Source organism: Eumetopias jubatus, unplaced genomic scaffold (genome assembly GCF_037043125.1).
Source record: "Eumetopias jubatus isolate StellerSeaLion01/CBP00866 unplaced genomic scaffold, mEumJub1_p1.0 scaffold_8, whole genome shotgun sequence".
NCBI classification, from domain to species: Eukaryota; Metazoa; Chordata; class Mammalia; order Carnivora; family Otariidae; genus Eumetopias; species Eumetopias jubatus.
Window position 1 is genome coordinate 22,581,801 of NW_028274814.1, and position 144,179 is coordinate 22,725,979.

Below are 144,179 nucleotides of genomic sequence, written 5' to 3' on the forward strand. Positions count from 1 at the left end.
CCCCAATGGTTAACATTCACAGGACCATAGAAGGTTACCTTTTTTCAAACCTTCTACCCATACGGATCAATTTTAGAAGGTATTGGTGTCACTTGATACAGTTTCTTCTTTATGTGGAGTATTAACTAACAGCAAATGGAAAGACAACATGAAAACAACGGACTGCTATGCTGTGGTCTGATTGTGAATAAAGAAAAGTAATTTGGGGAGTATTCATTCAACAGTATTTATCAACAAGTCTGACACAAAACTACATTCTAGGCTAGCATCCTATTTTACGAAAGTCTCTCTCTCATTTGCCCTAGAGTAAGCTCTCCTAAGTCCTAACTAATTTAATCATAAGAAATGGTTTCCAAAGTGGGGAGTGGGGTAGGGCGTAAGCCTGATTCAATTCAGGACGGCGGGCTCCAGCCACCTTGTGCAGAAACCCCACAGAAATGATCCGACAGGCATGGCCATACACAGGTGACCACAAGAGGCTCCCGAGCCTTCCCAAAGGAGCCAGAACAGGTGACCGTGAAACCATGAGAAGCTACCCTCACCTACGACTCAGAGGACTCTAGCTCCCACCACATCCTCTCGCCCTTTCAACTCCAAACTGGCTGAAATCGGGAGCAGTCACTGAGCCCAGACACAGTCCCTGCTTGGTAACCACTCCTACCCCTATGGCTGTTGCTGCCACCGCCCCCTCCATCGTTGGTGTTACCCTGACTTGAGCACACACCGCCCCTCGGCACAGGGCTCAGGAACGCTACTGCGGTAACACTCTAGGAACGAGGACACAAGAACCAGTATCCACTGAGCTCTCATTTACCAGGCAGCACGCTAAGCATTTTATTTGACTTGACCACCACGGCGGCACGCTGAGGTGTACAGCCCCGGGCCTCGCGACCGTTTGCAGACGGGGCAAAAAGGAGGCAGAGACGGCTGAGTGACGCCCAGGGTCTCGCACTTGAGGGGGGAGAGCTGGGTCCTCCAGCTTGGCAGTGCTGACTCGGGAGCACCCCCTTACTGCTACCCGACACTGTCACTCCACCTGGGCAGGTCGGTTCCATTCACCCACCTTCCTCTATTAACTGAGGCTTCTCAACTTGCAGAGCGCAGCGATTCGTCACCATTATACTATTAGCTGCACAGGACACTGTGTGAGATTCACAAGTCCTCATCTGGGCCAACTCAGACCCATGGCCTACTGTGTCAGGCAGTGACCAGAGTCCCGGCGCCTTGCTCCTACGCGCTGTGGCACAGGGCCGGGAGCGGCGGTCCACCGCGGGCCCTGCGACAGGGAGACTCACAGGCAGTCCTAGTCTGGGAAGAACCAGTGGTGTCACAACGTCCCCATCCTTGGCTGGCTTGACAATCCACTGCCCCACCTCGAACCTTGAGGCACTCGGCTTCCTTAATTTAAACTTCTGTTGGTATAATACACCATCTTTTTTGAACTGCGATTTCCTGTTAATTCTTCTGTCCCAAAGAGATGACAAATACTAAAATTTACACTCCTTAGAAGGTAAAAGCAAGCCTTGAAATGCAAGAAAAACAACACTTGAGTTAACAGTAATTAACATTTACATTCCAATTCTACTGCAAGATGGCAAAAGTTCAGCAACATTTAAGGACTATAAAGTTTCATTAAATGGTTCCATATTTTTGTTGAAATATATAAAAATATTTTTTATAAATGCTACATAAAAGACAATGTGAAAATTACCATATTTTACAGAAAGAAATTAAGTCCATCCTCAAATGTTCCTTTTCAATCCTCTAACTGCCAGCTTGTAGGTCCAGAGAGAAGATGTCATTTTAGACCCCCTTCTGGGACAGTGGTCTCCACATTTAAATTCAAGGAAAAGTCTTCAGAACTTAATTTTTTGACTATTTAAAGTAAATGACACAAAAATCAGTTTGCAGCCAGATGTGATAGGAGAGCCAACACCATTTCTTAAAACCGAGAGAGTAGCGTTAGGTAGAACTCAAACAGAGGAAACCGCATTATTCTTCCCTCATTCCTGTTGGGAATTCCAGAAGTCCATATAGCACGTCCACTTGTTTCTCGTTACTTAGACACCATACACAGATTTCACAGTGCATTGTACTCCACACATTTTGATGGATCTGTAGGAAAATGCTTCTGGCAAATGGTCATTAACCTCTTCAATCCCTAAGAAAATAAGAATAAAGCCTGGTTATGATATAGCTACTGAATCGCCCTTCGCTTTACTCCCGGGTTCACCAATGTCCCCATGAGGATGTAGCAGTCCCCAGCAACACCACTCAGATGTACATGGAGAGAAATGTTTATTCACATGCACCCAAGGTACATACAACATAGAGCGAAACTGTCCACAGTAACAACAAAAGTCCTGGCAACAACCCAAATGTCCACGAGAGGGGAATATATGAATAAGCTTTAATACGCTCACCAGTGGAACATTTTACAGCAGTAAACATGAATTAACTAGAACTCCAGCAGGTTCCAACAGAGAGTGAAGCCCCAAGTGCCCAGCTTGAGCACCCACGTTAGGTACCCAGACAGCTGCTCTCCTGCGTATCTAGCAAGTGCTGCATATGTACCATCCTTGCGAGAACTGAGAAAAGAGCCACTCAAATCATCTTCTGTGTTCATGGGGGAATTCTGCTGATGAGCGATTCTGGTTGAGAACAACTGATATACATGCATCTTAGAAACAATGTTGAATGTAAAAAGCAAGTGGCAAAGGCCACATTAAGTATAATGTCATTTTAATAAAAGGGAAAATCAACTTTAAAGAGAATATATGTCTTATAAATACACACATAATGTGGTAGAATTACTTTTGAAAAAGCAAGGCAATGACAAATTCAGACTAACAGTTACTTCTGGGGTAGAGGAGGAAACAGTCAAGGATCTTCAGAATGTTCTAGTTCTTAAGCTGGGAACAGGTCTCTAGATAGGTTTTTTGTTTCTTTCCTAACTTACATATTACATATATTCTTTTCTATTACCAAATATTACATGATAAAATCATTCTAATGTAATCATAAGAACACAAAACAACATCCCAAACCTGACCTGGCTAATCCTTCAGAATTTAGTCGAAGGATCCCTGTACTGCTTCTCTTCTGTACCTTTGGCATCTGTCACCAGGCTCTGATTCTTTTCAGGCAACTACGACACACACAAATTCGGACCTTACAAATTTCAAGTGCTTTTATCTCTTCTGCAGCTTGCCCAGTTCTTGGCCAATCTGTAACTTTGTAGCAACTTTTTAAATTGATGACAAGAACTGTCACTATTAGAACTCATCCGGTCTCTTTCAGCTCACCCTTCACAGATCCTTCTGTGATCTTTCAACATCCTTAGTTGGCATTTGGCTTTTAGTTATCCCTCTTGGCTTTCTCATCCACCACTGGGCAAACATACCTCTTAAGTCATTATCCAAATTCACCAACAAGAGAGGGACAAGAGTAGAAACCTGCAGCATGCCACTACAGATCTCTCCAGAACAATTCTGGAAAAAGCTCTCCAGCAGCAGTGAATCCTATTAACTCTTTCGTCTACCAGTCTACAAACTTCTTTGTTTACAAGGAGACACTCTGCCCAGTGTTTTATTGCAATCTATATATAAACCACCACCACCAAGCATAGTGGCACTTAATTTTAATGACCCGCAAGGCATTATTTGGCACAAATTAGTTTAAGGTTTCTCACCTTGGGTTTGCAAAACCTGAAGCCACCCAGTCCCTATCATAGTAACAAATGAAATCCTAACACAGGCCAAAGGCTGACTATGGTCAGAGCTCTACTGGATACGGAATATGAAATAGTATACAGCACACTGCCTGCTACTTAACTAGGATTCTCTCAGGATTCATTATCTTTCCTCAAAATGATACAATGAAATAGCATCGGCTCTTTAAACAAGAGCTTCAGGACCTAGCAGGAAAAGCAGTGTGTGGCTATCATTACACAAGGCAGTAACAGAAGGGCGTATCTGGAAGTTTGAGGAAGGGCAGAACGCAGCCTGAAAAGGCACACTGATATAACGGGGACCTAAATCATCGTCAAGCATTTAGAACTCTTACTGCGTAATCACCTAAGTATGCAAACAATGCTTACTTACACTCAGGGAAATCACCAAAAGCAAAACCACCACCAAAGAAGTCCCTGCAAAACCTCTTTGGTGTCACAGTTAACTAAACACAAATACACATCCCTTCCAATATAAACTGAACTATAATCTAACACATTCGACATCCGAGGGTCATGATTTTCAAACATCTTAAAGTCCTTCATAGATGTGAAGAGTGTCCATTCTGCTACTTAAGAAGTAGGAGTGTGGAGGAAGGTTAGGTTTCAGCTGATTTCCAAGAAGACCTCTGCAGGCAGTGCAGAGACCGTTCCCTTCGCCCCGCTCCTCATTCACGTGTTCTCGGCGCCGGCCTGAGGATGAAGACCCTTCCCTCTCACAGTGCCACTTCTCCCGCTGGGGGTTCTAACCATGTGTATGCAGACATGTGATCTGTAGCCATGGGGATATATGTGATGGCACTGGCCTGGCACCTGACATTTTCTGAACAAAGAGGTGAGAAGGAAGAGGGCTTGAGAAAGCCCGCCCCGACGAAATGCAAGCAGCCTTAGTTGGCTGCAACACAGCAAGAATGATTATGAGCGAATACAAGGCCAACTGGTGTTCAGACTGCTGGAGGTGGTTTTCCCTGTAAGAAATGGAATCTTGGCTGTTGGATCCTCATAGGAGATATTTGTGATGCTTACTTAACCTCACTAAGCAGATTCTAGGATTTAAAAATAAATACCAGTATCCTGTCTGAAATCTCAGTTGCCAAAAGGTTGTGAAATTCAACAGTCTGAGTCATAAATAGTTACCATGAAACACTACAATTCATTTTTGCAGTAAGGACTCCTAGTACGCAGCACAAGTTTTTCAAGGGGCGTAATGTCAGGGCAGCATATGGTTATTTTCCAAATGGAAACAAATCTTTTCAATTAGATCTCCCGGGATTGCTGTTTCAGATTGCTTGAGGATGCTTAAGCCAGTAAGACAATGAACTGCTTGGCTTAGCTTACTGCAAACAGCTTCTTAAAAACTGGTGCTTTTAAATGTAATTTTTATTGCCATGAAAGCAGTACATTTATTTAAGAAATCTTTATTCAGGGGCTACAGTGTGCCAAGCACTGCTCTAGGCTGAGAATACAGGGAACAGAGCAGACAAAAATCCCCACACTCATTGAGATTATCTTCTAATGAGAGAACACAGTCAAGAAACAAAAGGAGTATGTAAAACACCTAATGTTAGATGATAAATGCTATGGCGAAAAATACAGCAGGGAAGGGGTGTGTGTGGACACAGGGGGTGGCCAGCAGAGCTCTGAGCAAGAGAGCATCATAATCGGATTCATATTTTAACTGCATCGCTCTGGGTGCTGTGCAGATACCGAAGAGGGGCAAGGACAGGGGGCGCCTGGCTGGCTCAGTCAGTAGAGCATGCGACTCTTGATCTCAGGGTTCTAAGTTCAAGCCCCACGTTGGGTGTAGAGATTACTTAAAAATAAAATCTTAAGGGGCGCCTGGGTGGCTCAGTCGTTAAGTGTCTGCCTTCGGCTCAGGTCATGATCCCAGGGTCCTGGGATCGAGCCCCGCATCGGGCTCCCTGCTCGGCGGGAAGCCTGCTTCTCCCTCTCCCACTCCCCCTGCTTGTGTTCCCTCTCTGTGTCTCTGTCAAATAAATAAATAAAATCTTAAAATAAATAAAATCTTTAAAAAAAAAAAAAAAAAAAGAGCAAGGATAAAAGCTCAGAGTCCAGACAGGAGACGCTGCAGTAACTCAGGTGAAAGAGGCTGGTGGTTGAGCCCAGGTGGCAGCAATGACAGTGTTGAGAAGGGGCCAGACCGCAGATATACTCTGCATATAGAACCTTCAAGGTTTGCCGACACACAGGTTATGGGCTAAGACAGGGAAACTATGCCATGTTTTGTGTATAATTATTTTTTGAAGTCATATATTAAATAATGGCAGTCCTCTGCCTCAGCCTTTCCAATCCCTAATTCTAGCACCCCAGAGGCAACCACTTTAAATCTCGCGTTTCTTCTGGTATTTACTGCCATCTTTCTAAATATTGAGACAGTGCTTGATTTTCCTTCTGTCTCAAAAGAATAGTCTGTACTGACTTCCTACTGTGAAAGCGGACATTTAATCCTCTTACACCACACCCACTGGCCCTTCACAGGCTCACACACGTAAAGGCGGTTCTCTTCCCCACCCTCCCCAATCACAATTCCTGGTGAAGGCAACATTCAGGATTTACTGCAGACTGTCTACACAAATATTATCCAAAGCAGAGCCACATGGTATATTATGATATCCCCTTTCATATTTATCTGTTTATGGAGATACCACCAATTCATTCTCCACCAGCAGACTACGCTCCATATGACCGAATGTAACAGGTAATTTATCTGTTCCATTTTTCTCCTGGAGCCCTCCATGTGTTCCAGAACAAACGAACTCCAGATCTCTTTGTGCTGCTACTACCCTAGAGCATCCCTTCACCTCCAACCTGGCAGTTCCTTTTGATCCACTCCTGTGCTGGATCTCGTTTCCTGGATCTTTTTCATTTCCGTCCTCTGGTAGAGGCGACCTAACACAGTGGACTTCGGAGTACCCAGGTTCAAGTCCTCATTCCACCACTTCCTAGCTGTGGAACCTTGGGAACTAACTTCTCCATGGCTCAGTTTCTCTACTTGGAAAACAGAGAAATTGTACCATCAACCTCATATTGTTGCTCTAAAGTGCTAAATAAAGTGAAGCACAGGGTGAGCACTATGTAAATGTTAGCTATAGTAATGATTCCAGAGGATATGTGAGAGGTCACAGTCTGAAGACATTCTGAGACTCGTCTGAAAATATCTTTAGCCTATATTCACACTTAACTGATAGTTCAGAGAAGAGTGTTGAGTTGAAAATTATTTTCCTTGCTATGACACAGGTACTCTTCCAGTCTCCCAGCTTCCAGAACTGTTAATGAGAAGTACGATGGCATCTGAATTCCTGAGTCCCTGTAAATGACCTATTTCTTTTCTCCCAAAGCATTTAAGGTCTTTTTTTTTTTTTTTTTGATCTTTGGCCTTCCAACATTTCATTATATCAGATCTTGACGTGAGAGCTTTCCTGTTCATTTGCTATGTATTCAGTGCTAGAATGCTTTTCATTCTAGACACTCATATCCTTCAGCTCTGGAAAGTTTTTCTGCATTCATCTTTACTTCCTACCCTCCAATTTCTCTGTTCGCTTTTTCCTGGAATCTGAATAGTGCAGATCTTTCTAGATGGACTCCTTCATTCTCTTATCCTTCTAACTCTTTTCACTTTTGAATTTCCGCTATAATGTTTAATTTGTAGGAGCTAATTTTGATTCTCTGTTCTTTGTGGCATACTGCTATTTCAAGGGTACAGCCTTAGCTAAGGATATTAAGCAAGCTTTTAATTGAAGGTTTGTTTTTTTTTTCCCCCCGTTCCTTCTTTCTCTGAATTCCTTTTTTTCTATGGTTTATTGTGTCGCTTTCACATTGTAAACTTTCTCTAAAGGTCTGATGATCCTAGGTGAACATTCATATTTATGCATAAGGCACTGAAGAGTTAAGGGAAACTCCCTGAATGGAAAGGGTTTGTCAATGGAGCTTCATCTGGGGACAATATGGCAGAAAGCTAGGTTTTTTTTGTTTTTTTTTCTCATTGGAGGACTACTGAGTGTCAATAACTGCCTATCTTTTGAGTCAGTTCAAAGAGAAGAATCCTCTCAATTCCTGAGTGGGAAGGTAAAAACCCGGGTTCCAGCATCACAGGAACCAGGGCAGAACAGGACCTACAGGGCTCATTTGTCAATACATAGGCTCTCAGCTAAGTATACTGTTTTCACTACAGCATGCCACCCTTCCTGAACAGTACAAATCCCTCAGGAAGTTAACTAGCTTTTTGCTAGAGAAAGGCCCACTTGGGTAAGGGAGAAGGAACCTCTAGGGTACTTACCCTAAATTCTCAACCACTCCCTTGTTTTCAGCCCCATCCTATAGTCTGGCCTTTTAGAAGAGGTGCCTAACAGCCCCACATCTTGATCCTTCCAGATTCTACCCAGTTTACATTAATGGCTCCTTAAGGACTCCTCCCCACACAAATTTAACCAAACTGATTATTTTTTTCATCAGTATGTTTCTAGAAAAATATATGCATTTAAATAAAAGTCTAATTGATGAGCTGTACACTTAAAAGTGATGAACACAGTAAATTCTGTGTATTTCACAACTTTCCAAAAATCTAATTGAAAGCGTTACAGAATATTTTAGATAAAGTATAAAAATAGCAAATACAGACACAGTTTGGTGTATTATAGCATGTGATACAGAATACAAATTCTACATAATGAACGTTGCTTATACCCAGATAAATCAATGAACCATAACGTCAACTTGCATCCACTAAAAAACTACCAATTATTATTGCAGAAAACAGTAACTTTTTAAAACCGAACTAAACTACAATCACAATTCTTTCACTAGACTTGCCTTTTATAAACTCTCATCAGTTACTAGGACTTGAAGATGATTTTGTTGTTCTTAAGTAATCTTTGTATTGAAATATAAAGAAGACATTTCATCACATCAATTACTTCTGTCCCTGTCACTAGTCTACACTCTAAGAACAAAGTCTTGAAAATGAAAGTACAGATCTGTCTAGTGATACAGCCCAAGAATGTGAAGAGTAAGAGATTAGCTGAGTGACATCTTTTTTTTAATTTTATTATGTTATGTTAGTCACCATACGTACATCATTAGTTTTTGATGTAGTGTTCTATGAGTGACATTTTCTACCTAGCTATTTAAAATTCTGTCAGTGAGCTGCCAAAGTTCTAATAAAGAAATGAATTAACATGACACAAGAATTAATCCTGACTTTGGACTGAAGGAATACTCAGCTGACCTGAAACAGAATATTCAAAAACCGTGTGCTTAATAATGCAAAGTTAATTTCCACAATTTCAACTAACACCCACAGTTAGGCATAAAATAAAAGGCCCATTCCTTCAAAAACTGTCTACAGGAATTCTTTTCACCCAAGACCATTAAAATTGCATTCATCTAAATAACTCATTCTAGCCTTTTAAATAACTTATCTGGATCTTGCTACTTGGGATGATGAAAAGTCCCACTGCAAGTATCTCAAAAGTATAAGAATTTTCAGTATCTGTAGAACTTAATGGACACTTAAGCAAAACCGGTAACTCGGGACTAACTCAGTCTGCCTTGTTTATGGTAAGAAACAGAGCTGCATTCATTTTTCCACTTGTCTGAATGCTTCAAGAGAATGTATTTCTAAGGGCGCCTGGGTGGCTCAGTCGTTAAGTGTCTGCCTTCTGCTCAGGTCATGATCCCTGGGTCCTGGGATCGAGTCCCGCATCTGGCTCCCTGCTCAGTGGGAAGCCTGCTTCTCCCTTTCCCTCTGCCCCACCCCCCCGCCCCCGCTTATGTTCTCTGTGTCTCTGTCAAATAAATACAATCTTTAAAAAAAGAAAGAAAAGAAACAACGTATTTCTAGCTCATAGGCTCGTTGTTTCACAGAAAGTAACAAAGCACAATCACAAGCGAGGATTACATTTTGAAAACAGCACTTGCCTGCTTAGGGCTAATTAGCTAAGTTAGGATTTATACTAAATGACCCATCTGGGAGATTTCCTTTATTTGATTACCAGGCTTTCCCAGTGCAGGGTGACCTTTTTTTCAAGCATGTAGTTGAGGAATAGATTTAGTACCCCAACTTAAATGTCTGTTTACTATCAGTTCAGCTGTCAGCTGAAAAAGAAACATGCACTGCTTAAATCAGCATTCCCCAAAATGTGTTTCTACTGAACACTGGTATTCTGTGATATTAAAAGGTGATGTATATGATCGATAAATGCTAGCAGTATTTTTCTCTAAAAATTTAATATGGCAGAAAGTATTAAATGGGTAAACAGTATGTTATCAAGCAATAACCTGCCTTTAAGAAAGGGTGGATCATAGCCAAGAATGCCAGGAGGTAGCATGAAGCCACATGACCCACAAATGTGACATATACTTCGATGCTTAGGGAATGTTTACCAGCTAACCATGAGACCGTATATTCAACATATGGATCAAGTTGTGATCACTCAGTGCAGTGACTAAAGTGTCTGTTTTACCATTTGGGGCAATACATGAATATATTATAAATTTACAAATGTTCCATGAACAAATAAATTTGGCAAATGCTAGTATATATGCCAAAACCTGAAATACAGATTGAAATAACTAAGAGAAAATGTTGGGATTTACTAGAGAATTTAGTAACTTAGATTACTGAAAACAACAACTTGTCAGAGCAGACTGTTATGGGACATTTGCCTTTTATAATAGTGCAACTCTAAGAAAAATTATTCAGAATGAGTATTACTCCTTAATCATCTAATCCCCCCCAAAATCTGTTGTAACACAGTACACAGATTAACCTAGATATATGAGGGACGTTTCAGCAGGAAACAAAGAGCATACTCAAACTCAAAAACTTGATGGTAGTAATTCCAAGAACTTCACGAAGACATGGGATGGGCGGGACCTGGGACCAACAGGAGACAGTCTAGTGCCCCAGAGCTAGCAATACTGGGAAGCAGTACCCAGCCTGTGCTCTGAGGGGCAAGGAAGGGGGGAGGGGTAGCTAACCGAAGCCCAGAGATGGTAACTGTATGCAGACAGCCATCTGGGAGAAGCTATGGCCTCCGACAGGAGGTGCCATCAACCCTTAGTGACCTCACAGGGAGGAAGGTAAGGAAATAAATACCCCAAACCTACACAACGCCTTCCCGTCCCTCTCACTGCCTACCCCAATCGGAACCAAAAGGCAAGGGAGCCTGTCAATAGTGTTCATAAAAGCCAGGTTTTGGGGGCACAGGACAAGGTGAGGAAGAGTGGAGAGTGGACCTGCCAAGCAAACAGCCACCTGAGGTGCATTTCAGCTTTTCCTCCTTCTCATCTTTACAGACAAGAATGCCCAAGACGTGAACCTTTTCAAGAGAGGTCTTAAATGACTCAATTATAAAGTCTCATCAATAACCAAGAGCTTACTATAATCTGTATAAAAGAAACTTTACCCAAATCTGGGCCAAAGGTTACAATCTGTATTTGGCAAACAAAGTTCTTGAAGTTACTAACACCATTTTAAATCTAACCCCAGATTTGAGGCTAGCTAATAAACTATACAACTTTTCTTTGATCTGCATGGTGAAAAAACCCTCCCTGTGGTGTGTTTAATTTTTGTGAGCGAGAGAACACTTCAAATAACTTTCACAGTTTAAATTCTATAGAGGTTTGCATAAAACCCGAAGATGAAATCATGGTACAATAAAATAGCCTCTTGGATTGTTTTCAACCATATTTCCTAACACAGACATTTCTCACCAGGATCTTTAAATAATTATTCCATACATCCAAGATTCCAGTAAATGATGTCCAAAAAGAGGCAAAATTAACCTATAGGTTATTTCTGATGGCAAGAGGACTTGGGCTGGGAAGAGGCATGAACAAACTTCTGCAGTGCTGTTAGGAGCATTCTGTATCTAGATGTTGTTTTCTGTCTTGGTAAATTATGACGCATACCAAGAATCACTGGGCTGTACAATGAAGAGGAGCACACCTCACACACCCACTGCCTTTTAGAGGTCTACTGTTATCTCAATTTAGTAAGACAGTTACCCTATTGAAGGACTTCCATGATTACCTACTCAGCCAATATCTTAAGGAAGAAAATGTGTGGGTCAGGCAGTTACCAGAGGTCAGCAAACTAGGGTCCACAGGCCACACACTTCTTTCCTAAGTGGAGCTTTCCTGGAACGCAGCCACCAGCTGCTTTCACACCCCAGCTGTGGGGTCCAAGAGGTGCAAAAGACACCTGGGAAACGCAAAGCCTCAAGTATTTTCTATCTTACCCTTTAAGACAAGTTTGTCAACCCCTGACTTAATCTTCAAATAATATATTTAACAGGCGAAGAACTCAAAAGACAAATTACTCCGTTCATCGCCATCAAGAATTTCATAAAACTCTCACGTGGGGATGGCAGTGTTCTTTGGCCTTGAGCTGATCAGCACCACAGGTTTATGTTAAGACATAAAAAAAACCCAGCATTTTATTTGTCCTTATACAATGCTAATTTAATTTGGTGTCACTGTTTTAAAAATAAAATCATACTTTTTTTTTTTAGAAAAAATTAAGATAGTTGGCATATTAAAAAAAAAAAAAGGTGGAAGATGGAGCAACACTGACCCCTATCCCTCCAAGGGAACAACGAGTTGAAGTGACTCCAGCAGCACCAGTGAGGGTTAAACATCAGCTGACCCCTCCCACTAGCCTTCATCATCCCCTGTTACGACAGAGTTGAGACAAAATGAGATACTGCTTCGATTCTGCCTATATGAAAAGTAGGAAAACAAAAGACAGAGGGTCAAGTGTTTCTTACCGCTCAGCTCACTTACTACTGTCATGGGCATGTGAGTTTGCAACCTTAGGTTTAAGCAATGGCCCCAAGGGAAAATGGCAGAGCAGAATGAAAGATACCGAGGAGCAAAAAGGGCAATAGTTAACGTGATGCTTGCAAACATCAAGTGGCAGGGATCTCCCCTCACATCTTCCCAGTGGCCCTACTCCTGTCTCAGGGCACTTCTGTTAAAAAGCTTTGTCCTATTTTTGCAACCTCTTGTGAGGCTATCTGTAATTATTCTAAAAATAAACGTTTAATAAAAAGAAAACTATTGTTTCCTTACACTGATTAAAAACATGCCTTCCTTCCCATACCTTAACTGATCCTTAACTATAGGACAAATTGACTCCCTTTTCTGCCAGAAAGTTCCACCATTATCTACAGCTCTCTTGCCCAGATCCCCAACAGTCTCCTTTCTCAAAGAACTACAAAAGTAACAAGACTTTCACATTTCTTGTCCTATACAATATTCATTCAATCAGCAAATATTTATGGAGCACCCACTTTTGAGTAAGGTACTGACTGTTCTAGACTCTGGGTATGTAACAGTGAACTATGTTCTTGCCTTGTGGAACCTACAATTAAATTATTATGTCTAATAATGTAGCATAAGCTACCATTAGACTCTGTAGCAGCCATATCATAATATCAATTTTATTGCATGTATAGCTTACTAAATTCCCTAATCCTTTCTCATATATACACTGCTCAGACTGTATAGTCAAGCAAGCAGGTCACTGGATCCAAATGTTTTTTATGGTCATCCTTGCTAAATATTATTTTTTTTAGAATCTGTTCTTTCCGTCAGTCTGTCAAGAACTTTTGGAATGCCAATGTCTTTTCTACCTTAACACACACCCTACCCTTGTCCGTAAATCTGATAAATAAACCTCTCTGTAGAGTCAACCAAATCAGTCATTAAAATGTTTAACAGGACAATACTGAGGTAACTAAGAACCCCATGACATCTCACTAGCATCCACCTAGACATGGATCCATTATTCAGTCCCCTGCGGCATCCCGCACTCAACCTGCTATGAGTCCACCTGACTGCAGTATCATATTAACATCTGTCCACAAGAAAATTACTGGGTTCAAGTCAAACACCCTCCTAAAGGTTAGTTACTTACCAATTTTCCCTCATCATCTTGGGGGAAAAAGGAGGATTTTTTTTTTAAATGGGAAGGGAACAGTTAAAAAGGAAGACCAATGGAAGAATAGGTCATTATACAGCTTCTAAAAATAAATCAGAAATCTTTAAAAATGTTAGATATATTTTTAAGAAGAAAATCAGTTTGAGCGGAAGTGGAAATCGTGCCATTCCTGAAAAGCAAAAACCTGTTTTTGAGACAATTTATGTTGTTATATGGACTTTACAGACACACTGGCTTTGGCGATGGTACAGTTGAACACAATTAGCGAATTTAATCTTTGGAAACTGTTTTCTATTGTTAAAGCCAAACGACTTTCCCCACCACCCCAACCCCCTGCTGAAATAAACTTTTTGCCTTCAATACAGTCACTGCTGGTTATTAAAAAAACGGAAAGGTCTTTGAATTTCAACAAGTATATCTGAACTCTATAAATTCTACAATTCATATTAGGGAGTCAAGCTGAACTATTTGAAAATGCTAATATATATGAATAAGGCATAAAGCATGAAGCACAAGTTAATCTTCAGCACTTGGGATTGAAATCACATAACAAGATAATTCATGAATATGGTAATAATCGCTCTCTGGCACAAAACCTGGAAAGCACGTTATGCATTCTAAGCAAATTTTACATTTTAAGTAAACTTCCTGAGTATCATCTTCAAACTTTAGAATTAACATCTGGCACAAGTCATTGGACACAATCTGGGATTTTTGACAATTTGGCAAAAGTGGCATTAACAGTTGACGTTTTTCCCCCCAACTAAGGAGAAAAGTTTTACCCAACAGAAACAAGTTTATGTGAGGCACAGAGAACCATAAGAAAATAAACTTAAACCTTTAGCCCTGTTTGTGTCAAGAAGGGTCATTAAATGTTACTGAAAAATAATTTTATTCATTAAAGCCAGATTTTTACTACTCATACCTTCTTTTTAACCCAGATGTTAAATCTATCTGGAAAATAACAAAATGAGATTTACTGCTAAATAGTCTAAATTTGTCCTTCTTCACCAAACTTCCAAAGCCAACTGAAATAGCATTATTTCAATGCTGACGTAATTAAAGCACAACACCTCACCCTGTCTGGTGTCATATATGAAACTTACAAGGTTTCTATTTTATTCCGTGGAGAGGTCTTAAACATAAGTACTTAAAAGTGGACCTGTGTTCTATCATATATCCAATTTGCTATAATTCTTCTCCTGCTCTCAAAATTGACAGTTTGGGAATTGTAGAATGTTAACCTCCAGAGCAATTTCTTTCCCTCCCAATTGCTTACCTGAATATATTTCCGCTGTGTCTCATCATTTAAAACATGTGCAACATGCTTAGAAAAAATCTTTTCTCTGCCAGTTCTGGCATGGATACCAACCATGGTGACACCTATGGGCCAAGGGGCATTTCCAATGGCCATCTGAAGATAAGCATCATTAGCCTAAAAAGAAAAGTTTAAGAGATTAGAAAAGGAAATACTGGGTTGGTCCCAATTTGTGAAGTATTTCACAGCCCTTTATGACATAATTTTCATCCATCTCTTGAGCATGTTGAAAGTATTACCGTTCCCATTATTCAAACAAAAGAAATTAAAATATGAGGTGATGGACTGCCCTGCCCAAGTCCATGGAAAACCAGAAACCAAAGCTAATCCTGTGAGTAAAAAGACAAACATTCCTTTGTAGCCTTTGTGCACTGGCAACTAACACATTTCAGATCTGGAATTACCAGGCAGGTAATTTGATGCACTGACAGAAACTCTAGTTTGGGTCTCCTCTAGACCCAGTCTTCTCCGCAGGTGGTCACACGCTGAAGATGGAGGCTAACTGGTTCTTCAGAATCCAACCTGCAACTATGTCTACTGTGTGCACAGCCCTGCAGGCCTCTGAAAGCAGTGGGGGCTCTGTGAGCTGGGACTATCATACAGGGTCCACAGCAGAGGTGTAAACAGAGATTAAATACTAACCCCCGAGCCGAATAGTTACAGGATGAGATCGTTTCACTTTGGCCCTTCTACACCTCCCACCTGCCAAGAACGTTAAAAGAAAAGCTACAGAATGTAAGGAGAGAACCCGATGAAGAAATGGCTTTTTTTCTAAACCAAGTCTGGCTACCTAGAAGGAAAAAAAGGAGAATAAAATAGAAATCAAGTAAATTCTGAAAGACCCCTAGGGTTTCAGGGAGGTTCATATAGTCAGGTCTCGAGGAGATTTTAGTTTTCAAAACCAAAGACCTATGTGATTGATATGCAGAGTTGATTTTAAAAATCAGGTACTACAAATAGGCTAACTGGAAGATCATTTCTACCCTGAACACAAATTTGAATTTGCCCTACTCAGTTTTATAAAGTTTAATTTTAAAGAACATGTTACACACTTTTATCACAGATTCTGACTTGTATCACTCTTCACACTGGATATTAACTGATAAAATGTCCAATATTTACTTCCCCCAAGTTTATAAGGAAAGCTGTCCAAACAGGTTATTAAAGTTTCTTGGTTCTTCAGCAGTTTACATAAAATAAACTTTCACATGCCTCTCAAATATGAAAATGCAAAAGTAACAAAAGGGAAGGCATGCTCACTAGTTGGCAAGTGATTTGCTTTCTTTCTGCAGTAACAGTGATCTTATCCATCCATTCCAAGGCAACTGTCCTTACTAAGTACCATGCATCTACTAGAAACTATAAAGGCATGAAATTTATAGGCACAAAACAAAAACATTCCCTTTGATAAAACAAACTGGCTCTCCAACAGAGGGAGTAAAATCACTACATTCGCCTCATGAGCACGAGGCTCCAGCCCCCACATGTGCTAGCCCACCCTCTGCTTGAGTACAGAAACTCCAACCGCAGGAGTAAGCACTGGCACCCCCACTTTTCTGCCAGAGGCCCACCTACTACTCTGGAATGGTCAGTAGAACTGTTGGCTGAAACTCCCTCCTCCTTACTCCTGAGAGGCACTGCCACTAGAAGCTTCCCTCTTGAGACTCTGATGATGGGCCAGACGCAGGGGCACATTTCCAATCCCCACTACTGGTACAGCAGGCATTCTTTTTACGTTCCCTGCACCAACTGACAGCCTCCCACTCCCCTTTCTGAACTCCACTCCAGGAGCGCTGGGCCACGGGAAGCTCTCTCCTCCTGCCGCAGCCTCGAGCCCATTCAGGATCAAAGACACTGGGGCAAGGGGAAAAGTCTTCCCTAACAAGGGGTCTGCTATTGCTGTTCTGAAATCGGAGGGATGAATTCTGGCGGCCTTACTTGGAACATTTTCTTATACAAGTATAAAGGGTGGTTAAATTCCATTGTATCGTTAGTACAATAATTTAACTATATTACAGATTAGGTAGGCTTTTATAGCTGGAGTGGGAAACTAATCTACATAACATCGTTTCTATGGGAAAATTTGTTCCAAGCCATAATCTTGAACAATCTTTGAAATCCAATCCCATTCATGAAATGAACATTGCCTATAGCCAGTTCATACTCTGAAGAATCTTCACACCTACCTTAAAAATGACTAAAAAACCAATGTGGTCAGAAAAGTTTATTATCAATGCCTAATAAGAAAGCTGACAATGAATTAGATAAAAGGTTTTGGGTTTTTGTTTTTTTTTTTTTTTTTTTACTACTAATTCATTTCACATTTATGCTTCAAGCTCCTATGTAAAATACTCCCACACCAAATGAAGGTATTATGCACATACAACCTAGATAAGCTCATAACCATGATACTGATGCCCAACATGGTAATGTACCTTTACATATTCTCTCTGCAACATGAATTTAATAATATCTGTTATGGATTCTTTAATATCAGCAGGAAGATTCTGGAAAAGAAAAAAAAAGCATTAACTATTTTTGGAAGCTACTGTGTATAATTACAGACTGCCATTTATTCAAACTTTATATATTCTTTTTTTTAATCAGTTATGTAACAGCATTTTTCGAGGAACCTTACCCTTTTCCGTAGCTTTCTGAAAAGGGGTCTGAGATAGGACTCAGTCTGTTTTTGAGTAGCACTGTTCAGTTTGCCCTGCACACTGCGCTTCACATAATCTTCTCTGGCATTCAGTTCTTTAGCCCAAACACCAAGAAGAAACTGTTGAAAGAATGGGTAAATTTAGACTACGATGCCACCCAGTGGTTCAAAAGGTTTAAAAGTTCTCTAACTCACAAACAATATATTATATTTAAATTTTTTTCTAATTAAAATAGCATCAATATCTAATGAACTATTTCTGCTTATTTTGTCATACACAACATGTATATTTTGTAGTGCTTTTGGCAAGTCACAAACTTCCCTATTCTATATATGTATGTATTCCTAGTTCAAAGATAATCAATTTCCCCCTAACAAGAACTATCAAATTTCATATTTCATAGGTAACTTTGACAGAAATAAACTTTTACTCGTATTTCTACTAAAATTCAACCCACCTAGACTTATTTGCCATAATACCATATGTGCTGTGATAATTAATCCTCCAAGTATGATGCTGTAATACAGGCATACCCCATGGACACTGCGGGATTGGTTCCACACCACCGCATTAATAAAGTGAGTTCACAATAAAGTCAAGTGAATTTTTTAGTTTCCTAATGCACATAAAGTTATGTTTACACTATAATGTAGTCTATTAAGTATAGGATAACATTACATCTAAAAAAAAACCATATATATATACCTTAATTAAAAAATACTTTATTGCTGGGGTGCCTGGGTGGCTCAGTCGGTTAAGCATCCGACTCTTGATTTCAGCTCAGGTCTGTTCTCAGGGTCATGAGAGTGAGCCCCCGCGTCGGGCTCTGCGCTGGGCATGGAGCCTACTTGAGATTCTCTCTCTTCCTCTCCCCCTCCCCCCTTAAAATTTAAATACATTATTGCTAAAACAGGCTCATCATCATCTGAGCTCTCATGTCCTAATCACTGATCACAATTAACCATGACAAATACAGTAACAAAGAAAAAGTTTGAAATATTGCAAGAATCACCAAAATGTGACAGAGACACAAAGTGAACAAATTCTATTGGAAAAACAGTGCTGATACACTTGCTCCACACGTGGCCGCCACAAACCATCCATTTGTAAAAACTACAACAAAAAACCCCAAAACAACAACAAAAAACCACCGAAGAAAACAGCATTATCTGCAAAGCACAATAAAACCAAGCACTATAAAACAGGGTACGCCTCTATTTGGACTTTCTGCTTTTGTAGTAGAGATGATGATTTAATTAAATATTCCCAATAAAACACCTGACCAAAGGAGAAAGAAGGAAAACAAAGAACAGAAATAAACTATAACCCCTCCATCCAGCCCTGGAAAGCCACCCTAGTGCCCCTTGGGTTTAAATGCATCAAGAGCATGGTTTCTAGAGGCAGGTACACAGGGAAGGTGGCGGAGGACATACCCCCCCTAGTGGCATTACCTATGGGTAGCCTCTATAAAGATAGGCTGTCACTCAGAAAGGAAAATTCTAGTTCACACTAGTTCCCACGCCTATCTAATTCCATGCCATATCCTCAATAGACTGAGAATCTTGACGACTAATATGTTGTATTGTTAATACAAGTAAAAGCACTTCTTGCATTTTAATCTCTTGGCCTGAACACAAATAGTTTGTGAATAAGTGCTAAAATGAATCTGGCATTTGCACACACTCTACCTAAACCAGTAAAGTAAGAAATGCTGAGGAGCAAGATGGATTGAGCTCATCAGAGCAGGAATATGCAGCTATCTGTAGGACTGAAAAAATGAACAGTCTCTGAAAGGTTGCTGATGGGTTTGCTTTTTTTCACTGCCAAGGTCTTCCCACCTCCTTCCTCTCTTTACTGTCATCACCACTCATAAAAGCTTCTGGAACACTCGCCTCACTGCACTCCCTCCTGGAGTGTTTTTAAAAAAAATTTTTAACTCCCCCAACTTCTTGTTCATTCCACTGCTTTGATTCTGCGTGTTTACATTAACAAGTCAGTTTTAAAGTGCAGCAGTGAAGTAAATATACGTCTCCTCTGATTAACTTCTATATCCCAGTGCACAGCAATATCATAAACTGTATATGTGCAAAACGTGTTTATTGAGGGATTCCCTTTCCAGTCCTTAACCCTTAAATCATCCAAAAATTCAACAACAGTTTTTAACCAACCCAAATGTCCTTTCCTAGACTAAAAGCACGTACCTTAAGGAACTTGGTAATGATATCCATGTCCTTATGATCATCGCCTTTTCCTAAAGATTCTCCCAATGCCTGCAGAAAAACAATGCTTCTGTTCATTAGTAAAGACCAACAGCTGAATAGACGTTCTCAACACCAGTCTGAACAGGGACCTTTATTACATATACTAATTTCTATTTTTAAAAAACCTAAAGGAATTTCTAGGTAAGTTAAAAAACAAGAAAACAATGATTTGTCAGTGAAATTTAGAGAGCAAGGTATCGTTTATAAATTAAAAGACAAAAAAAGGGGGCTTAGGGAACTAACGGGTAGACTTCTTTGTAAGGGAACAGAAATGTTCTAGAATTAGGTCGTGATGATGGCTGCATCAACCTGCGAATATACTAAAAACCAGTGAATTGTATATTTTAAATGGGTAAGCTGTAAAGTTTGTAAATATCTCAATAAAGCTATTTAAGAAAAAAGAAAGCCCAGAAATGGTTGCTCACACTATTTCTGTCAAATTTAGGGTTCAAAGAAAGGTGCTGGGGGTGGTAGGAGAAGAGGCACAATTAAAACAACTATGATCTCACGAAGAGTGCAGCCAGGAATGAAAAGAAAAATAACAGTTTGTTTATTAAGCAGAAGCTTTCAACTAAGCCATAATTTCTGCTTGAGCTAGCTTTTTAATTAGGATTACATGTATCACTCCATATTCAACACGTTGGCAAAAATTAAAAAGCAAGATACGGCCAAGTGTTGGCAGGGCTGTGGGAGTAAAAGTCTCGCCCACCCTCCTGATGGGGGTGTAGACTGGTACAGCCATTCCAGACAGCAACGTGACAGAACCTGGACAAGTTACACATATATAAATCCAGCCATCCTGCTGAGTCCACAGGGGTTACATACAAGACTATTCATCACAAAGCTGTCTGTAGTAATAGGGAGCTGGGAGAGATCCAGCTCTCATTACAAGGCAACAAAAGTAAAAGGCAGTGAATGCCACAAAATATGAAATGCTATGCAGCAGTTAAAAATCAATGGTTCAGATATACATAAAGCATCAAGGACGGATATTAAATACAGTTCCAAGTGGAAAAAAGAAATGTAAAAAAAATTCACAGTATAGTATCATTTATGTACATTAAAAACACAAGCATACAAAATACTACTGGTTTTACAAGACCACCAACAAATAAGAGGATGCACATCAAATATATCAGAATGTGAGTGGAGAATGAGTAAAGAGGGAGTGAATAGGGGCGCCTGGGTGGCTCAGTCATTAAGCGTCTGCCTTCGGCTCAGGTCATGATCCCGGGGTCCTGGGATCGAGCCCCGCATCGGGCTTCCTGCTCCATGGGAAGCCTGCTTCTCCCTCTCCCACTCCCCCTGCTTGTGTTCCTTCTCTGTGTCTCTGTCAAATAAATAAATAAATAAAATCATTAAAAAAAAAAAGGGAGTGAATAAATAAAAGCACGAAATGAAAAAAAAAGGGGGGCCTTTGTAATGACCACAGACCATGTAGTGTGCTCTGAGCTGAACAATCTGATGAACTCAAGATCTGCCCCAGAGAATGAAGGGATATGATGGGGTAATGAGATCAGGTGGGTGTAGAGATTACCTCTAACTCTTCAATTGTGGTGTTTTCCTCATGAACTTTCAAATCATTCTGTGTGTCTTCCTCTCCAGGTTCCTGACCACCCACAAGCTCATTGAGGTACTGCTGGTCGATCTTATCCAAAGCTGCTTTCAGATCATTCCTCAATCCCTGAGAAAGGTGAAAAAATACACACATTGTGGAATTTCACTGATGTTTCCCTTTTGATTTTTCACTACTAGTAAGTATAATTCATTTTTTTTCCTCCACAAGAGTTAAGAGCTTAGTAAAACTAGAGACTCCAAGATTTCAATTTATTATGCAGCTATCATCATTGTCCAAAGTTAATTATAATGAACATATTTAAATTTTAAAGAATGTATGCACAATAGCTACTCTGGTCAGAAAATTCAAACTTATATGTTGACAAATCCAAATGAGAATATTCATAATGCTGAAATTTTCTAATGAGGTCTAGTGCAAGTGACCAGGTCTCCACTAGAGCCTTCAACCCATTTTCCCAGTTTATTTAAAACGTCTAACCTCACTGTAACTACTCTGAATCCCCTACCATTCAGCAATGTCAACAATATGAAACTAGTTTCTCATCTATATCCTAGGCCTTCACTAGGTTTCTGATAAACCAGCAAATTCCACCATCTATTCACATCCAGTTTGTGACCATTTGATAAAAGAAGAAGCCTTAAAGCTGGACCCATACCTTACACCACATACAAAAACTAACTCAAAATGAATCAAAGATGTACATTTAATAGCTAAAACTAGAAAACTCCCAGAAGACAACCCATGGGAAAAGCTTCATGATATTGGATTTGGCAATCATTTCTTGGATACAACACCAAAGGCACAGGCAAAAAAAACCCAAAATACAAAAGAACAAAATTGGGCTTCGTCAAAATTAAAAACTTTTCTGCAAAGATACTATCAACAGAATGAAAAGATAACCTGTGCAATGGGAGAAATATTTGCAAGTCACTAATCTGATAATGACTGATATCCAGAATATATAAAGAACTGCTACATGTAACAACAACAAAAAACCACTCAACTAAAAATGGGCAAAGGTCTTGAAGAGAAGACCACACATAAAAGGCCAATAAGCAAACAAAAAGATGCTTAACATCACTAGTCATCAGGGAAATGTAAATCAAAACTACAGTAAGGGGGCGCCTGGGTGGCTAAGTTAAGCATCTGCCTTTGACTCAGGTCATGACTGAGCTCCGCGTCGGGCTCCCTGCTTAGCGGGAAGTCTGCTTTTCCCTCTCCCTCTGCCCCTTCCCGCTGCTTGTGCACGCTCTATCTCTCGTGCTCTCTCAAATAAATAAAACCTTAAAAAAAATACACACAATAAGATACCACTTCAAATCCATCAGGATGGCTATGATCAAAGATAGTAGTAGTAAGTGTTGGCTAGGATGTGGAAAAATGGAACCCTTCATTGCTGGAAATGTAAAATGGTGCAGCTGCTGTGGAAAATGTATGGCGATCACCTCAAAAACTTACACGTACTCACACTAAGACACATTCTAATTAAAATATCAAAAGGTAAAGGAGAGACTATTAAAAGCAGCAAAATAAAAACCATTTGTTGTGTACATAAGACTATTAGCAGATTTTTCAGCAGAAATTCTGCAGGACAAAGGGGGTAGAGCATAATATATTCAAACTGCTGCAAAAAAAAAAAACTTCAAACCAAGAATACTCTACCTCACAAAGTCATCATTCAGAATTGGAAGAGAAATAGTCTCCCAGACAAGCAAAACTAAGTGAGTTCATCGCCACTAAACCAGCCTCAAAAGGAATGTTAAGGGGCCTTCTTCAAGCTCAGAGGATTAATTAGTAATACTACAACATATGAAAGTATAAATCTCACTGGAATAGGTACATATAAAGGTAGCAGATTAATCACTTATAAAGACAAAGGTAGTAAAAATAACTACAACCATTTAGTTAAAGGATGCACAAGAAAAACATGTAAAATGTGACATCAAAAACCTAAGATGTGGCTGGGAGGAGTAAACATGGAGAGCTTTAGAATGCATTCACACTTATGTTATCATCTTCAAACAGCTCCAATTATAAAATAAGTCACAGGGATGTAATGCACAGCATGGTGACCACAGTGAATGCCTACTTAAAAGGTGGTAAGAATAGATCTTAAAAGTCCTCACCACAAGAAAAAAAAAATGTGTAACTATGTATGGGGACAGGTATTAACTACACTTATTGTGGGGATCATTTCACAACATACATAAATATTAAATCACTAAGTTGTGTACATCTGAAACTAGTATGTCAATTATACCTCATTTTTGAAAAAACTTACAAATGAGAGGGGCGCCTGGGTGGCTCAGTCATTGAGCGTCTGTCTTCAGCTCAGATCCTGATCCCAGGGTCGTGGGATCGAGCCCCACATGGGGCTCCCTGCTCGGCGGGAAGCCTGCTTCTCCTCCCTCTCCCACTCCCCCTGCTTGTGTTCCCTCTCTCGCTGTGTCTCTGTCAAATAAATAAAATCTTAAAAAAAAAAAAATTTTTACAAATGAGAAACTCTTTTTAGTATCTGGGACAAGCTTGAGCAAGATTAATATACAGCAGGTTGTAATAAATTAATATTAATAACTAGAAAATTCAAGGAATGAAACATGATTAGTAGAAAAATTAAATCACATACTAATAGTTCACATTAGTATTTTAATACTATCTTTGGTTAAGAAAGGAACTCAGGATACAGAAAAGAAATTAATGTTGGTAAAAATGAAGCATTACAAAAACCACTAACTCTAAGAATTTAAGGTTTTAAACAGGACTGAAAATTTTTTGTAAAACTGCTGTGAACATTACTATGGAAGAATATTCTTATTCATTTATGCTTAAAAGAAGTTGACTTCATGATCCACCAAGTCTACATCTGGGGTGTACACAAAAGAAGTGAAAGCAGGGACTCAAACAGGTATTTGTAAACCTATGTTCAAAGCAGCATTATTCACAATAGCTGTAAGGTAGCAACAACTCAAATGCCCATCGAAGCTGAATGGATAAACAAATTCTCTCCATACATATAAGAGAGAACTATTCAGCCTTAGGAAGGAAGGAAATTCTGACCTACACTATCACATAGATGAACCTCTAAGATATTATGCAGTTGGAAGGCCAGTCCAAGGGAGCCTTTGATGACCTTGGCCACAGTCCACATCTAACTGCAATCACATGCGAGACTCCAAGCAAAAAAACTGTCCAGTTTACCCCCAATCAAACCACAGAACCGTAAAAGATAATAATAAATTAAGTTACTAAGCTTCAGGGTGGTTTGTTATAGACATAGAGGACTGAAAAAGATTTTTTAAGATTTTATTTATTTATTAGAGAGAGAGACAGCAAGAGAGGGAACACAAGCAGGGAGAGTGGGAGAGGGAGAAGCAGGCTTCCCGCGGAGCAGGGAGCCCGATGTGGGGCTCAATCCCAGGACCCCGGGATCATGACCTGAGCTGAAGGCAGACGCTTAGCCACTGAGCCACCCAGGCGCCCCTGAAAAAGATTTTATAAATTGTTTGAACTCTTCAGTTTTGGGGTGGTTTGTTACACAGCCACAGATCACCAGACCTCTCAGTAACTGAGAGAGCAAATGGGTAAGTTATTAAGGCCACAGAAGATCTGAACAACACTACTGTAAATGACATTTACCCAGTGTATAAAAGACATTTTTTTCAGGAGCCTATGGAATATTCACCAAGACAGACCATCTGCTGAGCTATAAAACAAGAAAAAAGCCCTAAAAGCTGTAACTGTTAAGCTTTTAGAGAAAATAAAGAGCATCTCTTCAAAACCTTGGGATAGGCAAGTATTTCTTAAGTAAAACACCAAAAGCAATAACCATAAAAAAGCGGACTTCATCAAAATGCAAAACTGCTGCCCATCAAAAGACACCATGAAAAGAGCAGGTAAGCCAAAGACTAGCAGCAAATAGTCACAAACCATGTATCAGTACATCTGACAAAGGACCTGTATTCAGAACATACAAAGAACTACAATTCAAAAATAAAAGGGCAAATAACCCAATTAAAACATGAACAAAAGATTTTAACACGCACTAACCAGAGAAATATATGGGCTATAAGATTCTTAAGATGTGATAAGATACTCATTACCTTTAGTTCAACAGGAGGCTGTAAATAGAATTGCAATGAAATACTACTACACATACAAGAGAATGGTTACAATTTAAAAGACTTAAAATAACAAATACTGATAACATTTAGAAATACTTGGCATTTCTTAAAAACTAAAGCACACATTTACTCTTATTATTCAGCAATTCTACTTCAGAGACTTACTAAGAGATAGAACATATTTACCAAAGAGAAGTAACACAGGTCAAAAACAGACCTGTTTAAGAATGTTCATAGCAGTATTATTCCTAACAGCCTGAAGCTGAAAACAAATGGTGGGATATTCAGATAACTATCATCAGCAATGAAAAGGGACAAACTACTGATTTCTGCAGAAACAGTAATTTTAAAAATATGCTCAGCATAAGAACCCAGACATACTCTCATGACTCCATCTATATGAAATGCAGAACAAGCAAAATTAATCTACAGGGATAGAACTTTACAAGGTGTTTGTGCAAGCACTGAGCAGAAGAACAGGACTGGCTAAGAAGGGGCACTGGGCATGTTTTTGTGTGATGAAAACTTTCTGTATCTTCCTAAGGGTGGTGGTTACATGCTCGGAGTGGATTTGTCAAAATGCACTGAACTGTAGGCTTAAGATAGGTGCTTTTTAAAAAAATTAAAGAAAGCTTACATTCAGTAGCAGTAACCTGGCAACTTTATTTTTCCATCTTTGCCTGTAATAATGCAATTATTCAAACTCGATACTATTCTTGTTTATGTGGTACAGTAATCTTTCTCAAGTTTTGTTCTGACTTCTTACCTTGTTAACTTCTGGTGTGAGGATCTCTATTTTTCTTAAACGCTGAAAAGCATCATAATCAGTTTCTCCAAACAGTCTGATTGGTTCTCCTCTTTCTCTCAATCTTCTGATAACCTGTAAGAATAACAATAAAAGTAATTCCAATGTTTTGAGTAACAGTAATTCCTCCTTTAGGTGACCAAATACTTATTTTGAAATGTAGATAGAAAAAGTCAGTTGTGTTTGTTTTTTCTTTCATTTTCCATGAATGGATATAATGAGTTACTGTCACACCTTAAAAAACCCTACCATGTTTAAGGTCCTTTCCTGACCGTTTCAGCAAAGGCTCCATCTGTATCACAGAATACCTAAGAAAAACATTAAGATGGAAGGGAGTGGTAACTTTTATATACTTTTTTTTTTAATATAGAAGGAAAATAAGTCCGGAGTCAGTTGATAACTCACGGACCATAGCCTGGTGTCAGCATTCCAAGACTACATTAAAACCAAACACTTATCTCCCAGAAGAGAAGTGAGTAATGCTCAGGGCAGGGCACAGGTCAGGCTTTGAGGGGCTGATAATACTGTGTCTTGACTTGGGTGATGGTTAATTGGTGTTTGTTTTATAATCCTTCATTATATTGCACATGCACGTTTAGTATGTTATTCGTATACATGTTCCATTTCATAACAAGAAAAAAATAACAGAAAAATAAAGGTTGATCCAAAATATTTTTTAAGTATCAAGAACTTACCTGAAAATGTAAAGAGTAGCACAGAAACTACTGGTCGAGCTCCACTGAGTTAACCAAAGTTTGATATTCAAAAGGAGTTTAAGAGGCCATCCGGTGCTATCGTCCATCAATGCAGAAATGACCTCAAACACACCTCTACCAGGTCCGTGACTGACAAATGACAGGGACCACATCGCTTCATCCCAGTTTTGGACAGACAGGTTTTATTTCTCACAATAAACTAAAACCTCCCTCCCTCAAACTTCTACCCACTTATCTTAGTTCTACTTTATGAAACCACAGAGAATATGAAATTCTTTCTCAAAATTACAGCTGCTATCAATGGTTTTTTTTTTTTTTTTTTTTTTTTTTTTTAGGTCTCCAATATTCTTCTCTTTGGGCTAGGTATTCCAAATTCCTTCATCTAATTTTCCCATGACAGCATTTAGAGTCAGCTGTCCTTTCCTCCCTTTCCTTCTGTTCCTTTTTTGTTTGGTACCCCTCTGTATAGTTTGCATTCTTCACGTCACAGGAGTTATCTTAAAATTTTTGTTGTTTTTGGCTTTTTCAGAAAAGTAGTAGTTGATACTGACCAGAGTATAGACGAGCACTGTAGTTAAAGAGTACAAACTGGGACAACAGTTCTATAGAGCCCTGCGGTGATATGTAACCCAAGTCACAGAAATGCACAGGCTTTAGTCAACAGACTCCAGAAACCATGCTTCTAGCAAATTTTCCAAAGGGAAGAATCATACATTAGCATCATGCAATGACATCTGTATAAAGATGTTCATCTTAGTTTGATTTATAATCAGGAAATGCTGAAGCAATCTCAATGACCATTACTGTTTGATTTTTAAAATAGGTTTCTAAATTATGGGAAATTACATAATCATAAAAAATTATATAGATGTGTTTTGACATAGAAAGATGTATTAAGTTACAAAATGTATGTTTAAAATAATTTATGTATCATTACTTAATATATATATATTTAGAACAATGTGTTTAATTTTTAAAGTTTGGAAAAATATATTCTTTTAAAAGTTTGAGAGTATCAAGAAAAGCAGAGACTGGGGCATCTGGGTGGCTCAGTTAAGCATCTGCCTTTGGCTCAGGTCATGATCTCAGGGTCCTGAGATTGAGCCCCCAGGCCTCTCAGGCCCCATGTTGAGCCCCCATGTCTGGCTCCCTGCTCAGCGGGGCATCTGCTTCTCCCCTCTCCCTTTACCTCTGTCCCTACCCCTGTGCTCACGCATGTGTGATCTCTAAAATAAATAAATCTTAAAAAAAAAAACAAGAACGGAGATTAATGTAGAACCTCAAAAAGAAAAACTGGCTAGCTGCACATTATTTTAGTTCAGTCAGACATGTTATATAGGCACTAATGACACAGAGCTTACTGGAAAGAACTGGAGATAAATGCAAATGCTCTGAAGATCCACCCCTCCCCCAATCAAACACCCTACATAAACTTACCTCTTGCCTAGAAAGAGTCATGGGTAACTTTTCCTCTGCCAGTTCAAGTTCTAGCACTGGGTTGGAAGAAGTTAATGGTTTCTGGTCCTCCTCTTTCGGCTGTATCTGTATTAATAGCCAAAAGAAATAAAATTCAGTTTTGTAAAATATAATACAGCTAATATTTACCATTCTTTGCATTAACTGGTCATGGAAATTAAACGTTTTAAATATTGAAGGTTTTCTAAATGTTCTACCAAGGAAAAAGCTCCTCATAAAGGTACATGCTTTTGAAAACTCCTCAAACTCCTCCACCTTAGAGACACAAGTAGCAAACATGCACACAGGAGACAGCATTCTTGCTACTGAAAAGGGACAGAAATATAATGGTTTCCAAAATCAAAACCTTTTAAAAGGGCAGAAATTTAGACTCCTTTCTCCCTAAAGAATTTTACTTTTTTCTTAAAAACAATCAACTTGCTTGAGAAATCATCCTACAGAGTTATGTGACCCTTGCTCTGGGTTTTAAGTGAAGACTCAAAAAAAAAAAAAAAAAAAACTGCTTTCTAAGAAACCTGTGAAGCCTCAAGCTCCTGCTTTTTCCTACCCTCCTTTTTGAAAGATAGGATTCCAAGTGTACCAAAATCACTGCTGGACATGTACGAACACTCCCAAAGCTACAGAGTCTGCCCCCAAACGAAGTGACGAATGCCAGGGAAAGAGGAGCAGCGCGGCATGAACGACAGCTACAGCCCCTCGGCCCCCACCCTACCCAGAGCGGGCATTCTTGTGCATAGCGACCCTCAGGGGAAAATCTCTTCACGTGCTTTGAGTCTGCTGCCCAGCTCACAGTTTAGGACAATTAAGCTCAGCCAATTTATAAGCCCCATGGTGTGTGTGGTCTGTAAAAACATACTGGAACATGGTTTCCCATCTGATCATGAGACTAATCTAAAATGCCAAAAGAAGATCAAAAAAACCATAAAAGGTCAACATTAAGGAAAAAGCATTCAATTAAGAAAGGCTATATGGTTAAAATTCTATCATTTCTGATTCTGTAGTTAATGGCTAAAGGTTATGTTAATCGGTGCTGACAGGAAATTGAAGTAAAAAACTAAACTTCCGTATTTTCACAAACCAAATGGGCACCACGCCTCATAAATGGTAACTAGTTTTCATAAAGGAATACAAGTAATAAATGCTGTATTTTCATCACTACCAAGAAGGAAATATTAAACATGTTTTAGAGAGAAAACCTCGTGCTTTCTTTTTAAGCATAAAAACAGGTAGTTCTCCCAAAATCTCAGGATGAAAAGCATTTTTTAATTATAGGATGCCAGTTCATTGCTTGTAGGAAAAAAAAAAATCGAAGACATATTGTCAGCAGGACTCAATGTTACAAAAGGTACCTTCAGTGCTTCTCTCTAAACAAGAAAGTACGAATGTATCACTGAAGCAACCTAAACAACGCAAAACTGCCCCTGTTTTAAATTATTTTCCTACCTTACCAAAAAGTTGAAAAGGTTCAAACTTAGGGATCTGGGAAAGCAACAAGTCAGCACACTAAACCCATGGTCAATGATTCTCTCTCCAGATCAAGTGTCCATTAGACAACGATGGGCAAGCAAAAGATGAGAATTCTTCTGAGTATCTATTTGATAGCTATTTACATAAATTGTTTTAACTTCCTAAACTGGAAGCAAATGAAACCAATATATTTATGGAAAATATCAAAATACAAATGCAAACTTTCGTATTTTAGAAATCTATCAGAAACGTAAAACTACATTTTTAACACTTGCCCTCTGCCAACACTACAAAACCAAATTTGCGTTCCTCATGCTTCCTTCTAGAAATGCTATGCCAGATAAATTAATTTCTAGAACTTTCCCCATCACATGCACAAGAATATATTACACACATTTCACAAGCAAAAAGTTGATGTCAAATTTAGGATCTGGCAAAAATATTTCAACAGAACCTCTAAATTTTGTTTAAAAAATTATCAAACTACTGTCTTCTTTTAAAGTAATTTAAACAGAATTTCACCTCATAATATTTAACCCCTCCCAATAAAAACCCCAAAATATTATTCAACTAGGATAACAGCTGAACAGAATAATAGGGTAACCTTGATACTTTTAGTCATGCTTCAAAAATATACAGTCTTCCAGACACTCATTTGTTTCTAATATTTCTACATATTTTCTATACAATAGACAAGCAGTGTTTGAAATGTGGTACCTTATTACACAAAAGCATATAAATGTTGTATGGCATTCTATCTCAGGCAGAGGTACTCAGGGCCAAAAGGAATTATTAACAATGCAAACAAAAAACAATGGCTTAAAATATTCAAGTGAAAGTGGGGAAAATACCACTGGTAATACCACTGTGATTGAATGAAATGTTTTGAAACCCTTTAAAATAGACTTTAATTGGGAGAGGTGGGGAAAAGGAGTGGTGGTGGAGATGAAGATGAGGCAGTATCAGATCCAGGAACTAAAAGAAAAAAAAAAATTCAAGCTCTGGTCTCAAGCCACTTCATGCTGTCCACAAAAAGCCAAACCATTCCAAGCCAAAAGTCATGCATGTAATTTCCATTTTCCTGAATTCAAGATTAAAAAAGAAGAAAAGAAAAGAAAAAAGCTCATACCTCTCCAGATGGCTTCTCATTTATTGGCTAATGTATAACATTGATAAAGTGAACAGAGATCAATAATTTTGTCACTTTAACAACAGCTATAAAAATTTAAACTCAGAAATATACAATAACATAAAAGCAGGCAGTCATACCTTGTAGCCACATCTTTCAAAATATGCTTCCTCTTCTTTTTTTGCAAGTTCACTACGCTTGAAATACTTTTTATTTTCCTATTGAAGAAAGAAGTACATTAATAGGTCCCTGGGTAAAATTTCATGTTCCATAGTCAACCTAAAAACATTCTTCAGTTTTTCAAGAGCATGGTCAAGTTTGATTCTATAGAGATTATAGTGATTTCTTGAACATGGCACCTGTTCTCTACCCCGCTCTAAATAAGAAGTATTTTTCTTACAGCATCAGTTTAACAGGCATATCCAGCAGCAAAGAGAAGAAACCAATATTTTCCAAATGTTCACATTGTTTTGATTTGATTTCCCAGTGTTTGGTTTCAATGATAATTTCTACAAATGAATTCATTACGAACCACATAAAATAGGATGCTTTATTTTCTCCCAACAGAAACAACTGAACAAAATTTAGGGTTAACTATATCTGACATCTTAACTCCCATTACCCAGAGAGCTCCAAGGGTGTGTCCAAATTCTTCTTGTCACTTGGAATCTTTTTTATCAGTTAATTGTATTTGTATTAATCAAGTCTTAAAATTGTATTAATTCTGAATCTCGACATGAAATCGTTTGAAAGTATTAAAATCGTTTAAAGCTATTTGTTTTATAAGATTCAATGTTATCAGACAAGCTCTAAATCTGTAGGAGAAAAAAACAGTAATTCTCTACTACATACATTATTCTCACTGTTAAACCTATAGTCCCTAATTTGGACATTGTTACCATCTACTGCTATTCCTCTTGGATATTATTCCACTAATGATTTAGCTCAAATAAAGCTACTGCCCTACTTTATTAGTAGTAACTGTAACAGTACCTAAGAAATACCTCCACACATGTATTTAGCAACTCACAGTACCCAAGCTCATTCACTCTGGCAATAATCATGGATGCTAAGTTCATGACAAGAAGGGTTGATGGTGAACACTGGACAGCTCAGGCTGCCACACTTGAAGGCACCGGTCAAGCCTGGTATCAGGAAAACATTATGTGTCCCCTATGTGATACACATAGCATCTACAAAGTATTCTTGCCCAAAAACCGCATGTCCATCTAATCACACATTTAAGTCTCATTTTAAATTCAATTTAGTTAACATATAGTGTATTATTAGTTTCAGGGGTAGAATTCAGTGATTTCTGAGTTCCATATAACACCTAGTGCTCATTAGATCAAGTGCCCCCACTCACCTCCCCTCCAGCAACCCTCAGTTTGCTCTCTATAAGCTAAGAGTCTCTTATGGTTTGCCTCCCTCTTTTTAATTTTTTATTGTTATGTTAATCACCATACATTACATCATTAGTTTTTGATGTAGTGTTCCATGATTGTTTGTGCATAACACCCAGTGCTCCACGCAGAATGTGCCCTCTTTAATACCCATCATCAGGCTAACCCATCCCCCCTCTCTTGTTTTTATTTTTCTTTCCCTTCCCCCATGTTCATCTGTTTTGTTTCTTAAATTCCACATGAGTGAAATCGTATGGCATTTGTCTTTCTCTGACTTATTTCACTTAGCATAATACCCTCTAGTTCCATCCATGTCACCGCAAATGGCAAGATTTTTCTTTTTGATGGCTGAGTAATATTCCATTGTCTGTGTGTGTGTGTGTGTATGTGTGTGTGTGTGTGTGTGTGTGTGTGTGTGTACATATATACACACATTTTATCCATTCATCTGTTGATGGTAGGTCTCATCTCTAGTTTATTAGAAATCTAGGGAATAGGGAAATAAGCTAAACACCATTGCTGGGAAGCAAACACTGGGACATTTACCAAACTAGCAAGTTTCTCCAACAAGTTAATGGCATAAAAGGGGGGGGTGCACCTGCTCAGTCAGTTAAGCGGCAGCCTTCGGCTCAGGCCAGGATCCCAGGGTCCTGGGATCGAGTCCCGCATTGGGCTCCCTGCTCAGTGGAGAGCCTGCTTCTCCCTCTGCCTGCCTCTCTGCCTACTAGTGCTTCTCTCTGTCAAATAAATAAATAAAAAATCTTAAAAAGAGGGGGGGTGAATGAAAATGTTCTTGATCAAAAGAAACCAAGAGTCATAGTAAACAAATGCAATGATTGGACTGAGTGGATCGGATTTGAACAAACCAACTGTAAAAACATGTATGTATATATTTTAATTCAATTGAGGACATTGGAACATGAGAGGAGTATTTAATGATATTAAGGACCTAACTGTAATTTTGTTGGGTAGGATCACATCTTGTTTATTAAAGAACATGTTCTTATTTTCTAGAGTTACAAGAGTTTAGACAGAGGTTCATTATGTAATTCTTTTTGTATATGTTTAAATTTCTCATGATAAACAGTTTTGTTTTAGTCTATTCAATGAACATTCACTAATTCATCTACCACACACTAAGCACAGCTTTACAGATGTAAAGTTGAAGGTATTGTCTGGAATAAGGAACTGATGGCATCATCCCAATGGCAATACTACCTGAGAAAGCATGCTATTAACCCCAGTTTAGACATGAGAGACCTGAGAGAAAGGGCAGGGGACATTTTCACAACTTACTGAGCCTCATGAGTAATACGCATAACTAGAACTCTGGTCCTTAAATCCTTTGAACTGATCCAGTATTGCAAGCTGCAGTTCTTCACTCCCAATATCTTATCCCAGCATCAACTGTTTCTTTTGACTACACAGGATGTAGCTGTTGTATTTTTTTTTAAAGCTTATTTTTTTATTTTAGAGACAGAGAGAGTGAGACAGAGAGAAGCACAAGTGGGAGGAGGGGCAGAGAAGGAGGGAGAAGCAGACTCCCGCTGAGCAGGACCCCAGATCCTGACCTGAGCCGAAGGCAGACGCTTAACTGAGTCACCCAGGAGCCCCTAGCTGTCCCATTTCATATAAATAAGCTGATAAGCACACACTGGTATCCTCTCAGAAAGAGCGGAGAGGTAGGAAAAAAGTAAAGGACTCTCCAGGCCAGAGTCTGTGGTGCAGTCTGTGGTAGCATCTTTTACTAGCATGCCCCAATTCCATGGAATACACCTAAGAAAATCTTAGCCCAGAACACTGATTCTCAAAATGGGTCCCTAAGACCTTTTCAGAGTTTCTGCAAGGTCAGACGTATTATCATAATAATACTGAGAGGTTATGCACCCCCCTTTTCCCTGCAATCACACTTGCACTGATGGTACAAAAGCGGTGGTGAGGAAAACCATTGGAACCTCAGCACAAATAAAGGTAAGTACTGATCTTTATGTCTCAGAGTTCATTGTATTCTTTGTCTTTTAATATTTGGTATGATGAAATCAAACATATAAAGCAGTTTTGCTCCATAATAGAGTAGGACAGTTCTCTCCTGTTTGGCAGACGTTTTCTCAAAACTGAACAAAGCAAGCCTGTCACTGAAAGGACAATGATACTATTTGTTGCCTATGATAAAATTCCATCTTTCAAGCAAAAATCAGATGGTGGCAAACTTGCAACCATCACTATGAACTTGATGGCTTCCCAATACTTAAAAACTTTACTGATGAATCAGTGGTGATATTAATGAATGCCATTTTTTATATCATCTAATGAAACATATCACCATGTAAAAGATCTATGTAACTCAGCAAACTATAACAGTACAAAGGAAACAATTCCAAAATTATGCATCAGCAAAAGACTTATGAGCAGAATAGATCAGAACAGATCTGGAGCATAATAGATCAATAGATTGTAATATACAAAAAGTTCACTGATGGGACACCTGGCTGGTTCAGCCAGCGGAGAATGTGACTCTTGATCAAGGGGTTTTAAGTTCGAGCCCCACACTGGGTATAGAGATTACTTAAAAATAAAATCTTAAAAAAAAAAAAAGTTAATTGATAATGGTCAGAATCCATACTCTCATCTTTAAAAAATTTACCATTGTGTAGTTTTAATATAGTATCAAAGAAGGATATCCACAATTATCTGAAAAGGCTATTAAAATACTACCCTTTCCAACTACCTAGGTGTATGAAGATGAGGTTTCCTCATATACTTGAACAAAAACAATGTATCGCAACAGGTTAAATGGATCAATAGGAGAATCCAACTGTCTTCTAACATGAAAGGAATTAAAAAGATTTGCAAACTTGTAAACCGTCATTCTTCTTGCTAATTTCGTCTTGGAAAATAGTTTTCATAAAAGCATTATGTTAACACACACAGGTTTATTATAGTATGAAATAGAAGTCAACATGGAATATAAGTATTTTTAAATTTCCCAGTTTTAATTTTTTAATTATTATTTTTTTGAGAGACAGAGTGCACGCATGTGCCAGTAAGGCGGGTGGGGGAGGGCAGAGAGAGAAAAAGAATCTCAAGCAGGCTCCACGTCCAGCACAGAGCCTGACACAGGCCTCGATCTCAATACCCTGAGATCCTGACCTGAGCCAAAATCAAGAGTCAGATGCTTAACTGACTGAGCCACCCAGGCGCCCCTAAATTTCCCAGTTTTATTTTCTGATTGAGTAATTATCAATAAATACATCCTATATAAACAAAAGCTCTCTGGAGCCATCAGTTATACATGTAAAGGGGTTCTGAAATCACGAAGTGAGAACCAAGGTCCTAGTAGAATCCCCTCGTTGGCCCTCCCCATGCCTTCACCCAGTGTGCCAAGCAATACTGAAACCACTTGGCCTCAATGCTGCCCGCCGATCCTGGTGTGTGTATCCATTTAGCTTGCCCTCCTATTCTCTACAATGACCAGTACGCGGTCTCCACGCTCTTAGACCACTTATCCCTTCATTTCCCCCCGTTCTCAGCAAATGACTAAGTCACTCTGTTACAGAGAAAAGGAAAGCCACTGAAAGAGAAGTCCTCCCGGTACCAATCCTTACTGGCTCTGCACCAATTCTTTCTTCATTTCGGAATGGAAAAGGAAACCCTCCTCCTGCCTAAGGCCAATCCCTTCCAGGGGCATTCCAGATCTCAAGATCTCCCTGCTGAGCAGGGAGCCCAATGCAGGGCTGGATCCTAGGACCCTGAGATCATGACCTGAGCTGAGGCAGATGTTTAACCAAATGAGCCACCCAGCTGCCCCTGAATGAATTATTAACAATAAAATTCGCTTTTCATTTTGGAATTAGAAAGATAAAAATATTTTGCTTTACACTAAGTGACCATTTTATGACAACAAAGGATGTCTAAAACAAAAGGTTACCCATGTTTCATATGTCACTCTTTATATACCTTCTATTTAGAAAAAAAGAACAGTTTGAAAGAGCAACTAAAGGTTCTCTAACTGTAAAACGTTATTTTACAAAGTACGCTGAAAATACACTTTGAAATATAAAGTGCTGAGGACACATTTATGATAGAATTAAAATTGTAGAGTATTAAAACTTAAATATCAGCAAAACAGCACCTTTAAAAGTAACTCAAGCAGGTTAGATAACTTGCCCAAAGTTACTGAGCTATCTAGGGATGCAGCCACAATTAGATTTTATGACTTGTTTATTCATTTTACAAATTTCCTTTCTAACTATATTCAAAATATTCAAAGTTTGTTGCATTAACTACAGAATGCATAATAAAGACCTACAAACAAAGAAATCTAAAAGTGGCTGGTATACATTTTAAGATAGCATATGAACGGATGGTTTAAATTTCTTTGGATTCTCTCCTAAAGCACCTAACATTTTTATTGGCCCTGTCACCCTGACAGATTGTATTTTTTTTTAAAGATTTTATTTATTTATTTGACAGAGAGAGACAGCGAGAGAGGGAACACAAGCAGGGGGAGTGGGAGAGGGAGAAGCAGGCTTCCCACGGAGCAGGGAGCCTGATGTGGGGCTCGATCCCAGGACCCTGAGATCATGACCTGAGCCGAAGGCAGTCGCTCAACCAACTGAGCCACCCAGGCGCCTCACCCTGACAGATTTTAAAAACAATGTGAAAAGGGTATATATAAAAGTGCTTCTCCTTTTTAAGACAGAACCTAATTCCTACATGCTGCTTCACAAATGTTATTCTCAGACTCTATCCAAGTTGTGCTTTCTAGATTATAAAACTGAGATTCATAGGTCCGAAGTACAGAAACCTATCTACCATATCACCTGAAATGTCTGCCTACACCAATAAAGGAAAATCAAAATTTAAAACATTTAATCATGACTGTCAACATTTCATTAATTTAAAATCAGCCTTCCTCAATCATGTTAAGGTTTTTAGTGTTTATATATATCAGATACAAACATCAAGAGCTCTACAAAAACACACCGGAAAACCAACAAATATACAGCCTGAATATGCAAACCAAGCCACTATAGGAACGCCTGGGTGGCTCAGTCAGTTAAGCAGCCAACTTTTTTTTTTTTTTTTAAGATTTTATTTATTTTTTTTGACAGAGACACACAGCGAGGGAGGGAACACAAGCAGGGGGAGTGGGAGAGGGAGAAGGGGCTTCCCGCGGAGCAGGGAGCCCAATGCAGGGCTTGATCCCAGGACCCTGGGATCATGACCTGAGCTGAAGGCAGAGGCTTAACGACTGGGCCACCCAGGCACCCCAAGCATCCGACTCTTGATTGTGGTTCAGGCCAAGATCTCAGGGTCCTGTGATCAAGCCCCACGTGGGGCTTCGAGCTGAGCCTGCTTAAGATCCTCTCCATCTGCCCCTCCCCTGCTCAGACCCTCTCTCGCATGCATTCTCTTTAAAAAAAAAAAAAAAAAAAAAAGACACTATACATGAGTTCACCAATGATGTAGCAGGGTCAACATCTTGCTGAAATATGAAAATAAGCCTTAAAATCCCTAAAGTAATATACCAAATGGGAGGACACACAAACACAATCTGAAGAGACACAATGCTACATCAATGGACAGGTCATCCAGATAGAAAAAAAATAAAGAAACGATGCCTTAAAACCAGCTGGATGTAACACATACATATGAACATCCCATCCAAAAGCAGAATAGACGTTCTTCTCAAGTGCACATGGAACATTCTCCAGGACAGATCATTAGGCCACAAAGAAAATCTTAATAAATTTAAGAAGAATGAAATCACATCAACCACCATCTTTTCAAACCACAATGGTATGAAAGCAGACGTCAATTACAGGAAGCAAACTGGAAATTTCACACATATGTGGAGAGTAAACAACACGTTACTGAAAAACCAAAGAGCCAATGAAATCAAAGAAGAAATCGAAAAATACCTTCAAACAAGTGAAAATGGAAGTACTACTTACTAAAATTTATGGGATGCAGTAAAAGCAGTTCTAAGGGGGAAGCTTACCTCAGGAAACAAGAAAAATCTCAAACAACCTAACTTCACACCTCTAGGAACTAGGAAAAGAACAAATGATAAATGAATACGAAAGTTTGTAGAGGGAAGGAACTAACAAATATCAGAGGAAAAAATAAACAAAATTGAGACTAAAAAGATAAGAGATCAATGAAATTAAGAGTTGGTTTTTTTGAGAAGATGAACATCAACAAACCTTCAGCTACATTTATCAAGTAAAAAGAGACAGTCCACAAATAAAATCATAAATGAAAGATGTTACAACTGATACCACAGAAATACAAAAGATCTTAAGAAACTACTATGAACAATCATATGCCAACAAATTGGACAACCTAGAAGAAATGGATAAATTACTAGAAACCTACAACCTTCCAAGACTGAATCATCAAGAAATACAAAATCTGAACGGACTGATTACTAGTAAGGAGATTGAATCAGCAATCAAAGACCTCCCAAAAAACAAAAAAGTTCAGGACCAGATGGATTTACTGTTTAATTCTACTAAACATTCAAAGAACTGATACTAAATCCTTCACAATTGCTTCCAAAAGAGAGGAGGGAACACTTACAAACTCATCTTATTAGACCAACATTACCCCAATTCCAAAACCACACAAGGATTCCACAAGGAAAGAAAATTACTGGCCAATATTCCTGATGAATATAGATGCAAAAATCCTCAACAAAATATTAAACCAAATTCAACAATATATTTGGAGAACCATACATCATAACCAAGTGGGATTTATTCTAGGGATGCAAGGATCATTCAATGCCGGCAAATCAATGTGATATACCACATTAACAAAACGGAGGGGAAAAAAATCTTATGATTTCAATAGATGCAGAGAAAGCATTTGACAAAATTCAACATCCATTTGTGATAAAAACTCTCAAAAAAAGCGGTAGAGAGGAAACATACTAACATAATAAAGGCCAAGTAGGACAAGTCCACAGATAACATCATACTCAATAATAATGAAAAGTTGAAAGCTTTTCCTCTAAGATCAGGAACAAGACAAGGGTATTAATTCTCACCAATTTTATTCAACACAGTATTGGAAGTCCTAGCCACAAATACGCAAGAAAAACCCAAAATGAAAAGGTAAAACTGTCACTATTTGCAGAAGACTTATTATATACAGAAAGCCCTAAAGACTCCACCAAAAAACTGTAAGAATAAATGAATTCAGTAAAACTGCAGGATACAAAAATCAACCTACAAATCTGTTGTTTTTATGCACTAATAAAGTATCAAAGAAATTAAGAAAACAATTCCATTTACAATTGCATAAAAATGAATAAACTACCTAAGACTAAATTTAGCCAAGGAGGTAAAAGACCTATACACTGAAAACTCTAAGACAGTGATGAAAGAAACTGAAGACACAAATAAATGGAAAGATTTTCTGTGCTTGTGGAATGGAAGAATTAGTACAGGCTTATATTGTTTTATTGCACTTCACAGATATTAAGTCTTTTATAAATTGAAGATTTGTAGCAACCCTGACCTGAGCAAGTCTATCAGCGCCATTTTTCCAACAGCATTTGTGTACTTTGTGCCCTATTTTGTTAATTCTAGCAATATTTCAAACTTTTTCACTTTTATTATTCTTTATTTTTGCTATGGTATCTGATCAGTGATTACAACTCACTGGAAGCATAGATGATGGTTAGCATATTTTAGCAATATTTTAGCCATATGTGTAAATTAAGTTATATTTTTATAGACATGAGGTTACTACACACTTAATATAGTGTAAACTTAACTTTGATATGCACTGGGAAACCAAAACACTCACGTGACTTGCTTTACTGCAATATCTGTTTCACTGCAGTGCTCTGGAACCAAAACCGCAGTATCTCCAACGTATGCCTATACTGTGAAAATGTCCACACTACTCAAAGCAATCTATAAATTCAACCCCATCCCTATCAAAATTACAATAGCATTTATTACAAAAATAGAACGAACAATCTAAAGTTTTATATGGAACCACAAAAGATCTCAATAGACAAAGTAATTTTGAGAAAGAAGAACAAAGCTGGAGGCATCACACTTCCTCATCTCGAACTATAATACAAAGCTAAAGTAATCCAAACAGTAAGGTAATGGCATAAGAACAGACAGGTGAATGCAACAGAACAGAAAGCCCAGAGGAGTGACTGGGGTGGCTCAAACGTCCAACTCTTGATTTCGGCTCAGGTCATGATCTCAGGGTCTTTACAGCAAGCCCGGAGTCAGGCTCTGCGCTCAGCAGTGAATCTGCTTTCGTTTCTCTCCCTCTCCCTGTACTATAAATAAATAAATCTTTAAAAAAAAATAGCCCAGAAATAAACCTATGTACATATAATCCATTACTTTACAACAAGGGGGCCAAGAATATACAAGGAAAAGGTAGTCTGTTCAAAAAATGGGGCTGGACTGCCACATGCAAAAGAATTGAACTACCCTACTATCTTAAACAATACATAAAAATTAACTCAAAATTGACTAAAGATTTGAATGTAAGACCTGAAACCATGAAACTCCTAGAAGAAAACATAGGCAGTAAGCTCCGTGACATCTGTCTTAAGGAGTTTTTAGGTCTGACTCCAAAAGCAAAGCCAACAAAAGAGAAGTGAAACTACATCAAACTAGAAAGTTTCTGCTAAGCAAATAAAACCATCAACAAAATGAAAAGGCAACCTACTCAATAAAAGATATTTGTAAATCACACACCTGATAAAGGGTTAATATCCAAAATATATAAAGAACTCATACAACTAAATAGCATAAAAACAATCCAATTTAAAAATAAGTAGAGGGTCTGAATAGACATTTTTCCAAAGAAGATGCAGAGATGGCCAACAGACACATGAAAAAATGCTAATCAACATCACTAATCAGGGAAACACAAACCAAAACCAGGAGCTATCACCTCACACCTGTCAGAATGCTATTATCAAGAATTCTTAATCTCAGGAAACAAACTGAGGGTTGCTGGAGTGGTGGGGGGTGGGAGGGATGGGGTGGCTGGGTGATGGACATTGGGGAGGGTATGTGCTATGGTGAGCACTGTGAATTGTGCTAAGACTGATGAATCACAGACCTGTACCTCTGAAACAAATAATACATATGTAAAAAAAAAAAAATAGAAGATAGTAGGAAGGGAGAAATGAAGCGGGGGGGGAAATTGGAGGGGAGAGGGAGACAAACCATGAGAGACTATGGACTCTGAGAAACAAACTGAGGGTTCTAGAGGGGAGGGGGCTGGGAGGACGGGTTAGCCTGGCGATTGGTATTGAAGAGGGCACGAATTGAATGGAGCACTGGGTGTTATACACAAACAATGAATCATGGAACACTACATTAAAAAAAATAAACAGAAAAAAAAGACCAAGAAATAACAAGCATTAGCAAAGATGTGGAGAAAAGGGAAGACTTGTGCACTCTTGGTGGGAATGTAAATTGGTGGAGGCTCTGTGGAAAATGATGTGGAGGTTCCTCAAAGACTTAAAAACAGAAGCACCATATTGTTCAGCAACTGCACTTCTGGGTATTTATCCAAAGAAAATGAAAACACTAATCTGAAAAGATGTCTGCACCCTCATGTTCACTGCAGCATTATTTTCAATAGCCAAGATACGGAAACAACTTGTCCATCAATGAATGAATCGATTAAAAAAGGTCTCTCTCTCTCACACACAAACACACACACACACACAGAATGGAGTATTATTCAGCCATAAAAAAATGAAATCTTGCCATTTACAACAACATGGACGGACCTTGAGGGCATTACTCTAAGTGAAGTAAATTAGAAGAGAGAAAGACAATGTATGATCCCACTTACACGAGGAATTTTAACAACAACAAACCAAGCTCACAGATACACAGAACAGGTTAGTGGTTGCCAGAGGCAGGAGTTGGGAGTGGGGGAATGGGTGATGATCAAAAGGTACAAACTTTCAGGTATAAAATAATTACTGATGGAGATATAGTGTATAGCATGGTGACTATTGTTATACATTTGAAAACTGAAAAATGAAAATCCTGAGAGTAAAACTTAAACGACCTCAGTAGAGGAAAAAAAAAAGACAGTGCTTTTCAAAATGAAAGAACTATTAAGTGCCAATGAATCCTGCTGGCTGTATTTTATCACTGATATCACCAAAGGAGAACTACGTGAAAATTTACTTTGCACAAATGAAATCTATTTTGTAATTACATATGCTATAAAACATAAAATTATATAAAATTGTATGCAAGAAATAACACCCCACCTTACACAAACTCTTTTAGAAAATGAAGTTAAACATAACCACTATATGACCCAACCATCTCACTCCTTGGCATTTAGTCAAGGGAAATGAAAGCCTAAGTCCATATAAAAACCTGTACATGAATGTTCATAGCAGCTCTATCGTAACAGCCAAAAACTGCAAACAACCCAAATGCCTTTCAACAGTTTAACAAATTGGGATTTCCCCGTACAATGGTGGAATATTGTTCAGTAACAAAAATAATGCAGTACTGATATATACAAGCCCATGAATCAATCTCAAGATTATCAGGCTGAATGAAAGGAGGCAGACAAGACAGAAAACATACTGAACAATTTCTCAAATAACTCTAGAAAATGCAAACTAATTCAAAGTAAGAGAAAGCAGATCAGTGGTTGCCTGTGGACAGGGTGGGGGGGGCAGGGAGGGGCAGGAAGGTGGGATTACAAAAGGGCAAAAGGAAACTGTGGGGTGAGGTGGACATGTTCACGCTCTTACTGTGGTGAGTTTCACAGGTATATACATATGTCAAAATGCACCCGACTGCACATTTTAAAAATGTGTAGTTTATTGTATGTCAATCATACCTCAATAATGTTGCTTAAAAATAAAATCACAGCAAGAGAATAAAAAGGAGAAAGGGGAAGAGGAGGACAAAAAAAAGAAAAGAAAAAAAACTAGTAGTGGTGGTGGTGGTAGTATTGACCTTCCCTGACCTGGAGACTCACCATAATGCTACAGGAATCAAGAGACAGTGTGGTATCGGCAGAAAGATCAACAACAGCTTACAAGAACAGAAGTGAGCACCCAAAACGCAGCCACACTTACACAATTATTTGATTTTTCAAGACACCAAAACCATCCAAAGGGATAATTATTTTCAGTAAATGGTGCTGGAACCACTGGATATCCACATGGAATGCAATAAACCACACCACTACCACACATCATACAAAAAAACTGATGCAAAATTGTTTAGAATTCTGTTTATTAAATAAAAACAAATAGCTTTTAGAGTATAAGAGAATACCTTAGTCTCTTGAATTATCGCCTAGGAATGGAGGGACTGGATCGTATATAGTACGGGTATGTTTAATTTTTAAGAACTGCCAACTTTTTTCCAGCTAGCTGTACCTCATATTCCCAGACAGGACACACACAGAATAACCATTACCAACTGATAAATTAGCTTGATCAAAAATCAAAGTTTTTGCTCTTCAAAAAACATGACTGAGAAAATGAATAGAGGGGCACCTGGATGGCTCAGTTAAGCGTCAGACTCTTGATTTTGGCTCAGGTCATGCTCTCAGGGTGGTGAGATCAAGACCCGTGTCAGGCTCCCCATTTAGCGGAGTCTGCTTCTCTCCCTCTCCCTGTGAAGAGGGAAGAAAGGAAGGGAAGAAAGGAAGGAAAGAATGAGAGAAAGGAGAGAGGAAGGAAGGAAGGAAGGAGAAAATTAAAAGAAGACCCATAGTCTGGGAGAAAATATTCACAAAACATATCTGACATATCTGACAGAGCCTGGAATCCATGATATATGAAGAATTCCTTCAACACAATAAGGAAAAAACCAACCCAATTAAAAAATAATGCAAGCAATTTTAACACTTTACAAAAGAGCTACAAATGGTCAAAAAAAAAAAACCACATGGAAAGCACTATCATCATCATCATCATCATCATCAGGCAGATGCAAATTAAAACCACAATGCAGTATCACTAGAATCCTCCAAATGGCTGAAATTAAGAAGACTGACAACACAAACTGCTCGCACGACTGGAGGACCTCTGAACCCTCCTTGCTGGTAGATGTGTAACGTGGTCCATGCACACTGGAAAAACGTCTGGTGGCTTTTTATAAAAACATATATGTACTCTATGACCTAGCAATTCCACTCCCCGGCATTTTCCTCAGAGAAATGCAAACATCAGACTTATAAAGCAAGTTCCACAGCAGCTTTCATCTTCAGAGCCAAATCCTGGCAAGAGCCCATCAGAAGAATGGATTCACAAACCGGCTCTATTTATACAATGGACTACTACTCTGCAAAAAAAAAAAAGGAACAACTCATCTATCCAACATGAATAAAACTCAAACCATTATGATGAAACATAGTGGAACACAGGAGAGCACAGTCTGATGATTCCACTCCTGTGAAGTTTTAGAGCAGGCAAAACCAACCACTGGTGCAAAGAAATCTGAACAGTGGTGGCTTCTGAGGGTGGTAGGCAAAGGGAATGACTGGAAGATGGAATGAGGTAATATTCTGTATTTTGATACAGATGGGATTACACAGGCATATAGGCATATGCATTTGTCAAAATTCACTGATGTATTTCTTAATATATAAATTTGTGTATACACATAAAAATACGTATAAATAAACACTGAACGATCATTAATGATATGCACACCAAATTGTTTAGGGGTAAAGTGTACCAATGTCTGTAACTTAACTTGAAATATATTAAGATCATTAAATTGTTTTCATTACCCCATCTGCAGCTGAGTAACACCTGTCTGTATGGTTCCCAAAGAGCTCCCTCATCTTTGGTCATTTCAAGTGGTGTCCCAGCTTTTTATTGTTAAGCTGTGAGAGTTGAAATACTTAACCTTGTGAGTCCCCCCTTCCTCAAACTGTGGAGAAGCTACTAAAATAGCCTATCACCGATCCTAAAAAGTTCTGACTGCTATAACTACTCTGAAGTAGTTTCTGGACAGGTACATGATAAAGCAAATAGAGCAAAATGTTAATGCAGGTTTAACTACAGAATCTAGGTTGTGGCATATGAATTTCAAACTGTACAATTTTTTAAAGTTTTTAAGATTTGAGAGAGAAAGAGAAGTCACAAGTGGTGGGGAGGGGCAAAGGGAGAGGGAGAAGCAGATTCTCTGCTGAGCAGGGAACCTTACCCACAGCTCGATCCCAAGACCCCGAGGTCATGACCTGAGCCTAAGGCAGATGTTTAACTGAGCCATCCAGGCACCCCTCTAACTGTACAATTTTAAGTCTTCTGCACAAATGAAAATTTTTACAGTAAAATGAAGAAAAAATCTACTCTGCAGATGTCAAAATACGCTATCAACAGGACAGTAAATGTTTTTTGCCTACACGGGGGGGGGGAGGGGGGAAGGACCTTTCAAAGGCTACTCACTGACCATGAAGTAAGGAGCTGAAGAAAATTATAGAAGACTACTGGAGCGCCTGGGTGGCTCAGTTGTTAAGCGTCTGCCTTCGGCTCAGGTCATGATCTCAGGGTCCTGGGATCGAGCCCCATTAGGATTCCTGCTCCACGGGAAGCCTGCTTCTCCCTCTCCCACTCCCCCTGCTTGTGTTCTCTCTCTCACTGTGTCTCTGTCAAATACATAAATAAAATCTAAAAAAAAAAAAAAAAAATTATAGAAGACTATTATAAAGAAAAGGATGAGTAAGAAAGGCAAGTTCAAATAACTGAAAAAATGAAAAAAGGTTCAAAAGAGCCAGAACTCTGGTGCTGGGGTGTAATGGGCACAGATTTTCACCGGCACAGAAATTACTAACTCTTGACCTTTTTAAGTCCAAAATTCTTTTAGTACTATCATAAAGGAGGATAGGTGAAGGAGTACATGTAGAAATAAGACTGGTCAAGAGTGTCAAATGCTGCTGAGGTCAGCTAGAAAACATGGAGGTCACTGCTGTCCCTGATTAGAACCAATTCAGTACCGCTGTGGGGCAGGAACCTTTGTGCATCATGTTAAGGTGTAGGGATTAAAACTTATTTTAAGAAGCCTAGTTATAAAAAACAAAAACACCTTGTTAAAGATGGAAGAGACATCAGTATGTTTCAGGGTTGATGGGGGTAGACCAGTAAACTGAAGGCACAGGAAGAAATGAGATCCGTGACATTCAGGTTCCTGGTGGTACTAGGATGAGCTGGGATCCAGCGTGCAGGTGGAAGGCTTGACCCAAGCTTTAACTGATACCTCATCCTGTTTTAACGGGAGAAAAAGCAAGGAATATCTTGCATGTTGGCTTCTCTATTTTCTGTGAAACAGAATGCATATTCCTTAAAGGATCAAACATGACTTTTTTTTAATCCTCTGCGGCACAGAGTAACATATATAGAAAACATTCAATAAATACCGGGGAGAAAAAGCTAGAATTCTACGCAAAGCCCATCCTCATAATGACAACAAAAACTGCTAATTATGCTCTGCTGTTTCTTAAGCCCCCTGGGTTTTCCACATAATGATGCTCTGTGTTAACTCAAGATTCACCAACACCAAGGCCCCAAAGCACTGGAATGAGAGCACCGCAGAGAATACACTTACCTCTGAGTAGTTACACCAGGCAGATCATTTAGGACAGGTGACAGGAGGCTATTTTAAGAGCTTCTCCAATTTAACAAAGAGGCACTCACAGTAAGTACTTACTATTTCAACTCTCGAACTAACAATAAAAAGCTGCGACATCATTTGAAATGACCAAGTTGAGGCAGCTCTTCCAGAACAACGTAACATAGACAGGTGTTTTCCAGCTACAGATAAGGTAATGAAAACAATTCAGTGATTCCCAACCAGCATTTTTAAATCAAACAACTGATTAAAACATGATAGAATCACATGTAGTTAAGAACTGTTTCATGAAACTTTTTCCATATACATATCAGAGCAAAATATAAAAATTTCTTAAAGTGACTGGGGCAGTAAAAAATTTGAAAACTACTGTTGGATGCTTCGAAGCAGAAAGATAAAGACTATAAATCGTCGAGTCTATATAAAATTATATAGTTGCATATAAAAAATGAAATCTTGCCATTTGGGACAATGCAGATGGAGCTAGAGGGTATTACTCTAAGTGACGTCAGAGAAAGAAATACCATATGATCTCACTTACATATGGAATCAAAAAGAAAAAAACTGAAACTAACAAATACAGACAAATGGTGATGGGGGTGGGGCTCGAGCAAAACAGGTAAAGGGGCCTAAAAGATACAAACTTACGGTTATAAAATTAAGTCACGGGATTAAAAGTGCAGCATTGAGAATACACTCAATAACATTTTAATACCTTTGTGGGTGGCAGATGTTAAACTACACTGTGGTCAGCATTTCCTAATGTTTGTAATTGTCGATCACTATGTTATACACCTGCAACTAACACAATTTTCTATGTCAACTAAACTTCAATAAGAAAAACTTCTCAGCTTTAACTTCTAATGCGGTAAATATCGATAAATACATAAACAAAAGCCCTTTGTGATCCTCAGTTTGGAAAAGTGTAAAGGGCTCCGGAGGCCCAAGGCTTTGAGAACCCCTGGTCTCAGTTATTGTTAGCAACAAAGTCATGAACATCTAGTTAAGGAAGTTTCTAAATCATGCAATTCTCCTTTTTCTCCACTGTTTGTCTACAACAGTTTTAGCCGTCCTATCAAGCGAAGGGCTGGCCAAGAGACTTCTGTTATGTGTTGGGGGGGATGTAATAAAAACTCAGGTTTCAACAGTAGGACGGAGTTACAAATTTTAAATAATTCTGGGCCTGCCCTTACTCTCCTTTCAGCCGGGCACAAACCCTTAGTAAAACGACAGACGTGAACCACCAGAACCGGGGCACGTTCGCAGAATACGGACAGATGGAAGTGGGTGTAAGGGGCAGAAGGGGAAACTTCGAGGGAAAAGGGGCAGCTGGGGAGAAATTTGCCAAAATCTTGGGGTTTGCTGAAATTCCCCACCTCCCTAAGACTCCCGAGGGAGGTGTCAAAGGGTGGGTCTAGAGGGGCCGCTCCGGGTAGCTGCGGAGCTCCCACCAAGCCTCATCTCTGCCCAAACCCCTTCACCCCTCCTCTCACTCCCAGTGCCACCCACCCACCCACCCACCCACGTCTTCGACCGCCAAAGCCCCACCACCCCCAAGGATCCTCACCACCAACAGGTTCCTGTCCTCCACCAGCTGCCGCTTCCGGAGGATCTCCGATTTCAGAACGTCCATCCCGCTGCCCGGGTTTACGCTCGAGCTTCCCTCTCGGGGTCCCGGAACCAAGCCTCACCCAGTCAGGCACGCGAGCCCACCACAAACAAGCTCAAATACCTGACAACAACTGACAATAACCGCTTCCGGCGGAAGCTGAAGCAAGCGAGAGGAGGGGAGGGAGTGCTCCAGGGCCCCTATTGTTGACGAAGCCGCTGTAGACTTGCGCCCCCTGGCGGCGCCCTCCGGCAGCGCGCCTGTCGTTTATGCTAGGGGAGATAACAATGGAAAAGTAGGCTGAAACAGGAGTCTTCTTGAAGACTGTGGAGGTCGACATGCCATATTTTTAAAGAGAAGTTATTACACCTCCTTGTATTTGCTAGTTCAGAAGCAAAAGCCTCCTCATAGAACACTTCAATTATATTAATTAGGGCCAGATCCTCACTCATTAAACCAGTTCACACCAGAGTTCCTTAAGTTACCTGCCTGCCAAAATGAATGCACTAAAGTGGGAAAACCCTTGGGGCACCCGGGTAGCTCAGTCGAGAAGCATCTGCCTTCAGCTCAGGTCATGATCCCAGGATCATGAGATAGAGGCCCACATCGGGCTCCCTGCTCCATGGGAAGCCTGCTTCTCCCTCTCCCACTCCCCCTGCTTGTGTTCCCTCTCTCACTGTCTCTCTCTTTGTCAAATAAATAAAATCTTAAAAAACAAAAAAAAAAACAGTTCTTGAAAAAAATAAAGTGGGAAAACCCTGAGCAATACTATTAGTTCCTTAGTACAGAATAAAGGGGCAGTGTTCATTGCCACCCCGTTAAATTTCCTGTAATGTTAAGCAACTACATCCATTTAAGTGGCTTCAAAAGTAAATGTCTCTCATTTCCCAGTTCTAAACTGCTTACAAATCTTGGTGATAACTGAACACTTACCCCAAGCTAACTGAGATAATTGTTATGGTCATTTGTTCAGCAATCAAGATTTTCAGTGACATGATTGGAGATGTAATCAGAAAGAGTGTGTGTGTGTGTGTGTGTGTGTGTGTGTGTGTGTGTCTAAGTCCAACCCAAGATGAAAAATTAAATCGTGGAGAAAAATTATGTCTAAGATTTTAATTTTAAAAAGACCCTAAGAACTGTTTACAAAGCATTTATCTTTGGTTCTATGCCATTGAAGATGTTTTTGAAATTCCAGATAAATCGTAACTGAAGAATATTTGACAGGTTAGTTTTTCCCACTCAAAAAGGAAAGAAATATCATTCAGTTCAGTCGACTGATACTGAGTAAGATGATTTATCAAAATAAAAGACAGTAGAGAACTGTTCGATCAATTTACAAAGTTTTGTACGTGTGTGTGTGTGTGTGTGTGTGTGTGTGTGTTGGTTACATTTCATCCAAAAGATAGCTGACTTTTACCAGAAATAAATCAACATAGGAAGTTAACTCATTCTCTGACCTAAGATGCTGTGCTAATTTTTAGGGCTTTGGAAAGCTTAAAATATTTTACAAAGAAAAGGTCCTTGAATTAATAAACATGGCAGCACTCTTATATGGCTATTGGTGTCCCGAGTCATTTATAATTCCCTAAGCAAAGAATTTATTAGCATTTGCCTGTTTTAGGGTTAAGAGATTATTACACAGAAACACGAACGAGGGGCGCCTGGGTGGCTCAGTTGGTTAAGCGACTGCCTTCGGCTCAGGTCATGATCCTGGAGTCCCAGGATCGAGTCCCACATTGGCTCCCTGCTAAGCGGGGAGTCTGCTCCTCCTCTGACCCTTACCCCTCTCATGTTCTCTCTCAAATAAATAAATAAAATCTTAAAAAAAAAACAAAAAACCCTGAATGAAGGACTGACAGGGATGATAGTACAATAATGGAAGTTTCCAACAAAGGAACAAGTGGCCAATGGGAGACAGTAAGTGCAAACCAGAGAAACAACTAGCTACCAAAAACAGGCTCCTTTTAAATTTCAGACTCTCACTGATTTCGGTGTTTATGGAAACATGTGCATTAAATCTTGACAAAGGCTTGAGATGGAAGAAAGATGTGTACTTGAACAAGCAAAGTGATGAGTAAGCTTTTCAATACAGAAGGGAAAAAAGACGACCAGGAGAGAACCAACCCATCCTAACTCTAAGGGAGAATGTGTTCATTTTCAAACTATGCATCCTGGAGCCACCGGGTGGCTCAGTCGGTGGAACATCCGGCTCTTGATTTCGGCTCTGGGCAAGATCTCAGCATCATTAGATTAAGGCCCGCCCCCCTCTCCAGACTCAGCTGGAAGTTGGCTTCAGATTCTTTCTCCTTCTCCCTCTGCCCCTCCCCCTGCTCATGCACTCTAAATAAACAAATAAACAAAACCTTAAAAAAAAAACTGCATCCCATTCCATCACAGTAGTTATTTAAAAAGTGAAATATTGTTAGCAACCCAAATATCCTAAATGGGATAATGGTTAAATAACTTACAGTTCATACATAGAACAGAATAATCTAGAACATTAAAAACCATGTTTCAGAAAATATTCAATTATGTGAGAATGCTCATGATACAGTGCTTAATGAAAAAGTAAACTAATGAAACTAGAAATCTAGTATATGGTCACTTTTTGATTAGAAAAGCATATAGACTTAGAAAAAAATTATTGCAAGGAAACACATCAAAATATCGGCTTGTTATCTGTCAATAGTAACCACTGGTGATTCTTTTCTTCTCCACAGCATAACTTGATACAAGTCCCATAATTTGGAGAAAATATCCAGAGAGCAGTCATTTTCTGTTTTAATTATTGAAATTCTTTATAAAGTTTTCCAGGGTAACTACTTTAGAAATTATGTGATAAACTTTAAATAATGCCAATAAAAGAAAGCAAGGGATTGACAATAAATATTTGTGTAAATCTTCATAATTATTCAACCAATATTTAGGTGTCTTCTGTGAGCTCTATACTACTTTAGTTTCTGTGGCCTAAACCAAATACAAAATGTCGCCCCTACTCTTGGGGATATTACCAGCTACCTTGGGAATCAAGAAATAGATCCTGAAAAGTTAACTTATGTAAGACAAACATGATTTAATAGCATAGGTGAGGTTATAATAAAGTATTCACAGAAATAAAAGACCAGTCATTTTCTAAAAGAAGAAAGAGTAAAAATCAATATAAGATTGATGAGATTATTGTTCTGCTCAAGTAATTCATCCAAAGGGAGATTGTCATTTCTGAAGACTGCAAGAAATACCAAATTTAATCAGGATGACCTGGGTTTGTTTTGTTGCTGTCCTAAAGAATAGAATGTAACTTTTTTAAAGCTAGATAATTTAGTACAGTGGCCCTCATTCTTCAGTTTGCCTTAGAATAACCTGGAGGACCTTTTGAAACCCAGACTACTGGTCCCCATCCCCAGAACAGCTCAGTCAGGAGGTCTGGAGTCGTGCCCAATAATTTGCTTTTTGAACAAGCTCCCAAATGAAGCAGCTGCTGTTGATCCAGGGAGCACACTTTGAGAACCACTGATCTAATACATTATTTTGAAATCTCTCTGGGGAGGAAAAAGTGGATGAGTCAGAAACTCAGTCTGCATGGAGTCTTGATAAACAGGAGTGGAGGAGGAAGCAAGTGCCTGTGTATCTGTAACAGTCATGGACTCCTCCAAGGGTGCCCTCCCACGCACGGTGATGCTTCCAGAAATTTCCTAATGGGAGGGGATAGGCTGCCTTTGGATTCAGCCACATGCACATACCTGCTTTGTGTGGCTATACCATGGACAGGTACCTGACCCAATCTGGGCCAACCAGAGACCGACCATTCCCTAGAAAACTGGCGTTGGAATTGGGTCGATCTTCCTTTTTTTTTTTTTAAGATTTTATTTATTTATTTGACAGAGACAGACACAGCGAAAGAGGGAACACAAGCAGGGGGAGCAGGAGAGGGAGAAGCAGGCTTCCTGCTGAGCAAGGAGCCCTATGTGGGGCTCGATCCCAGGACCCCGGGATCATGACCCGAACCGAAGGCAGATGCCCAACGACTGAGCCACCCAGACACCCCAGGTCGATCTTTTTAAGATGCAGGAAATATAAATGTGAATTCAAGTGGTGGATAGCCATTTCAGTAGCAAGCTGGAGCCAGACCAGTCTTTATTGACCTGCAAGAGCAAACTGCTAAATCTTTAAGAATTTTATGAGTCAGCTGTTAAGCACACCATTATTAAAAGTTAAATGTTTATTTACACAAGTACTTTATAAACACAGGTAATAAATACACAGAACCTATTACATACAATCATATTACGACATTTTACTATAATTTATACTCTTGCAGTTAGTTATAACTATTGCCTCTTTGTGGTGGAAACTCCACGTGACGTGCTACCGCACATTTTTCAACAACTCCACACTTGTGAAATGTCATATTGGTAGATTCAATCAGCCACAGTGGGAATATTTACACCACCGAAATTGGCAACCGCTACAAATCTGGACTTGATTTATGATTTTGTTGATTGTCTAAACTTTAAAGAGTTATGGAGAAAATGTTACTAATACAAATCAGGGTTTCTCAACTTTGGAGCAGATAATTCTTTTTGGGGAGAGAGATGTTTGGCATCTATTTATCTATTAGATGCCAGTAACACCCTCCATCTATAGTTATGACAAGCAAAAATGTCTCTGGACATTGCCAAACATCCCCTGAGGAGCAAAATCTCTCACCTGTCAAAAACAACTGATAACAAGTGAAATTTAAAAGTGTTGTGTCTGCAGCTGTTGCCTAGTAAGTAAAGAGGAAAAAGACTGAAGGAGATATTCTTCCAGGATTCAAGAACTATTATCTGATTCAATAAAGAAGTCATCTCACATGACAAACAAATGAAGTTCTAACGTGTACCTTTGTTGTTTCACTTTTGCCTTATTCATTAATTTAGGCAAAAATATTAACTAGCATTCATGTCAGAGCTAGACTCATTCATCCTTTATAACCACAGGTTAGCTGGGGATACAAGAGTTCTGCAAAAATCAATTAAAGCATTCTGTGAGAATCAACTGGCTATATGGAACTCACAGCAAAAAAAAATTGTATTCATTATTACCTAATAATTATTATTATTCATTATTACCTAATGTTGTGTCCTTCATATCCTTTATATCAGTAAGGATATCAGTAAGTAATTACATGAATATATATGCACACTTCTTTTCCACCAGAGAGCCAGTTTATATATTCACCAGCACAGTGCTGGCCATCATCCACCTCCTATGTGGGCTCCGTTAAACTCTTCAGTGAAGAAAGTTGGAATATCAAGAAGGAAGAGAAAAATAGATTTTCAAAAAAAAATCATAAATGACAGACAACGGAGAATAATCCCTGAGACCCTCTAGATTTCCAATTCTCTACTTGGATTCTTCCTGGAGTCCAGCTTGCATCTCTATACCAAAAAACACTACTGAATCTTTACAACATATTTCCACCCTTATTTTAAGGTGCACTTTCTTCATAGTTAATGTTTCGGAATTCAGGATGTATCTTACAACCAATGTGTTTGTAGTGAATGCTGTGGTGTTGTTCTGCCTAGGACCTCTCTTTAGGACCCAGGCACCCATCCCCCATCAGCTGGGAGTAGGAGGCGCACATCCCTCACTGGGTGAAGCCCCAGGCTGCACGGACCTGTGTCCTCCATGGTTACAGGCTCTCCCAGGCGGTGTCCATGACCAATGACCGAGTGATGTGGGGATTCCAAAGCCCAGCTCATTGCCTCAACTTTGAGCATCTCAAAGGGTCATTCTCACTGCAGAGCTCTCCATGGGGTCACAGGAGGTATGAGTTGCAAGGCTCTCTGCCAAACCCTGCCTCCTTCCTCATTCCCTTACAGATGCATCTCCAGGAGCAGTATCTAGGAGACCAGAAACACTTGCATGCAAAAGAAAGCAATACATTGATCAGCAGACACAGGTGTTCAGGTTCATTTGTTAGGAAACTATTAAATTGGCATTCTAGCTTTCACATCAGCCATTTCTGTGAATAGGGTTAGCCAGTTACGGCAAAGGCTGATCCAAATCTGGTAACACATGCACAACTGAAGTTAAGGGTGTTAAAATTTGAGAAGAAAGGCTTGGATCCTGGTGGATCTACAAACAACAGCCCTGTGAAGCCTAGGCTGAGAGACCAGCTGGCAATCTCCACTGGTGTCTCTTTGTCTGGAACTTTCGCAGCGATCAAACGAGAGGGACAGCCCACACACCCATCAGGCCCTTTCTATCTTCCTGGACAGTGCTTGTCTGCTGTGTTCTCGCCTTGTATTCCCTTCATCCCAAAGCTTTTGTACTGTTTTATTAGTGGGATGTGGGCACTGAATGAAATAAAGAGTGGGTTCAGGAGAAAAAAAATTCAAGATTAGGAATAAGAAAGGAGAAATAACCTAGAGTACAAAAAGCATTAAAGGAAATGTGAGAAATACTACCTGCAACACAATGGCAATAGAATAAAAAACGTAAAATATATGATTTCCTAACAAAAACTTATGAGAATTGTTCAACTAAAAGTATAAAACTGAAATAAGCAATTACAGCGGAAAGAAAAGGTGATTATACACCCCCCATTTAAAAAGCACCAGATCCCGAAGTTTTCACTGCATGCAATCTTTAAAAGAACAGATTATTCACGGGCGCCTTGGTGGCTCAGTCAGTTAAGCGTCTGCCTTCAACTCAGGGTCCTGGGTTCGAGTCCTGCATCAGGTTCCCTGCTTGGCAGGGAGCCTGCTTCTCCCTCTCCGACTCCCCCTGCCTGTGTCCCTCCTCTTGCTCTCTCTCTGTCAAATAAATAAACAATATAAAAAAATAAAATAAATAAATAACAGATAATTCAAACTTTCTGGCTCACAGCCCCAGCTTGTGTTCCCTCTCTTGCTGTGTCTCTGTCAAATAAATAAATAAAATCTTTAATAAAATAAAATAAAATCACATCCGTTAATATCACCCCCTGAATCTCATCAGAAAAGTCTTTTAATTATTGGGAAGCTATTAAGCTCATGGTGGCAGACATAATTTATAATTGTAAAATGCTAATTTTCACTGAAAGCTCATATTTTATCACCAGCAACAAATATTGTCAGTTGTTTTCTCTAAGAGACAGGCTCACTTCGTTTATTTGCAAGAAAACATCCGCCAAATACCCAAATCTGAATAACTGTGTTTGTCCACTGGTTGTTCTTTTAAGTAAAAGTAGTGCCCCATGAAGAAAAGGGTTAGTTCAGCTTGCAATTCAAACAATTACACAGCGCTTTTCCTGAAGCCAACCATCATACTTCAGTATGCAGCAGAACTGCTTATGTGTACTTCCCGTTCCATCACACAGAGTATTAAAAAGATGCCTACTCATGTGTCAAGAGTGGGTAAAATTAATTTTTACTTTATTTAAGAACATTTCTTGAGTGGGGCGCCTGGGTGGCTCAATCGTTAAGTGTCTGCCTTCGGCTCAGGTCATGATTCCAGGGTCCTGGGATCAAGCCCTGCACTGGGTTCCCTGCTTGGTGGGAAGCCTGCTCTCCCTCTCCCTCTGCCCCTGCTTGGGTTCCCTCTCTTGCTGTGTCTCTCTCTGTCAAATAAATAAATAAAATCTTTAAAAAAAAAAGAACATTTCTTGAGTGAAACTGGCTTTTGTGTGTGTGATTGCAGGTGGATGATGAATAGGACTCCCTGTGCAATTCAGTGATACTGCTTTGGTTCCTGCCAATGCATCAGCAAACTTGCTATTGCTTTTGTACATTCGGCGCAAATGTCAACTTTTGAAAGGTAATATATAAGTTCCTGTTTCACTTATAATATGGAGCAGGGTTTTCGTAACAGGAGATAATGACCTTGAAGATCATAGAGAAGCATACATTTCCAATAATAGTCACAAAAGTGGTGGAAAAGTATAGTGGACAGTTGCTTTTGGCCTGAAGGACTAACTGCTATAGGAACTGCTGTCCCACCACAAACAACTAGAAAAACAGGCAAGGTATATGAAACTTAACTATTTTTCAGACATTGGACAACACACAACAAAGGGCTACGATTCCTAAGAGAAGGAAAACAAATGAGGTGAGCCTTAGCCCAAAATTACCACATGGAGGCAGTTTCCAGGATACAACGCAGATATAGGAAATCAAAATATCACCCAGTTGTCTCACTGAGTTGAGGAAAAAGTGCTGGCAGATTGAGGAAGCTACTTTTGGGGGCAGAGTACTAGAGAGGAAAAAGGTGTCCAGGGGCAGCTCTAGAGAAATCTGCAGACGAGACCCTTCAAAAAAATTGGCTGAATCCTGATCTGCATATATTTGTTTATTGTTTTTTGTTTTTTAAAGAATTTTTATTTATTTATTTGACACAGAGAGAGCACAAGCCAGTGGAGTAGCAGGTAGAGGGAGAGGAAGAAGCAGGCTTCCCACTGAGCAGGGAGCCCGATGCAGGACTCGATCCCAGGACCCTGGGATCATGACCTGAGCTGAAAGCAGACACTTAACCAACTGAGCCACCCTAGCGCCCTCTGATCTGCATATATTTGGATGAAATTCCCAAGACTGAGTAAAGAACCAACATAAAGCAGTGGGACATACAATGCCCAGAGCTCATGTAGGGATGGGCATTTTTCAGACATAAGATGAAGTCTTCAGAAGGGAATCACCCAAGTAGTGGTGCTAAATTATCCTAGTCTGAAGACTGCTTTGATTCACCCTAACAAAGCAGAAAAGCAAGCCTCAAAAGGATCAAACTGATTCCAACTAACCTAACTGCCTGTCAGATAAAAGGCCAATTATTTTTGAAGGAATACAACAAAATCCCACACCCCAAAACATAAAAATCCAGTGTCCTGAGATCCAAACAGAATTACCAGACATGCAGAAAATATAATCCATAACCAGGAGAGAAGTCAATCAATATAAATAAACCTAGAAATGACAGAGATGATGAACTAGGAAAGCTTCTAAACCAGCTACTATAAATATGCTCCAGATACTCAGGAATGCAAAGGAAAACATAAACATAATGAAGAGGGAAAGGGAAGAAAACAAGACCAAATAGAACTTCTAGAGATGAAAAACACAATACCTGAAATGAAATGAAAAAAAATATATATATAGCATGAGTGACCAATGGGACAATATCAAGCAATCTAAGGTGTCTGTAATTGGAGCCCCAGGAAGTCAGAGGTTGCACGGGGGGGGGGGGGGACACACAGGGGGGTTGATATTTCAAGAAGCAATGGCCAAAATTTTTCCAAATATGATGAAAACTAGAAAACACACAGATCCGAAAAGCTCATGAACCCAACAGAAAACTACACCAAAGCACACCATAATCAAATTTGTGAGACACAGTGATAAAGGAATATGTTTAAAGCTGCCCCCCAAAAGTCATTTTGTAAAGAGGAACAAAGGAAAGAATGACTAGAGTTCCTATTAGAAATGACACAAACTAGGGGTGCCTATGTGGCTCAGTCTGTTAAGCATCTGCCTTCAGCTCAGGTCATGATCCCAGGGTCCTGGGATTGAGCCCCACATCAGGCTCCCTGTCCAGTGGGTAGTCTGCTTCTCCCTCTCCCTCTACCCCTCCCCCCTGTTTGTGCTCTCCCTCTCTCTCTCTCTCAAATAAATAAAATCTTTAAAAAAAGAAATGACACAAGCTAGAAGACAAAGGAGTGACATTTTTAAAGTACTGAAAGAAAAAACTGCCAACCTAGAATTCTACACTCAGCAAAAATATCCATTAAAAATGGAAATGAACTAAAAAAAATTTTTTAGACAAAAAATGTTGAGAGGATTCATCAGCAAGTCTGTGCTACAAGAAATGTTGGGCATTTCTTGGGGCACCTGAGTGGCGCAGTTGGTTGAGCATCCGACTCTTGGTTTCGGCTCAGGTCATGATCTCAGGGTCCTGCGATAGAGCCCCACATGGGGCTCAGTGCTCAGGGCCAAGTCTGTTTGTCCCTCTCCCTCCCCCTCCACCCCTTCCACCCTCTCTACAACAAATAAATCTTTTAAAGAAAAAGAAATGTTGGGCGCCTGGGTGGCTCAGATGGTTAAGCGTCGGCCTTTGGCTCAGGTCATGATCCCAGGGTCCTGGGATCGAGTCCCGTATCAGGATCCCTGCTCAGCGAGGAGCCTGCTTCTCCCTCTGCCTCTCTCTCTGTGTGTCTCTTATGAATAAATAAATAAAAACTTTAAAAAAACTGAATATATAAATAAATAAAAAATGAAAAAAAGATGTTGAGGTTCTTCATATGGAATAAAAATGTTGCAAAAGGACTAAAAAGTAGTATGGAAATGCTAAATATGTGGATAAAATATAAAAGATTTTTCCTAATTGTTTAATCTCTTTAAAAGAAAGGTAACAAACGGCTGCCTGGGTGGCTCAGTTGTTAAGCACCTGCCTTCGGCTCAGGTCATGATCCCAAGGTCCTGGGATCAAGCCCCTCATTGTGCGCCCTGCTCAGCAGGAAGCCTGCTTCTCCATCTACCACTCCCCCTGCTTGTGTTCCCTCTTTTGCTGTGTCTCTCTCTGTCAAATAAATAAATAAAATCTTTAAAAAATAAATAAAATTTAAAAAATAAAAGAAAGGTAACAAACTATTTAAATCAATAATTGCATTAAATATAAATTGCCTAAACAGTATAACTGAAAAGCAGAGATTATCAGGTGGACTTAAAACAAAAAACAAGACCCAACTATATGATATCCACAAGAATCCTAATTTAAATATAAAAGCACAAATAAGTTAAAGATAAAAGGATGGGAAAGGATATATGCATGTTGCCATTAATAAAAAGAATTGGGAGTGGCTAATATCAGACAAAGTAAACTTTGGAATAAGGAATATTATTAAGGAGCAAGAGAGATTTTATAATGATAAAGATGTTGACATAACAAGAGGACAGGCAATCCTAAATGTGTATGTATTTAATGACATAGCATCAAAATACATGAAGCAAAAACTGTTAGAATTGAAAGAAGTAAACAAGTCCAAAATTAGAGGTAGAGATTTCCATACATTACTACCAGGAATTGATAGAATAAATGGACAGAAAATCAGTAAGAATACAGTAGGCTTGGACACTATCAAAACTAACATGAGCTAGTTAAAATTTATAGAACAATCTACCCTGAACTTCAGAATGCATATGTGCTCTTTTATTTATTTTTTATTTTTATTATTTTTTTTAAGATTTTATTTATTTATTTGACAGAGAGAGACACAGCGAGAGAGTGAACACAAGCAGGGAGAGTGGGAGAGAGAGAAGCAGGCTTCCCGAAGAGAAGGGAGCCCAATATGGGGCTCGATCCCAGGACCCTGGGATCATGACTTGAGCCAAAGGCAGATGCTTAACGACTGAGCCACCCAGGTACCCCTATTTATTTTTTTAAAGTGAGCTCTACACACAACATGGAGGTTGAACTCACAACCCCAAGATCAAGAGTCACATGCTCTACCAAGTGAGCCAGCCAGGTGCCCCTACATACATGTTCTTTTAAAGTCCATTTGGAATACGCACTAAAACAGATCATATTCTGGGACATTAAACAAGTCTCAATAAATTTAAAAATATTAAAACCATGTACTGTATGTTTTCTGATAACAAACTAAACTAGTAATCAATAACAGAAAGACATCTAGAAAAATCCCCCAATACTGGAAATTAAACACCCTTATAAATAACCCATAGAATCAAAGAAGAAATCACAAGGGAAATTAGAAAGTATGTTGAACTGAATGAAAAACAGAGCACAGGGTATAAAAATCTGTGGGATATAAACAGAAATCTTCAGGCCCTGATAGATTCACGGGAGAAGCTACCAAATATTTAAAGAAGCATTAACACAAATTTTGGACAGTTTCTTTCAGAGAATGGAAAAGGAGGTGACACTTCCCAACTCATTTTATGAGGCCAGCATTCCCCTGATACCAAAACCAAGGACAGTACAGAAAAAGTAAACAACAAACCAACATGTCTCATAAACCTAAGACGCAAAATTCCTTAACAAAACATTAGCAAATTCAATCCAACCGTGTATAAAAAGAATTACATACCTTAATGAAGTGGTATGCAAGGGTGTGGTTCAACATCCAGAAATCAATCCATGTCATCCACCATATCAATAGGCTAAAGAAGAAAAAGCATGTGACTATATTAAGTGACAGAGGAAAAAAGCATTTTACAAAATCCAACACCCACAGCAGAAGACAGCAAACTCGGAAAAAGAGCATTTACAAAAAACCTATAGCTAATATCATATTAAATGGTTAAAGACTGAATTGTGCCCCTGGTGGGTTGGGGCACGACCCAAATGTACACCAACTGATAAATGGATAAATAAATTGCGGTACAATCCATTCAAAGGAGTCCTATTCTGCAATAAAAGGGAATTAACAGCTGAGACATGCAATGACATGAAAAAGTTTCAAAACATTATGCTAAGTGAAATATCTCGGACACAAAATACCATACACTGCATGATTCCATGCACGTGGATTTTTTTTTTTTTAAGTAGCCTCCACGCCCAGCATGGACACCAATGTGGGGCTTGAAGTCACGACCCTGAGATCAAGTCATCCTGATATCAAGACCTGAGCTGAGAACAAGAGTCAGATGCTTAACCAACTGAGCCACCCAGGTGCCCCTCCATGCACAGGAATTCTTAAAAAGTTAAAACTATAGTTATAGCAGATTAGTGACTGCCAGGAGCTAGGGTTTGGACTGACAACTGACTACAAAGGGGCAGGAAGGAACTTTTTTGGGGGGGATGGAAATATTACACATCATGAAGTGGTAAAAGAGATACTTCTAGAACCTCCCTGAACTCCCTATCACCTGGTATATCCCACATACTGATTGTATCCATTCCTTAGTGCGCTCTACCATTCTCTTCTCCTGTATGAACCACCACATGCCAAAATATACACACTTCACCAATTTTTCGAAGAAAGCCCTATTTGTGACAAAAGCTGCTACAGTTCACAGCATCTAAAACAAGGGACAAACATTGCAAGTTGGCAATAGCAGTGGTCATGAGAAAAGCTGGTTATGAACAGCCTCTAAGTGTCAGAAAAATCATTCAGAACACATTTATGTACTATATTTCATCAATTTTAAGATGCTTTTTTTTTTTTTACACATTTTAACTTCTCTGAAACAGGGATGCACCTCTCAATTGGTGACATCATGTCATTATAACTGGGTGTGTTTATGGGGCGCCTGGGTGGCTTGGTCACTTAAGTGTCCGAATTTTGATTTGGTCTCAGGTCATGATCTCAGGGTCGTGAGATCGAGCCCTGCATCCAGCTGTGCCCTGAATGTGGCAAGCTGCTTAAGATTCTCTCTCTCCCTCTCCCTCTGCACACCCCCCCACCCCTGCTCTAAAAAAATAAATAAATAAAAATAAAATAATATTTGGGTGTGTTTATTTTTCTTAATAGTAAATTTCTCTTAATGGTGCACCTTAGAATTGATGGCTTCCACAGAATCAATAAACTGCAGAATGTCTGGACAGAGGATGCACAGGTTTTTGTTGTGGCTGACAAGGGTAAGACCAAAGAGATGAGAGCCAAAAGGCAGAATCCAGAGGACTGGAATCCATGCCCTGGGCCAGAGTCTCCATGTTATGTATGAAATTATCAGCCCTGTGGCCACGTATTCCTGTCCCCACTCAAGGCTGAAGAGGTACCCCGGCAAGCAGTGCGGACAGGAACAGGAAGTCACTACTAGAAATGGCTGGAAGAGATAGTGGTTGGGAAATGTAACAAGGGCAGGTCCCATCTCCAGCAGGTGGCACCACAAACAGAAAAGACAAATAGATGCGCTTGGGCCTGGCTTGCTCACGGAACAGTAGGGTCAGGCAATTGCAATATGAAATTCAGTAGCTAAGGACGTTGGGGACCTTAGCTAAGGGGCAGAGCGTGAGCACTATAATTAATCTTTCTGGACTTCAGTTTCTTCATCTGTCAAATGAGGAATAATAATAATAACAACCTAAAAGAATTAGTGTTGATTAAAAAGAGATAACACAGGGGCACCTGGCTGGCTCAGTCAGTGGAGCATGCAACTCTGGATCTTGGACTTGTGGGTTCAAGTCCCACACTGGGTGTAGATATTACTTAAAATCTTAAAAAAAGAGAGAGAGAGGGAGAGATAATTCATGTAAAGGGCTAAACATAGTGCATGGCATATGTAAGTATTCGATGATTTTATGTATCGTTATGGTCATTTCCATAAATATTTTAAAATTCACCCATTCACTTATTCATTCTTTCAACATTTATTTAGCAGTTATGATGCTAAAACCTGAATAGTTTATTGTAGTTTGTTACTGTTTTTTGTCTTTTTAATCTGCTTAGCAACAGCCAATGGCAAATGCCAATTTCTCCTGACTTAATTATCCACAATATATTTTATTTCCATTCCATCATCCTGTCAGTTAGGCAATTGGTTGAATAGGGCTACAGTTTTTACTCTTCACATTAAAACCAATGCTACTGACTCATTGTAAAATATACCATGTCAACAAAGATTTAGAAAGATACCTAAGACTGAAGAAAGAAAAATAGAGAGTGGCTGTGTCACATAAGGAGGTGTGACTGTAGGTCAGTCATTTGCAAAATAAAGATAATACTTAACCGGCAAAGACTTTGAGAGAAACAAATGAGATGATGGATGTCAAAATGCACAAATTAATATGATAAATGGACTCTTAATCATAATAGACTTTTGTTACCAAAAATAACATGATACACCTGAAACTAATTATACCTCATTTTTCAAAAGATTTATTTACTTGAGAGAGAGGCAAAGTGAGAGAGAGAGAGAGCACGAGCATGGGTTAGGGGCAGAGGGAGAAGCAGACTCCCCACTGAGCAGGGAGCCTGACGTGGGACTCGATCCCAGGAGCCTGGGATCATGACCTGAACCGAAGGCAGATGCTTAACCAACTGAGCCACCCAGGTGCCCCAACCTCAATTTTTAAAAAGTAAAAAACAAACAAACAAACAAACAAAAAAACCAAACATGATTTTCCTTTGATTATAGTATTTAAATGTATTTACATAGTAACTTCCTACTGAAAAATCCCCAAGTTTAATTCTCCAAACTCCTGAGAAAGACAAGGGACAGAAACAATATATTACCCTGAGTTTATATACCACTTTTTAATTGTATTGATGAAAAACATTTTTTTTAAACATTTATTTATTTATTTTAGAGAGCTAGAGGGTATGTATGAGCAAGTCCGAGGTGGGGGCAGAGGGGGAGGGAGAGGGACAAGCAGACTCCGTACTGAGCAGCACCTGAGCCCAATGCTGGGTTCTCAATCTCATGACCCTGAGATCATGACCTGAGCCAAAATCAAGAGTCAGACACTCAACTAACTGAGCCTCTCAGGCGCTCCTGACAGGAAATTACCCAAGATGTATTAATGGGCATTAGTGCTAAATCTAGAATCTGTGCCTCCTCTTTCCCAAATTTGTGTCTCTACCCTTTGATTCTAAGCCCCTTAATCTTTCAAAAGAAAAAAAAATATACACATAGACCAGAGGTTTCTCATCCTGGCTGACCATTAGAATCATCTGGGAGCTTTAAAAAAATACTAATGCCCAGGCCTTACTCCAGATCCATTAACTCAGAATCTCTGAATGTGGAGTCTGGATATCAGTCATTCTAAAAGTTTCCCAGGGGATTCTTATGTGCATCCATTGTTGAGAAACACTAGTAGAAAATTAAACATCAGCTACGCAATTTCAAAAGCACGTGTGTACCCCTTCCAATGTCAGCTTTTCTCCTGAAATGGTGTTGTTGAGTATATATTCCATACAAGGCACAGCACTAAGTGTTGACTGCCATGGCATCCTTTCCTCTATACCCCCTTACCTTTTATTTGTACTTTTCTCGTTGTCGTTAACAGTCTGCCTTGCTGTATAGTTATTTTTGTACTTACTTAAGCCATCTTTTAGAATATCTCTTTCTTGGGGCACCTGCCTAGTTCAGTCAGAAGAGCATGTGACTTTTGATCTCAGGGTTGTGAGTTTGAGCCCCACATTGGGTGTAGAAATTACTAAAATAAATAAACTTTAGAATATCCCTTTCTTCAAGATAAGAACTATGACTGTGCCCTTTAATGGGAGCCATCTGCTTAATGTTTTAGTTGCCCACCCTTATCATTTCATCTTGGAATGGCCCTGTATCTCACCTTCCCGGTGCTCACTCCTGCCACACACCTCCCCTCTGAATATTACACCCATTTTCTTTTCCTATGTTCAGCTCTCACCTCCACATACTTTACTTTTGTTCTCAGAGAATTCCATTTACCATTTGTCTTCATTCTTTCAAATGTTTTATCCCCCAAGTGTTACCTGAATAACCTTACAATTCTTCCTCTCCCTCCATGGCTCTTCCTGGTTTCACCCTTTCCCACTTCCTACTACCTCTTTGCCTCATCCCCTCCTCCTATAACTTAACCACTTTTCTTCTAAATTCCCCATAGGGGGTATTAGTCCTATTCAAAGGATCTATTGCCAATGGGATGGAGCTGGGGTGCTCAGGAGTGGGGTGCTCTGGTCAGTTCTGGTGAGGTGTTCAATTAGAACTAGATCCTGAAACAAGGAAAAGAGTAGCAGTTGGTGGAGGAGGACCTGATCATTCCACACTGGAGAGACAGGATGGAGGACAGGTAAGGGACAGAGAATAAGGGCTATTGTCAAAATGAAACGTGGAAGAGGTAAATCAAGAAGAACAGCCAAGAAGTTAATGGATCCAGCCAAGAGGAAACAGGTTAGAGTCAGGAACAGATAGACAGAGAAGAAACATAGGTAACAAAGTGCAGAGATCAGAGTCCATGAGCAAGATAGTTAGATGAATGTATTATTTACAGCTTCCTAATTGCGTGCCACACCTCTTTTTGCTGTACCCTGTATTTTTTTTTAAAGATTTTATTTATTTGACAGAGAGAGAGAGAGACAGCAAGAGAGGGAACACAAGCAGGGGGAGTGGGAGGGGGAGAAGCAGGCTCTCTGCTGAGCAGGGAGCCCAATGCGGGGCTCGATCCCAGGACCCTGGGATCATGACCTGAGCCAAAGGCAAACGCTTAATGACTGAGCCACCCAGGCGCCCCAGTACCCTGTCAGTCTTCAAGTGTTCATACCTGGATGGTTTCTGACTCTGTTCTCCATAAACCTTTCCCCTGAGTGTTACTAGACTGGGGTTTTGTGGGGTAAAAGAGGTGAAAATTGCTAGAGATTTATAGTCCTTATAGTAGATGGTAGACTGATATGTTAGTTTCTTATATGTGGTTCCTATTAACAGGGCTAGGGTGAAAATACCTGCCATGAGAAGGTAATGTCAGGTGTTATGAGGGAAGGGTTCAACCAGGCATAAATGTTGATTCAAAGAGGTAGAAGCAGAGGTAATCCTAAGGGTAAATCAAAGTCATTGTAAAGAGAAATTAAAAGTCCATGCCCAAGGACAACATTAAGCATGAGATCACAGGGACAAGTATATGCCCACAAACAGGAGGTGGGGCAAGGAATCAAGAGCCAAAGGCATTAGAAATATCTACCCAAAGCAGAGTGCAATCCTGAAATAAATATTTGGCATTCTAAGCTGTGCACAACGTATCAGAGCAGGAATTCATCTACATTGAGAATTGGACTCATGTGCTAGGAGTAGCTGGCCAGTTTAAGGATACAGACAGGTTAATCTCTTCCAAAATGTCCCTCCTATCAGACAGGATAGACCTAGAGTTACCCATCTGGGTATTCTTGACTAAGAAATGGAGTCGCCCTCTGGGTTGTATATGAGTATCCTTTAACCATCTTTCAGTCTGGGCCCCACCCATTGGGCCAGAGTTAGAACTATTCTTAGAGGCTGTGGCTACATCAACCTCACCAATCACTTGTTTGGGGCTTCATATAAGATTGCTGGGGTGAGTCTTTGGGGTGTGTAATAGAGAACAGGTGCTAAAATTTGAGGTAGAAACGTATGAACAGAGGTACTGAATATGGGAGATACCCAGAATTACGGACTTTGTCATTACAAAGGGCCCAGACTCTCTGACAAGGACAGATGAGGACAGTGGTAGAAGGACAGCTGGGACATCTCCCGTCCGACTCATTTCCCTCGCTATTTGGTATTTATTGACTATGGCCTTGTATTATAATGTCTCTTGTCATGCTACAGGGTGTCCTATAGGTGTTTTGAGCAGCCTGAGCTCCTACATAGATTTGACCAGGAGCTGGGCTCATAGAGGTTCAGGATCATAGAAGGAAGAGGTGGTGGTAAAGCAATAAATACCACAAAAGGGAGCATTCAGAGGAGGGGAGTTCAGAGAGCTATTATATATAAATTCAGAGGTTATTTCTGGATTACTCACTTATCTGTTCATCTTTGCCACCATTAAGGTGTACAAAGAGTGCCACCTTCCCAGCCTCCTCTGGAAATTATTATCCTCAATAAATTCTGTAGCTGCCTAAGAGTATCTGGGCACTAGATCATAGTGATTTCCAAATGTCCCAGGAGAGTCATTAATGCAGATGATATTTCAGAATCCATTGAGTCAAAAGACATAAGGTCTTTAAGCACAGCCCTGCCCTGACCTCCCCTGAAAGGGGGGAGTGGAAGTTACAGGATCCACTCAGGGGCCAGAGCCCTTCTCCCTCAGCAGCAACTTGGTAAAACTGAGTGATGGCTCTATGGAGAGCTCTTCCTTTGCCTTGCTTCAACTACCTTCCAATCCCTAAAGGTAAGTAATATCACCCCTGAGCAAACAAAGACCTGGCATGATTACATAACTTGCCCACAGTCATACAGCTATGAGCAGAAGACCTAGAATCTGAACCCATATTTGCCTTAGTTCAAAGTCTATGATCTTACCAACCACTGCCTCAACGTAAAAATGAACAGTATTGGAGGACAAAAAAGCACAGCTGAACCCCATGTCAGTGAGACAATCATTAAGGCTTACTGATTTCAACACTAATTCCCATCACGGCCAAAGAGGAAGAGAAAGTGAGCAAATTGTGGCCACCTGTTCGTCCAGAAGAGCACCAGAGCCCAGCTATGCTAGAAATCAATATAATCAATATAAATGCAGAGATTTTCAGTAAGTAGGTCTACCTTGGAGTGTCTGGAAAAAGATATTTTTGTTGTTGTTGCTTCTTTATTTTTATTTTTCATCAATGGCCCAACCTGCTTTTGATAATGAAATGACTTTCTCAAAATGGCTAGGCTTATACTCACTCAAGGCTCCTTCCAGGACCTAGGAGACACGAGAACACCAATAGATTTGTTAAAATAATCCTTTAAATGAGAGAAAGAATTAGTCTCAACAGGAAGCTGAAATTATAGAATCTTTAAAACTAGTATAACCATGTTATAGAAATTTGGAAAACAGAGAAATGAAAGCATACATAATTCCAACTCTACCACCATCATTGTTACCATTTCATAGAACTTATGTATATATTTTCTATGCATATTTACAGACTTTGTAATAATTGTGTGCATAGTTTGTACTCTTTTAAAAATTTTAACTCCAGTATAATTAACATACAGTGTTCTATTAGTTTCAGGTATACAATATAGTGATTCAACACTTCTGTACATTACTCATTAAGATAAGGGTACTCTTTAATTTCCTTCACCTATTTCCTTCATCCCCCCGACACCTCCCCTCTGGTAACCATCAGTTTGCTCTACTACATTTAAGAGTCTGTTTTTTGGTTTGTCTGTTTGTTTTGTTTCTTAAATTCCACATATGATTAAAATGATATGGTATCTGTCTTCCTCTGACTTATTTCACTTAGCATTACATCCTCTAGATCCATCCATGTCGTTGCAAATGGCAAGATCTCATTCTTTTTTATGGCCGAGTAATATTCCATTGCATATATATATACCACATGTTTATCGGTTCATCTATCAGTGGACACTTGGGCAGCTTCTGTAATTTGACTATTGTAAATAATACTGCAATAAACACAGGGGTACAAATATCTTTTCAAATTAGTGTTTTGGTATTCTTTGGGTAAATACTTACTAGTGGAATTACTGGACCATATGGTAATTCTATTAATTTTTTGAGGAACCTCCATACTGTTTCTCACAGTGGCTGCACCAGTTTGCATTTCCAGTATCCTGCTTTTTTTTCCTATTACAACATAGGCACTTTTACATTTTGATTAACAGCCTTCTTAACAGTTTATTTAGTTAGCTATATAGCATTTCATGAAGTGTGCTACAACCAAAATTTACTTAAATCATTCCCCTGCTATTGGATATTTAGGTCATTGCAAGTTTTTGCTGTTTTAAATTATTCTGCAGTGAACATCTTTAGGCAAATAGCATTTTATTGGCATAAAGTGTTAAGATTCTGTACTTCTTCTTATATTCACTACTCTAGGCCTAATCTTAAACATCATATCTCCGAATTAATAGATTAACATGCTAGCCAGTCTCCCTTGCTTCCAATCTGTCCTGCATAACACTAAGAGATTAATTATCCCAAAATACCACTTTCATCATATTCCTTTTCTACTTAAGATATCCTTATTTGCCTGTCTTCCACGTGGTATGATTGGACTACTCTATTATAACCCTTACAGGCCAAAACGTAAAGTGTGTTGGGCCCCCAAAGGCTAACCGGCAGGAACCAGGGAAAAAACTGTAGCCAATGAGACTAGATTCACAATACACTAACCCAGGAACAATAGTGGGTCCCTAAATGCTTGTCACAGTGTCCACTGAAGCAAGAAAAACTTGGGTCCAGTTCAAGTTGGATCCACCGGGAGGTCTTATCCAGTAAGGACACGGCATTGATGGTCACTGAGGGGTGGTAACAGACACAGTCAAGCAGAACCAGAAATCAAAGTTCGAGAGAAGTTTATCCAGGTTGAACGAGACTTAGAGTGGGGTGAGCGGTGTCAGATACCCAGGGGTATAGGAGCCAACATAAACTAGACAGGGGATCAGAGCCCAGCCAAATTGGTCTTGGTTTGTGGCATGGTTCCAGAACTACCAGATTATACTAGAGTGCAAACAAGGAACCAGGGGAGAAGCCCAGTTGTATAAAGTAGGCCCGTGTAAGAGACAGTAGGGAAGTCTGTGCCTGCAAGCAGCAAGCAGGCTTGTATGTATTTGGGTTTTGGGGGAATCACCACATGATATGTCTGGTTGAGAGCAGTGGACTATGTCTGGAGCTAGCGGACCTGGGTTCTTAATGTACTACCCAGGGACTGAGAAGATCTATTTATTACAAGGCCACAAAGACTTAGCCTGCGCCCCCTATCTGCAGCTCTAAATCTGCGCCCCCTATCTGTGTCAGCGCCCCCTATCTGCAGCAGGCAGACACTGACATCCAGAAAGAGACTCCAACCAAAACTCAAATTAAGTGAAAACACATACTGATGTATGGATAATGAGATGCCTACGTATGGTACAATCCACCAACCTTTTAGCCCGAAGGCATTATCATTGTTAAAAAGATATATAATGCCCTATCAACTTCACATAAACAGTATCTCAATGTAAATTTTCTATTTTTCCACAAATTGAGAATTAGCTAGAAGTGGATTCGGGTTGAGGGCAGAAGAAGGCAAGAGGAATTCAGAGCTGGCAGCAGACTATTAGACATTGTATTAGTCTGGGTTCTCCAGAGAAACAGAACCAACCGTCTATATGAATATACAGAGAGATTGGTTTTAAAGAATTGGCTCATGCAATTGTGGAGGCTGACAGGTCCAAAATCCGCAGGGCCAGGCCAGCAGGATGGCGCCCAACAAGAGTTGATGTTGCAGTTTTGTTTTTTTTAAGATTTTATTAATTTTGAGAGAGAGAGAGAACACGAGTGGAGGGAGGGGCAAAGCCAGAGGGAGAGAGAGAATCTCAGGCAGACTCCATGCTGAGCGCAGAGTCCAATGCAGGGCTCGATCCCACAACAGTGCAATTACAAGCTGAGCCAAAATCAAGAGTCAGACATTCAACTGAATGAGCCACCCAGGCACCCCGATATTGCAGTCTTGATGCAAAGGCAGCCTGGAGGTAGAATTTCTTCCTCTTTGGGGAATCTCAGCCATTTTCTCTTAAGACCCTCATCTGATTGGGCGAGGCCCACATTATTACAGAGAGTAACTGTTTGACTCAAAACTCTACTAATTTAACTGCTAGTGTCATTGAACAAACAAACTCTAAACATGTTTGACCAAACAACTGGGCGCCATAGCCTGGCCAATATAAAATTAACCATCACAGCCACTGAAACGAATCCATTTCTCATTCTTATGTTTAAGTACTTATCTCTCATGGATCCTGAATACAACCCTTCCCTTGTTGAGTCAGGTCAGCTCTGCCTCTTTCTTGTTCACTAGCATTCACCAGTAAATCATGGCCACTGCTGCTGCTGTGAATACCAATTTCTCTGCCTAAGCAGACCCCTCACTTCCTTCAAGAGTTCAAGTTCACACCAATGCTTCTCTACCAAGTCTTCTGCCATGTGTGGGCTCAAACCTGAGGTGGCAATTCCCTTCTGACTAAATCCAAAAGAAAAGATATAATGAGGCATCAGAAAAAAGCCACAGAGGAATGAGAGCTGGAGCTAAAATTTTCCCCTCAACATATTCACTAACCTGAAAGAAGACTAGCTACACAAGGAAATACATTTGAGAGAGCCATTCTCCACCTATTCGTGACACTCAAGAACACTGCAGCATCTCTTCAAGGTCAAGAACACTTATTTATAGCTGAGTCCTGCTTCCTTTAAATTTTTCAGTGTTGCATCATATATTTAGTTGACTACAGCCAAATTAAGCACAGATAATAATATAGAGTTGATTTTTTATTGAGATAAAATTTACATGCAGTTAAATGTATAGATCTTAAGTGTATGGTTAAATGAGTTTTGATTAACATATACACGTGTAAACACCACTTCCTTCACTACGACTCCCTCCTCATGGACTTGGCTTTTTATTAAATAGCCTCTTCTCTATTTTTTCTTTATTTGTTTTTAAATAATAGATTAGGGCGGCTGGCTGGCTCAGTCCGTAGACCATGAGACTCTTGATCTTGGGGTCGTGAGTTCAAGCCCCACGCTGGGTGTAGTTTACGTAAAAAAAATATGTATACATATGTAAAATAATAGACTTTCTTTTTTAGGGCAGTTTTAGGTTTATAGAAAAATGAGCAGAACATACAGAGTTCCCAGATACCCCTCTCCCCTCTGCCCCGTTTCCTCCATTGTCAACACCTTGTATAGTGCATTTGTCAGAACTGATGAGCCAATATTGATAGATTATGATTATCTAAAGTCCAAATTTACAGAAGGGTTCACACTTTGTGTTGTATGGTCTATGGGTTTTGACGAATGTATAATGACATATATATACCATTACAGTATCATAGTTTCATTGTCCCTGTGCTTCATCTAGTCATTCTTTCCTCCCACCTTCTGATCCCTAGAAACAACTGGTATTATTTTCTCCATAGTTTTGCCTTTCCAAGAATGTCACATAGTTGGAATCACGCACTATGTAGCTGTTTCAGATTGGCTTCTTTCATTTTGCAATATGCAGTTAAGTCTCCTCCATGTCTTTTTGTGGCTTAATAGCTCATTACTTTTTCATCACTGAATAATATTCTACGGTCTGGATGTACCACAGTCCATTTATCCCTTCACTTACTGAAAGACATCTTGTTTGTTTCCAAGTTTTGGCAATCATAAGTAAAGCTGCTATAAACAATGTGCAGATTTTTGTGTGAATGTTAAATTTTCAGCTCATTTGAGTTAATACCAAGGAGCATGATTGCTGGATCATATGGTAAGAGTATGTTTAGGCTTTATAAAAAATACAAACCAGACAAAAACAAAACGCAAAAAAAACCCTGCTAAATTGTCTTCCAAACTCACTGTATTATTTTGTATTCCCACCACCAAGTTCCTGTTGCTCCACATACTCAGTAGCATTTCGCGTTTTCAGTGTTTTGGATTTTGGCCACTCTAATAGATGAATAGCGATGTATAGTGGTATCCTGTTGTTGTTTTTAAAGATTTTATTTATTTATTTGACAGAGAGAGAGACAGCGAGAGAGGGAACACAAGCAGTGGGAGTGGGAGAGGGAGAAGCAGGCTTCCCGTGGAGCAGGGAGCCCGATGCGGGGCTCGATCCCAGCACCCTGGGATCATGACCTGAGCCGAAGGCAGACGCTTAACGACTTGAGTCACCCAGGCGCCCCTCTTGTTGTTTTAACTTGCAATTCCTTTTTGATATACGATGTTGAACACCTCTTCATATAATTATTGGCCATTTGTGTATCTTCTTTGGTGACATAACTGTTCAGATCTTTTGTCCATTAAAAAAATTGAGCTGTTTGTTTTCTTATTGAGTTTTAAGAGTTCTTTACATATTTGGATGCCAGTCCTTTATCAGATATGTATTTTGCAAAGATTTTCCTCTCAATTTTTGCCTTACTTCATTCTCTGAACAGTGTCCACTGCACAAAGTTTTTTTAATTTTAATGAAGTCCAATATATCAATTTTTTCTTTCATGGACCATGCTTTTGGTGCTTTATCTGAAAAGTCATCACCAAAACCAGTCACTTAGATTTTCTATTTTATCTCCTATGAGTTCTGTATATCTAAGTTTATAATTCATTTTGAGTTACTTTTTGTGAAAAGTGTATAGGTTCATTTTTTGCATTTGAGTATCCAGTTGTTTAAGCACCATTTGGTGAAAAGACTATTATTTATCCATTAAGTTGCCTTTTGCTACTTTGTCTAAGATGACTTGACTATATTTGTGTGGATTTACTTCTGGGCTCTCTATTCTTCGGTTAGGATTGCATTAAATCTATAGATCAAGTTGGAAAGAACTGACTTCTTGACATACTGTGTATTCCTACCCATATGCATGGACTGTCTCTCCATTCACTTAGATTTTCTTTGATCTCTATTTCAATTTTGGTGCTAACGTACATAGTATTATGTTTTTAATTTCAAATTCCCCTTGCTTATTGCTAGTTCCTAAAGAGTCAATTGACTTTTATATATTAACCTTGTATCTCGCAACCTTGCTATGACCACTTAGTTTCAGGTATTTTTTTGTTGTTGATTCTTTGAGATTTTCTACATAGACAGTCATGTCATCTGCAAACAAAGACTGTTTTATAACTTCCTTCTCAACCTGTTTATCTTTCCCCCCTTTTCTTGTCTTATTCCATTAGTTATGACTTCAAGTATGAGGTTGAATAGGTGTGGTGAGAGAGTACATTTTTGTCATGTTCCCAATCAATTAGGAAAGTATCTCGTTTCTCAACATTAAGTATAATGTTGAGTAGGTTTTTTAATAGATATTCTTTATAAAGTTAAGGAAGTTCCCCTCCATTCCTAGTTTTTGAGAGTTTTTACCATGAATAAGTGTCAGATTTTCTGCATCTATCAATATGCAGATGATTTTTCTTCTTTAGCCTGTTGATGTGATGGATTACATTAATTGATTTCAAATGTTGAACTAGCCTTGTGTAACTGGAATAAATCCCACTTGGTTGTGGTGTATCATTTTTTATTCATTGTTTGATTTGATTTGCTACTATTCTGTTGAGGAAGAATTGATTTTTGAGCAGCAGTAAAACATATATTATTTTACAATAATCCACATGGTTTTGTGCAGAAAGAAAATTTTTTTACATTCTTTGTATAGTAGAATTTGCAAAGGTTAATTGGGGCTATATAGTCAAGAATATAAAGTAATAGGATTGGGTTAAAAAATGATATCTACATATTTTTTGTATTTGTCCCCTCTCTCCATCTGCAGCATCTCTCACCAAATTGTGATACCCTCCCCTTCACTCTCTACCGCTCCAAATCACACTACCTTTTAGGAAAGCTCAGAAGGATTTCCAATTTTTCAGGGTAGATTAAACTAAAGATCAAATTAAAGAAGTATTTTTACCTGCTCACTCCTGAAACCAAACAAAAATGATAGTAAAGAAATAAAAAAATGCAAAGCCACAAAAGAGAGAGAGAGAGAGAGAGAAGGGAAAGAAACAACAGATAAGTATTATCAATGAAATTTTGGAAAATGGAAAACAGATGGTAGAGTGGAAATTTTCTTAGCAAGACAGGAGAAAGCTAAAAAAAAAAACCACAACCAGACTTGTTGGCAATAGCATACCAACAAGAAGCAATCCAATTCACCTAAAAGAACCCTGGGAAGGCCTGGACATTAGAGGCACCAAATAAGACAGAAGGTGGGTGTGAGAATGGGATTAAAGTGTATAAAAAAATCTCTCCCATACTCCATAAACTCCTCTATCAACCCACAGAAGGGGTAAGAGGGTCACTGTATTTTTGGAGAAGTTTAACCCTACACTCTGGCCATGGACACTAGTCATTGTAGAGGAAGGCAATAAAGAAATGTCCCTGAAACATTTTTACATGGAAGTCTGCATAGTGAATGATACCATCCAAGGTCCCTTTTCCCACTATCATCTCCCAAGCGTATACCACGAACCACCACTGCACCACACCACCACCCTTCATCTACCCCTATCCTCCTGGAGAAAATGTGCAGAGACATTTGCATTTGGTGTTATTCCAATAAAACAACTATGTGTCTGACAATTACCCCACAGTGAAGCCCACCAGACAACAGCCCTATTCATACACATTAAGCTTCTAATTATTATTTTTTAATATCTATTTCTGTAGGTAAAAGGACAGCCCATGAGCACTAAACAGTTGAGGAACACCTTTAATGTTGTTCTTTTTCAAGAATGCTTTGAATATTTTAAGTCCTTTGCAATTCTACCAAAATACAATTGGCTAGTTAATTTCTACAAAAACGCCTGGTTGGATGGAAATCGATTTGGGGAGAAGTGACACACTGGCAATATTGGGTCCTCCAACTCTTCAACATGTATCTCTCCATTTCTGGAGATATTTTTTATTTTTTTCTCAAAGGTATTTTGTAGTTTCCAGGAGAGGGGTCTTGTATATCTTTTGCTAAATTCTTCCTAAATGTTGTTAAATTTGACATTTCTGTAAATGGAATTTAAAATTGTCATTTCCAAGGTGCCTGGTGGCTCAGTTGGTTAAGCGTCTGACTCTTGATTTTAGCTCAGGTCATGATCTCAGGGTCATGGGATCAAGCCCCATATCAGCTCCTTGCTCAGCTCAGAGTCTGCTTAGGATTCTCTCCCTCTTTCTCTGCCCTTCCCCCACTGCTTGTGCATGCGCTCTCTCCCTCAAAAAAATTTATTTTCATTTCCAATTGTTTGCTGCTAGTATATAAAGTTAAAATTGATTTTTGAATTGTAAATTCGTATATTGCAACCTTGCTAAATTCTCATCTTTTTTTGTGGATTCCTTAGGATTGTCTACGTCAACAGTCCACGATTTAGACTAATTGATACACCTGTGTAATCCACACTCCATCAAGATATAGAACATCTACCTACCCCGCAAATATCCCTTGTGTCCCTTCCTAGTTAATCCCACCAGAGGCAGTAATTGTTCTGAGTTTTTTCCATCATGAAGTAGTTCTGCCTCCTCTAAAGCTTTGCATAAATGGAATCATACAGTATGTACTCCAGTTTTGTTCACTCAGCATAATGTCTATGAAATTCACCCATACTGTTACATGTATAAATAGTACATTTTGATCACTGAGTAATATTACACTGTATGATTATATCAAAATTTTAAAATCCATTTTCCTACCGATAGATCTTTTGTTCCAGATTTTAGCTATTAGGAAGAAAGCTGCGACAAGTATTCCTGTCCAACTATCTGTGTTGGCATACATTTTCATTTCTCTTGGGTATATATCTAGCAGTGGGATTGCTGGCTCAAAGGAAGGGATAACTTTATAAGAAACTACCAAACCTTTCCAATGTGATTTTATAATTTTACATTACACCAGCAATTTATGAGACTGCTTTTCACCCTCCTCTCAACATTTCTATCATCCTTTCTAATTTATTTTAACCATTCTAATGGTGTCTCGTGGGTTTTGTTCCTACGTGGGTATTTGTTTATTTTGGAAACAATCTCAAACTTTCAGAAAAGTTACAGGTACAGTGCAAAGTACTTTTCCTCCTAAACCAGTTGAGAGAAGTTGCTAATATCATGTTCCTTACTCTCAAATACTTTAGTGTATATTTCCTAAAGACAAGGATAGTCTCCTGCATAATCACAACACCATCAACAAAGTGAGGAAATTAACATTAATACAGTACTATTTAATTCTTCTACCACATTTAAGTTTCACCAATTGTTCCAGTAACGATCTTAATAGCAAAAGGAGCCGGTCCAGGATAATACACTGCATTTACTTGTCACGTTTCTTTTGTTTCTTTCTATCTGGAATAGCTCCTTGGTCTTTTCTTGATTTTCATGACCTTGACAATTTTCTGAAGATTACAGAACAGTTATTTTGTATAATGTCCTTCAATTTGGGTTTCTCTGCTGTTTCCTCACTATTAGATTCAGCTTATGAATCTTCAACAGGAGTTATCGCAGAAGTGATGTTTTGTGTGTTCTTCTTGCTACGTTCTAGCGGTGGTTCTGATTTCAGTTTGTCCCATTACTAGGGATGTTGCCTTGGTTCATTTGATTAAGATGGTGTCTGCCAGGCTTCTCCCACTATCAAGTTACTTTTTCCCTTTGTAATCAATAAGTGCTTCACGAGGAGGTAATTTAAGACTATACAGATATCTACTCCTTCACCTAACTTCCAATTTATTCACATATTTACTCAGAGCAAGTGTGGACTCATGGATTCTTGTTTTATTCAACAGCTTACAATTTGTTACTATTATTTATTTTGAAGTCATAGTGTTCCAGATTTCACCAGTGGGAAGCCCAGTCAAGCTGGATTCTATGGCCTTTGACAGATCACCATCATTCCTCAAGACTTCCTTACTTTAGGGCACAAAATGTTCCAGGCTCATTTTGTACATTCCCTACTCCAGTCCTCAAATCAGTCATTTCTCAACAAAAAGCCTTGGTTCTTTTACATTGAGAAGCATTTTCAGAAATCAAGACTGGGCCTCTAAATACACTCATAGTTGATGTTTTCAAACCTTGTCAGCGGTCGCAGCTAGCAATAATATCGTTGTGTATATCTACAGATACCCACATATACATACATATTCATGGACATAAACACAGGTATATATGCATATACATACACATATTATATCCATACTTACGTATTTACTTACATAAGTGAATTCCAACATGACTAGTTCATTCTACTTTCTACATGTATAACTCCCTTCTCTGACAGTAAGAAACCTAGCTCCCATGATCATTAATATACATTAATAATACACTCAATTTGTTTTCTGGTTGTTCACTTCATTCTTTTTTCCTCTCTTCTTTCCTTCTTTTGGGTTACTTGAATACTTCATAGTATTCCATTTTGATTTCTCTGTTAGCTTTTTAGCTACATATCTTGCATTATTTTTAGCAGTTACTCCAAGGATTTCAATTTACATCTTTATATTACCACAATCTACTTAGAGTTTATTCTGTACTGCTTCACATAAAATATAGCAACCTTTGAATATCATAGTTTTATTTACCACTCTTTCAACTTGGTGAGATTTTTGTCATATGTATTATATGTACTTATGTTATAAACCCCACAATACTGTGTTATAAGCTGCATTATGCAATCATATGCTTTTTCAAGAAATTAAGAAAATGTGTACATGCGGCGCCTGGCTGGCTCAGTTGGTGGAGCATGTAACTCTTGATCTCAGGGTCATGATTTCAAGCCCCACTTTGGGTACAGAGATTACTTAAAAATAAAATCTTAAAAAAAGAAAAGAAAATGTGTACATTCTCTCATGTTTACCCAAATACTTACCATTTCCTGTGCTCTTTATTCCTTCCATTGAATCCAAGTTATCATCTGGTGTCATTCATCTCCCACTTGAAGAAGTCCCTTAAGTATTTCTTATAGCACAACACACCGATTCTTAGCTTTAGTCCATCTGAAAACATCTTTATTTTTCTTCATTTTTGAAAGATAATCCGGTAGCATATAGAAGCTGGGTTGACAGCTTTACTTCTTTCAGTACTTAAAGGTGTTATTCAATCGTCATCATGGGTTGGGTTTCCTAGGAGGTAGAAATTTAGCCAGCAGAACGTTTATTAAGGAGTCTCTTTGGTATCAAAACCTGTGGAAAGGAGACAGAAGCAAGAGTAGTCAGAAGGAAAAACTGAGCTCTGATGCATGTCCTATAGTAGCCTCAGCCAATGCCTGGGGGAGATCTGGAACAAGAATGGCCCTTCAGATTTGTCTTGCATCGGGCCAAGAAGGTCAGGTCCCGATCAACCCCTGGCTATAGGTATCCCAGGAAGAGGCTTGATCTTAAGTGAGTCAGTGCTCTACAGCTGAGGCAATCCCCCCGAAAGGGGCTGAAAACAGAAGGCTGTCTGCTGATGGCACTCCTCCTAGCTGGGGCAATGGGTTTCCCACTAATGTGAGCTGGGTGTGTATCACAGACTTCTGGTCTCCCCTGTTTCTCAGGAGAAGTCTGCCTTATTTGTATATTCTCCTGGCTCCTTCTTCTTTGTCTTTAGATGCCAACAGTCGGTCACGTGCCTAGTATTGTTTTCTTCGTATTTACTCTGCGTGTGCTTCACTGACCTTGGATCCATTAGTGTTTTTACCAAATGGCTAAGTTTTCAGCCATTATTTCTTCAAATATTTTTTCTTCCCTACTCTCTTGGCTCCTTCTAGTATTCCAATCACATGTATTAGACTGCTTGGATTTCAGAAACCATAGCTCTCTGAAAATCTATTCATATTTCTTCTATCTTTTCTCCCTTTTCTTGAATCTGAACAATTCCCATTTATCTGCTTTCAAATTCACCGATTCTTATGCATTCTCCAATCTGCCATTAAGCAGATCTAGTAACTTTTTCATTTTTAGTTGCTGTATTTTTCACCTAGAATTTTCATTTGAGTCTGCTATAGACTGAATGTGTCTCTCCCTGCCATTCACCTGTTGAAATCCTAACCCCCGGTGTGATGGCATTAGGGCGTGGGGCCCCTGAGAGGTAATGAGGTCATGAGGTGGAGTCCTCGTGAATGGTATTAGTGCTCTCCTACAAGAAGCCCCAGGGAGCTCCCTTACTCTTTCTGTCACGCAAGGACACAGGAGAAGGTGACCATCTATGAACCAGGAAGCAGGACGTCACCAGAGACCAGATCTGTTGGTGCCTTGATCCTGGACTGCCCGGCTTCCAGAACTGTGAGAAATAAATGTTTGTTATTTAAGCCACCCAGGCTATGGGGTTTTTGTTAGAGCAGCGCAAACACATGAAAATGGACTTTTCATTCTATTTTGGGGCTGTTTCTCCATCTGTTCATTCACCAAGACTACATTTTCCTGTAAGTCCTTATGCATATTTATAATAGCTGCTTTAAAGTCTCTGTCTACTATGTACCACGTAAGGTTTGGTTTTCCTTGATTGTTTTCTCCTTCTTGCATATGGGTCATATTTTCCCGTTTCTTTACACATTTGGTCATTTTTATTGTATACTAGACATTAGGAATTATACATTGTAGAAATTCTGGATTCTATTATATTGCTCAGAAGAGTGCAATTTTTGTTCTAATAGGGAATTAAATTGGCTGGACTCAAATTCCTAAGTCTGTCTCCTCTGTTTTTGGGTGACAGCTGAAATATCTGCTCAATTCTTTCAGTTTCTAGCGGTCACTTTTTCTCTGTATTCTATGTGGTCTCTCCTACTGATTCATATTTCAGCGGCTGGACAAGAATTTGAGCAGTTTATATGCAGATTTGGGGTTCACCATCTCTATGACCCCCTCCCTCCTCGGATACGCCCTCCCAGCTCCCCAGTTGCTCTTCCAGTCCTGAACTCTATACTCTGATACCAGTATTCAGGAGGCTTCATTCTGAGCCACATAATGGATTGGCGAACAACTGTGAGGAAAACTCCAAATCAAAAATCACAATGGTGTAATTCCAATCTTTTAAAGGTAGACTCCTCTCCAATACCTGCCTGCATCTAGTCTCTGTCAAATATCTTCAAATAGTTGGTTTTTAATATTCCCATCCAGACTCTATCATTGTTATCTGTGGGAAGCACAGATAGCCTGACCGAGCTACACTACCATTACTTGAAGTCAAATTTCCCCATATTACTATTGTTCTCCATACTGGAATCATACCTAAATCCTGATTTGTCTATGTCAGTGTTGTAATTCATTTGCTTTGCATTGGTGCTATGTTTAGGAAGGGTCATAGATCAGTCTGGAAACCCGAAGCTACTCTTTGCTGTCTAGCTATAAAGGGCTTTAATACAGGGAATTGGTGGCTTATCCCAAAAAAAGCCTTAAGGGAGCGATGGTTAGAGAAACCGCTACTGACCTCAACTTGGAGTGCTCAAGCAGGTGGTTTTCAAAACTCGCCTTGAAGTTTCCACAATTCTGGCTGCAAATGACTGGAGAATAATGAACTCTCCGTTACTTTGGTTCAAGGATGCCTCTCATCAGTACACTCCAGCCTGGGACCATACAACAAAGGGGAATCTAGCAAATGTAGCTCCTGGCTTCTCTTCAAAGCAAAGGAGACTTTAGAAGCAGTGGTGGTGATGCCAAGTTGATCACAGGTAATTCAAACAGGGCATGTGACCCAAATTAGCCAAAGGCACAGGAGGGAAAGGGAGCTGCAGAGCTTCTGGAAAAAAATTATTTGCTGATAAACTAAAAACGAAACGAAACAAAACAAAACAAACCCAAAGACTCACAAGAACAATGGTCCTTCTTCTTACAATGGAGTTTTTTCATGTGATTCTTGGAACAGAGGCATTGATCTTATGATCGTGATGAGGAGCCAGCTGAGATGGAAGCAAATATGGTGTCTGAAGCCTGTCCAGCCTGGACTTCCTGTTGTGAGAATAAGTGTTATTATTTAAGATATTTTCAAATTGGTTTATTTTGTTACTTGCAGCAGATGTGGCCCCTTATTTAGATCATAGAGGTAAATCCCAGAAGAAACATTTAAAGGGGTGAAAGTGGTAGCCTTTAAGGAGTAAGACTGGGGTAATGGGATGTGGTACAGGGCACATTGGCTTTTATTCTATGTCTTATGCTATTTAACATTGTGAAGAAGATACATGCACTACTTGGATAAAAAAAAAATTAATTAGAAAAGAGACAATCTGACAACTCCTCTCCCTCTCCACATCACAGTTTTCATGATTAACTCTGATTTTAGCACAAAAGGAAATGGCAGCTAAACACAACAGTTCTTCCCTGCTTTTATTTCAGGTGATCATCACTTCTAGTTGCCTATTGAAGAATCCCATCCTCATCCCCCTCAATCTACTGTCTCCCACTAAAATTATCATTCCAAAGGGCAAATATGATCACATCTCTCTCCTGCTTAAAACCCCTAATTGGCTTCATTTTGCCTCTACAGGATAAAATGCAAATTCCATAATACGGCATCCAAGACTCTTCATGATCTGGGCCCTCACATTCTCTAATGTATATACTCCAGCTATTTTGAAAATCTTGCTTTTCTCCACACTCAGACATCCATTCTTTTGAAGTTTCTTTCGTTTGGAACATCCTTCCTAAATAATCCACTTTCAGCTCCCTGTCTGTGAAGATTTCTTACTCCTGCAGTTCTCCTATAGTCTCTTCTTCCAGATGCATTGTAGATACCTATAGCCTCCATCAGCACAAATTATATTGCAGCTCAAAAACCACCTACTAGTAAGTTTGAAATCCAGAAAATCTCTTAAAACTGAAATATTTTTTGGTAACTCATTTGGTGACAAAACCTGAATGGAACTACTTACATTTATAGTCTCAATGTATTCCAATTTGTATTAACATTCACTAATTTTGCTGCAGAAATATTAGTGGGTTTCATTGCAGAGTGAAGCCTCAGACCCCACTGGCACCATTCCGAAAATGGCACTTCGACATGTCTCGTCCCACAAGTTCTTCTAGAACTTTTACCACTTATCAAGAGGAGAGGTCTATTTCCTCTCCCCCCCCTTGAAAATGGGAGTGATTTTATGACTAAAAGTAGTGGAGGTGATACTGCTTGACTTCCAAGGCTAGGTCATAAAAGGTGATATGGCTTCTGCCTATTTTCCTTTCCTCTCTCAAAATGCTTGCCCTTGGAACTCAGCCACCATGTTGTGAGGAAGCTCAGCCACATAGTGAGGCCACCTGTAGCTGTTCCAGGCCACAACCCCAGTCAAGATCTCAATTCCCAGTATTCATCAATGACCAACCAGTATCAACTACCAGTAATGAGAATGAGTTGATAAACTGCAGATGATACCCAGTCTTGGCACTCAAGTGCCCCCACTTGTTGGCTGAGTGAAGCAAGGACAAGCTGATGCCAAGCCTTGCCCCAAACATAGATTTCTGAGAAAGACAAATGTTTTTGTTTTAAGGCACAAAATTTTAGGTAATGTTCTGCAGCCACAGTGATTGGAATCTCCTCCTATTGCCTTATAAAAATGTGAAATATTCTGAATTCTAAAACCCATCAAAGGTTTCAGATAAGATCTGCATACTAAAATCATGTTTGTATATCTACTTCTCTATAGAATTACAAGTTCTTTGAGGACAAGAACTTAGTTTTCCTTTTTTTTTTTTTTTCTTGGTATTCTCAGAGCTACCATTTAAGATTGGGTAGGTTCTCAAGGCCTGTCTATTGAATTAATGTTGAATGTATAGGTGAATGAAAAAATAAACACAGGTCCAAACAGTTATTTTGAAATAGTTTTTCAGTAGATTATACTTTTATTCAACTCAATCCATTCCTCAAAAATAACTTAGATTACCTTATTTTTATAATTTTTTTCAGTTTATGAACTATACAAAAAGTTTCATCAATTTTCCTATGTTGTTTTTATCCATAAGTGTTATCTTTTTTTTTTAAGTTCTTTTTTTTTTTAAGATTTATTTTAGAGAGAGAGCGAGCGAGCATGCACGTGAGCAGGGCCAGGGGGAGGAGGAGAGGGAGAGGGAATCTCAAGCAGACTCCCTGCTGAATGCAGAACCCAATACAGGGCTCAATCCCACGACCCTGAGATCATGACTGAAACCAAGAGTCAGACGCTTAACCCACTGAGCAACTCAGGCGTCCCCAGAAGTGTTATCTATTATGATTATGTACTTTATCCATCAAAGTGTGTTCCAAATTAGCCTTGGCTGTTTCCAAAAGTCAAATGCATCCTTAAGGATGAAGATTTCGCATTACTGAAGATAATTTACTTTGATATCTTTATTATCAATATCAAATTACTTTATTTGACATAGACTCTGAAGGTTATGCCAAAACAGGAGATCCCAATGTTTTTGAACAATGCAGTGTTCAAACGCAATGCAATGTGTGGAAATGATGCACAGATGCAAGGATTGCTGCATCCATGTTGACTACTATGGAAGAAAAATACATTAATTTGGAGTGTAAGTTCTATCTTGCATTACCAAAGTATAAGTTTATTTCTCTCCTGCTCATATGTCACATATACATCATGTCACACATGTACTTAACTACACGAGGAAAGGTGATAAAGGTAGAGAGAAAATCCATAATGCCATAAAGACATGAATAGATAGCATTGATTTATTTTTTAATGTTCCTGTCGGGAATAACGGTTTCAGCCCCTCCCAGGTAATGGTATAATGATGAAATCATGAGGTACGAGTTTTACAGTTTTGCTGCCCAACAACTGTCTGATCAGAATTTACTGGATCCTTACTGCCCTGCTTTGTCCTCCCTCCCCATGTTGTGTAAATGGCAGAAGCTGGGGTACATGCAGGTGTATTTCAGGACCATTCCCGTTCAGAGGAAATCTCTGCGAAAGCAAGAGCCATTAGACAAAAATAATATTAACCGCAGTCTCTCAAAAAATGCCAAGAGGGGGACGAATCTTACAACCCACGGCACAACTTCCAATCTTTGCTTTCTCCTCTCTGGTGTTTCATGGAGTCCGGCAGGAACACTGCCTGCAGACCTCCTTCTTTCCTGTCATATTCCTCTAAAATCCCCCTTTCTCACTCTCTCTCCCATGCCCCCTTCCACACACAGGGCACCCTATTCTTCTTCAGCCTACTCCTCTCACCTTCTCCATCTGTTATTTTCTCATCGTGCTGCTTCCTGAGATCAATTGGACTGGCCTTGGCTGTATTAATACCCTTCCTCATGCATTAACCTGGTCCCAATGCAATCCTGGGACCAGGGACAGAGCGCAGATGAAAAGAAACTCTCTTTTTCAAGGTGAGGAGGGGGAGAGGCTGTGAATCCTGAAATATGAATCTTTTCCCTTGTCATACCGACATCGTACAGGCAGAATTCCATTTCACTAAACAGAAATAGTATGATGAGTAACCTCAGCCAGATACACTGTGAGGACAGCATAAAGTACAGCATAACCCACCTATGGACTCTAGATGAGCAGTTCAAGGACCACATCTTCACCAGCATATATTGCTGCAGACCTGCTGGGGTCTGGACAAATTGATATTGATTTAAATGGATGTGTAAACAGTGTCATGAGGAACTATCTCATCCCTGGGGCTACCTTATTGCTGGGGTCCCTCTCCTTTCACCGAATACGTCAGGTATCACTTTTCTAGGCTTCCAAGAGAGTTTAAAGACCCAGAAATTACCAAAGACCTGATAATAAAAGCCAAGTATCCACTCCTATTTCCCCTTCCCCCACCTTTGGACTCTGAACCCCAGAAATTCTGGGGCTTGAAGGGTGGAGATGCTGCAAAGCAGAAATTCCCATTTATGATTACGAAATAAAACACAGTACACTGAATTTCACATAGAGAATGAATAATTTCTTAGTATGAGTAGGTCCCAAATATGGCATGGGGTATACTTATACTTTAAAGAAAAGCATTCATTCTTTATGTGAAGTTCAAATTTAACTGAGCATTCCTGTTTCAATTATCCCTGGAGATCTGGTAACCCAAATTCAGGACAATCAATGAAAAGAATATCAACCAGGAATGAATACGTTAGGCTTAAAAATGGGTATTCTTAGGTAGATACTTTCTCTTGACTTGCCCATTAAAAATATACCTAGAAGGGCGCCTGGGTGGCTCAGTCGGTTAAGCAGCTGCCTTTGGCTCAGGTCATGATCCCAGGGTCTTGGGATGGAGTCCCACATCAGTCTCTCTGCTCAGCAGGGAGTCTGCTTCTCCCTCTGCCCCTCCCCCCTGCTCATGCATACTCTCCCTCCCCCCCCCACAAAAATACATACATACATACATAATCTTTTTTAAAAAGTACCTAAAACATCATAATATCAAAAAAAAAGCTGTCTCTGAAAACAAAAGGATCAGATATAGTCTGGAGTAGTAAGATGCTTAAGTAGCTAGAAATGTTTTATTGGTGTACTAGAGTTAGAGCCTAAGTCAGTTTGTCCTTAAAGCATATGATGCTGTAGCCATGTGATAATTTACTTGTCAGCACAACTTGTAGGGATGAGCTCAAAGTCTCCTCTCAGTTTCTGGAAAGGGAGATGGGAATTGCAAAGCAAACTGCTTGTAGGAACATATAAAAATCTAGAGGAAATCTGCATTGCCCAACTGAGAAGACAAAGAGATCAAAGACACTACAGTAAAATGTAACCATGATCACCTGGAAAACTTAGGCGTGAAGGGTAGGCATCGGCCAAAGTGCTCAAAAGCTCATGATGTTTTTGTCTTAAAAAACGCTAATACAGATTGAGTCCAAAAGTGAAAACTTTCAGAGATAAACACAGCCTAATCTGGTTTATTCTCACTTGCTCATCCCCATAAGAAAAGAAAAAGCAGTCTCAGCTTAATTCTTCAGAGATTGAAACTAGTGTCTTATAGCTTCACGGGGGTTGATCATTACTTTCAAAGCAAATACAGAATATATTTACATCTTATTTAAAACGTAATTATAAATTACTTCAATGAAATTAGCAAAATTTACTAGAATGGTATAACGTATTTACATGGATTATTAATTACTAATAATCAATTTATGAAACCAGATGTACCAGATCACTTAAGTTCTATAGCAGACATCCAGTTTACTTGTTTTGCTTTGCTTCTTTAAAAACTACATGTCCCCGCAAAGACACAGATCTCATTCAAACGTTCTTAAGCAAAGATTCAAATACTCAGGATGCTGCAGAGACAATGAGAGGCCCTTGGTTGACCCCGTCCTCGGAGTGGACTGGGGCTGCACTAGTTCTGGGGACAACTGGGGGCTCATAGGAGGTTGGGCTCAATGAGGTGATTCAGCCCACATGAAAACAGAGCAAGCCTCCCCCGCCAGCCCCCCTCCCCCCCGCCCCCGCCCGGAGAACACAGCAGCGGATCAAGGAGAGGCACTCAGGGTATGAGTGAAAGAGGGTGAGGTTTAAGTGAAGGCTCAGACAACAGGTAAGAGACTGTCCTGCAAGGTCTCCTCTAACAAAGTCCAAAACTTAGGCTATTTTGCTGAAATACGACTTGAGAGCTGTGATGGTTATTTTTATGCATCAAACTGACTGGGACATAGGCGCTCAAATCAAATGTCGTTTCTGGGTGTGCCTGTGAAGGTGTTCCCAAATGAAATGAGCACTTGACTAGGGGCCCCGGTAAAGTAGATCGCCCTCCCCAAGTGGGTGGGCATTATCCAAACCCTTGAGGGTCTGAAGAAAACAATAAGGCAGAGGAAGGAGGAATTCGCCCCTTTGGCTTCCTCCCTGCCTGCTTGAGCTGGGACTGACTGAGTCCTCTCCTGCCCTTGGACTGAGAGTTACAGCCTCGGCCCCTCTGGTTCTTTGGCCTTCAGACTCGGACTGAGCTACACCACTGTCCTGCCTGGGTCTCCAGCTTCCAGAATCAGACTGTGGGACTCCTTAGCCCCTGGGTTAATTCCTCAAAGGAATCTCTCTATCTGTGTCTTTATCTATGTCCCCTATTGATTCTGTTTCTCTGGAGAGCCCTGATTAATATAAGAGTAAAAACAAGGCCATTGAACATCACGGAGGGAAATAAACTTAGACCCACCCAACCTAGCGACCTCTTCCTGCACATCTCCTCGCCCCAGCCCCTAATCTGAATTCCATTTCCCAGTGTGCCTTCGGTGTTTTAGAAGTGATGGCCCATGTAAAGACAGCGGCTCTTTCTCCTTTTAGCAGCTTTCCAAACTGTACACTCACTGAAGGCAGGCGCAGTTTCCCAGAGGCCTGTATTTCCCACATGGCCTAAAACCTAGAAGCAAGGGTTTTGCACATAGGTAGGAGTTTCAGTGAATTAATGAATGCAATCTCCAAATGGCTAACATTTAAAAACACTAACTAGTATTGTATTATTAATCTCAAAAACAAAACCAAACCAGACCACCCAGAGAGCATCCTACCTTTACGGCTCTCCCCCAGACTCCTTGAGAAGGAGACAGAGCACAAGGTCAGGGGGCGTGAAGGGCAGACTGCATTCTCCCGAGCTGTGGGTTTGGCACCCTTTACCAGCATTAAATTAGCCATAAGAAAAATGAATGACAGTCCTGTCAGCATGCTATACACTTTGGGGAAAAGAACAAATGAAATCATATTGACAAAATACGTCTCCTTTTTCTCTAGAATTGTTCATTGGATCTTTATCCCAAAGCTTCTTTAACATGATTAACCAAAGACTGAAAACTGAAGATATGAGATACACAAAAGCTTATTAGATTATCTAGTCCATTTTTTAGGCCACATGTACAATTACGTGTTCCCTATAGAAATATTTTCTAGAACTTTGTCTGCCCCTTTCCCAGTAGACTTCTCTGAATGTCTTAAAGTCTTTTCTGGGGAGCGTGTTCCAGTTAGGCTCATCTTAGACACCTGACAGTTTTTCTGAAGCTTCTATTTCAATTTGTCTTATTTAAATTTTGCCCCATTACTCCTACTTAGACCCTTTTCCCGTCACCATATTGTAGATAGTTTTCATATTCCTTTTTAGGCATAATTTAACCATTCTTCACACATTAACTTGAGTAGACAGTATATGGTATAAATTACACAAAACAGCGATGTGTGAAGACATTCTGTGGTGAATAAATTAAAGCATTAATTTCAGACATATCAAACTAACACTTTTTAAATTTGTGGTTCCTATAATTTTCAGACCTGCTTCTAAAGTCTCTGCAGGGGGGAATTAAATGGAAGAGATTAGTCTAAAACTTCTCCTTTCATTTCATAGGGTTGGAGATCAGCCATTCCCATGAATATTTAAGAGAGAAAGAATTTTTTTTTTAAAGAATTTAACACAAAGGTCCTAGTCAGATTTAAGGAGATGTAGCCATTCAGACATACAGGTGAAAAAGATTAGGTTTAGCAAACTCCCTAGACATCGTCACCAACAATCTGGCAGTTAAGAGAGAATTAAGGAAGAGGGCATTATTGCCCACAGAGTATATGTGAAACTGGGTACAATGAATCTGAATTGACTGAATAAGTGCATGTGTTTATAGTATGCAGATTAAAAAAAAAGAGAGAACCTAACTCCAATTTAACCAAAATTCCTCTGTGAGAGCACAGGCTCTCCTGGGATCCTGGGGTCTCTGGTTTCCAGAACTGATACAGAATCACTGAATGGACAAGGATCTGGCACCAAAACATACGCACACAGTCCCTTTGAAGTAGTGAGACTTGAGAAGAATCAAGTTTATCCCCGCTCTCAGTTTTAATTTTCACCGTAGTATTTACCACATTTACATTATTTTTTAGTTTGTTTCTTGTCTGTCTCCTCTGGCCCTTACCTAGAATCTAAGCTCCATGAGGACAGAAATTGTATGTTTTTGTCTTGTTCACTTCTGTATTCCCAGTGCCTAGAACACTGTCTGACCCACAGCAGGCAGTTAAGGATTGGTTAAAGGAAGTCACTTATTTGGCACTGATTTCTCCGTTTACAGAGTCAGACAGAAAAATAGCATGCATATGTCTTGGCTAAAAAGAACTAGATCAAAAAAAAACTCTTCTCCTATGGGAAGAAGTTTTTTAAATTCTTGAGGGTAGGCTTTGAGATAGTATTATTCCTTAAAATATAAACTAGGAAGTGTCTCAGATCTGACCATGTAATCCAAGGTGCAAAAGATGAGGCTCCATGAGGGCAGACGCAGTGCCACATTGTTCTCTCTGTATCAGCTTCCGACACAGACCTGGAACGAGGAATAAATAAGATCGGTTGGAATAGTTGATACAGACTATGCTAGCCACTGGTCTAAGCAGTCACATGCATTAATTCATTTACTTTTTACAATAGTTCTACCTGAGGACACAATTATTATCCGCAGGTTCTCAAAGAACATAAAGCGTAAGAGAATAAGTAACTGCCGGTTATCAATGTACTGTTTCTCAGCTCCAAACCCACCCTCCTTTGCCCGGTTTTGTGAGCTGGGACCGGCCAAATATTGCGTCAACAGAGGGCACCAGAGGGACACTGCAAGGCTGCAGCCCCAGGAAGACCCTCCCCTGCAGGCCCCAGCCCTCCATGTTTGTTCTTCGGCAGGAGAAACCAGAAGGCCACTTGGAGGAGTCCCAGCTGTACCTTGGGCCACGCTGTCCTCCCTGGCTGCTTCTGCAGCAAAGCTTTGGCCCTACCTTCTGGAAAGTCTTTTCCCACCAGCAGGCTGCATGTTCCTGAGGTACCCACAGCTTCTCTGAAGAGGACTGACTCCCAGCCTGGCCCTTAGTTCCTTTATTGTCTCCTCTCCTCAGCCAAGAGGTAGTGGTTGGCACACACTTTTTACTCCTGTAAGTAGCTAGCCCTTTCTACTAGTTAACAATTCTTTATTAAATTGTCTCTGGATAGAGTGCTGGAAGGGTACTCTATTATTTCAGACCCCAAGTAGTCCAAGAACATACCACTAGGAAACAATCAAGTTAGGCTTCAAACCCAAAAAGTCTGATACCAGAGGGACACTCCAAACTATGATGCTACACTGTCTCCAATGTTTGGGATAGAATCCAGGTTAACTCCCCCCACAGCCTGGACCCACTGAGGCCGCAAAAATGAGAATTGCAATCCAGGAGTAAAGTATTGAATTGCATCTCCTCAAATATAACATGGATTAATACTACACGACCCTAATCTTAATATTTCAAATCCCTTTTTTTTAAGATTTTATTTATTTATTTATTTGTCAGAGAGAGAGAGAGAAAGCACAGCAGGGGGAGCGGCAGGCAGAGGGAGAAGAAGGCTCCCCGCTGAGCTAGGAGCCTGATGCGGAACTTGATTTCAGGGTCCTGGGATCATGATCATGACCTGAGCTGAAGGCAGACACTTAACTGACTGAGCCAGCCAGGTGTCCCTCAAATCCCTTTTACATGCAGAATTTCACCACCAAACAAGTATAGAATTGATAAGGCATATATTACTATTCCTATAAAGAAACTGAAGCCCACAGATGTTAAAATTACACAAGTAGTTACACTCAAGTCTTCCAACTCCCAGCCAGAACTTTGTCTATAATATTGCCATCTTGCCTTGAGTTTTAGTTACTCTGGAGTGAATTGGACTATGAGATTGAATAATGGATCCCCAAAAGATCCATGTCATAATCCTTGAAGCCTGTGCTTTGCAGGCTTCACAACTTTGCAGATGTGATTAAATTAAGGGGAGAGAGGGAATGATCCTAGATAATCAGGGTGGCCCCTAAATGCGATCATAAGAGTCCTCATAAGAGAGGGGCAGAGAGAGACTTCACACACGCAGAGGAAAAGATGTTGTGAAGACAGAGGCAAAGATGGGAATGATGTGGCCACAGGCCAAGGAATGCAAGTAGCCTCCAGAAGCTGGAAGAGAAAATGCACAGAAAGAGACAAGGAACAGATTCTCCTCTAGAGCCTCTGTAGGGAACACAGCCCTGCTAACACCTTGACAATAGCCCAGCAATACTGATTTCCAACTTCTGGCATCCAGAACTGTGAGAGACCAAATTTCTATCATTTTAAATCACCAAGTTTGTGGTAATGTCTTATAACAGCTTCAGGAAGAAACTAATATACTGACAAATTCAAGTTTAAAAGAAAAGTTTATACAGATAGAAAATAATTTCTAAATATGACATAAATACTTTTATAAAATTAGAGTCATGAAAATGAAGATGCTGAGCACCTGGGTGGCTCAGTCGGTTAAGCCTCCAACTCTTGATTTTGACTCAGGTCAGGATCTCAGGGTCGTGAGATCAAGCCCTGCGCCAGGCTCGTACTGAGCATGGAGCCTGCTTGATATTCTCTCTTCCTCTCCCTTTGCCCCACCCCCCATGTGCTCACATGCACATTTGCTCTCACTCTCGCTCTCTCTCTCAAAAAATAAATAAAATGAAGGATGTTAAGAACACGCAGAATGGGGGTGCCTGGGTGGCTCAGGTGGTTAAGCATCTGCCTTCGGCTCAGGTCATGATCCCAGGGTCCTAGGATCAAGCCCTGCATCAGGCTCCCTGCTCAGTGTGGAGTCTGCTTCTCCCTCTCCCTCCACCTCTCTGCCCCCACGTTGGTGTTCCCTCTTGCTCATTCTCTCTCAAATAAATAAATAAATCTTAAGAAAAAAAAAAAAAGGAACATTGAGAATGAAAACACAAGCTACAGAGAAAATAAAATATTCCAAAATTGAATCAGGGAGAAATAGAAAATCTGAATAGCCCAATTACTAGTCACAAAATTGAATTGGTAATCAAAAAACTCCCAACAAACAAAAGTCCAGGATGAGATGTTTTCACAGGTAAATTCAACCAAACATTTACAGAAGAGTTAATATCTATTCTCTTCAAACTATTCCAAAAAACAGAGTGGAAGGAAAGCTTACAAATACATTCTACAAGGCCAGCATTACCCTGGTACCAAAACCCAGACAAAGAAACTACAAAAAAAGAAAAAGAAAGAAAACTATAGGCCAATACCCCTGATGAACACAGATGCAAAAATCCTCAACAAAATATTAGCAAACCACATTCAACAATACAATAAAGGATCATTTACCATGTTCAAGTGGAATTTATTCTGGGAATGCAAGGATGGTTCAATATCTGCAAGTCAATCAATGTGACATACCACATTAAGAAAATGAAGGATAAAAACAATACAATCATCATAATAGATGTGGAAAAAACATTTGACAAAATTCACCATCCATTTATGCTAACTCTCAAAAAAGTGGGTTTCAAGGGAACATACCTCAACATAATAAAGGCCATATGTGAAAAACCCACAGCTAATATCATACTCAACATTAAAAGCTGAAAGCTTTTTGTTTAAGATCAAGAACAAGACAAGAATGTCCATTCCCTTCACTTTTACTGAACATAGTACTGTCTATTCAACATAGTCCTAACCAGCAATTAGATAGGGAAAAGAAATAAAAAGGCATCTGAATTGATAAGGAAGAAGTTAAACTGTCACTATTTGCAGATGACATGACACTGTACATATAAAACCCTGAAGACCCCACCAAAAAACTATCAAAAATAGTTATAGAACTTACAGAATTCATCAAAAATTCCATAAAGTTGCAGGATACAAAACCAATATACAAAAATATGTTGTGTTACACATGTTAAGAAAAAAGAAAAAGAAGAAGATAGCAGGAGGGGAAGAATGAAGGGGAGTAAGTCAGAGGGGGAGACGAACCATGAGAGACAATGGACTCTGAAAAACAAACTGAGGGTTCTAGAGTGGAGGAGGGTGGGGTTCTGGGTAGGTCTGGTGATGGGTATTAAAGAGGGCACATTCTGCGTGGAACACTGGGTGTTATGCACAAACAATGAATCATGGAACACTACATCAAGAATTAATGATGTAATGTATGGTGATTAACATAACAATAAAAATTTTTTAAAAAATAAATAAATAAATATGTTGTGTTTCTATACACTAATAACAAAGTAGCAGAAAAGAAATTAAGAAAATAATTCCATTTACAATTACATCAGAAAGAATAAAATGCCTGGGAATAAACTTAACCAAGGAGGGTTAACCAAGACCTATACTCTGAAAACTACAGAACACTGATGAAAGAAACTAAAGTCGACACAAATAAATGGAAAGATATTCCACGTTTATGGATTGGAAGAATTAATATTGTTAAAATGTCCATATAACCAAAAGCAATCTACAGATTCAGTGCAATCCCTATCAAAATACCAATAGCAGTTTCACAGAACTAGAAGAGATAATGCTAAAATTTATATGGAACCACAAAAGATTCCAAATAGCCAAAGCAATCTTAAGGACAAAGCTGGAGGTATCACAGTCCCAGACTTCAAGATATACTACACAAAGCTATAGTAATCAAAACAGTATGATACTGGCCTAAAAATAAACACATAGATCAATAGAACAGAATAGAAAGCCCAGAAATAAACCCACACTTACATGGTCAATTAATCTGACAAAGGAGGCAAAAATATACAATAAGGAAAAGTCTCTTCAACAAATGGTGTTGGGAAAACTGGACAGCTACATACAAAAGAATGAAACTGGACCACTTTCCCACACCATCCACAAAATAAACTCAAAATGGATTAAAGACCTAAATGTAAGACCTGAGACCATAAACTCAGAAGAAAACATAAGCAGTAATCTTTCTGCCATTGGCCTTAGCAACATTTTTCTAGATATAGCTCCTCAGGCAAGGAAAACAAAAACAAAATTAAACTATTGGTACCATACTAAGATAAAAATCTTTTGCACAGCAAAGGAAACCATCTACAAAATGAAAAAGCAACCTACTGAATGGGAGAAAATATCTGCAAATGATACATCCAATAAGGGATTAATATCCAGAATACATAAAGTATACAACTCAACACCAAAAACCCAAATAATCCAATTTAAAAATGGGCAGAGGAACTGAATAGACATTCTTGCAAAGAAGACATCCAGATAACCAACAGACACATGAAAAGATGGTCAGGGAAACGCAAATCAAAATCACAATGAGATACCACCTCACACCTGTCAGAATGGCTGAAATCAAAAACATGAGAAACAACAAGTGTTGGTGAGGATGTGGAAAAAAAGGAACCCCCGTGCACTGTTGGTGTCAATGCAGGTTGGTGCAGTATGGAAAACAGTATGGAGGTGCCTCAAAAAATGGAAAATAGAATTACCATATGATGCAGTAATTCCACTACTGGTTATTCATCGAAAGAAAATGAAAATATTAATTTGAAAAGACATATGCACTCCAATGTTTATCGCAGCATTATTTACAATAGCCAAGATATGGAAGCAACCCAAGTGTCCATCCATAGATGAAAGGATAAAGAAGATGTGGTGTAGATATACCATGGCATATTACTCAGCCATAAAAAAGAGATACCTTGCCACGTACAACATGCATGGACCTAGAGTGTATAATGCTGCGTGAAATAAGTCAGAGAAAGACAAATAGCATATGATTTCACTCACATGTGGAATTTAAAAAACAAACCAAACAAACAGAAAAAAAAAAAAAGACAAATAAAAGAACAGACTCTTCAAAACAGAAAACAAACTGGTGGTTGCCTGAGGAGAGGTGGGGGGGTGGGGATGGATGAAACAGATAGAAGGGGATTAAGAGCACACTTATCTTGATGAGCGCTGAGTAATGTATAGAATTGTTAAATCATTACACTGTACACCTGAAGCAAATGTAACATGGTACATTAATATACTCAATTAAAATAGAAAAAAGCGTATGTACAAGAATATCCATCAACAATAGATTTAAAAAAAAACTGTCATAGATTTAGATGATGAAATAACACATCACAATGGAAAAGAGTGAACTGTATATACCCAACATGAATGAATATACCCATGATGAATGAATCTATACCCAACATGAATGAATCTCGCACACAGAACGCTGACCAAAAGAAGCCTGACACAAAACAGCATACGCTATGATTCCATTTATATGAAGTTCAAGAACAGGCACATATTGAGGTATGGTGACAGAAGTTAGAACGGTGGTTTCCCTGGGGGGCTCTGTGGGGGGGAACCACAGGGGAGCCTGCTGGTGGGCTGGAAATGTTTTATATCTTAATCTGGGGGTAGGGAATTTACATGGATGTATACCTAAGTAAAAGGAATTGAAGTGTACATGTCAGATTTATATTCTTTACCATATATAAGTTAGATCTTAATAAAAAAAGAACATTAAATATTTATTTTAAAGAAATGACAGAAATGTAGCAAGGCTAATGCATCACATTTAAAATCATCAGAAAACCAGTATACCATTCCCAAGTTTCACTTAAAAAAGTTTTGGATTCTCCTCATTTGCAAAATTGGACTAGTAATATCTTACCAACCTCATACAGCAACTAAGAGAATTAGATAATGTATAAATATCTTTGCACTCCTATAAGAGAAGTCCTATGTCAATATAAGGTAATATTTGTGGAGCAGTCCAAGATACCATTTTCACTTAAGTAATCTCTTAGATATAGTACTTCCATTCTTTTAAAATACAATAACTAAAACCCATAAAGTAAATGAAAGAGGAACCTTGAGTTAGGCCAGCAACAAATTGATAAATTGATAATTGGTACTAACGTAGAGCTGCCCATTCTTTCCATGACCCTTCTGATGGGCAATTATCATTCAACTGAAAAGTTAATGTTTATCCTAATGTTAAATCTTCCTGAAGGATTTAGAATCTACCTAGGACAGGGTACTCAATTCCAGAGACTCTAATCAAAGATTTATAAAGTTTCAAGCCCAATAGTACCATCCTGCTCATCTCCTTTTTGAGCGTTATTAATAAAACAAACAAGGTTGCAATCATCTCTCTTTATACATAAATAGCACGGTTCAAATCATATAGTTCCTCTAAATCAGAGCTGTCCAGTGTGGTAGCCACTAGCCATATGTGGCTACTGAGCACTTGCAGTTTGGCTAATCTGAATTGATCTGTCCTCTAAGCATAATATACACACCATTTTCAAAATTTCATACAAAAAAGAACACAACATATCTTACTAATATTTTTATATTGATTACATGTCAAAATGATAACATTTTTAATACACTGGGTTAAATAAGGTATATTACAATGAATTTAACTGGTTTATTTTTAGTTTTTTTAATGTGGCTAATAGAAACCTTTCAATTCTATATATGGCTTGCATTATATTTCTATTGGACACCAGAGAGCTAAATAAAGATGGAAATTTTCATAATGCTCTTTCTCTCAAGACAGAATTTTCAAAAGAGTTTTAAGAATTAGGGTGAAGATTGCTTAAATGTTTTCTGGCCAAATTACCTGTCTTTGTCAACATTTAAAATCTATGATGAATCTTTATAATCAACTGAGTTTTAGAATGATGTAGGATATTTGCCCCATGAAGTCACAGAATATTTAACCAGTTTTCCCTGAATTTTAATAATATGTAAACCTATAGTTCTAAAACTTTTCAGGGCTTTATACTGCTGAGGCAAAGAAATGACCTTAAGAGATCTCCCACATAAGTTTCCAGGATATCCCAACACAAAAGCTACATTCAATTCACCAAAAATGATACTGCTATGAGCTGAATTGTGTTCTCCCAAATTCATATGTTGAAGCCCTAACCCCCAATATGATGGTATTTAGAGGTGGGGGTTTGGGGAGGTAATTAGATGTAGATGAGGTCATGAGGATGCGGTGCTGACGATGGGATTAGTGTCCTTAAAGAAGAGGAAAAGATCAGAACTCTCTTTGTCTCTGTGATGTGAGGACACCGTGAAAAGGGAGCCATCTACAAACCAGAAAGAGAGCTCTCACCAGGAACTGAGCCTGCCAGACCTTCATCTGGGACTTCTAGTCTTCGGAACTGGGAGAAAATAAATTTCAATTGTTTAAACCACCCAGTCTACTGTATGTATTTTCTTATGGCAGCTCAAGCAACAAATACAGACACCCACTGCTTAAAGCAATCTTTTTTATTAAATACCATAATTAATCTTCACCTAAGGCTATTTATGAATACATACTTTTTGTTATATAAAGACATAGTGAGGGGCACCTGGGTGGCTCAGTCAGTTAAGCGTCTGCCTTTGGCTCAGGTCATGATCCCAGGGTCCTGGGATCGAGCCCCGCATCGGGCTCTCTGCTCAGCGGGGAGCCTGCTTCTCCCTCTCCCTCTGCTGCTCCCCCTGCTTGTGTGCTCGCTCGCTCTCTCTCTGTCAAATAAATAAAATCTTAAAAAAAAAGATGTTCTACACATATGAAAAATAAAAAAATAAAGACATAGTGATTTGTGCAATGTGAAAAATAAAAAATATTTGTTGATTTTCTCTATGTGTTAATAGGGCAGGTCTGACCTATGGCCTCTGCAGACCAACTCACTCACAGACCATCTACGTTTCAGCCAGGTAAAAGGGTTGAGGAAAATTATTAGTATCTAAAAACATTGTTACTTCAAAATATTTCATTCTTTATTATATAAAAAATATTTTCTTCAGTATGTGGAACTCCTATTTCTATTCTAACTGAAAATGCAAAGTTGTTCATCTCTCCCCTAGGGATTTGCTTCTTGGTGTGACGCTTTCAATGATTTCACCAGAGTTTAAGCATAATAAAATCTCATTTTATGCTCCAAGGCAGGAAGGATCCTAAATGTTCCTCAACCAGTATAGTGCATAACCTTGTGGCTTTGGGGATAGCATTTAAGGAAACGTCACAAAAAAGAAAGGGTCCCAGCCTAGGGAATAAAATAGTATGCTTGTTTCTTTAGAAACGTTCAAGACATCATCAGATATTTACTGCCTGGTTTTTAAGAAAGAAAGGGGGAGGGATGGAAGAGAACCAAATAACATAGTGGATTAAATCCCTTTTTATCACTTTAGTCTCTTTTGCCATTTAGAGCTCCAAGGGGTCTAAGTGACTCCAAGAAAACGATACAAAATTTTGTGTGTCCTACACATATTTCCTGGGAAAGTGACCCTGAGCTTTGAGCATAATCTCCACGGAAACAGTGACCCAAAAAAGGTTAAGACCCTCTTGGTTAAGGTTTGCTTAAGGGAAGTGAATGGACATTTCTCCTCACACCTGGCCAGGTATAACCAGCCTCCTCACTTGCCGCCTACCCCCTAAGACCTCAGAAAGCATACCAGGTCCTGCTTCCACTATTTGATTACCTTGTTCCTCGGTTTTGTTTCCTGGTGTGTGTGTATGCTAGCTGCCTCCAACTTCCCCCTTCCTAAATTGTCCTATTCTGTGTATCACAGGGAAACAGAGTGGCTCTCTCCTCCTCCGAAGGTGACCCATGGTCAAATGTATCACATTTACCAACATACCCTTTTCCCTTATTCCTCGTCACTCTTTTGGGGGCCACCTGAGTTTGCTACCGTGCTGAATGGGTTGTCCACCTCTTTGCTCTCTTTGTATTTAGGTCTAGGAACGGTCAGTTTGGTGAGGTACTTTCAAGCATGTCCGATCATAGTCCGGTACTGCCGTTCCCAGGCGGTGTAAAATTCTCTTCCATTCCCACCCTAAAGAGGTTGTGAGAAGGAAACGGCGTGCTCCTAGCTCCCCAGAGAAGAACATTATATAAAAGTAATAAAAGCATCCTGTTGCTGTCAATTATTTTGGCACTATTACACCAAGTGGCAGAGTCCCCCACACCTGCCTTCGCCATTTCTTCCCTAAGAGTCAGCAGAACTGTCATCGAGCACCCACTGACGCGGGACCCCTCACTCCTTCCACCCTCTCCAGGCCCCACATTCCAAGTTGTCTCCTTGAGTATAACTCCAGGTCTTCCTACAACCCTCTTTGTATTGAGGTAAAGAATTGAAGCTCACTCTTTTCTGTACTCTTCTCACCAGTAAATTCTCAAATCTCTTAGTTTCCTTGCAGAGCGCAGAAGGGTAAGTTGTGTGTGTGTGTGTGTGTGTGTGTGTGTGTTTCCTAAAACTTGCATAGGGGTAAGTTGTGTGTGTGTGTGTGTGTGTGTGTGTGTGTTCCTAAAACTTGCATAGGGGTAAGTTGTGTGTGTGTGTGTTTCCTAAAACTTGCATGGGGTAAGTTGTGTGTGTGTGTGTGTGTGTTTCCTAAAACTTGCATAGGGGTAAGTTGTGTGTGTGTGTTTCCTAAAACTTGCATGGGGTAAGTTGTGTGTGTGTGTTTCCTAAAACTTGCATGGGGTAAGTTGTGTGTGTGTGTTTCCTAAAACTTGCATGGGGTAAGTTGTGTGTGTGTGTGTGTGTGTGTGTGTGTGTGTGTGTGTGTTTCCTAAAACTTGCATAAGCCCGTGAGTGTGGCCCTCCGACATCCTGGATCTCAAGGCAAGGAGTGGGCTGGCCGGGGGATCCCCGACACCCAACACTACGTATAACGAGCTCGGCCCCGGGGAGCGGCGGCGACAGGCTGGCGAGCTCGGGGCGGAGAGCCGGGCCCCGAGCAGCAGCGCCCCGACCCCCCGACCCCCGCGTCCGGCCGGGCCCGCAGTCCCCGCGGGAAGGCCGGCTGGCCCGGCCGAGGGCGCTGCGCCGCGGCCTCCGGCTCCTCCTCAGGGCGCCGCGCGTCCAGGCCGGTGGGTGGCGGCGGTCCGGGCCCCCGGGGATGGCGGCGGCCGCGCTCCGCCAGCAGGTGGCCCCGGGGTCCCGGCGGCGCCGCCTCCTCCCCGGCGCCCCTCCTCCCGCGGGGGCGGTCAGCGCCCCGACCCGGCTCGCACCCCGCCGCCGCCGCCCTCGGCCCGCCCGCCGCGTCCCCGGGGCCGCGCTCGCCGCCGCCGCCGCCGCCGCCGCCGCGTCCGGAGCAGCGCCCAGGCCGGCCCGCGGCCAGCGCGCAGGGCGCCGGCAGCACCCGGCCCGCCGCGCCGCGCCCTCCCCGCCCCCAACTCGCTCCCCAACGGAAAGTTCGGCTCCGGCTGCGTGTGGCACAGAGACCGGGAATGAGAAGGGGTCGGGGGGCGTGCTGAGGGGACCGGGCGGCGGCGGCGAGGCGGGGGCAACTTCTCCCGGGAAAGCGCCTCCTGCCGACCCCGCGAGCCGCAGCCCCCGAGTGGGCTCGAGGTGGTTTTTCCCTTGCCTTTGCCTCCCCCTGCGGATTCAAGACACGGACCTTGGTCCTGGTGCTCCCGCTGCCGGGTGGCAGGAGCCAGCGCTGCCGCCGCCACCGCCGCCGCCGCCGCCTCGGCCGCCGCTCCCTCCGCCCGCCGGCCGCCCCCTGGCCGCAGCCCCTGCCTCCTGCCAGCACCATGGAGTTCTCCGAGAGGAAAAGGAGCAGGAAATCCCAGAGCTTCAAACTGGTGAGCCGAGGTAAGCGGCGGGCCGCGCCGGGCCGGGCGGGGGGCGTGCGGGCGGCGGAGGGAGGACTTGGCGCCGCGTAAACATCCCCGCGCCCGGCCCGCCGCCCCTCGCCCCGCGCCGCGGCCGCGCGTCCCACGCCGGGGGTCCGGGCTTCCGGGACCCCCGAATCTCCTCCCGCGGGGGCCGCGGCCGCACACGCCGCGCGGCGGGCAAAGTTGTGCGGGGGGGAGGCAGGATGTTATTCAGCGTAAACAAGTCGGAGGGCACATCAGGAAATTAGCAAACAATGACACTTGGGGAGCCGAGAGCCTTCTTTGGTATTCCACTCCTGTGGCTAGGTTGGGGGTTGGGGGAGAACTGCCTCTCCGTCAGGCCGTGCACACACGGATCCCCGACCAATGGTTGTGGGTTTGCTTTTTTTTTCCCCCCCAAACAGTAGCAAAAAAGGTGGTGGTTCTTTTAAGAACCAGAAAGAAGCTTATTAGGTGGACGAGGCCAAATGAGAATTGTTGACCTCCGGCATCTTTTCTAGAGACGTTATTTGGGTTGGAAAGGTATTTTGGAATAGATCCCTTATCGGTCAGAAAAGTATCCCTATTTAAAAAAAAAAAAAAAAATCCAGCCGGTTCCTGACGATTTAACAGGTGTACACCGCGGTTTTCTGGCTTGGGTCTATTTTATCAGGGGAGGGGAAAGTTGAATCGCCTTGCCTGTGTTCAGTTACTTGTCAGAGGCTTTATTTTCCTTACTGGACTTTGTCAGAGACGATGAGAACTTAAGAGCAGACATTAAAATATGTCTTAAAATGCATTGTGTCACCTTAAATGAGAGGCAGGTGACTTTTTTCGTCCTAATGTCACAAGTCCTGATACTGAGTTTGGAATCACCTTGTTTAAATATCTTCTTTGAGTCAACTTGAGGTCAAAACCAAACCACAGAACCTGTCCCTTCTCTTCTGTTTTATCTAGCACTGGCATCAGAGAGCAAGGCGATTGTTTGAACAACCTGGGGAAGTCACATGTGAGGTGATGAAAATTAGAGGGGCATTCCAAGTAATAGAGCTTTTCAAACTAAGCTGAGCTAACTATGATGTAGATTCCATAAAGCCTGCTTTTGGCTAGCCTGAAAATGGTTTGACTATAGACATTTTGAAGATCTGCGCATATCTGTTTCCCCTGATTTAGTTTGGAGGCTGTTTAATGAAAGAGGCCTGAAATAGTTTTCCGTATTCAAAATATATGGCTCTTCCCTCTTTCTCTGTGTGGATTACTCAGTCATTTGTACTTTAAAAATCTTCCATATGTGACTGGCCTGTTGGTCTATTGATTCATTCAGGAATGTAGGCTGCTTTCTTATTTATGACCTCAGGGAACTTAACTACTTTATCTGAAAAGTGAGAGTAGTTTTGTAGACCTTGTCCTGTCAGGTCTCCTGCCACAAAAAAGGGAATGGCTGTTAAGAAGGAACCTCTATTTTCTTACCTAGACGATCCTACTTTTTAGAACTAGACCATTGGCAAGCCCAGCAGCCTCCGTAGAGAATAAGGAGGCTCATAAAGTACTGTATTTTTAAAAAGTTTGACTGACATAGCAAGTTTTTCATTTTCCTTTTCTTTAAATTATGGGTCTGATTATTCTCTCTGTTCTGCAGGTGCATTTTTCGCAAATAAACTATCGTATATTAGAGTGCAGTAGCTGAATGCAAAAGATTGTGTGAAAGACAAGAATCTTGCTTTCTTATCTAGACTAGACTATATTTGAAATAACAAATCAGTATTTTTCGTGTGTGCTTTCCAGTAAGCTGCTTAGAGGCTGGGATTTTGCTGGGTAAACTGAGAAAACTGAGTGTTGGGTTGCCCTAAAGCATGCTATTGATATACGGTACTCATGGAAATGAGTTGTGGAGATAATTTTGGAATCACCCGCTGGCCTATGATTGGGCAAGGTTTTTCTTTCCCTTATAAACATACTTGTCATTTGAAAGCAAAAAGGCCTAGTAATTGGCATCTCTGGGCCAAATTTACTGTGAAAACCATGTGATCAGCAAAGCTGTTTTCTAAAGTCAAAGTAATATTTCAAGTTTGTGTACTTCTTCAGAGTAAGCAAAGTTTTAGGGATTATTAGTGACTACAAATTCGGTGGTTAATCGAGTTATTGGAAATTATATTTATAATTTATAGATTCTACATCTTATATATAATGAGAGTCTAGTTTTTATTGTTTATTCATAACTTGCAGGTCATTAGAATTTTAATTTTTGGTTGTTTTCTCATCCCAGATTATCACCATGAGGTATATAAGATCTCAGAATTCAGCAACGATGTTAATGGGGAGGCCAAAGAGACCCAACCCATTTATTTAGGTAGGTTCCTATGTCAATTAATTTCTCAGCAAAACAGTGTGGCCATTTGCAATTAGGGGGAAGGGGAAAAAAAAAAAAAAGATTGTGCCAGAACGGGAAATGTCTGCCATTGCTTAATGTATGACATTCTTTTCAAGACCTTTTATTTTACAGATTGCCAATATATCCCTTATTAACATTGCTAAAAGTTGTAATTTCAGACATAAATGTTTATTAGTGTCTACACACAGTACTAATTATCACTCATTCCCAGAGCCAGCTGCTGACAGTGCAGGTTTGTCGCTCTGTGCTCACCCCATTTACATTGCATATTCGCTGGCATGCTTCACTAGCAATAGTCTGTGTAATTGGGGTATTACATCTTTGACATCTGGATAACAGAAATTCAATTTCCAGGAAGCTGCTATTTGTTTGGTTTTGCTTCTGCCTTGGGTGGGACAGAGGATTAATATGCTGTCTTATTACAATGTCCCTTCACCTCTGTGGCCTGGTTGCTAATCCTGCCATGACAAAATTAAATTAAATCTACAGTCAAAAAGCGTAAGGAAAATCAAAGTGTGATTGTCCGCCCAACCACCTCTTGAGAGTACTAGCTGTCATTTTCCTGGCCTTGTGTGCATCTCCCCCCGATATCTGTGGGCAGAGAGACTAGCCATGCTTTGCTCTTACCCTCCCTCATTCCCAGCTCACCTCAGGGACGGGCTGAGCAAAAGCAGCATCTGGGAGACCATCCGACAAGGGTAGCTGCATGATGAATAAGGAGGTAGTCAGGAGCATTGCCGGTCTCTCCAAGTGCAGCTTTTGGTACAAATGCCGTACGTGAGGGATCTTGCATGTGCAGTTTGTTATTTGTAGACCATGAACCCAAAATCAAACAACTTGCGATTTTGCCACTAAGACTGAAGTACCCATAAAGTAGGAGAAGTAGGAGTAGAGAGTAAACGGTGGCATGTGGCTTCCACCTTGCCCATCCTGCGCACCTCCCCACCCCCAGTAGTAGGGTGAGAGCTGGGTGCTGCACGGCAAGGGAGCAGAAAGTGGGAGAAAGGGCAGGAGGGATGAAAAGCAAGGGCCAGCTTTGCCAGCTGGGAGTATCGAGGGCTGAAGGAAGTAGGGTTGCTGCTCAGACCCAGTGTGTGTAGTACTGCAAATCCCAACAACGTGAAAGCCAGATGGTGGAGTACTCTGTCACCAGGATCTCTCTTTTTGGCTTTGAGGGAGAGAAACGGTGGGTAGCGAAGGACTCAGAAATCAAAACGGATACTTGATAGAGGTGAAACAGGAGGGAAGGCTCAGCATTTCTTACATAAGTGACCACTGAAGGCACGTAGATCTTTGCATCCTAGCAGAGACTGTCACTGAGGCCGGCAACTATGCTCAGCACCTGTTTACGGTTAAGAGAACTAAAAACCAAAAAGTAAATCACCAAGTGAAATGCTACAACCCAGAAAGAGAATATTCTTGGATTGTATTCTCTTCAGTTCCTTAAACTGAATCAATTGGAATTCTGTAGTTTCAGTTCCCTAAACTTGATTGGTTGGAATTCTGTATCTAAGTACCCCTTGTCTTAGTCATTGGAAATGAGGAATTTGCCTATTAGTAGAAAATGTACATTTATCATAAAAATGGAACATCATGTCCTTGGTTGAGTTATTCTTCAACAAAGCAGGCTTCCCCCCCCCCCCGTTCTGCTGTGTATTTGGAAAACAGTAAGGATGCTATACAGTGAGGCAATTCTGGGTACAACAGAGTAGGGGGATGAAGAACAGGAAGATGCTGGTGCTCAGAATTCAGTAAAATGCAAACTCTTGAAGGGCACACACTGCTGCTTTCAGTTTTCCCAGCTCGAGTCCGGGAAGATAGAGAACATTAGCCAAAGACCAGGGTCAGGATAAGCTTTTCAAGTTGCTGGTTAAGACGGCCTCAGACATCAAGAGACCAAAGACTGAACAGTCTTGCCCATTCTGGGGGAAGTGGGATATGGTTCCCAGAGAACATTTGTGTTTTGTGATTTCCAGGTCAATTTTTTAAAAAACTGGAAGAGCAAATGATTATGCTAACATAATTTCTAGAGCAGTTGGGAATAGTTACTGAAAACATAGCAAATTAAAAATTTGGTTGTTGACGATGTTCTAAAACAGGCCTTTTTAGTTTATAGGTACTCTTCCCCAAATATAGATTTAAAGCATGTTTGTTTTATAAATTGCTAGAATCTATCCATAAAGTTACTTGCTCGGGTGTAGAATTCAGTGTGAGGTTTATGACATCCAAGGGAGTTTGTTAGCAAAACGCCAGAAGAACTGTTTCAACTATAATCTAAGTCCTAAAACATGGCCCCTAGGGTGTTGTATAAGATTTTCTGTGTTCAGACATATGTATTATTTTTAATATTATCTGCACCTATAAGATTAAAGTTCATGTCTCGGGAAAAGAGAGTGAGTGCTCTGGGTTTTGGCAGAGTTTCCACATGAAATCTATTTCTCTGGAATATTTTTAGGCTGTTGACTAATGTAGCACATCCAACATGGTAGGATAGCCCAATAGTGTGAATGGCTTGGCTGAGTGCTTTGGGAGTTACTCACACATTTTTAAGGTGATAATAGGGCCAGAGGAGGTTACTTTGCCCTGTGGACATTGACATTGTCAGGCTGGCTATGACGGGCTACCATAAAAATTTGAGCCCTGTTTGGAGAAAAACAAAAATTTGTTTTAATCAATTTAACAGATGTTTTCTGAGAAAAGACTATGCACTCAGCGCTTTTCTGGAATGGGAGTGGGGTTGGGGTAACCAAAGAAATGGAAAGGACAGAGACCTTGTTCTCAAAGATTAAGTCCAGTTGGGGAGATGGGACAAGTTCAGAACACAGTTAAGGAGCAACATTCAATAATCATACAGCTCCAGTCGTTGGGCACTCTCTGCGTGCACGGTGTTGACTGGAGCACCTCACATGAATTATCTCATTTACCTCTCGGGGCAAATCTGTAAGTCATTATCATCCCCATTTTGTACATGAGACTTGGATGTTTGGTAGCCTGCCAGGGCCTCTCAAGTAGCAAGTGCCATAGCTGGGATCCCAGTGCACATCGCCTGTGCTGGAAACACCCCACTGCTCGCCCCTCTGTGTGAACGATAATTAACTGACAAATAGGAACCACTAGGGCAATGAGCAAAAGCAGCGTTGGAAGGGAAGGATCAAATGTAGGGTCAAGTGGAAAGCTCTGGAAGGGCTAGACCTCGAACTTGGGGATGCTTTGGATAGGCAGAGGGGAGCTGGAGGAGATCCGGGTGGGAAGGGTGCCAGGAGCTACAGCAGAGAGGGAAGGGGCCTTAGAATCAGACGTTAAGTGAGGGTCGCCCGTTTAAAAACTGCTTCCATGCCTGTCATCCTGTGGTTTTTACTGTATTCCTGTAAGGTCACTGGGGCAGATGTTCTTATTCCCATTACCTAGAGGACGGAACTGAGGCTCAGAGTAAAGCAACTTGCTCATAAATAGTGGAACCTGGAGTAGACCCACGGCTCCTGTCCAGAAATCTTTCCCCTCTATGTCAGGCCAGACAGTTCAAGGATCATCAGGAGACCTTACCTGGTATAGCAAGGCACTTTTGGAGAATATTTTAGTGAGATGGTGAGTTTATTACTTGTAACAATAACACAAACATTTGATAAAATCTCTTTTGAGACATTGGATTTTGTTTTAGATTTACTGTCATAATATATAAATTTGGAACATGTCGGATTTTCAGGTGTTCAGTCTCACTCATTTATTCACTTGACAAATATTTGTTGAGCTCCAATTATATGCCAGGCTCTGGCCCTGTTCTAGTTCCTTTTGATCCTTAGTTCTGTTACACAGCTTTCAGAAGACAAAGCACAGTGTACTGTAGCCATGCCAGTTGAGTGGGGTCGAGATGTCTGAATTTTGAAATCTTTTTCAGTGGCTTTGCTGCTGCCAGCTGCCCCCACCAGGGTCCCCAGAGTCTCCTCAAAGATGACACACTCAGATAATCCCTACCCACTTTTCCAGGCTAGGGAGTCAGCCTCTCACGGCAATGTAAGTCTCCTTCCCGGAGAAGTGGGCAGGTGCATGTGTTAAATGGGGGTGCTCTTTACCTAGAGTCAGGCGGCCTGGGTCCTGCCTGCTTCCTGTTTCCTCCCAAGAGGGAAGGGGCCCCAGTGTGTCACCTTACCTGTGGCTGAAGTTCCATGAGTGAGAAGCACCCTCAAATAACATGAAGGTCCAAGTGGGCCTGAGTGTTTCTTGGGGTTAGAAACATGGCCAATAATGGTAGGTGTCATTTTGGGAGAGCTGGCTGTGTGTCAGGCACTATGGTAAGAACTTCGCATGTTACCCCAGGTGACACATCCCACCTTGCCTCCCCACCTCTGCGGGCGTCTTGCAGCTTTTAGGGTGTCCTTGTCACCATGGAAAAACCTCTGGTCTGAATGGTTTCTCGGGTTTCCTACAGCACTAAAAGTAGGCCTGCTCATCCTCTAGGTCCACAGATGGCTTCCAAAACAATTGCAAGCAAAGTCAAGGTTGAGAGAGACTCTTGAACACTGAGGGCTTCCTTGAATAGAAGCGCACGTGTAAATATGCTTCTGTAGCCGTAGATGCAGACTTAGACGCTCTTAGATATCACTCACTGCCTAAAGTTCGGGAGGTATTTGCAGTTAGGCCGGTCGCGTACTTGGATTAATCATTTAGCTAATATCTCAACTACACCGTGAGGCAGCTGTTACATCTGTTACGGAGACAGGAAGCTGAGCTCGGAGGTGAAAGTGATTTGCGCAAGGGCTCACGGTAATTAGTAGTTGAGCATGCTTTAAAACCAGGTCCCTCGATGTCCGGTTCTGCACTCTCTCACTGTGTCAGGGCTGCTTGCTGTCCTGCCTTCCTCTGCCCTTCTGGCCACACGGGCTGAGCGGGGTGTGTGACTCCTCAGCCTCTCCGCGGCAGAGCGGGGCTCCAAATGTGAGAGGGGGCACCGTCTGGCGGTAGAAGGGGGGGCGGGCAGAAGCTTCGACTGGGCAGAGCCTAGGACCCACTTGGGAAGAAAGGAAGTAACACGAGTTGAACATGTGCTGTGCATGGGGCACTTTCTGTACTGGAGGAGTAGTGTTATTTCCATTTTTAAGTGAAAAAGAGGGGTCTTTGGAAATGTCAGTTTGCCCAGGGTCAGAGAGCGCGCAGAGGAGAGCCTGGTGTTTCTGCTCTGCCATGCGGCCTCTGAGACAGCCAGGCCCCCTCTCCTCCTCCTTTTGCTGTACTTTGTCTGCTCCTAGTTCACCTTCCTAGTCTTACCTCCTTCTTCTTCCTACTAAAAACGTGTGCTTATGTCAGCCTGGTCTCTTAGCATTCCTTCTGGGAGCACCTTGCCCTGCCCGCGTGTGTGCCTCTCACCAGCCTGCTCTCTCCAGGCACTCCCATGTCTTCGCCCTTTTCCAGACTCCATCTATTAGAGTCCTATCTCCTATTGGTTTCTAAAGCCCAATTCAAACATTACCTAGGCCTGGAGGCCTTCTCAGTTTGTCTAGCACATTAGAGAGAAGTCAGGTTTAAAGTCAGAAAACCTTGGTTTGAATCTCAGGTTAACAGTCAATAATACCTTGCCCAAAACTCTTGAGGGGTTTTCTTTATCTTCTGTAATAGAAAAGTAATGTTGGCCCGGACCTCCCCAGCAGGTTCCCCTACAGCATATAGGAACCCCAAATGACAAAACACTTTTTCAAAGTAGGAAATGCTGTATTCTTATTTTTATTATCGCTTTGTGCCTTCTCCTTCTGGAAATAGAATTTAAATGTTCTTCTGAATATCTTAGCACTAAATAATAACATCATTCTTTTATGGCACTTACCACGTACTACCTAATACCTACTTATTTTGTACACGGCTTTATTGCCCTCCAAGTTACCCTGCAGACACCCCCATTCGCCCCCAAACTTGAACAATCACCGCATTGAATTGTGGTTGTTTATTTGCACCATCTCTCCTCATGTAAATTGTAAGATCACAGAGTGAGTGTGACCTGGATTCTTTTTCATATCCTTTGAAGCACACAGCACAGTGTTGTGTTCATAATAGGTACCCAGATGATAGGTACTCAAATACCTAAGTGCGTGAATATGTTGGACACCGTCATACAGACCAATGAAGAGTTGCTTTAATTTATTTTTTTAAAGATTTTATTTATTTATTTGAGAGAGAGAGAGCGCACAAGTGGGGGGAGAGGCAGAGGGAGAGGGAGAAGCAGGCTCCCATTGAGCAGGGAGCCCGACTCAGGACTCGATCCCAGGACCCTGAGATCATGACTTGAGCCGAAGGCAGATGCTTAACCAACTGGAGCCACCCAGGCGCCCCCTGAACAGTTGCTTTCAAATATACCACTCTGTTAAGATTTTGGAGACATTTAGTGAGCCAAACTAAAATATGCCACATTTAACTGGAAGAATCTTTTGTAATATATTCAACTAGCACAGAAATTTGGGATTTCTGATGTTGATTTGTGAGATACAACTTGAAATCTTTTTTTTTTTCCCTTCAAGTCTAGAAAAGACCAAAAAGGAGAGGCCCTCACGTACAAAAGCCAGCGACATGTTGAAAATCAAAACAAAAATGGTCTGTGCTCTCCTGGCTCCGTATTGTGCTGTAACATTGGTGCACCCTCTTAAGGGTGCTTAAGAGAGGACTGACCTGTTTATCAACTGCTTTTTGGCATTGTCTGGTTCTCAGGTTCCAGAGGAAGCGATTTTCCCTACCTAAATTTCAGGAAAACCAAAAGCCAAGCATTCAACAGGCCTTGGTGCGTGTCACACCGTGAGGGAGCGCACACGCTGTGCCCGCTTACCAACGCCCTTCCGTGTCCCAAGAAAAAGTTGCTTCTTTCTGTTTCTCTTCAAGACCTGGTGTGGTTCAGGAACCACCCTCGGGGTAAAATGTACCATACGTTGTGATCGTTTGCTGTTCCTACTCTGATCATGACCAAATCATTAGGAAAAAAAAAAAAAAACCCTCCAAGAAGGACAGGCTCAAAGGAGATGTATTAACAATTTAGCCTCTTTGGTTCCCATGGGAATATGGATTTTTACTTTTGGAAGAAAATAACATGGCCATCTATAAGATAAAATAAAGATTTTGGAACAGTATGTTTTGCATCTCCAAGTTAAAAATAGATCTAGGACATTTACAAAGCAACTCTGTTATTCTCATAAGTCACAGATTACTGGAGAGAACGCTACCTGGAATCGAATGTGCCCAAATGTGCGTCCACAGTAGTAGGGGTGTGGACCCCGCAAGGAGCAGATGCCCAAATCTGCAGAGATTTATCCAGGGGCTGGGCCACTTGGGTTGCTCCTTGCCTGAACGTCTTCACTGTCTGCGGCTTTCAGGTTAGGACTGAGACCCCTCAGCCTGACAGATAAGACTCTGCATGAACTGCCACCTGTATCCTTGGAGCTTATTGCTGACGCTGTCCTTCCAGCTCCCAGGCGTCAGCCATACCACACCGCTTTCATTCCTGTAACAAGAATCCGTCCTTGCCTTTGAAGCCAGGCACTTTCTCACCCTGGTGGCTGCACGGAAGCCACAGAAATTCCTCTGCTTGGAATTTCACACTTGCATCATCCTCCCTCTTCTTTGCTTGGCTTTCTCTTTTCCCTAAGGACTCCAAGTTTGATGTAACTTCCTCCAGGCAGTCTTCTCTGATTCCCCTCACCTCTCCCTCCGCAGCCTCCGGCGTGGTGCCATCACAGCAAAGGCATTGCTGGTTTACTTCTCTCTCTCCCCACCGGGGTGTAAACTCCCTGAGAATCATCCCTGTGTCCCCACTGCCCGGCACCACGCTGGTCACGTAATAATCATCAGTACATGCTCAGGGAATGAGTGAGATGTCCACTTTTAAATTCAAAGTAAAGTGGTGGAATCAGCCACTTGGAAACTTTATTATTCAACTCTCACCTCTAAGTTCCGCGCTGGCTTTAAGGGGTGAAAATTTACACTTCCTTCTTAGTAGCTAACTGGACCTCACATACCAAGAGTAAAATTTGTCAACACTGACTGACCATAGAAGCTTTATTTTTCATTTCCTATTTTTGTTCCTTTTTTGATTAGGTTAATGGCAGGGCCCCCTCTTAAAGTTTAACCCTGAAAGAGGACGCACTTCTGTGCCTGTGGGCATATACCAGCCCCCTGCCCCCAGCGCCCTGCCGATAGACCATGCTGTGCGGGCACCTCCGGGACCTGCAGTCCCGTGGGCCTGGCGTCTGCCTTGCTGGGCTCTGCCTGGTATGACCTCTACCGCCCTGTCTCTCTGAGCCTTCATTTCTCCAGTCTCAGCTTGAATTCCTGCAGGGCAGGACTCCGTTGACCGTGTTTCTGGTACATGATACTTGACACAGTCAATTCTCGATAACTATTTTTGAACAAACAAATGAGTACCATGTTTAAAACATGTTAAAAATGCAACTTGCTGCCAATTATCAGCTGATCTGAGTGGGACCGTCTATTGTGGCGAGACGGGTTTTCTTGTGCAGCACTGTCCCACGTGTTACAAGAGGACTGAATGTTGGCAGCATCAAAGTATGTAAACGTCAGGAGCACCCGCTCCCTACACATGTCAGCTGGCACATGGTCCTCTGCAGGCCAAGGCTGTGGGGTTAGTTAGCTTTGAGCAGAGAAGCGCTATTGCTTTGCTCTAGACTAGACACCCTTCACCTGGCTCTCTCCCAGATGCCCATGTGAAGGGGGCAGAAACAAGGGGCTGAGGTGGACCCACTCAGCCGCATCACCATACCCAGGGCGAAATCAAAGGGCACATTCCATTCATGGTCAGGTTACTGAGCCTCCTTTCTATACAAAGGGCAGCTTATTACATGCATATTCGATCATATATTTTAAAATCATTAAGAAGTTTAGACAGATTTCCTTTCAGTATTCCAGACAATCAGTATCCTTGTAAATAAGAATCCATAAAATTGTTTTCTTCGTATTGCATTTTTTTCAAACATGTCCAAATATACTGTATCATTTGAACTGCAAGAGTTTTACAATGTTTTTTTACTTCAAAATCAAATTTTATATCTGAAAGGTTAATGGAGAAAACTAATTATGCTATCTGGTAACCAAATGTGTGATGAGACATTTGTCTCTGTAATTAACAGCAAGGAACTTTTATAGTTTCATAAAATCGAATGCTACATAGAAGTATTCTGTGAGCATTTGTTTGGATGAGGTGTCCAAAACAGAGATGTTTATGGATGATATAAAGTTGAACTGAAATGTAATGCAGGTGTCTCTGCATCTCACAGCATTTCTCATTGTTGAAATGGAGGCCAGAAGATTAATAACTTTACTTTGTCATGATAAAATAAGTAATGTGTTCTTGGAACAGTGGTACAGTACATAAGTTACTCAGTAATTCCAAGAATTTATTCTGTTCCAGGAATAATATCCTTAACAATTTATTTTTACAGAAAAAGTTGATGCAACATAATAGCCTTATGAAGTTGCTTGTATGGCTAATAGAATTATATCTCAAATGTGACTTTACACCTCCATATAAAACGTAAAGAACCCCACAAAAATGCAAGGTTAAGGTACAAGCTAAAAGTAAAAAATCAGGAGATGCAAAAGTTAAGGTTCTTCTGTTAACATTAACTCATGCTCATTGCACATATATAATTTTTTCAATTACGAGCAAGACTTTAATGGGTACTGTAATAAGCATTGTGTGAAATCCAGTTGAAAAGGAGTTGCTGCAGGAATGTTAGCCTGAGCTTTCTCTGTACGTTCGTCGTTCTGCTGTTTAGCTCTACTCTGGAAGTTAGAGCCTGCTGCCTTGCGCAAAACGGACATGTGCGGCCCAGATCTGACTTGCCTTCCTCTGGTCTGCTTTGGTCATTCTGGGCAAGCAACTTAGTCTCATCCTTCATTAAGTGGGGCACATGAGTCCCTGTCTGTCACCTCTGATGAACTAGGAACATGATGAGGATGAGCTATGTTCCTTTGGGAAAGCTTTCATAAGAAGACATGATTGAATTTAGGCACCAAGTGGCCTCTGCTTCCAGCCCTGCACACTCCGTGGGAAATGAGAATCAAAGACAACACAGATGTTGATCTACGTCTTGACGTGTCAGTGGTGTTTTCTTTCTCAGCTCTCCTCAACGGCAGCTTCTCGGCATATCTGATCCTAGAATTGCCTTATTCTTGTATTCACTTTGTGGGTATTTGGTGAGTAGCCATTAGTGCCAAGCTAAGAGATTTTGAAGCTCCCTAGGTTGCGATAGGGGGATGCAGGATTCTGCGGGAACACAGAATGGGGAGGCCCTGGCCAGGCCTGGGGGGTTAGGGGATATGGGCTTTGAGACGATGACATTCCCTTCCGCTGAGACCTGAAGGGTAAGTGTGGGGTGGGGCTGGAGCTGAGGCTGTGTGAAGGCCAGGAAGTGAGAGCACTTCCAGACCACTGAGAGACCTTCCTTCTAAAGGAAAGCAGAGAGCCCTCCGGCTATCCATTACAGCCACTAATTGGATTGGTATTTAATTGTCCTGAAGTGAGGCCTGGGCGCCGGTATTTTTACAAAGTTGTCTAGGTGATCCTAATGTGCAGCCAAGACCTGAGAGCCACCGGTTTAGAATAAGGGAGGTGGGGGTCGGGGAGGGGACCGTGGCAAGAGCTAGACTGGAGAAATAAGCCAGGAGATGCAGAGCCGGGCTCCATCCTGAGGTGGTTGGCATTCCAGTGAGGTGTGTCACATAATGAGGTTTGCGTGTTTGAGAGATCACACTGGCTTCGGGCTGGAAGAGGGATTGGAGGGAGGGGCGCGACACTGGAGGCTTTTGGCAGTAGCCCCATCAAGAGATCATGGGAACCGGGGGATGGAGAGAAGTGGAAGGATTCAGAAGTCACAGTCAGCAGGACTCTGTGATTAATTGGCTGTGGGAGGGCAGGGAGAGAGAGAAGTCCCAGGTTTCTGGCTTGGATGGCTGGGTTGGTGCTCACGGAGAGTCAGCATTAAATACAGTTTTGGACGTGGATTTAAGGTTGCTGTTGCAAGTGGGGCTGTCCAGTGGGCAATTGGGTGTGTGGGTCTGGAGCCCCGAAGGAGGATCAGGGCTGGAATCCTCACATACAGATGGTCACTGGAGCCAGAGAGAGGATCGAGGGTCCAGAAAGGGTGTGGGGAGTGAGAAGGTTGCCCAGGCAACATCCTGAAAACCTTCGACATTTAAGGCAGGGCTTTTCACACCAGTGGTTGTGACCTGTAAGTGAGTCATGAAATCAATTTAGCAGATTGTCACCCACATGAGCTAACAACAATAACAGTAATAATAATAACAAAGATAGAGTAGAATAGAAAATGTCAGAGTGCATTGCACGCAGGAAGGATAAATTCATGAATCTTTTTTTAGTTATGTATGTAGTGTGCGTGTGTGTTTGTGTGCGTGTGTATGAAAGTATGTGAAATCATGAAAAATGTATTTCTTGCTATGAACTATGGTCATAAAAGTTTGGAACCCACTGACTTAAGCCATGATGGCCTTACCTCTGGAGATTTGTCATTAGTCTCACTCGGGAAAGACTACCACTCTCCAGGTGCTTTTGGACCCAGACTTTGCAGAGTTCCCTGAAATCCTTGGAAGAAAAAGGTGCTGTGAATAGGATCCATTTCTCATCATCAGTAACACTATTTACTTTGAAGATGAGACTATACAACAGCATGTATATTTAACTTGGAATATTTTAAAATTTTAAATGGCTGAAGAAATACAGTATGGCCAGTACTTAATCACGTTCATATTTAACTGATCCGCGATGTGGATGTGTAAATTGACGGCTCAGTGAGGGGAGATTTGTACGTCTGTATTAGCATTCTTTTAGAAGTTTTCTGTACAGGAAGGCAGAGGATCAGCATTTCAAATTCTATCGAAAAGGACTGTCTCTTTCCAGACAGTAAATTATGAACATTTTATCCCTTATTGAATGAAGGCAAGATTTTGGTTATGCTACTATAGGAATGTGGAAGCAGCTCTTAATCTACAGTCTTATTTAACCTATGTGTATTGCCACATTCAAAGACTTTTGCTGTGTTTCACAGAATCATGAACATAAATAAATTCTGATTGCATGTCTTCTAAGTATTAATATTTGGCTTCTGTAGAACTCACAGGATTCACAGGAACCGTGCTGCCAATTTAAAAGGAAATATCTGAACCTTATTCTCCTTTGTTAGAAACTAAGTTGAAATCCATTGTTTCTACCATATGTTTGTTAACCTAACTGGGTGGTTAAGGTGCTAACTAGTTCAAACAGCACCCAGTGTGTGTCTGACAGCTTCCTGGATACCATGCGGCTGGATTATTTTGTGAATGGCCTCCTTCCTGCCAGTCAGCCAGTTCCTTGAGCACTTTAGTAGGGTAGCTCATGGACCTTGGCACCTGACCCTACCCAGTTTAAAACTCTAATCTCAAAGTCTCTGTTATTTCCTGGGTAAAATGTATTCATCAACATTCAAACCTCTTAGCTTGTCATCAGGATTGAAAGTTGGCAGAGTTTGCCAGAGGGCCTGGTGGTACATAGTGCGAGCTCCATGAATCGTGGCTGTAACATTTTCCCCCCATATACTGCCAAATCACTTTTAAAAAGTACATGGGTTGGGGTGCCTGGCTGGCTCAGTTGGAAGAGCGTGTGACTCTTGATCTCAGGGTCGTGAGTTCGAGCCCCACCTTGGGTATAGAGATTACTTATGTACATACACACATACATAAACAAACTTGAAAACAAATGAAGAACACATGGCTTGTATGAGCTTCAAGGAAAAGTAATCTTAGGCCTGTACACCAAGAGTTGCAAAACAGACCGCACCCCAGCACCCTCTTTCCTTGACTTGCTGGCCACCTATTACTCGTTCTTGTCCAACTTCATCTTTCCTGGGTGACACCGTAAGCTTTCACATCCAAAGCTGCCACTATACCGAGCTTCAGCATATCATAGGGAGAAGATTATACATAATTCTCCTAGGTCATTTTTTTCTGACAAAGAAATAATACATATTAATTTCAAAACCATCTTTAAAGTTAAAATTGAGAAAGGTGAAAAGAAAGGTATCAAGTAAAAAGGAAAACATCCCATCCCCGTCACACTCTCCAGTAACAACCACTGTTAACAGTAGAGTTGTTTTTGCAAGCGTTACAATGCAAGGAAAAGGGGATCATGGTGTATAATGTTTTGTAACTTTTTTGCTTAACCGAGTCTCCATTTATTCCACAAGAATTGAGTGGCTAGTTTGAGACAGGCAGTCGGCCCTGGTTATAAAGTAATGAATGACGTCACCGTGATATCAACTCTGACGAGTTTACAGTTTGTCTTGTGCATACCTCCAAATGCCTATAAAAAGGGCTATTTCGTACTTTACAGGATATGTAAACATACACCATAATTTCATTACACCGACATGCCATGATTCACTTATATAATGCTCCACTGATAAATGTTTGGATGGTTCCCAGAGTCTCACGAGTACAATGATGCCCTTGTGAATATTTGTATATATGTCATGGGTGCTCATTGTGATATTTCTATAGGATCAGTTCCTGGAAGTGGAATTGCTGAATTTCCCTCCAGAAAGGTTCCCTACCAACAGCATATGAGAGTGACTGTAACCCTACACCTTCACCAAAAATGGGTTTTATGAATCTACAGTCTTTGCCAAATTAATAGACAAAGAATTTCACGTTATTTAATTTTCATTACATTAATAATTATGGAGATTAAGGGATTTAAACTCTTTCTCTTGTGAATTACTTGTTTATGTCCTTTGCCCAGTTTTCTATTTTTGGTCTTTGTCTTCCTCATTGATTTGCAAGACCTATCTCTCGTATTTGGGATTTTAACTCTTCGGCTCAATTATTCTTGAACATTGATTAAAGTGATGGCTTCTGACCTACTCAGTTAATGATGGCTGGAATTACACAGCCAAGGAGCATTCAGTTGGGCAGCCATGTTATGTTTATTATAAAACAAAAGTTCATTTTCCATCATACAAGAACATTTGAGGGAGAGATAAGCAGGCCCTCTCTTGGAATTGGTTGGGGAATTCCAGCGACTCTTTATATATCCTGGTCTCATGGAAAACCTCTGTTGACGTCCTATCATTTGCAGGATGAAGTAAACGCATCAAGGTCCTTCTGTTCATTTTACCCACCCAGTGCCGCAACTCCAGCGAAGCTAGCTTATTTACCAGTACCCGTTTTGTTTTTCTCTGTGTTCAGTCTTTGCTCATTTCCTCCTTTCTCTTCCCCCAGAAGGGCCCGTGGAAATGCCAGCCATCTTTGTTGACCAGCTCACATCTCACCATCTTCATGACACTGGCCATAGTCCTCCCAGTTTAAAATGGTCTCTTTCTCTCGGTTCCTGAACACTTGCAATTCATGCAATGTCCAAGGCAATTCCCATATAATCTTTTGGTTTCGTCTGTTCGGTCATGGACGCCAGATGTGTACTCCTAGAAAGTCGCTGGGGGCATTCAAAAGCCTGACTTAAAAAGCTGAGCCGTTGGCCTTCTGTAACTGTCCAGCCCTCCTCCCTCTGGCCAGTGCATCTTAAACTGCAGGCTTGTAACTGGTGCCCAGTGTTGTTCCACGGACTACAAGAACCTGTACATCTTGGTGGGTAGAGAGCAAAGTATAGTAATGGCATTTATTTTTTAAGGTAAAATATGAAGACATCAAATAAAATTATTCTTTTTTTTTTAAAGATTTTATTTATTTATTTGACAGAGAGAGAGACACAGCGAGAGAGGGAACACAAGCAGGGGGAGTGGCAGAGGGAGAAGCAGGCTTCCCGCGGAGCAGGGAGCCCGACGCGGGGCTCGATCCCAGGACCCCGGGATCATGACCTGAGCCGAAGGCAGACGCTTAACGACTGAGCCACCCAGGCGCCCCAAATAAAATTATTCCTTACTCCCCTTTTAGGACTTTGCCCCCAAACTTCATATAGGTGTTTATTCTCCTTTGTAGGTGTTCTTTGAGGGACACATTTGAGAAGCAGCGTGACAGCCCATTTTTTATAGCTGTCCAATTGGTTTATTTATTTTTTTTTGAAGTACAGTTGACATACAGCATTACAGTAGATTCAGGTGTGCAGCATCGCGAACAGACAATTCTCTACATTACACGGTGCTCACCGTGGTAGCTAGTCACCATCTGTCACCGTACAACGTGATTACAATATGATTGACTAGATTCCCTATGCTATACTTTTCATCCCCGTGACTTATTTTACAACTAGACATTTGTACCGCTTAATCCCCTTTACCTGTTTTGCTCATCCTCCTTCTACTCTCCTCGGGCAACCCCCGGTTCTCCGTATTTAAGAGTATGTTTCAGTTTTGTTTGGGTGTCTTGTTTTTTAGATTCCACAGGTAAGTGAACACCTATGACATCTATCTTTCTTCGTCTGATTTATTTCACTTAACATGATACCCCCCGGGTCCATCCATGTTGTGAATGGCAAGATCTCATTCTTTTTTTATAGCCGAGCAGTAATGGTGATGGCCCATTTTGAATCGCTAGTCCTTGCTTCATTTCCTGGTACGTCTTGGCTCTTCTGGCCCTTAATAGACACCTCAAGCTCTTTTTGCTTTGAAGGCCTGTTTTCCATCTAGGATCCATGGCATTCTTTCTCGGTACCCGTCCTGGCTTCATATGTTCAGCCTTAGGTAAAAAGAGCTCCAGCCTCCCACCCTGGCTTCCGGTGGCTTATCCTGGGTAAGCCTGCCATTCTTTAGAAGAGGGGCATCGTGTTTTTAAAACCGTTTGTACATTCACGTGTCTCCCCTGCTGGACTGCACACTCCTGACGGGGAGACACTGGAGCTTCTATCTCTTTTCTTTTCCTTTTTTTAGTCGCATGGTATCTCATATTTAGTAGTAGTACAGTAAATATTTATTGAATGGATGAATGAACCTGATATTCTCTAAATAGATTGGAAAGGAACTTAGTTGCCCTTTAAATGAAAATGCCATGTATATACTGAGCTGCTTCATTATTTGCACTTCTAAGTTTCAGTTTAAGAGGGTCCTCGCACATGTGCCAACACACACGCAGTTGGGTACTCCTTACCATAGTGTTTGATTCAAACAATTAAATGATTCTGTAGATGCTCTTTGCCTCCTTCCATCTCAGTGGCATGTAGACTCTTGTGTGGCGCCCGCAGAGTTCCTGAATGCACTCCAGGGACTGGTCCAGGAATGTGGGTTCTGACATGCTCTCTTCAGCAGGCTTTACTCTGCTTTATTGGGGTTCCACTGGAGGTTGCATCAGAGAAAAGGGCTCACTTGGAAACCATTGCTCTACAAACTAATGCTTTCCAGACCATTTTTGCTGAGGTAGCATCCCAGCCTTGCCTGTCCCTTGTAAATGGCTCTCAGCCCTGAGGGTGGCCAGTTGGGGACCTTGATAGCATCTGCATGTCAGGATGGGCTTGGACTGAGGGTGTTGACCTCAGGCCCCCCCACAGCACGGAGGCTGCTTCCCATTCCTCTGCCTTGAGACCCATTTGTTGAGATCTGTGCTGAAGAAAGCTGTAGCATTGGCAGGAGGGACCCTGTCCCCTTTTCCTGTTCTCTCTCTCACTGTCATTTGACTGACTGTGGGTGAGTCTTTCCTACGGCATGGCTCTATGCTGCTTCTACTGGTGTTTGAGAAGAGATAGTCGGACCATTTAGTATCAGCCCGGGTCATCTTAGTATTTCTTACTGACGCTCTCAACTCTTTTCTCTTTTAACATGTCATTACCTGAAAAATGCAAAGAGTTTTAAAGCATTCTTTATTTTTTAAGTATATTCAGTGTCGTGCAACCACCACCACTATCCGTTTCCAGAACTTTTTCATCATCCCAAACCAAAAATCATTCTTGTCCCTCCTTCTGCACGTGTTCTCAGATGCGTCTCTGCTGTGTGGTTGGTGCGTATGAGCTGGAGGGGTCAGCTCTTGAAGACCATATGTTGCCCAGCCTCCTGCCTGGAGGCTACGGTTCGATCCATTTCTCCTTTGGCGATAAAGAACAACGTCCTACCCATAACAACCCATAGTGTACTCGAAGACAAGTCACTTGGTAACCATTTATTTCTCAGTGAGACACCCAGCTCCTGGAGCCTGTCCTTCTCCCTTTAACCTTTCCTGTTGGCTTTTCGTGACCTCTTGAAGACTCTCAACAACCTCTTTAAAATAGTACAGAACTGGACATGATAGTATAACAAGGGTCGACCAACACCGAATCTGGGGGAAGTGTCCCTCGGTTCCTTAAGATTCTGTCAGTCCTCCAGTTGAGGCGTGTTGCCGCGGGTGGTGGCACCCCTGCAGTGGGCTTGATGTAGGGGGTGGGGGGATCGAGGGCTTACAGATGACTCACCTCTGGCCAAGGTGACCGCTGCTCGCCCTAGGGGTCAGGAGCCCAGGAGGAACGGGGTGACCCACTTTGCCAGCTTGGAAACAGATGAGCTCATGGCTCTTTTCCTGTTGAGATGGGGGTTTTGCACTGTCTTCACACTAGATTGATGGGAAACCTGGCATCTCTGTATGAGGTGCCCTTCCGCCCCTGGAATTGTTAGTGAACCCCAGGGGCTTACTCAGTCCAGCGGGCCCGCGACTACTGGTAGTGGTAGCAACTACTAGCAGGATGGCTCTGGAGTCAGCTCTATGTCCCAGCCATGAATGCGGCTGCATTCCCAGTCACCTGCTTATTATCAGAATTTTCTTTGTTAGGGCGCCTGGGTGACCCAGTCGTTAAGCGTCTGCCTTCAGCTCAGGTCATGATCCCGGGGTCCTGGGATTGAACCCCGCATCGGGCTCCCTGCTCCGCGGGAAGCCTGCTTCTCCGTCTGCCACTCCCCCTGCTTGTGTTCCTGCTCTCGATGTGTCTCGCTCTGTTAAATAAATAAATAAAAAATCTAAAAAAAAAAAAGGAAAAGAATTTTCTTTGTTAGAACTAGGCTCATTATAACTTCACTCCACAGCAACCTTTTTTTTCTAATTCCCTGCCTGGTGTTAGTATCCATCAGTCACCCAAGCTAGAAACCTTGGCATTCTCTTTCCCGGGTTCCCATCCTTCACCAGCCCCACCGTCCCCATGTCCAGCCCAGCACCAGGTATGTCTGATGAAGCTTCTTCAGGGTCTCTCTCCAGCCGCACCCCCCCCCCAGTCCTGGCACAGACTGTCAGGTCCTTCACTCAGCCTTCAGCAATGACACTGTAACTAGTTTTCTCTCCCCACGCCATGTTCCCCATAGTTTTGCCAGAATTATATTTTCTACAGGAAAGACCTGATTATTTACTATCCTTCTACTGAAAGAGATAAGAATCTAAAATTACCCAGAGTAATAACCCAGTATCTCCAGTGTAAAATTATTCTTCCTTCGCCTGGCATGTATGGCCCTTAATGGGATGACCTCGCTCTACATTTCAACTTCATCACCTATCCTTCCCCTCAGAGAGCTTGCGCCCCTGGCACACAGAACTGCCATTGAGGAAGAAGGGGGAAGAGGTGCCCTGGGGCATCAATTCAGTCAAGAGTGAGCTTTCTCCTGGGGCCGGAAGTGCGATGTTTTGGGGAGCCACCATCCCCAGCCCCAGTGGGAGGTGAACAACTTTCATGCTGGGGCTTCAGGAAAGCAGGACTGTCAGGGAAGGTCTTTAGCTCTAACAGGAAGCAGAATCATCGGCAAATAGTAGGACAGTTTGCTCAGTGAAGTTCTGGGGCACACAGTCAACAGAGTTGGGGGCAACAGGCCAGGAAAAATCAGGACCATTTTTCAGAACAACAATCAGTATAAAGCAATCTGGGTAAAAAATGTCAAGAGATTTGGAGAGGGGCTCTCTTTTAATTTGTACTGGATGAGACCCAGAAAGTGCTTGATAATGTTTGTTGAGCAATTTATTTCTGCTACTTTTTCACTCCACTCTATTAATATATTATTTGCTTATAACATTAATATTACATTTAATTCTCCTGGATTCATTCAGGTTTCAAAAAGCCATTTCTTTCATTCACTTAGGAAAGTTTTATGGAATACCTACCATACATCTACATTAGAACATTTGTAGGGCAAAGATATGATGAGTATTCTTCACGAATCTTCATAGTAAGACATTTAGAGATAGACATAAGATGTTTACGTATGATCTCTCCCTATATGTTTGTACGTTACCATCTTTTTCTTTTATCATCCCAGACTGTGAGTAATCATGGTCTGTGTAGCATAGTCTTCTCTCCTGGGCCAAGTTAAGAGAGATCGTGTGTGATGACTTACTTCTGTGTTGCAAGACTTTGTATGTATTATTATGCATAACCATCGTATGTATAATAGTTATTATACACCTGTATATTGTTTATGTAAAAAAAAGTGATCTGGTAGAGTCTGGAGATTTAGCCAAAGTTAGATTTCATTCTGCAGTTTTTTTTTTAGACCTTGTCCAGACTCTCAAAAGGATTTCAGTTAAGGTTGTTTTACCTTTTAGTAAGATTTCCTTTTGTCTTTCCTAAAAAGATTCAGCCTCTTGGAGTTGAGTGTAAGTAAAGACGTAGATAGATTTGGAAAGAAAGGAAGAAAGTGCAAACATTTCCATATAGAATCATGTTTGTGGAGCTTCCTCTTCCTGGCATTAAACATGGCAAAGACAATGATCCCAACTGGAAAGACAAGTAGAAGTCAACTAACGCTTCCCATCTCAATCTCTTATACACTTTTCACCATTTCTTTTTAAGTCAAAGAACTTGTGTCCCCTCAATTAAAAAAAACAAAAGAACAAAAAACAATGGGCTCCTCTGGGACGACAGATTAAGCCCACTTTCTCCGAGAAGGATACCTGTGACTGTCACTCTGTTAACCTCTTGTAACCAGCATCCCTCTGCAGCTGCGTCTGTGTGCCCCTGGCTCAGACCTTCAATGTATGACTCAGGAAGCTGAAGTCTGGGAGTTGGACGTCAGCACAGTTGGGAAGGGAGTCCAGTGCGGGCCTGTCCACTGAACCACACCAGCACCTGCTGGCTGAGCCTCCGCCCACCCTCCGCCACTCACCCTGCTTGCTGCGTTCGGCACCCACTCCATCCCAGTTTATGTCAGTTCACTCGGATGCTTCTGTCATCCCTGCTTTTGGTGTCCAGCTCTCATTTCTGATGCTCTGTCCCCTCTGCCCGCACTGGGCAAGGCCGCGTTTCCCCTCCCTCTGCCCAAGACCCCCGTCGCCTGCATGTGTAGCGGGGCTCCAGGACCTCTTCCCAGGTGGCATTTTCAGGGCTGCTCCCGGCTTCTCTGGCCAAAGCAAGGACAGTTCAGTTACCCTGACACCATTTGCCCACATCCATCTGGTTGTCATCTAGGGACACCCGGCCTGTCTGTTCTGAGGAGCTTTCTGAGGTCAGCCTTCCTCAGCCTTGCCCATGGATTTCCCCTCGTTGACTCCTACAGCTCTGACTTCTGCAGTTCTCCGTCTTCTGTCCTTTGAGATCCCTCACAGGCAGATAGACTGTGCACGGTCTCCTCAATGAAGCCCGTCGGGGCTGCCGTGGCCCCAGCTGTCCTCCTTCCTCGGGCCCCATCGGGTCCTCATTTGTTGTAGTTTGGTGGGTTTTTGTTTTGACTTTGGAAGAAATGTTTCTAAACATTGCCGGGACGGCCCCCAACCAGAGGCTCCCTTTATACCCTCACCTCCTCTTCTGGACTCAGGTCGGATGCTGGTCCTCCACACAAACATAGAGAGCATGTGAAACTCAAGTGGCCTGTTCATTCTGGTAATTTTCAGAACTAAGAGACTCAGGTCGTGACAAAGCACATTTGCTTTTAGCAGGTTCCCGAATCCTGTGACTTTCTTTCTCTCCCCCTGAAAACAGCCCTTTATCGTAGAGCTCAATCTCCAGAGCAGACGGGGAGCCTCTGAAGAGAGAGCATCCCTTTAGCTGGAGGTGTCAGGGTCCGTGTGGAGAAGTGGGTTGGCACTGGCTGGAGAAGCAGGCTGAAGGCGGCCAAGCGGGCGCCCGGAGAAGGGGGCATGGCAGCCACCAGCCGTGCCCGCTGAGATCAGCGCGCTGCAGCCTCTGATGCGTGCACAGCTTCCTGCATGGAGAACATGGAGGATGAAAACCCCACAGGAAAGAAGCTTCTTGCCCAGACTGGGCTGTTCACCAGCCGGAAAAGTGTGTGTTTGGGTGCTGAACTGACAGCACGTTTGCGTGCAGCTTGCCTTCGGGATCTCTCCCGGAGCGCTTCCAGACACAGCCCCTGCCCTAGACCTCCTGAGGAGGTCGTTGATTTTGCTGGCTCTGCATTTTTTAAATCGTGCTTAGTCATTCATTCTCATAAAATCTGGACTATCACTTACTGTTTCTGTGTTGTCATTTTCACAGGTGTTTGATGTAAAAATAGTTTCATTACGAATGAAAATATTTCTCCTCTCAGGCAGATACCAACACATAACAATATTGTAAAGTTGGAAATCTGTGTCATTTGTGTTCACCCGTGTGAGCTATTAAAGGCAGAACTAATATTTTTATTACCTTTTAAAAATTGGAGATACTTATTTCAAAGCAGTATGTAAATTTTCCTTATCTTCAGTAATATATCCATGTATTAATTAGCTAAATATCTAGCTGGGCAACACAAAATACCTGGATTCATTATACAGTTACCAGTTCTACAGAGAAATCTGGCTTTAAACGATGCTAAGTGCATTAAAACATCATTATATTAAATGTGCTGCATTTATCTGCAGGGGCTGTGCTTTTCCTGGTAGATACTTTCTGTAGGCCTTTTCTTTTTATCATAGTTTAAATTTCAAGCATTTAATGGCATGACTGCGTGAGTCTTTTATTTTAACACCCAGATTAGAGAGAAAACAATCCTGGCATAAGACTTTCACTTTTCACCCAGATTAGAGGGAAAAAAATCCACTTCTCTCAGTCTTTGGGAAGACACCTGCTGATGCACAGTGTAAAAAGTTAGGATGTTCAAAAATAGCTCCTAATAGCATCCTCTAATGTTATTATTTATGGAAAATATTTTATATCTGTATAATTTTAGAGTTTTCTTTAAGCGATATTTATTAAGTACTCCCAGTGCAGTACAGAGATACTTTAGTTCAAAAACAAAATCCCCTTAGGGAAAAGGAATCTTAAAGTCATTGTAAAGGTTCTGGAGATCTGTTGCACAACAATGCAAATATCATTAACTGAACTGTGCACTTAAAAATGATTAAGATGGTGAGGTGCCTAGTGGCTCAGTTGGTTAAGCGTCTAACTCTTGGTTTTGGTTCAGGTCATGAGATCAAGCCCCTCATCGCGCTCCCCGCTCAGTGGGGAGTCTGCTTGAAGATTCTCTCCCTCTGCCCCTCCCCCCACTTGCTCAGGTGTGTGTGTGCACGCACTCTCTCAAATAAACCTTTTTAAAAAAATGATTAAGATGGTAAATTTTATGTTATGTGTTTTTTAACCATAATTGAAAAAAAAAAAAAAAGAAGGCACGTAGTTACAAGGTGGAGATGGCAGTGGCTTTGGTCTGGGCAGTTCCAGGGATGCGTAGTTGCAGGGACATCTCCCCCGTGAGTCAAGGCTGGAGAAAGACAAAGCCCTCTCCTCCACTGCCTTGGATGTCTCTCTGCTCCTACACTGTCATTTCTGAAGTTGATGCCTCCACCAACAGTGTCGTGCTAAGGTGCTTCCTGTACCAGCAGCCCATCCTCAGAAAGCTCTATATCCCAGCCTGTGCCACATATTCTTCCTGGTACTTGGACCTGCCGGCCAGGTTGGTAAGCAGGCCGGCCGGCCTCCACGTCCATCCCAAGTGAACGTCTGCGGCAGATCCAAGCCCAGGCTTTCAGCCCTGTAGTCCCATCATGGGGGGTCTTTTGCCTCAGCTCCTTTTCTTATGACACCCTCACTCAGATGGAATTTAAGGTGTGTTCTTCACACCTTAAGAGATGAAACCCGCTCAGAAAAGTTCTTTTATCCTAAGAGAATTTAGCCAGAAAGTTAAAATGAGATGCACCAGGAATATGATGGGTTTCTTCAGACCATAGCCAGTTTTCTTGCCTTTAATTTTTATAGATTACTTAAGTTTCTGCATGTGGACTCAGGAATCTTACCCATTTCCAAGGAAGGGGTGTGTTTTCTGGCGGTGGATTATTTTTTCTTCTGCTCATGCACAGTGATCTCTTTGGCCCGTTTCCATTAGGAGATGAAAGCATGGAAATTAAAAAACAAATCACAGGAATGAGGAGATTACTGAATGACAGCACTGGGAGGATCTATCAGCGCGTGGGCAAAGAAGGAGAAAAATTAAAAGAAGAACCCCAGGATTCGGATTCAGTCTGGCCTCCGCGTTTGAACTCCTCTGCTGAGGCCCCACAGAGCCTCCACCCTTCTTCACGTGGTGCGTGGACTGAGTTAGCGCCCCCCAGCGGGCAGTTCTCAGGGCAGTACGGCACCCGCTCTAGAACCTTCCAGAGTCAGCCCCACAGCACTGGGAGCTCCAACGGTATGGTCACGATGCGACATTGAGAATGCTCGTGGGGGCGGTGGGGGGCGGTGTCCAAATGTGTTTTACTTCTAAGTGTTCACCATGGTTTTGAGTCCAAACGCAAACACTAAACCCTCCCCTAGTCCCCTGCCTTGGCTGAGTAACACAAAGAGTATAAAAACCAGAATTGAGAAGCAAGACTAAGGCTCTATATTAGAAATAACGATTTCTTAGTAGAGATTTTAGCCCTTTAGAAAGTGAAAGCTATCATTTGCCAACACACCGATACTTTTGTCACAAGAGACTGAACATTAGGGCAGAAGGAGCTCCCCTTTGTCATCAAAGGGAGCTTCTGGTCATATGTATATCATTAATACATCCTCTTGCTTCCTTTTTTGCTTTTCTTCATGATCACAAGGGTTGTGGTGAATGGGGGGCGGGGTGGGGGGGACACATATCCCAGAATCCTAGTGACACCTTTGCTTTTATGGCACATTCCAGTAACTGCAGCAGATGATCCTTGTGGTAGGGCTTGCTTCATTAGGGCTGAAAATTATCCCTTTAGAGTAAAGTTTCCTTAATTTAAATTCCTAACTGTTCAGAAAAAAAAATTAAAAGGCAATTTTTTTTTCAAAGCTTAAAAAAATTGGATAATTTTTTTTCTGGACATGTTAACTTACCTATCTAGTAACCTTGGATGTTAGTTGTCCCACAAATTATATATGGGTGTGCAGATCTTTAGTTTTCAGAAAGAGAACAAGAAAAAGCAAGACTGCTTTCCTTGAAAAGTTAAGGATTTTCTTTTTCCATCCATTATTCCTTCAAGAAGAAGAGAACTGTTTTGATTTTTTTTAAAACACAATTTGCAGTAACCAGTTCAGAAGCATGAAAAGCCATCCCGAGACACTGCTGATGAGACAGGAGGGACCCCAAGAGACGTATGGGAGTCTTCTCTTTCTCTCAGTATTGCATAAGCCAGATCACATTCATGTGCTGGCATGCTTCCAGGTTAGGGGGACTTGGCTCTTTAAAGACTCCTCCATAAAAATGAGAAGTCAGTTCTCCTTAAAATTAGAAAATGATTTATAACCAGTTGGAAAGGGTTGGTTTTGTCCTCTAAAAACGACAAAGACAGTACTTAGTGACGAGGAATATTCTTTAAGGCCCTCCTAATTCGACTACCATGGAAGAAACGGCAAGAGAATTAGGACACCCCCAGGTGTGTATGAAGTTAGTTCACCCCACATCAGTAAGTTTTGGGTGAAGAGCATTCTGTTTTCCAGTATGCAACAAGGATGGTGGATTTACTTGGGGAAATGTTATTAACGTTCAAAGTTACAAACATAAATTCCCCCATATTGGTTTGGAAACAGATTTTTTGTGATTATTGTTTGCTTATTTTCAGTAGAAATTCATCATATACAACTGTGACTACTTTGAATTTCATTGAAATTATTTGCAGTTTTAAAAGTTGTAACATCTCAGTTTGCTGCAACTTTGAGTGTAAATAATTACGCTACTCCAAGCATTAAGTTGTCCGTACGTATTTTATGATTCTGCCGTGGTGAAATTTTTTATAGTATCCACAAACAATGCATACTGTGGAATTAAAATTACACTTAATGTATAACAAAAGATGCAGTTGGATCCATGCCTTCGAACCTTCCCCTTGTGCCTGGGGACAACCTAAGTGACAGCATATTCCAGTTCCCAGTGTCGGGTTGGAGGGAACGCTGCAGGAAGAGGGATTTTCCAAATGTTCCACTGGATCCCGAGGACAAGGGGACAACCTATGTTTACTTTAATATGATGGTTTTACTAAGGAAAAGATACTAAATTGAAACAGATAAGGAGGCTAAAGCGAGGGAAATGTAAGACATAGGGAGGGAGAAAAGAGGTGTGAGGGTCTCCTTGACTAAGGTGGAGAAAAGCCAGCACACCGAATATAGCCTCCCATGTACTCTGCCCCCACCGGGCTCTTCCCCGCCCCAGACATCCCACCCCCAGAGTGTTCTAAAAGTTTTAATGTCTTGACAGTTCTTAATTTGGGGAAATACTAGAAAAACTATTTTTTTTTAATAGACACATTTGATTTTTAACGTGAGATTTTAGAACATGCGGCCACGGGGTTTTTCTGGAAGGCCGTTCTCAGAGTTCGTGTTTTTCTGCAACAGAGTGTGTGTTTCTAGTGAATTTTTATGGTGCTGTCACCTGAGATGCACTGGTGTGACACTAGGGAGGCCTGCTGTGACCGCGAGCGCGGGCACACGTCCGTGCGGCCTCCAGCGCCCCGCGAGACGCACGCACCTTACGGCGCAGAAGCCTGGATAATTAGATCAAGTCGGCCCCCGACATTCAGGTGGTAACAGGTATCGGGTACATTTTCCTTAGGCACTGTGTCATAATAACCGCACATGCTGTCAAGATACCTTCCTGTCCCCCCCCCACCCCCTTTATAATTTTGTTGTTGACGTTTGGAGTGTGCCATTCTTTTCTTTGATGCTTAGGAGAAATTCCTGCCGTGAATTCGTCCGTTGGATCCAACTGCTGTACTTGCAACTGCCAGTCAACGTTGCAGGCCATCCTCCAAGAACTCAGGACCATGCGGAAATTAATGCAAATTCAAGCAGGTAGTGACACCAGGCCCCTGACTTTTAATGCCTTTGGCCTCTTCAGTTGGGACGTTTATTGTGCTCTTAGTATCTGGTTCTTCTCACCTTGCTGTCTCGCTGTGCATTTTCAACACGTTTTTCCTTCAGCAAATCTAACAGGTTTCTCATTGCTGATACTACTACCCATACACTCGCGTGCGAATGCGCCACAAAGTTCACCCCCTCATCTCCGAGTCCTTGACGCGTGTCAGTTAACTGAATTTTGGAACAGTCATACGGGAAGGTGGGCATAGTTCTTCAGCTCACTTTCCCAATGTGAGTGGACAGGGAAGGTCACTTCAGGACAGAAGTGTGGCTGACTCCTCTTACCTCCCGAGGTGCTCCGTTTGGGGGCTCCGTGCACGTCAACAACCCCTACTCCCGTCCCTGCCCCTTGTGGGGCACAGCGTGACAGTAGGGAAGCCGCGCATTGTCGTACAGGTGCTGCAGGGCCGTCTCGGGAGCATGGGCTGTCCTGGCGAAGACTTTCAAGAGCGTAAGCACATGAGGTGCTGCCTCTTAGGCCCTGTTTGCGGCTTGTCTCCCTAATAGCATATAGAAGCCTGAGGACACCGCGTGTCTTGTCTTCCTTAGTTACATGACGCCTCTTTTGTTCTCACTCGTGTTAGTCAAATGGAAGGGTGGAAGAGCGGTGAGTCTGCAGGTTGGTGTCAGAGTCCCTGTTCTCCTCATGAGGCTGTGTGACTTCTCTGCGCTCAGATTTCTCATCTGGAGCTGGAGCATTAAGATCTAACTCACAGGATGGTTTTCAAAACAGAATGAGTTAGTCAGTGTAAACGAACTCTGTAAAGCATGATATAGGCAGAAACTATTTCCTTAGTGTTCTTCTAAAGACCAGGAGCAGGTTCATAGAAGTCTGGGTCACCACCACAGCGGGTGTGGTGTCTAATCTCAACTCAGAAATGCAATTTTTTGGTCACAGGTCCAGAAAATAATAAATCATTTCAATAAGGCCTCCTCTGGTGAGGGAAGACTGCTCCTTGAGCAGGAAATAGCACAGTCAAATGTGGCCCATCCTGCACTGTAAAGAGATTCAGGAAGGTCATCGTTCAGAAATCATACTTGGTGCCATTTAGTGAATTCTAGCAAAATTGTAATGTTCAGTGATGTGGTTTTGATATAAAAAGCTTAATACGTAAACACACCACCACCCAAGAGCGCAGGAAAGGAAGGTGAACAAAAGGCCCTCTGAAAAGCAACATCTAATTGTATGTGCTGAATTTGGTTTTAGCCCAAGGAAACAATAAGCATTTTGGTGAGGCCAGTAAGTGTTCACTCATCTTGTTCCACCACAGCAACCCATGTTCTTATTGACCTGGCAAAAGTTAACATCTCTTAAATGAGGAGCACAGAAAGAAAGTCTCCTTCATGATGTACAGATTCTTTTCTTGCAGGAAGAATTTGTTAGCACTTAAGAAAATACGCATATGAAATTCTGATGATTTATTTTGTTACTTAAGCTCCTTACTACCGAAATGGCAAACTACAAATTGCAACCATTTAAATCCTTGACTGAAGCCCTTTTGGAATCTATTAAGTAAATGCCACTTTGTCACCGTGTTTTCTTTTCTGAACCTTTACAGATTAGGCCAGTAAATGATTCCAGAGTTTGTAGGAGAGCAGAAAGGATAAACCGAAAAAATTACTCTTCTTTAATTTCCTTAAACTTAAGAATCTGTGTTGTGTGGGTAGACTGACTTAAGGCTTATTGCCTGTAACACGTAGATTTAAATTATATTTAGAAAGTTTCACCTTTTCTTGAGGAAGAAGACAAGGAATACGATGAAGGCATAAGATCTGGAAGCAAGAGAGGACTGGTGTGCCTAGACTTGCCAGTGGAGGAGAAAAACTCACATAGTCCCTGTGTTCTTTAAACCCAAAGCATTTTCACTTTTACTTTAAAATAGCAAAGCTTGGAGAGGTGTGAGTTCTAGACCATTGAAAACTGCTTCCCTTGTCTGTTTGACTTTGGGCGTGGAGACCTGGCCTTGTGTGAAAGTCCAGAGAAGAAGAAAAATTCTCCACTCAGGCTTATACACTGGAATCACTTGAGGAGCTTTGAAAAAGATCTCAGTGCCTGGGCGCCACCCCTACAAATTCCAGTTCAGTTAGTGTGGGGCAAGGCTGAGGCACAGACTTCTTTTTTAAAAAGCTCCCGGGTGATTCTAACGTGCCGCCAAGGTCAAGCACCAATAAACTAGACTAATAACTGCTCAGGTGGTTAAAAACCTTTTCAGTGCTCCTATGCAGTGCAAGTAGTTGTTTCCTTTCTTTTTTTTTTAAGTAATCTCTGCACCCAACGTGGGGCTTGAATTTACAACCCCAAGATCAAGAGTCACATGCTCCTCCAGCTGAGCCAGCCAGGCGCCCCAAGTAGTTCGTTTCTAATACTTGTAAATTTCTTGCCAGTGTAGAGATGCAAATACCAAGTTCAAAGTATAAATATCCTTTATTTGCAAACTGATAGGAAATGATCCATATTTATATGCATTTAAAGATCTTTAGTTTTCATTTGGCTTCTTTGTGTAAAAAAGCAGGCATATCCTATGATCATATTTAGTAAGCCATATTGATACATGAAGATTTAAATAATGATGCCATATTTTTCTCTAACACTTTCCATCAGAATATTTCTGAATGGTTAACAAACATGACTTGCCAAAGTACATCTGTGAAAACTATACTTACTATCCTTGGTTTCCTTAAGTGTAGATTCAGTACTGATACTTGGTCTTTGTTCAGTGCTTTTCATCTTTGGAACTCCACCTGTTTCCGGATTTTGCTGGTCTTCTTAACTTGCACAGAACTATGTCATTCCTATTTTTCAGCTACCTAAAACCAAGGTACGGAGGACAGCCTGGTCAGAATGCAGTACTGAGTGCAGTGCTGTGGAGATGGTTTGTGTGTGGACAGTATGGGTTTGTGAGGAAGGAGTAACTGGCCCTGATAAATGGGCAGCAGGCTTTGCCCACGGGTGTGCTAGTCATTCCAGACTCATTCTTTAAAAAATGGTCATCATTGCTCAGTCTTAGTCCATTTTGTTGCCTGTAGCTTGCTAGCAGCTGATCAGTTTACCCTCAAAGGATGATTAGAATATTCCTGAGTTTGGCTTACCAGGAAGCACGGACAGCTACACCTGAACGTAAGTTCTGAGTTCCCATTTATATAAAAATGTCCTGCGACTTGTAAGATCACCCTCAGATGTTTTTCTGTGGCTCAAAATCCGTTTCTTCCACAGAACCCAGTGGTAGCAGTAAGTGTGATGATTTACCAGCATCGGGGACAGAGTTTTCTCTGGGTTGCTCTTCTGCATGTAGAACTCGAAAGTGCTCCAGAGAAGACATTTGGTGTCCTACAGGTCCCACAGGAGATTGATTTTGGTCTGCTTCCTTGACTGAATCCCATTTCGGTCTCAGCTTGTGGAACATGTAGATTGACGGGTGATAACTTCTCCCAAGTGAGACTCAGGTGCCTGTACCCTATTTTTGTTCATTCTTCACAGTTGGAACCCCAAACAGACAACAACCCCCGATTTCCCTTATATGCTCCCAGCGAACTGCTGTCTCACGCAAGAGAAATAAAAAGAAAAAAGTGCCCTCAAAGACCGTTGAACCTCTGAGTGTGAGGCAGAAGCCTGGCGTGTTAGAAACGGAGAAGAAGACAGCCGGGGCCTCGGAGCAGCCTGGCCCCCAGGCGGCCGAGCCTCCCTCGGCAGGGGAGAACCGTGTGCTGGGATTCGGCATTGTCATGGAGTCGCCTGCCTCCGATGTAAGTCCATGTTCTCTGGCTACTGACGCGAAACTGATGTCACTTGCAGGACTTTTATAGCACTAATACACTTTCCCCTAGCTGGTTCCTCCCAAGAACACTAGGGGAACTTGCAAAAGACATGTGAGAATGAGGAAAGGAAGACCACTAATAATTTTCTTGCCTAGAATTTTCTCTTCCCAAAATCTTCTACCTTCTTTATTTGAATGTGCCTCCATTCTTTATCCCTGCACGAAGAAGGGTGATGGAGTAAATAATCTGCTCACTAATTTCTTTAACAGTTTTAATTCTGAAGTGGCCGTTTTCAATTTCCTCAGCGTAGAGAGCTAAAAGAATATAATTAAATCCTTTGTAAATGGGCATAAATGAACAGAACCTTACAGATAAGGTCACACCTTTCTAGAAATACAAACTAATAATAAAAAAAGAGCAGTAGTGCTAATTCTATTTTATAGATGCAAGCCACACTGCAATTAGGTTGCAGTGCCATGCCATTTACTCTGTGTAATGATAGGTTAATGCTCTGCAACGGTTTTTCTATTTTAATATCATAGCTAGAAAGTCGTTGCAGTCCCAGATGTTGGATGACATCGAAGATATCCATCCAACTAGCCATTTTATAGCCATCTGACCATAAACTGATGTCTTTAAGAATATGCCATCTTTGTAACTACGTACTCTATTTACAATATCTTTAAGTACATTGATGCAAACCCCGTTTTGTTGGGGGAGTTCTTAAAATAAACAAGAGTGAGTGATCTATCATTATCAGTTTGCATAGGATGAGAATCCTGCTGAGAACACCCACAAGCCTATATGGGATTGGAGTTCGGACCTACCTTTTAAACTTTAAATAAAAAATAATTGCTATTTTTTAAAAAAAGTGTTCCCTTTCAACTTGCAGAAAGGCAGTTTGCTAGCATGTATCCACGTTGGGTCTTTACTAAAGGGAGGCGACTTTCTTAGGCTAGAAAGTCATTTGAACTATTATCCAGTCCTTAGTGTGAAAGGGTTTTCTTGTTTTTGTTTTTTACCTTTGAACACATGCTAAAATTATGAAGCAGTTCTTCTCGACTCAAAACTTAATTTTAAAAAAATCATTAATGATGATAATGTTCTACCCCAGGCCAGTCTGCTGACTTGATTATATCATACGCTTATTGCAACTAAGGCCCCGGTTTCAAAACCCAGGTAGATCACATATTTGGAAACAGAGGTGAATTATTCCACAACACAAAGTACATTCAGTCTTAAGCAGTTTTCATAATACATTTATATTTTTCTTGAACTTTCTAAGGGTTCTTTTCTGATAGACATTAATGTATCAGGAGCAATCATTTGAATTGTGTAAATCATCTCCTAAATGGGTCGCTCTAGTGCTAATAACTGAACTTTCTCCTTTATTTTTAAGCTCCAAATATACTTCAGAGATAAATGGAGGAAGATCTGATAAAGGCCTTATGTACATTAATAAAAACAGAATAGAATTTTACCAATATCAGCATTATAATTTGTTTACATGCCAAATAAAAATAAATTGCTTTTTATTCATGATTATTTTTGCTAACAAGAGCTGTTAAATGTAACAAAGCGCATTCAGAATTGTCCATGAAAACTCAGTTAGGTGTTGATTATCTTTGACCGAAGAATAACGTGCTTCTAAAAGCAAAAAATAGAGATAATTATCTTTACATTATCCAGCTGATATGCCATTTGATTCACCTGTTCAGCAGAAACTGTAACCGCACCTGGAGGGCTGTGCAATGAACCCCTTCATCGGGTGAGGCCGTTGTGTCCACACATAGTGCTCACTGGCATTAATGAGCCTGCTTCCAAGGTCCCTGGGCAGGGATCAGGAGGGGTGTATGGATTGACTCCCTTAGGTGATGGAACCATCAGTGCAAAGGCATCCAAATTTAGGTGCCCTTCTATTCTTTATTATTTCTTAGCCACAGTCCTTTTAAAATTTGGTGGAAGTCCAGAGGAGAAAACAGGAAATATTACAATAATCTTATAGGAATTGTTCTATAAAATGGATCTGAGAAATCATAATATAATTGGATACATATAAGTGGATGGGAATTCTGCACTTGTGTATTTGAAGATGGGCCCTGGGAAGTACCAGCATTGGGAGGATTAGGTTCAAAGCTGTGGGACTGGGCGAGTGGTCCAAGGCCGCTGGAACGGCCGTCTGGCCAGCATTGGTAGTGGATGATGATAAAAAGGTAGGATGGGGCCAGGTAGTGAAAGCCCAAATATGCCGTGCTGATGCCCTTGACCTTCATCTGTGGACACTAGGGAGCCATTGCAAGTTTCAAGTAGAGGAATGATCATACTTGTGTCTTAAAAGATTGGCAAGTAGCACTGGCTTGTGGATGGTGGAGAGATGGAGAGAAGAGAGTAGAGACAAAGAGCCGGGAGGAAGACAGTTACAGTCGGTCGGGCGTGGGGGGTCTACACGAGCAGCGAGCCTGCAGAGAGAGAAAGGAGGCATGTAGGACGTGCCCACACACAGAACTTGGTGGCTCAGTCGAAAGCAACCCCCACATTTCTCTCTTGGAAACCAGGTTAGGCACTGGGTTAACTGCGGTAGGGGAAGCAAGGGCAGAAGCAGGCCTTCAGTTCCGGCTGGGAAGCACCAGTAAGTTTAGTATCGCAAAATGGTCCTTCGATGTTTGGACGGCAGGAGAAAGATTAGAGCTAGAAGCAACGAGAAAAAGACACGTAAAACCTACGCTTTGTCAGGTGTAAAAATTCACATTAATTTCTTCTAATTTACAGTGTATTAAGTCCTCTGTTTTGCACCGTGACTTTTAGGGTCACCCGAATACAGACTTGTCTAGGGGCCACGCAGGGCCTTGCAGGGAGACCACCCGTCATCTGAGCGACAATGGTTACCCCTACTCAGATGTGGAAAACTACTGCACTCTCGTCAAAACCAACTGCACTGCCCCTCAGAGTGTTGTAAACACTAAATTATAGAGAGCAGGTGAGACTGTCCTCCTGCAGTGCCTGGCACATAAAAGGTACTCAATAAATGTAATTTAGTCTGCACATGACAAAGTGTCTTCATTTGCGTGAAGCACGATATACAAAATAAACTTTTGAAACTTTAGGTCTAGGGCTCCAGCTTTAATTAGAAACCTCTCTTCACCTTAACTCCCCATTCCCTCATTCTCTCCTCATTACCCCTCTCAGTACCCCTGCCCCCCGGGCTCCAACGTAATTCTTTTTTTTTTTTTAAGATTTATTTATTTATTTGAGAGAGAGAACACACATGTGCTTGCATGGGAGCGGGGGGCGGGGCACAGCAAGAGGGAGGGAGAGAATCCCAAGCAGACTCCCCACTGAGCATGGAGCCCAACGTCGGGCTCGATCTCACAACCCTGAGATCATGACCTGAGCCGAGACCAAGGGTCGGACGCTCAACCGACTGAGCGCCCAAGGTGCTCCCAACCTAATTCTCTTTTATAGAACTTTCTATACTCGTCTGTAATTATTTATATGATTTTCTTCCTTCCAGGAAGGAATGCCAGTTTCTCCAGAGCAGGGGCTATATGAAAATAGTGGTATTTGTGTGCCACACTCTGCTCAATAATTTTATATCGCTTTCATGCTCACTCTCTGAGGTGTCATTACTGTCCTCGTAGATGAGGACACTGTGGCACAAAGGGCTTACGTAGCCCGCTCAGGTTCACAGCCAGAAAGGTAGAGCTGATTCTCACACCCAAGTCTGCAGCTGCCCTTATCCACCGAGTGACACACTTGGGCATCCGTTCTGGGTCCATTCCTGTACATGACCCACACTCAGTAACCAGTCACAGGATGATCGTTGTATGAGGAGAACCGAAAGGTTGGACTAAGGCAGTTTACTCTGTTTATTTGGAAGGTTCTAGGAGAGAAGTGAATGGTTAAATGTGCAGGCTCTGAAATCAGGCTGCCTGGGCAAGAAGCTCAGCGGGGTAACCCCTTGCCTCAGTTTTCTGTCTATAAAATGGGAATAACAGTAATGCTGACCTCCTAGAACTCGCCTGCGGAAGAATTAGATGAAGTAATCTACATGAAGCACTTAGAATAGTTCCTGGTGCATTTTATTTATTTATCTATTTTTTAAAGATTTTACTTATTTATTTGACAGAGACAGCGAGAGAGGGAACACAAGCAGGGGGAGTGGGAGAGGGAGAAGCAGGCTTCCCGCTGAGCAGGGAGCCCGATGCGGGGCTTGATCCCAGGACCCTGGGATCATGACCTGAGCTGAAGGCAGACGCTCAGGACTGAGCCACCCAGGCGCCCCCCCCGGTACATTTTAAACACTCAATAAATACCGGTTCTTTTTTAAACTGTAGCAGTCCTAACTAAGTACCTTATAGGGACAAATCTAAATGTTTGTTAAATAAACTGAAGTGTACATATGAATGAACAAATACACATGAATAAATAGTGTTTATAAAAATAGAGTGGCCAGAAATATTTCTACTTTGGGGCAAGATTATTTGACCCACTTTAAATTAGCACATTAAATATAATTCAAGCCTAAGTTCCACAGAAGCCAAACCAGGATCCCAAAACCCAAAACCGAATTTCAAATTTAAATGCAATGTTTCCTTCTTTCTTTCACAACTCCATGCTCTGCCAGTACTCAGACAAGGCAGCCATGAATTTTTTGCAGTTGCTGTTTTTTTCCTACTTAGTAGGACATACTAAGTTGTGGTTTTCAGGGTAGATATATGTGGCTTAAGCTTGTTTCATTGTTGTTGCTTTTGGATTTGGCTTGTTTTTTGGCTTTGGTTAAACACTTAGAGCAATTTTCAAAAATATATTTGTGAGGGGCACCAGGGTGGCTCAGTCAGCTGAGCGTCCAACTCTGATCTCCGCTCAGGTCTTGATCTCAGGGTCGTGAGTTTGAGCCCTGCTTTGGGCTCCAAGCTGGGTATGGAGCCTACTTAAAAAAACAAATATATATATATATATATATATGATATGTATGATAATTATTAATAGTAGGACACTTTTTTCTCTTTATTGGAATTATTGTGAATATTTTCTAGTAATCCTAGATTATCCAGATTTAAAAGTTATCAGAAGATAAATCTCTGGCTACCCATCAACTGAAGATAATTTCATTAATGTTTATACTAAGTCATTCTTCTAAAAATAAATAATTTAAAATGTATTGCTCTCAACATAAGTAACTTCTGAAATCAGAATCTGTTTTCTTAACACCTTCTTAGCCCAATAAATACATCATCCACTGGGAACTAGTAAAGCAAATCAGCGGAGCAGGCGACTCTTTATTCACTGACCTGCTGAACTTAAGGCAGTATATGCTTGAGAGAGGAGGTTCCAGTGCAGACTGCTTGGGTTCAAATCTTTGCTTCATCTCTAAGTAGCTGGATAATCTTAAACAAGTTACCTGACCTTTGCATGCCTTAGTTTTTGCATCTGCAAACTGGGGATAATAAAATAGTCACTTCGCAGGGTGAGGGTGAAGTTAGAAAAACCCACTTCACCTGGGTTAGCCTAGAGCCTGGAATATGGAGTAGCGAGTAAATGTTAATGACATCACCATTTTCCGGGGTGTACCTAAATGAACAAAACAGTCCTTGCCCTGCAAGGAGCATAGGAGGAAAACACATAAGCAATAGTAATGGTAGGATAGGACGTTAGCTCTAGTTGTGGCAGTCAGGAGATGGCAGGGGAGCCTGGAAGAGCAGGACTGGCCCTCTGCCAGGAGGGTCAAAGACAGGCTCTCCAAGGAGCAGGTGCATCGGAGTTAGGATGGAAAAAGCTAGATGGCCGTGGCTAAAATCTTATGTCTTCAACATTTGGGCTCAAATATCTTTAGCATAAATCAAGCCATAGTGCTTAAAGCCATTAATTTACCACCTGAGGAAGGAAAAAGCTAAAAACATCTCTAAATGACTTTGGAGTGTCTCATTATGCAAGTGCATGGAGAAGTTTCAAGGGGCTGAGTTGTATTGTATTTTCTAGTTAAATGCTTAGTTCTACCAAAATTTTGTCAAATAAAAAATCTGTAAATGCTTGGCCCTTTAATGACTTCTTGTCATGTTTATCCAATTCAACCTTAAATATATGCTAGTATATAGACTGTGATAGAACTTTTGCCCAAGCATTTTTTACTTACTACAGAACATCCACCTTATAATTGAGTCTTGATGGGGGCGCCTGGGTGGCTCAGTCGGTTAAGCGTCTGCCTTCGGCTTCCAGTCATGATCTCCGGGTCCCAGGATCGAGCCCCACATTGGGCTCCCTGCTCAGGGGGGACGCTGCTTCTCCCCTCTCCCTCTACTGCTCCCCCTGCTCATGCTCTCTATCTCAAATAAATAAATAAAATCTTAAAAACAAAAACAAAAACAAAACAATCGAGTCTTGATATAGTACATCCAAGGTGGAGACTCTGCCCCATCGACACTGAGATTCTCAGCTCCCAGCAAGACCTGCTACAGCAGGCCTGCCTTGCGATCTGGTATATTCTTATGAGTACCCACATCCCTGGGCATGATTATGGCATTGCATTTAATAAATAGTAATAGTGGTTCTTGCTATATTTACCTGGAACAGAGTTGAGTTATAGGAAATGATTTCAGTTCTTCCCAAACAGAACCAAGAGCACATTTGTGAGCAAAATAAAATCCATTGTGAGGGGGGTTTGTGGTTTTTTTAAATTTCTTTTCATAAACTAAAGCTCATTTTCCTAGAAACACATCTGACATACTGCAAAATAAATACTAAATGAAAATAAAGTATCACTGTATATGAAAGTATTAGGAGCAGAAAGACTAAATTCATAGTCTTTAAACAATCTTTAAAATTCTGTTATGTGTTTTCAGCCCCAAATCAGTTAGTCTTATTCCACAGAATCCTGCCTCTTCATCCATGGTTTTTTTCTTGAGCCAACTAGCTAGCCAGTGGAGTATACCAACTATTGTGTGTAATTTATTAATTTGCAATTGAAAATCTGAGGTTAATTCCAGCATAAATATTCATGCAGGTTTTTTTTACTCTTTTAACCAGGGACCACATTTAGCTATTTACATGTTTTACTATAATTTGGCATTGATAGTACCTTCTGGAAAATAGCCTCTATCAAATTTGTTCCCTCTGTGATTAATATGATCTCTTTAAAATTGTTTTACATGTTTTTCTTTAGATTATACAGGGAATCAAATGATACACTTGCTCATAGGGACTGAGGGGCAAATCTTTTAATTCACTTGGTTAGGGGATTTCCCCACCCATACTAGATCTTGACCCCAGCTTCTACTAAGCAAAGGAAGGCCTTGACTGAAATGCAAAGGGGAACAGGAGAGTTAATGCCCACAGGCCTGAGTCCATGAACATTTTTAAGGGTCATATGGCTACACGTGGTTTTTGCCTCCAGAACTTCCCTGGGTGTAAGACATGATGCCACTGCATAAGGAAAATTCAACTTTTGATATACTCTGGTGCTAAGTAGCTGCAGTTCCGAAAATGGGCAAGACATTCATGAAAATCCAAATTTATAGCACAAATTCAGACTCTTAACTCGTAAGATGAGGACTCTAAGTGTCGTAAATTCTGCCCCACACTTTGGCTGTCGTCCTTTAAAATTGAACTACCTCAGTAAACAATAGAATCTGTCAGTGTATTAGCGATCTGTCTTTGCTTGAAGAGCTGAGAGTGATGCTGTCAAAGTCTGGTTTGTAAAATGATGTTCATTTGGAATAGTGTGGTTTCTATCACAGGTATCCTTAGTAAGCAGAGAGAGCTCATTTAAACTAGCACTAGTAAACAAAAAGATTCAATGATACAATTGGAGTTTTAACCTGTTTTTAAATATACGTGCAGATTATAGCTCATTACATGGTAGTAATGCACGGTGATTTTATTTGTAAAATGGAGGAAATCTGAAGGTTTCATAGTGAAAATCTGAGATTAGTTTTCTCTGTGTTTCAGAAAATAAAGTGACCCTCTTTTTGTTTTTAAGGAATTAGCTTGTTGCTTTGTGGCACCTTGTAGACAGAGCATTAGCGCTGCGCTAGGAGGAGCTAAGAAATCTGCGTAAGAGAAAGGGCCTGGAGAGCAGGAAGGGGGCAAATATGAGTCACCTTTGCTCTTGCTGCTATTGCCTCAAGTCCTAAAACCGACTCCTCTGTAAGAGACTCATAACTGGGCGAGTTCATGTTCATTGATCTGGTAAGAACACTTCAAAACAACAGTATTTGTCCGTTGGTAGAAAGTGGGCCAGGAAGTACTGACACTTTCTGCATTAGGAGAGCATCTCAGAAATCAAGACACTCTACGATCCCATAGGGAGTCTCCTGGCTCCACAGAAACCTCCCAATATTTAGCTTTAGGAGTTGCAGCAAATGCTAGAAACACCAACTGCCTCTCTTGTCTCCTAAATTCTGCCGTAAGGCCCTCATAAAATGCTGTCCTGACCCCTCCCCAACCCTGCTCACCCCTCACCCGCCAAATGCTGCTTAGTGCCCTGAACCTCTCTTGTAGCATTTATCGCTTTGTACTTTATATAATAGATATTTGTGTCTATATCTCATCTAGGGAGCCCGACCTGAAACTCCTTGCGGATGGAGTTACACACACAGTAAATACGTCTGGACTCAGTCAGTTCAGTGCTCCCCAAGTGGTCTGCTCCTTGAGTGAGCATGAGTGCTGCCCCAGGAGGACTGGCACACTGAGCCACCGCATGGCAGACTCTCAAACACGCTTCCTTTACATTGGGCCAAAGGGTCTCTAAATCAATATTATCTTTGAATGAATGAATTTTGAACCAATTCTTACATAGTGTTTTGCTTATTCTGACAAATACCTATTGGGCAGTGACTGGGCATTTGGCTGTCTGAGTACAAAAGAGCGCATATTCTCACGAGAAACACAAACTCCCAACCAAATAAATGCAGTGCGGAAAGTGCTGGAAGTATAGTCGGTAGAAAAGACTGAGTCTGTGAAGAAAGGAGGGGCTCGTTTTTGCCTGATGGCTAGATGAGGTCCGTAGTCCTCCAACCAGGGTCAAGTCCTCCAGGGTGGGTCCTGGGCAGGTTCTGGGAGTCTCAGGTCAGGTGGCTGAGTCTGAAGCACCCGGTTGATGGTACCAGAATTCAGCAGGGTTATGTGAACGAGAGCAGTTGGTGTCTTCCCCTTTTGACTCCTGAACATTTAAAAGCTTCTATACCCCCTTAGCCCCTCATACAGCTACAAGCAGCTGCTTCTGTAAGTTGAGATTCCTTTTTTAATGGCTTTTTAAGTGATATAGGAACACTTATCAAAAATCTGAGATCAAAAGATTTAGAATAAGGTCTGAATGCAGCCATTGATATGCATAGCAAAATTCTGGTTATGAATGAAACTTCATCTTAGATGATGATGGTAAAATTCCCTCCATCTAATATTTCCACATCAAATCATTCAACAAATATGCATTGAGCACCCCGTGTGGGACAGGAGACGAGGGCACAGCCTCTGGCTCCCAGCAACACCCCCACACACCCTTTACCAGCAGCATGACCCAAAACTCAGCAACCAATCAGACAGCACTCTTCGGAGAGCGATGTTTACCAAGCATCCAGGGACCAAAAGTTGAAAGGTAAAGTGAAGCAGAGAAATGTGATGACTTCGTGGATAATCCAAGTCGAGAATAGCATTTGGCAAGGGCAGGGCCCAAACTTCCTGCGTCATCTGATCATTTCCGCCCTCTTTACTCTGACCACAGTGTGCTAGAAGCACTAGGACAAACGAAAGTAATAATTCCTATTCTCCAGGAGAAAAACTAATCCCAGATCCTCTTTTCTAATATGGTTTTAAAAATCTAAAGTAGCACCGGGTTTGCAAAGTGGTAAGTATGATTATCCAAGAATCAACTTTTATAACACATCTTACTTAAGAGAGATTTTCTTTTTTTCCTAATGAAAGTATACCGACTGCGTTTCTTCATATTAAAGTTACTATTTTAGAGTTACGTTATAATCAACAGTAAATGACTTAATAGTTTAGATTATGACTAATGAACTTCTATCTATTCAAGAATTTATTGAGTACTTACTATGTGCCAAGCCTGAGAGATACAAAGTCTGAGTTGCGGGCATCAGGAAGGGCCACAATCTAATAAATAATTATACGGTATAATAAATGCAGCCATATGAGTATGTCACGTTAAGAGCAGTGACAGAGTGCGTGGCCACCTCCACGGGAAGGAAGGAGTTCGCAAAAGCTTGGAAATGCAAGTGTTCACTGGGTTGCCGGAGGAAAAGACAAGCTAAGTGTCCATGGAGTGCTAACAGTCTATTATTACCGTCTGAGCTCATATTCTACTACGTAGAGTCCAAGTTGAAAGGTACCTTCCAGGTCTTCTGTTCCAGCCTCCCAGGCAGAAAATCCCTGATGGGGAAGCAGGGTGACGAGTGTGTTGGTTTTCGGGTGCTCTGGGACATGGCTTCAGATTCTCCTCCCCAAAATAGGGGCAAGAGGCAGAATTAAACTGCCTGGGGTACCTGCTCATCCTTTCTGCTTATTTTATGCACTACAGTAGCACTGTGAACTACAGTAGCACCGTGCACTACAGTAGCACTGTGAACACATACCTGAGCTCCACTGCACTACTTAGTTTCCGTAAGTTTCCACTGGAGGAAAAAAAAATGCAGTCCCACAGCTGAAAACCACAGGCAGAGTAAAAAGAGCCATGGGCCTCTGGGTAGCCCCATATTCGTGTGCTTAGGCAAATGAAGTGAAATTATTTCATGTACGA

At 41.0% G+C, this 144,179-nt stretch overlaps 2 protein-coding genes across 5 annotated transcripts in view; one reads left to right on the plus strand and one right to left on the minus strand.

The window, feature by feature from the left end:
* Nucleotides 1-806: 806 nt before the first annotated feature.
* On the minus strand, nt 807-81,338 carry PRPF18 (pre-mRNA processing factor 18). Of its 4 annotated transcripts, XM_088025804.1 has the most exons (13): nt 81,273-81,338; nt 80,012-80,126; nt 78,736-79,048; nt 60,915-60,987; nt 31,367-31,444; nt 28,592-28,696; nt 26,400-26,513; nt 21,471-21,617; nt 19,874-19,942; nt 17,651-17,791; nt 17,448-17,519; nt 14,974-15,129; nt 807-2,161 (listed from the first exon to the last, which is right to left on the minus strand). In XM_088025804.1, the coding sequence occupies exons 4-13, from the start codon at nt 60,969-60,971 to the stop codon at nt 2,081-2,083; spliced, it is 1,020 nt and encodes a 339-aa protein (XP_087881930.1). In that variant the 5' UTR covers nt 60,972-60,987; nt 78,736-79,048; nt 80,012-80,126; nt 81,273-81,338; the 3' UTR covers nt 807-2,080. The 4 variants fall into 4 exon arrangements, with proteins under 4 accessions (XP_087881930.1, XP_027969961.1, XP_027969962.1 ...); XM_028114160.2 differs by lacking the exons at nt 60,915-60,987; nt 78,736-79,048; nt 80,012-80,126; nt 81,273-81,338 and adding exons at nt 47,326-47,429; nt 48,815-48,997; XM_028114161.2 differs by lacking the exons at nt 60,915-60,987; nt 78,736-79,048; nt 80,012-80,126; nt 81,273-81,338 and adding an exon at nt 48,815-48,997.
* Nucleotides 81,339-101,057: 19,719 nt separating this feature from the next.
* BEND7 (BEN domain containing 7) overlaps nt 101,058-144,179 on the plus strand; it is a 74,595-nt gene continuing 31,473 nt past the window's right edge. Inside the window, exons 1-5 of the mRNA XM_088025533.1 lie at nt 101,058-101,118; nt 103,387-103,470; nt 126,693-126,995; nt 129,485-129,607; nt 133,152-133,417. Of these exons, the coding sequence (XP_087881659.1) occupies nt 101,058-101,118; nt 103,387-103,470; nt 126,693-126,995; nt 129,485-129,607; nt 133,152-133,417 (837 nt within the window). The remainder of the gene's footprint in view (nt 101,119-103,386; nt 103,471-126,692; nt 126,996-129,484; nt 129,608-133,151; nt 133,418-144,179) is intronic.

Coding starts and splice junctions, on each gene's coding strand:
- PRPF18 (XM_028114160.2), bottom strand. CDS start 47,412: ATGTTACGTTGTTCTGGAAGAGCTGCCTCAACTTGGTCATTTCAAATG. Junction 21,618..26,399: donor TCACACCAGAAGTTAACAAG/GTAAGAAGTCAG, acceptor CACCTTTCTCAG/GGATTGAGGAATGATCTGAA. Junction 2,162..14,973: donor CACAGCGGAAATATATTCAG/GTAAGCAATTGG, acceptor TTATTTTCTTAG/GGATTGAAGAGGTTAATGAC.